Consider the following 144,179-nt stretch of genomic DNA (forward strand, 5'->3'; position numbering starts at 1 on the left):
TTCAAAAACCAAACCGTGAACCTACTAACTAGCCTAAAATCCCACCACAACAAATCTAAATCTAATAGAGGGACCCCTCTCTGAGTTTAGAAGGGCTAGCTTCTAATATTAAAAGTGGTTTTGTGGTTACCTCTGGGTTTATTTCTCAGCCTTAAGAAATTACAGAGTGATAACATCAAGGGTCATTTATTCCCCCTTGGCTATATATACCCCCTCATTGTATGAGCAAAGGACTTTTCACCTTGGATCCTCTCGCATAGCCTTAAGATTTTGTAGTCTATTCTTTGAGGAGCGAGCAATGGCTCCAACATCCCACTACTGGGACTAGTGATGTATGGTGTACATATGTGTCTTGGATCCTTTTCTTAATTTAAAAGCATGTCTTAGGCTAGCAAGTTTTCAAACATGTTTTGTATTCGTTTATAAGACTATTATTTAAACATTTGTAATGCATGTTTTCTTGAGTTGTACTAAGATAGTTGAACTACTTCGATTATTTTAGTACTCATATTGTTGAATATGTGTTGTATTTTTTATCACTATTGTCATGTCTGTGTGGATTACTTCATCGGACATTAGACAAAATGGCTTTTTGTTATCTTGGTTTTAACAATCATCGCCCTTGTGTGGACTATTTCACTGGAAAGTGTACGCGTTTTCCCTTAAACTTTGGTTTTCACGACTGCCGCATCCATCATGGACTATTCTGCTGGGTGCTAGACATACCCTTGTTGTTGTTCACGTGTGTTTCTTCCTGGGTTGGGACTATTCCCTTTTATCAAGTGGCTTACTTCACCTTCCCCTTTTGATAGTAAGAGAACCTGAACAAAGCGTTACATTACACACTCACCAGGGACACTCACCTCACTTTCTTGAAGTTACAAGCATAACACTCTCATGTGCTGAACAACAAGAGCTAAGGCAAATCCCTAAGATAATGGCAACCTGACCATTGTACCGGATGGGACTTCTATACCAAACTATGTGAGGTCTAGTTGGGACTTCATACCGGGGAGATCCCCTGAATGTTGGTGGGTCCAACACTGCCAGCATTTCTGGTGCTAGAAGGAGGGTCGCTAGTTATTTATGGTTGAATTTCCTCTCAACCCCACATATCCATCACCTGGTCAAGGAAGTAACACAAACTCTCTCTCTCCCACGCGCAACTCTGAAGTTGGTTACTCCTCACCTCCCAAACATGAACAAAAAATTTCATATCATCACCTTTGCTTTGTCTGTCCCATAACCGTTAGTTTTCCAAAGCTGTTGGATTGATTCTAGGAGTACATAATCTTACCTCTTCACAGAATACACCCACAAGGGTTGTAGGCTTGTTTTTTGAAGAAGTAATCCTTGCCACACTTGAAGAGCTGGTAGAATCTATTAAGAATGAAGAGGAACCTCCTATTTTCCTACAAGTAGAAGAAGTTAACAACACACACTTGGGCTCAGGTTCTGGCAGAGGCAGCAGAGGGGAAGGTAGTGGAGGAGGCAGAGGTAAAGACAAACCAATAAATTCGAAGGTTGAATCGTCTAATTCAGAAGAAGAGGACGAGCACGAAGAAGAAGACAATATGGCTAATCAAAATAGGGAATGGATGACACAGGGCCCATTTGCACTCCACGGTGCCTTGCACAAGATTCCAAGGCATGCAGATAATTTGTTAATGAAGTATGACCCTGATAGAGTAGTGAAGGTAGAAGACCATCTAGACACGTTCTACCTACATCTGCAGACACGCGAGGTACGTTATGATGATGTTGCATGTATACTATTTCCATGTACCTCTAATGGAAGAGAAGTTGTATGGTACCACAACCTTCTTGTCAACTCGATTCAGAACTGGGGGTTGTTCAAGAGAAATTTCCTTGAGAAATTTGTTGATGACAAAAACCCCGTCATGTTGTTGAAATAATTGGGTAGTGTTAAGATGGAGTTGAAAGAGAAAGTAAAAGAATTTAACCGGAGGTTTCAATGTATCCTAAACAATTTCACTGTAGACACTAAACCTCATGATTCCAACATAATCAACGACTACATGTTTGCACTACCGACTAGCATTGTGCAATTCGTCAAATGAGCTACGAAACCAATACTTTCCAAAATTTACCAAGAATCAATTGATGTGGAGAAAGACCTGTGAACATTGGAGTCATTGCATATGATGAACTAGCTAATGACTCCAAAGATACTGGCAGGAGGTATCAGACTGCTATGAGTAGGGTAAAGGAAAATTAAACAAGTGAAATTGAGACCCTTACTCGTCTCCTCAAGTCCTTGACAACTTAAGTAGCACAACTCAAGCAATGGATAACTGAGACATTAATGAGAAGTAGGCCTTCTGGTTTTGTGAACAAGAAGAATGTGACATCAAGTAGTAGTAGTAGTCACCCGGCTAAATATGTGCAAAGTTCAAATGTTATGTTCTAAATGGACCTGATTTCCAAGGACAACTTCTGTGAGATCCACCAAGCGTGGCATTCAGAGAAGACCTATGTAGATTGGAACCGAGTTATGGGTTTTGTGGCCTCAAGGATGAATGATTATTTTAATGCCAGTGAGAAGGTTCAGTTGGAAGATAAATATGACGAAGAAGATGTTGCATCTGATGCAGCTCCAAGTTTTGGGCACATGGTTAACATGTATCAATGTCTAAACGTTGTCTAGAAGAAAAAAAACACCGAGAAAGAGCCCCCAAAATAGAATCGTCGATACAACTTCAGAAGTCAAGGGATCCTACTGTGATTGAGATACTGAAAGTGAAGTTCAAGCAAATGATAAGAAAAGTTGATCCACCGACATCCTCAACACTGAAAACACAAAGCAAGTCTGGGAAGATAGCTCCAACGAAAGATACATCCATGAGAAACTTACTTCAAAACACTCCACCAGATAGTACAAACCCAAGTCTTGCCCCAGAAAACTTAGTGAGTCCTCCCTCTTTGGATTACAATATTGTTAAATACATGAAGAAGACCCATGTGAACATCTCTCTGTATGAGCTTGCCAAACTCATGGGTCAGCGAGATATTATTTTGTGCACACTTGGGCAAACCTCCATAAACAATGTTGCTTCTTCCAGCAAGGGACCAACTAAGTCTCTCAAATCACTCGCATTTGTACTCAATGTGCTTCACACGGAAGAAGCAAATTTGCTAGGCCCACCATTTTTGTTATCACTCGAAATATTCAACTTCAATGTCCACAACTGTTTGGTTGACTCTAGCACATCAATCAATGTCATGCCACTCTTCATTCCTAAACAAACCAATGTGCAATGGAGTAGTACAGCTACACAGATCATCCAACCCGACTGAACATGTGTACCAACCATTGGTGAACTCTAAGATGTCATCATTTGGTTATCGTCTAATGGACGACTTCACCAGTGCATCAACATTGTGATCATGGACATCCCATAATAATATGGATTACTACATAGTAGAGACTAGTCCAACAAGTTGCAAGGATATTTTTCTACAGACTGGTCTCACTTATGGCTTACATACCAGGGAAGAAGCAACCAGATTCGAGTGTTGTTGGAGAGATACATGAAACAAAATGTTACTCCCTTGAATGGTCAGAATGAACCCTTGGATTTCGCAAACTTCTATTCGACAATTACTTTCTAGAAACACAACTAGGGTGCTTTATTTCATATCCAAGCTCCACCCCACCAGATACACAGTTGGATCTCCTTCCTTGTGCAACTAGTGAAAATGAAACTTGTACAGTACTTTGTAACAGTAATCACAATAGTGTTAGCAGTACTATCGTGGAAAGTGGTCCTTGTACAGACGACTTGTGGACCTTGTATTTTGATGGATCCAAAACAAAGGATGGCTCTAGAGCTAGGTGTGTTTTGATCGACCCAAGGAAAAGAAAACATTTAGTCTCAAGCCACTTGGAGTTAGAGTGCACAAACAACACTGTTGAATATGAAGCACTCATCTTGGGTTTGCAAAAAGCCCTTAACCTCAACATTGTTATGTTGAAAGTGGTAGGTGATTAAGAGATTGTGGTATGAAAGGTACATAACACCATACACTGTGTCTCGCCTCTTCTTAAGAGTTACCAGAAAGAGTATGGTGGCTTATTTCTAATTTCCAAGCTTTTAATCCCATATATGTACCAAGAATGTGCAATGTAGCTGCAGATGCACTAGCAAATGCAACTGCTAGGATGACACCTCTTAGGGATATATTTACTATTGAAATTTTGTATAAGCCATCTATCCCTCACAACATCACTAATTTGTGTGTTTTTGATGATGATGAACGGATAAGGCATTTTATGGCCAACACTGACGTCTTCAAAGAAGCAGTAATAGATAAAGATGTGCACAAGCAGTATCTTCAAGACACACCTAATGACAACATAGGAAATTCCAACCCCAAGGGTTTGGTTTCACATGAGAAACTCTATGACTTGTAGAACCACTTCAAAGGGCCCAGGAACACAAAATCCCACAGTTCCACATAGATGCATGAACAGATTAACCTAGGAACATAAAGAGATTCAAAGTTCATAAATATTGGTATGTGTTTGATCCAAGTGGATATTGGTGGCCACCCACCTATTCCACTTGGACCCCACCACTATTTCTTTCAGTTTTTCAATTTCCTTAATTGTAGCATAATTTACTATTTTTGGTAGTTTTTCGGGTCGTGAACTTCCAGAGTCATTTTGAGGCCCTAAATGACATTTTTTTGGAAAATCACCATTGGAGAATATAGAAAATTTTAGCTTGATATTTGCTATCAAAAATTTTAGTCCTCAAATAGATCTTTCTAACAAGGTATCGTGTGCATCAAACGGAGATCGTATGGCAAAGTTATGATCCAAGAAGTTGATGTACCAATTTAGCCCAACGAGGCCCATAGTTTGGTGTTTCATCTCCTAGGGTTAGGTTTTTGGATGTTGGGGTTTTCCATTGTTTCTCAATAATAAATATGCCTTCAAGCCACATTTTAACATAGTTTAGAGGCATATAGCCGCCACATCTCTTCTTAGATATAAGCTACTATTGCCCGAGCTAGTTTATTTCCATTATGTATGTAAGCATATTTCAGTTCTTTGATATTAATGAAATGAAGTTTTATTTATGTTACATTTCTGTGTTTATGTTTATTTCTATAATTTATTGCGTTCCTGCATAACTCTGAATCAGTGGTATCAGAGTAGTCTACTCTTTCTCAATCCTTCTTTGCCTATCCCCAATGAGGTTAGGGTATAAGGAGTTAGGGCTCGATCTGGTTGAATCCTTGCAAGATCAGCCTCTCAAATACTGATAGTCACCCATGGGGGAAGAAAAAAAAGATGAGGGAGAAGGAGATCATATAAAAATATTGCTCGAGGAGGCCTCAATAAACAAATGAACTCGATGATGGATAACTTTTCCCATATCCTTCAACGGTTTCCCACCGGCGGCGCATCCACATCCAGCAGCCACTATGATAAAGTAATTTAAAACATATCATAGACTTTTAAATCGCATGATTGTCCTTATTTTGCAATACTCCATCACAATGACAATAGAACTTTTAGAAAACAGGCATGGAGAATTGTTATGTTTGGGCAATCTTTTATTTACAAGTACTTCTGAGAAGGTAATAGTCACTACTATTTTCATCCTATGTGAAATCGAGGTGAATGTAATCCTAAAATTAATTAATTAGAATTTTATATTTAATAAATAATGATTTTGAGTTAGTTACCTTGCATTGGAGGAAGTCATATCTCTCAGGTAAGACTAAACGAACTTCTTCAATGGTAAGTCTCACATACTCACTTTCATTCATTTCTTTACTTTTTATATTTAGTTTTGTTTCTAGTTTTTTCTGATATATAACTCTCTTTTGCATCTCTTCACAACATTTTTACACCTCCACCAGATCAAACTTTGAGCTCATTTTCATTATTTGCTTTAAGTTTTTAAAGGAATAAGTAACGAGTTTCATCGAATCAGCCAAAATGGGGGATTTCTAAACCTTATTATTTTTCTTTGAAGCATTACTTTGATTTTTAAAAATGGTTAATTTTTTTTTTGCAAGTTTTTTTTTTTTTGAAAATGAAAATCCATAGAAAACATAAATTTTCTCATTTTAATAGAACATTATAATATTATGAGCAAAAAAAAAAAAAAGATGACCTGCGCATTCTTCCGATCTCTCTCCCTGTAAAGATTCATACGAAGCCGAGAAGAGGATTTCTGCAACGAGCAGCGATTGCGTTTGATAAGGGTAAGTACGAGCAGCGATTACGTTTTATAAGGGGAAGTACGAGAGTTTAGGCTTGATACAAAGCCGAGAAGAGGATTTCTGCAACGAGCAGCGATTGCGTTTGATAAGGGGCGTTGAAGTTCTACGGTGATCCTTCGGTGATCATTCTCTGAGGTTCTCGCAGTTTTCTCGCAGATCTCTTCTGGTTTTTCAAGTAGATTTTTTTTGCAGATCTCGCAGTTTTCTCGCAGATCTCGTAGTTTTCTCGCAGATCTCTTCTGGTTTTTCAACATTTCAGATCTCTTCCGTAGATCTATTCTGGTTTTTCAACATTTCAGATCTCTTCCACAGATCCCATGGATGTTCGGAGGCAGCGGAACGTGTGGAGGACAAAAGCTGTTCGTAATCTTTTGGAGGCAATGTAACATGTGGAGGACACAGCTGCTGTCCTAGCATTCTTAGGGTCTGCGGTTCAAATATTTGCTGCTGTTCCAGCATTCTCAGATCTGGTGCAGATCTGCGTAAAATATGGCTCCGAGCTTCGCAAAAATAACTGGTGGCTCATCCGCCTCTGGAAGGCAATCTCCTGCCCATATCGTGAGTGAAGCCCCAGCTCCCACTATCCAAGTGGTCCAGGACTCACTCGATGAAGCTTTGAAGTTCTCCGAAAGTGCCCTAATTTGCCGGTTCAATGGTTTTTGGCCGCGGCTAATAGCACTCCACAATTGGATCTCGGAGGTATGGAAGCCTATCATTTCTGATGAAATTAATATCTACCCCTGTGCTAGAGGTTTCTTTATAGTAGATTTTGAAAATCCTGAAAGCAGACAACGTATTCTAGATTCCGGCCCTTGGTTTTGGGAAAAATCAGGCCTATTCATGAAGCCATGGAACCCATCATTCGATCCCTCTACAGTAGTGATAACCTCAGCACCAGTTTGGGTGAGATTGCCAAGCCTACCCTTGCATCTCTGGAATCTCTCCTCGCTAAAAGCCATCGGAAATGCAATTGGGAAATTTTACTGCAGGTGCCTAGAAATAGAGGAATATGCCAGAACCACCTATGCACGCATCTGTGTGGAAATGGATTTCAGCGCCGGATTCCCAGCGGAAATAAACCTAACAAGTAAAGACTATGTGTGGAACCAGAAGCTTGATTATGAAAGTGTCCTCTTCAGATGTCGATCGTGCTTTGAGACGGGGCATCTAGCCAAAAATTGCCCAAAAGCCTCTGAGAAAAATTTTGCTAGAAAAAACCACCACAGATCTACATGGTGGGAAGGAGCACAAAAAGAACACTACACTGTCATCAAAGAAGAATATTCTAGAGAAAACTCTGAGTCACAAGAAATCAAGGAAGAAGGAAACAACTCTCAAAGCAAGCAAGGAGAAAGCCCACCCCAACAAATCAACAGTTGTGAGGATCTGAATACCACAGAAAATAAATCTTCATTTAACAGCAAAGCAGATCTCCTAAACCAAACTTCTCCGACTATAGATCGCGAAGCTAAGACACCAATGTCCCAAGAACCAGAAGAGATGAAGGAGATGCAAGACAAAGGAAGTTGGAAGACCGTAGAGAAAAGAAAGAAAGCTACAACACCAATCTCGCCAAGAAAGACGAGGAGCCAGACAAGTAAAAATTAAGAAAATTGTAGGTCCGATAGACCAATTTGGTCTCAGTGGACGTTAACCATCATCATCATCATCATCATCATCATTATTACTAAATGCTTATAACTTTACAAGTTAAAATTTATCTAAATTTCAACATAATAAGGAATGAACTTACATGATTATATTCTTCTTCCTTTTTTGTTAAGAAATTTATATAAACAATATTGTGGAGTTTTCCTTTTAGATTTGGTTTTGGTGATTTTACCAACACACTTGTGAATAGTCGTATCTTGAGAAAATTTTCTTATTATATCACATCTACATTTTTCTTTTAGATAATAATGTTAATAGAATACCTTTGGCTTTTCACAAACGTCTCTTGAAACCATTTTATGATTTTTTTTCAATTTGAAAGTAGAAATTTTTAAGAAGAAGTTACCAAAATTGAAAACTAGATAAATTATATAACTCTGAAATTTTTCCATTAAATTGTGAAATCTTTAAAGAACCTCAAAAATTATATCCTTGTACTCTAGTTTCAGTCAAAAAGGTTATCTTTAAATAAAAGTGAAGATTGTCTTATGACCAAACACTTTCAACTAAGATTTGTCATCCAAAACTCTTAGGGAGTCAATGGTTCTCCCCATCTATTAAAAAGAGACTTTTTAGAATGTAATTCTAAACAATAATAAATCTAAAAAGATAGGAGGTCTCATCATGAGCTTTCTTACCATGATCATAGGGAAGCAATTAAACTAACATTACCATACTGAACACCAAATCAGGGTAATGGATTATGATTTTTCAATTATAAGACAAGAGGTTTCATCACGAGCCAACTTGTTCAGTTTGATTATTACCAGTGAATGGCATTGTCGCTATCTGGCCACCAAACCAGGACAATGGCTTTTAGACATTAGTTAAAAAAGAAAAGAAAACAAAGGAAAAAATAAAAATAGCTTACCTTTAATTATTGCACTATTAAATGGATGGGATACTGGAATATTGTTGGTTAAAAGGTAACCCTATCAAAGCTATGAACGCTTGCTAGAAGTAGTGGATCTACCTGTGACGAACAAGTACATCAAAAGCTAAGTCGTAAAAGGCCCCCTACTTTATCTCTATAACTGATTAATGATTGATACAAGTAAATAAGTGTTTTTCATTTACGAAATGTTTTTAAAGAAGTTACAATTAAATGAGTTTTATAGTCAGAGTAATTTTATTTATCTAAATGTTTCGAAAAGTAGTTTCCACTTCCTAAATTATTTTTACTGAATTTTTGAAATGTCTTTATCATTCATCAAAGATAACTGGTTCTTCTAGTGAATCGCCAATTGTTGTATTGTTCAACAACCCCCATTTTAATATATTATAAATTTCCTATGAAATTTATTATATTAAAATAGGGACCCTTTAGTTTTAACAAAACCTTTGATTTTATTTCTTTAAAAACAAAAAATTAAAAAATAGAAAATCAACATAAAAAAATGTTTGTAAAATCCCATAACCAAAGTTTAATACTTAGGATTTTTAATTAAAACCTAAGTATTAAAACTTGATTATCAAAAAATCAAATTTTAAATAGCTTCTGAGACCAAGATACACACTTAGGTTTTAAAAAGCCTTAAGTATTAAAACATGGGTTATTTAAATTAAAAGAAAACAAAATAATCATAGTTTTTTTTTTAATTCCCAAAGGTTAAAAATATTTATAGCTCCGCCATACCCCGCATCGCAAATCAACATAATAAACAATACACCATGATAAAACACGTAGCCTTAGCAAAATGCAATTGCGACTTGATAAGGTCGGACCCGATAGGGTCATGAACTTCACTTGAATAAACATATTGCATCCGTGGAGATTGAAATAGACCATAGCCCAAGTCTTATGTCTTGTACCTAATGTGATTGTGATATAGCCCAGACCTGACGGAGTCATACACTCCATTTAATAAACTCCCTGCATCCGGGAAATCACAAGAAAAAACAAGTTGACACCTCTCCACCTCTCTGTGATTGCAATTGTGATATTTAAACCAGACCCGATCATTGATTTAAATCCATTAAAACAAAATATCACATCTAAGACATTGCAAGATCTAAAGGCTTAAGTCCATACCCCACTCCGCACCACCGATTGCGATATGATATATAAGCCGGACCCAACAGGATTATACATGCTAGTCCATAAATTCCCTACGTCCACGCAATCAGAAAAGTTCCAAGAGTCATGCCTCCTACATCACGCTGATTGCGATTGCGATATGATGCCTCATGACGATTGCGATTATGATAAAGCATCATTAGTGACATCAGATCCATGTCAGCCCTTACGCTTGCAGATCACAAATCACAAATCTTTCAAGACTGTGTCGCTTTGTTGATGCAATTGCGATCAGCCTATCGCCGATCTTCCGTGATTGCGATATCATAATCGTGAAACCCATAGGCCTCATGTTATTCCTGCCTCTGTTTAAAGTTGATTGCGATAAGGATAGGTTCTTCTCCTTGATTAATTGTGATTGCGATTTGATCTTTTCCATTGTGATTATGATTTGATCTCGATAAGGAATGCTCCATGTTTTAATGCAATTGTTTTAATATAGTCCATGTTTGAGGTCTGATTACAATATGATTCATACCTACTCCAATGTATTGTGATTATGATGGACTCTGTCCATGATTCCAATGTGATTGTGATTTAAATAAATGGTCCATATATTTTCATTTGATCTTATCTTTTTCTAAAAAGCACAGTGTTGATTTATGTTTGCTTATCTATGGTTTATCATTCTCCAGGTATAAACGAAGAATTCGGCAACCAAGAAAATGAAGAGGATAAAATTGTGTAGAGAAAGAAGCATATCAAACCCACAAAATCTGCAAATGTGAGGATCCTTTGATTGAAATATGAGGCCAATAAGCTAGAATAGCATTTCAAAAGATTATCTTTGAAAGCTTTTTTATTTTTTTCAAGATTTGAGGGATTCCATTAATTTCCTCAGCGTTGTGCGGAAACCTATTATTTAAAAAAATATGTATTTCTATTTAAACCCATTTTAATGGATTGAATAAGGGTCTGGAATCTAAAAGAGAAATCCTTTGGGGCTTGCATTTTTGTATCACCAAGTTTGTCTTAATAGACTGGGCCAGGTTGAGAATTCGAAAAAGAAAATCTTTGAGGCTTGCAATATTGTACCTCTTAGTCTTTTTAATAGAATGATAGGATATGAATTCTTTTTCTACTTAAAGAAGCTTTAGCTAGTTGCATTTATGTACTTTTGGAGAGCTTTAGGATCAAGAAAAAGGATCAAGACTATGAATTTTACAAAACGAGTGTGCTACATCGTGTATTTTTATCAATGTTTTAACGTTCTGTTTTGTATAATTTGTACTCATTCCATCTTTCAATTTGTCTATTATATGTATATTATTAACACCATTCAACGTCATCTCATTTTTTAATATGCCAGTGCTGTAATTTTTCAATACATCTAGCAGCAAATTGTTATTTTATTTGGATAGCGATATATGCTTTAAAAATTATTTTGATTAATTATTTAATTAAAATAATTAATCTGTAATGTTTTCATTTATTTTAGTATATGATTAATTTACATTACCATGTACTAAAGACAACCATTTTAGATCGCATTCAAATAACAAGTAAACTCGGGAAATAAATAGATTTTATATGCATATACCTTAGGAATTGGATATACTTCAATCAAATACTTATGTAACTACTTACTAAGTGTTTGATTATTGGTATTTAGATCAATAAGGAATTAGATCTCGAGATCTATCTCCTTGATCTAATTCCTTCATTTTTACTTCAATTCCTTAATGTTTTCTTTTAATAAATCATCTCTTGATTGGGGAAAGGATTATTCTTTCCTTCAATCAAGATAAGATAGATTAATTGCATACTATTTAAATCATGCATGTGTTATCTTATAAGTCCTCTCTTCGAGGAAAAGCTTTAGAGTTTTTTGGTTGTTCCACAAAAACAACTTAAGGGTCATTCTTCTTACTTGATAAACTAGAAGAATTGATCTGATGTCCCTAGCTATTGGTAATACAAGACATATTGTAAAAACGATAATGATTGGGAAAAGGTAACTAGACCTAGTTAAACCAGTTGGAGCCACTATTCCAAATGAAAAAGGAAATGCTTTAAATTCCGGACCGTGTGGTTTCCCCCATGTTGGTGTAGTGAATTTCGAGGCATCAACATGACCCTTGGAAGTTGATGTATCAATTTACCCCAACCGGGCCCATAGTTTGATGTTTCATCTCCTAGGGTTAGGTTTTTGGATGTTTGGGGTTTTCCATTGTTTCTCAATAATAAATAGGCATTCAAGCCTCATTGCAACATAGTTCAGAGACATGTAGCTGCCAGATCTCTTCTTAGAGATAAGCTACCATCGCTTGAGCTAGTTTATTTCCATTCTGTATGTAAGCATATTTTAGTTCTTTGATATGAATGAAATGAATTTTTATTTATGCTACATCTTTTTTTAATGTTTATTTCTTTATTTTATTGCATTCTTTCATAAGTCTATATGAGTGTTGCATGCTAGAGGAGCGACAAGCCTTTTTCCGCTTGTTCAAACAGTACCGTGATGTATTCACGTGAACATACGATGACTTGAAAACATATGACATGTGAATAATCCAACACGTCATTCAAATCAACAAAGGGGTCAAGCCAATTTTGCAAAAACTCAAAAAATTCCATCCTTCACTTGAACCCCTCATACAAAAATAATTGACTAAGTTGTTGTATGCTAAGATCATTTACAAGTTTCGTCACTCTACCTCAGTTTCAAACTTAGTTCCTGTAAGGAAGAAGTCCAGGGAGATCCGCTTGTTCTTAGATTTCTGAAATCTTAATAAGACCTCGAACAAATACAACTACCCTGTGTCATCTATGGAGACCATCTTGCAAATAGTATCTAGAGTTTAATTTTTCTCTCTCCTTGACAGATTTTCCATATATAACTAGGTTCTGGTAGCAGAACCTGATAAACTTAAGACTACATTTCGTACCAAGTGGGGTACGTTCTCTTACTGAAGAATTCCATTTGGGCTGATAAACAAAGGCACAAAATTCTGACGTTCTATGGACATCGCCTTTCTTGGGCTCATTGGACAGAGCGTGGTAGTCTACCTTGACAATGTTAGAGTCTTTTCCAAAAAGTGATCAGACCACTTGTGTCATCTCAAGAAGATCTTTGAGTGATGTCGAAAGTACGGGATATCCTTGAATCCCAAGAAGAGTGTGTTTGTAGTGTCTGAGGGGAACTAACTTGGGCATATCATCACCAAGAGTGGGATCAAGGTTGATCTAGACTGAGTTTGGACTATCACACAGATTCCTCACCTAGTCAACAAGAAAGCTATGCAGTCGTTCTTGGGGAAGATCAACTTTCTCCCAAAGTTCATCTCAGATTATGTGCGGATTGTCAAACCTATCCAAGACATGATCAAGAAGGATGTATTCTACAGCTACGGGAAGAAGGAAAAGTATGCATTCACTTGTATCAAGTAGGAAATAGTAGATGCACCTCCATTGTACAACCCAGATTTCAGCAAACATTTCTTACTTTATACATTCACTTCCGACAACTCACTCGTTGTAGTTCTCACACAAAAGGATGAGATGAACAACAAACATCCCATCTCCTTCATGAGCATGAGCATGTGAGACCCAAGCTCAACTATATTGCCATGGATAAAAAAGAATACCGACTAAAAAATCATTGCATAGTCTTTGTGTCAAACCCAATAGTGAGATCATTGCTCATTAAATAAGAGTTGGGTGAAAGACATGCGAATTAGATGGCAAGACTGCATGACTATGATCTTGATATCTATGCAGTTCACACTGTCAAGGGTCACAGTCTCTGTAGACTTGTAGCAGAGGCAGTACACGTGTAAGAGGAAGAAGAACTGCTCGTTGGTTGGGAGTAAGAAATCCACATGTATAATATAGGGAGAGCACCACCCATTTCGCACGAAAAACCTTTGTAAGAAGAAGTGTGATAGTACCTTGAGTATGGCACCATGCCCTCTCACTTTTCCATGTGATAGAATAGGGAACTTTTCCTCAAAGCCTTATCTTACCAGTTGGCACATGAAGTGCTTTAGAGAAAGCACAACAACAAAATTTTCCTTAGGTGCCTGGAGGCACAAGGTTCAGAGAGAATGTTATGTGACATGCATGACAGGCCAGCTGGAGGTCACTTCGCAGGTAACAAAACTCCACATAAAGTCATGAGAGCTGGTTTTTATTGGTCCACATTGTTTAAGGATGCATAAGCTTATGCCTACAAGTTCTTGGTCTGTCAAGGATTCGCCGACAAAACTCGAAGGTCAGCAACCCCACTGTAGCCCATTGTAGTAGATGAACCATTCCAATAGTGAGGCTTAGACATCATTGGGGAAATCTTCCCAGATTCATCAAAGAAGCACCACTACAATCTGACTGCTACAGATTACTTCATGCGGTGGACAGAAGCAGTTCCACTCAAACAAGTGAACGATCAGGAAGTCATCAGCTTCCTTCAATAGAACATCATTTTGAGGTTTGGCGTTTCTGTATCACTTGTTTTTTACAATGCAACTTACTTCTCTTCATTGAAACTATATGCTTTTTCATTGTAATACGGTATTGTGCTTAAACACTCATCTAACTACTACTTGCAGGGAAATGGTCTTGTCGAATCTACAAAGTTCAAGAATCTCATTCGCATCATCAAAACTATCATTTACTCTAAGCAATGAAACTGGCATTCCGCTCTAGTGAATGCACTTTGGGCCAACCGAGTTACAACTAAACCCACTCTGAACATGTCTCCCATCTAGTTATCTGAAGAATACTAAGGTAAACCATGCCTATTGATTCAATGTAGGATGGACACATTACACAAGTTATAGAAGAATGGATGAAAACAAAAGAAAAATTTTCACTCCACCAGAACTGTATCGAGAGATGGTTTGATCGTGAGTCTGCAGGGAATGCTAGCTTCGATGCGAGTGACTTGGTCTTGAAGTGGGATAAACCCCATGAAGACAAAGGAAAACATACGAAGTTCCAGTCCCTGTGGATTGGCCCATAAGTGGTTCACGAAAAACTTGGCCAACACACGTATCCCTTGCAATCGCGCGACAGGAGGATTGACAACCTTCCTCTTAGTGGCCAAGATTTAAAGTGTTATTTTCAATGACATGGGGTCACGCCCTGCCTATGTACATAATATGATTATTGTTGTTTTGTTGTTTTGCTTCGTTTTTTTGCTTTACTTTGCTATTTTTGCTTTGTTTTGGTTGTCTTGTCATTTTGTATGTTTTATAAATAAGTGTTGTTGTATGTTGTGTTCTGGCTTTTGAATAATTATGTGGTTGAATTTAAAGAGTCTTGTGACACTGTAGAAGTTGTCCAGTCTTGTGTCCATCTTCTCTATGCTTGGCTATAACTTTTGGCTGATGAAGCCTGGACGGAAAATACGATCCTTCTGTAAGGGAAGCTCTGGTGTTCAAGCTTAGTCCAACTAGTAGAAACAGAGAAGGGGAAAAATCTAAATGAGGAAACCTAAATCAGAGGTCATACATTCTTCTCTGAAGGAACAACCTCTTCTACTCTCAATAATTCGGGATCCCTCTTCTGCCCCAAAAATAAATAAGTGCCTATGCACATTCATTTTTCAAAAAATAGAAAGGTGAAAGAAGAGAACGACTTCTTGCGCAGAGAGGTGAAGCAGGAAACTCCACCGGGGTACTGACCACGCTCCTTGACAATGGAAAAATGCTTACGTTCTTGCATGACTCTGTCGGGGTACTTTTTAGGCCTGTTGACAATGGACCAACACCTGAGATGAAAAATCATACTCTGTAAATCTTAAGCTTGCAAACCAAACTACCCTTCCCGATTTTGAAACACTGTGATGTAGCTGAAAATATTATTGTGTTTGACTGAGTTGGTACAAGGTGAACCATGTCTATCCATGGGGTAAGTGGGGAAGCCAAATTAACCTGCACAATGAATTAATACTCACTGAAAGGCCAATGCCTTGTGCTGCAAATGAACCAAAACAAAGAAGCTGATATTCAACCAGTGTGTCGCCAAGTGTTGTAGTGGCTGCAACACCCTCCAAAATTTTGGCCTACATCCATATTTCAAACCCTTCCTTGGTTTTTTTTCCCTTGATGGTTGCAAATACTCGTGCTCATCCCATAAGCTCATGTCCAGTTATTACACCCTTTTTCCTTATTAAACACCAATCGGTTTTTAGCATGTTGATCACTATATCATGCTTGTGAGTTTTGTTCTGGAATTGAAGGTTAGTCTTTGTGTGCCTGATTTGTTTTCGTTCTGTCGGCATCAGTCACATTCGCACACAAAGTTGTAAGCACTTCCACACAACTTTTGTCATGGTCATTCGAAGACATATCTCAATTGTCGCACATGTCACTCTGGACCTTTGATTCAATCTCACTAAGCACATGTTTGTCTTATTGGTTTGTGGTGCTTGTCGTCGAATCATACTAAGTGTGTGATCATATTGTCATGTATGCACAGGTACACTTACTTTCACACTTAGTCATTTTCCTGAAAATATGTCAACTAGACAATCCTCCTTCAACCGGACCTTGATATCAGTGAACTTGCATTGCTGCCTAGAACTGGGCATAGATTGAGGTTATCCTCCAGGTAGCCCACACTGCGTAATTCTGGAAATGAGCCAACTAACTGTCTCCCAGAACTGCGCAAAATTTGTCCCAAAACATGATTCAATCTCCGCCTCCCACAAGATCTCCTATCAAGCCTCCCATTGGTCAACCAAATAAATGACTTGAGTTGTGACTAAGAGCTCTACTGATCTCCAAAATTATGCAGAACTTGTCCAGTGTGACTGCACTGTCTCGGGAAATTGCACAGATATTTTAGGTAGGCTTCCCCGCTGGAATTCTATGCAATCGGACCAGGAATTGCGTAGATTTGTCTGATACTTACCCTTCTTCACCACTCTGCAATCAAACCAGAAATTGTGCAGTTGTGGTCGGCCCCGGACTATCTCCCAGGATTGTGCAATTTTGACCAGCAACTCCTGCAGACCAATCATGTCCTCCTCTGTAAAACTGCACATATTTTCCTGCCAGTGCCTCCTGCTGCCCACACTATCTTCCCTGGAGAAACATCATAGATCCCAGCTGGATGACCTACCTAGTTCTCCCTTTGAAAATTTTGAAAATTGGTTCAACAGTTCCCTCGACACCCTGCCTAGCCTTCCTCCCGGACACTATGCAATTGTGCCCCCCAACTGGGTTTTGTCCTGTAGCTGTCACTATTGTCCTGGATTGTGGAAATCTTCCTCCTAGTGAAATTTGCATAGTTTTTCTTAACAGTCCTTTGAAGCCTCCCATCCTGGCCTGTGTTGTGCTCTGCACAATTTCAATGCCTTGTCCCTTTCCTTGTCACCTACACCGAAATGAAAAATAATGCATCATGTTAGACTAGGAGATTTTTGGATTTGATGTTGTCTCATCATAAGTGATTGCAAGAATAATTACATCGATCAAACATGGCGCGATGACGAACGGGATGGAAAAGGAGTGCATGCTATAAGACTTTCTCGCAGTTGAACGAACACATGAAGCACATCAAGCAGCAAGTGAAAGGGAGACATAAACATGCACCGTCAAGAAAATACCAAGACCATTGAAGACCTCACGCACTTTTCCATGTGGAGGTGAATACATGTTACACCGAGAGCATAAAATCACTCAGCAGCACAGCAGCTCGACACAAACACCACAATCAACTAGTACATGTCAGCAGTGTCATGTCGAGTTGTGTCATGAGTTGTCTCGGCCACATCACTAATATGGGCCATACTTGTTGTAATCAATGTAATGTAAAGTGGAATTCCAAGAGACCCACATATGAAGTTGATGAGTCATGTAAATTCGAAAAGTCATAGGAATTCAAATACTCATGAGGGGAGTCGAAGAGTCACAAGTTCTATCACATAATAACTTTTGGCCAAGATTATGCCTTGACATGTTTAGTTTGGTATGCATAGTTTCAAGCTCATTTATGAGGGTCTGAATTTTTTATTTTTAAATGACCTCATGCTTTCTCACATTGATTAGACACCCCAGATCAACTAGGTTTTGGACTTAGTAGAAAGGGTATGAATACTCTGAAAGAGATGGGCTTGAAAATTGGTAACTTTGATATTTTGAGCGATGAAGAAGTGTATGAGGAAATGAAGAGCTGTGAATTAAAGACAATGTTTGTATAGAATAGCTTGCTTCCTATTGTTTTAAAAATTGTTGCATAAAAACCCGCACCTGAATCAAAATTTGATGCTAAATTATGAGGATCTGGTATAATAGTAGATTCTACACAAAATGGTGAAACCTAGGCAATTTATATTTCGAGTGAACAACTTGTTGGGAAGTTTGCAAAGATGCAATGGATAAGATCAACAACATATATTCAATTTCAGACCCCTCAGGCTTTCGTCATTTGAAGGAGAAAGGGGCCTCTGAAATAAGTTTTTTTAAAACAAATCATGATTATGTGGCAATCAATGGTCAATTTCAATAACCCATGTGAAATATCGCTTATGATTCAGACCCCCTCCTAAAATCTAGTTCTGGTTTCAAATAACTGCTGGTGAAGATAGGTGGCATCGAGATTGTTAAAGTGGCATTTTCACATCTCTGCAATTGTTGCAGCAAATCGAATTTTGACTGTTAGTCAAGGATATTCTTAGGAAATTTGAAAGCTTGTGAATGGTATACATAAAATTAAGATTAGGGGAGGGAGAATTTCTCTAATTTTAGCATGAAAACGAGGTCTTAGAAATGTGAACTCCCTTGCACTATTTTCCAACATAGAGGTCAATTCTTGACCTGATGAAAAGAGTGAAGGAAGGATAATTGTTTAGGTGAAACTATTAATCATTTGAAATTTTTACTCATTATACCAAATTGAAAGCGAGAAGGAGAACCCTAGGGAATCTTATGGAAGAAGCCTCTCACAACATGGTTCTTCTGTTAATGTATTGCATTTTTCTCCATCTAGAGAGAAGCTTGGTTCAGGGGCTATTGGTGGGAAGTTGCTTATATGGAAACTACATTATGCAAAGAATAATAATTCTTCAAAAAGTACTAAGGAGAATCTCCTTCCAGTGCAAGGATATTTTTTACATACAATGGTATCCAGATGGAGTGTTCTTGATTTCCCATTCATTTGACAATTCATGTACTATATGGGATGCTAACAAAGGTGTTGTGCAACAAATTTTGGGTGCTCATCTATTCTATGTTCAAGGTATTCCGTGGGATCCAGCGGGCCAGTATGTCGCTTCATTGAATTCTTACAGGACTTGCAAGATTTATATCAACAAGACTCAGATGGATAGAGCTAAGAGTCAAGAGAAGCTAAACTATTTGTGCCAACACGTCATTGCAAAGGTTTAAAAAAGAAAAAAACAAGATTATGGTTCATCAACAAAGTTTCACTTATTTCATGATGAGACATTGCCATCATTTTTTAGAAGATTGGAATGGTCACCTGATGGTTAATTTTAGTGGTGTCAGAAATTTAGAATACAAATTTTTCAATCAACACATTAACTGTTGTGGCTTTCTAAATCGCAAGTAATTTGGTTATTTCAGGTATTAATAATTTTTTTGCAGGTATTTTTTTTTCTAGAAAGGACGTTTCTAGGATTGTTTTACAACTTCCTGGTGCCAGTAAACCTGATGTAGCGATGCGCTTCTACCCTGTAATTTTCACCTTTCACGCAAAAATACTAGATGCTCCATTCAAAATTATATATCATATAGTTTTTTCTATAGAAACATTGAATTCATTGTACAGTTATCTCGGTGGAAGTGTTATTTTCATAACCAAAGTATAGAAGGATTGAATAAGCATATTCTTGGTGTTGTGACATCAAACAACCTTTTCAATCCTCAAGATTATTTGGGTTTCAAAATGAAATATGTTCACCCTTATTTCAACAGTGTTCGAGATCCTCTGAATTGCATTTTTCATGCAAGTTGTTTTAATAATAGAAAATTGAACCATGTATTTACTGAGGAACCAGGGTTTGAAGAGGTTCCTACAACGTGGGTTGATCAAGCGGGATTCAAAGTAAATATAAAAAATAATATTACTTAGAAAATTAAACTCGCGTATGGAGTGGTCATGGAATAAATCACAACTTGTGATGAAATTAGTAATGTATGCACCTATGGTGTTCGAGTTTTTCCAAATGGGGCACAAATATAGAGGCTTACCAATCTTAGGAAAAAATGGCTATGGAAAAATGTGTAGCTATATTAGATGTTTTCATGTTTAATTCTATACTACACCAATCATAAAAAGAGATGCCAGTTGATTCCATATCAAATTTGATCAACAATCCAAGTGTATTTCCAATATGTGTGGGCACCCTGAGTTTTGGTGCTGGTGTACAACTAAAAAACGTTGTTGGGAACTGGCTTAGATGGTTGACAAAACTAGTTGGTAGTGATGCAGAAGATTCACCTTGAATATATGGTGACCATTAGGAAGATAATAATGAGGACATGGAAGAAAAATTCATATCTTTCTCTCTTCTCTCTTCTCAATGCAACCAGTGATTTATTGATGCTTCCTAAGGATATACTTCTCGACAATTCAATTAAGAAAAATGGCGAGGTAAATTCAACCTATAGTTCTCTATTGTTTTCTTTTTCAATTCAGTACTCTCCACCTCCTGCACCATATGTTGGAGAGAATATTGGAGATGTAAGTAGCCATATCCACCTTGGAAGAAATGCATCGAATATACTAAGAAAAGGGTACACTAGTGATGATGAATTCGATGAACTAGAGTCCTCCCTCCTTTCCTTAGATGAATCTATGCATGGAGTTGGACCCCATAAAATCCCATTGTAGAGTAATGGAAAATCTGGAGTGATTACAAAGTAACCAACTGGAAAAATAGGTACAAACACTAGTCAGAGAAACAGTTCAAGGGAATCATGTTATAGAAGAAGACTCCATGAGGTTTTCCTAGGAGGAAGTTTGAAGAGTCCTTTTACAAATTAAATTTGATCAAGAAAACCTCATCCTTTCAATCCTTTTCTTCTTTGTGGATAATCTTCTAGGAAAAAAGCATAGGTGGATAGATTTTGTCCCATTCCCTTGACACAAAATCAAGTTTACAGATAAAGGAAAATCCCAATTTCCAAATCTTTAAGCATAACTCAACAGGGCACCTGGCAACAATTTAGCATCTTAATCCCAAATTTCAAGGACCAGAAAGGACGAGCATTCAAAGGCATGTTTCTCACATTTCTAGATCCAAAATTTTAGATATTTCTAGATCAAATTTCCAGATTTTGAGGTAGAATTAGAACCGAAAGAAGAAGACAACAACCATAAGATTCTATTTCAAGAAGATTTCATCAGCAACCTCCAAAACAATTCGAAATATTTTGAAACCAATGAAAAATATTTAATTTTTATTTTTATTATTGTATTTAATTGTATTTTCCAACAAAATGAGGAAGCAGTTAAGATTATTTTTATTAGAAAAAAATGTATTATTTAATAAGAAAGGGTTGTTGAGGGTAGAATAAAGTAGATATTTTTCCTTTGTAAACTGTGGAGTTTCAATTCAAGTGATCAATACAGAAGTACAGGGCTCTTTTTCTCAAGGATTCATGTGTCATTTGCCACTAGTGATGTTCTTCTTTCAAGTGTTTATGTGTTCTTACCTAAGTTATTCATGAAACGCTTTCTTTTTCCATTATTTGAATGAAGAGTATATGTGTAGAATTGATCCAAGATAGATGCTCTATTTCATTATTTTCAGATAATTTGAATGTTTTTCTTCTAAATTTAAGCAGAGAATTCATCCCTGTGATGCTTTATGTTTAATGGGTTGCACTTCTTAATTCCTCTACCATATACTACAATAGATTCAAATATCCAGAAGCCTGGATACCTTGACCTTGTCATAAAATTGCTATATAACCAGTGATTTTTCACCTTCATCAAATAGACTCCAAGCCCAATGGACCTCTCCTTTACCCCACAACCAAAATTTCAAAAAAACAAACTTTGAACTTACCAACTAGCCTAAAATCCTACCACAAAAAATCTAAATCTAATAGAGAGCCCCTCTATGAGTTTAGAAGGGATGGATTCTAAGCTTAAAAGTGGTTTTTTGGTTACCTCTGGGTTTCTTTCACATCCTTAAAAAATTATGGAGTAATAACAACAAGGGTCATTTATTCCCCCTTGGCTATATATACCCCCTCATTGTATGAGAAAAGGAATTTTCACCTTGGCTCCTCCCGCATATCCTTGAGAGTTTGTAGTCTATTCTTTGAGGAGCGAGCAGTGGCTCCAATGTCCCACTACTAGGACTAGTGATGTATGGTGTACAGATGTGTCTTGGATATTTTTCTTAATTCAGAAGCCTATCTCAGGCCAGCACGTTTTCATGCATGTTTTGTATCCGTTTGTAAGACTAGTCTTTAATCATTTGTAATGCATGTTTTCTTGAACTATACTAAGATAGTTGAACTACTTCATTTATTTTAGTACTCATATTGTTGAGGATGTGTTGTATTTTTTATCACTGTTGTCCTATGTGTGTGGACTAGTTTGTCGGACATTAGATAGACCATCTTTTTGTTTTCTTGGTTTTAACAATCGTCACCCCCATGTGGACTATTTCGGTGGAAAGTGTACGTGTCTTCCCTTGAACTTTGGTTTTCATGACTATCACATCTGTTGTGGACTATTCCACTGGATTTTGACACACACTTGTTGTTGTTCATGTGTGTTTCTTCCTTGGTTGGGACTATTCCCTCTCATCAAGTGGGTCACTTCACCTCCCCTTTTTTACGGTAAGAGAACCCGAACACAGAGTTACATTACGCACTCACCAGGCACACTCACCTCGTTTTGTTAAAGTTACAAGCATAACATTATCATGTGTTGAACAATAATAGATAATGAAAATATCTAAGATAATGGTAACCGGGACATCGTACTGGATGGGACTCCTACACCAAATGGTGTGAGGTCTAATTAGGACTTCATATTGGGTAGATCCCCTGAATTTTGGCAGGTCGAACACCTCCAACATTTCTAGCGCTAGAAGGAGGGCTGTCAGTTGTTTATGGTTGAATTTCTTGTCAACCCCACATATCCATCATTTGGTCAAGGCTACTACACAAACCCTTTCTCTCCCACACACAACTTTGAAGTTCGTTACTCCTCACCTTCCAAAGGTGAACAAGAAATTTCATATCATCACCTTCGCTTTGTTCATCCCATCACCCGTCAGTTTTCCAAAGTTGTTGGACTTATTCTAGGAGTACATAATCTTCCCTATTCGAAGAGGAAGGAAAACAATACACCCACAAGTTTTGTAGTCTCGTTTGTTGAAGAAGTAATGCTCGCCACTCTTGAAGAGCTTGCAGAAGCTATTGAGAATGAAGAAGAACCTCATGTTTTCCTACAAGGATAAAAAGTTAACAACACACTCTTGGGCTTAGGTTCTGGCGAAGGGGAAGGCAGTGGAGGAGGCAGAGGCAAATATGAACCAATAGATTTGGAGTTTGAACCGTCTGATTCAGAAGAAGAGGAGGAGTACGAAGAAGAAGACAATATGGCTGATCAAAATATGGAATAGATGACACAGGGACCATTATCGCTCCACGGTTCCTTGCACAAGATGCCAAGGCACACATAGAGCTGTTAATGAAGTATGACATTGACAAAGTAGTGAAGGTAGAATACCATCTAGACATGTTCTACCTACATCTCCAGATACTCGAGGTACATTATGACGATGTCACATGTAGACTGTTTCCATGTACCTCTGATGGCAGAGCAGTTGTATGGGGGTTGTTCAAGAGAAATTTCCTTGGGAAATTTTCTTATGACAAAACCCCCGCCATGTTGTTGAAACAATTGGGTAGTCTTAAGATGGAGCTGAAAGAGAGTGAAATATTTTAAACAAAGGTTTAACCATATCCTAAACAATTTCACTACACACGCTAAACCTCATGACTCCATCACAGTCGACAACTACATGTCTACATTGCCGACCGAAATTATGCATTTCGTCAAGCGAGCTACAAAACCAAAACTTCCCAAAATTTACCAAGAATCAATTGATGCGAAGAAAGACCTATGAGTGATTAGAGTCATTGTAGATGATGAACTATCTAAGGACTCGAAAGATGAGGGCAGGAGGTCTCATACTATTATGAGTAAGGTAAACAAAAAGGAAACAAGTGAAATTGAGACCCTTACTTGTCTCCTCAAGTCCTTGACAACTTTAGTAGGAGAAGTCAAGCAACAGATAACCAAGACATCAGTGAGCAGCAAGACTTTCGGTTTTGCGCAGAGGAATAATGTGACAACTTCTATGAGTTCCACTAAATGTGACATTCAGAGAAGACCTATGTAGATTGGAACTGAGCTATGGACTCCATGGCTTCAAGGATGAATGATCATTTTAATGCTAGTGAGCAAGTTCAGCCGGAAGATGAAGATGACAAAGAAGATGTTGCATCTGATGAAGCTCCAAGTTATGGGCACGTGGTTAACATGTATTAATGTCTAAACGCTACCTAGAAGAAAACAACCACTGAGAAGGAACCCCCAAAATAGAACCGTCGATACAACTTGAGAAGTCATGGAATCCTACTGTGATTGAGATACTGAAAGAGAAGTTCAAGAAAATGATCAGAAAATTTGATCCATCGGCATCCTCAACACAAAAAACACAAAGAAATTCCAGGAAGACAACTCTAATGAAAGATACGTCCATGAGAAGCTTACTTCAAAACACTCCACCAGACGGTTCAAACACAAGTATTCCCCCAGAAAACTCGGCAAGTCTTCCCTCTTTGGATTACAATACTTTTGAATACATGAAAAATACCCATGTGAACATCTCTCTGTATGAGCTTACCAAACTCATGGGTCAGCAGGATATTATTTTTCACCCACTAGGGAAAACTTCCACAAATAATGTTGCCTCTTCTAGAAAGGAACCAAGTAAGTCTCCCAGATCACTCACATCTGTACTCAATGCACTTCGCATGGAAGAATCGAATTTTCTATGCCCATCATTTTTGTTATCATTTGAAATATTCAACTTCAATGTCCACAACTATTTGGTTAACTCTAGTGCATCACTCAATTTCATGCCGCTTTCCATTGCTAAAAAAATCAATGTGAAATGGAGTAGTATAGTGGAGCAGATCATCCAACTCGACCGAACATGTGTACTAGCCATTAGTGAACTCCAATATGAGATCATCTAGTTATCGTCCGATGGACGAGTTCACCAGTGCATCAACATTGTGATCATGGACATCCCATAGTCATATGAATTACTTCTCAGTAGAGACTAGTCCAACAAGTTGCAAGGATAATTTGCTACAGACTGGTCACACTTATGGCTTCCTTACCAGGGAATAAACAACCAAATTCGAGTGTTGTCAAAGAGATACATGAAACACAATGTTACTCCCTTGAATGGTTAGAATGAAACTTTGGATTTTGTAAAACTTATGTTCGACAATTACTTTCTAGAAATGCAGCTGGGGTTCTTTCTTGCACAGCCAAGCCCCACCCCACCAGATACACAGGTGGGTCTCCCTCCTTATGCAACTGGTGAAAATGAAACTTGTATAGTACCTTTTAACAGTAGTAGCAATAGTGTTAGAAGTACTAGCGCGATAAGCGATCCTTGTACGGATGACTTGTGGACCTTGTAATTTGATGGATCCAAAACAAAGGATGGCTCTAGAGTAGGGTGTGTTTTGATCAACCCAAGGAAAAGAAAACATTTCGTCTCAGGCCACTTGGAGTTCGAGTGCATAAACAACACTGTTGAATATGAAGCACTCATCTTGGGTTTGCATAAAGCCCTTAGCCTTAACGTTTCTACGCTGAATGTGGTCGATGATTCACAGATTGTGGTATGGTAGGTATGTAACACCATACATTGTGTCTCACCTCATCTTAAGAGTTACCAGAAAGAGGTATGGTGACTTATTTCTAATTTCCAAGCTTTTAATACCATATTTGTACCAAGAATGTGCAATGCAATTGCAGATGCTCTAGCAAATGCAGTTGCTTAACACCACTTAGGGATAGAGTTACTGTTGAAATTTTGTATAATACATCTATCCCTGACAACGTCACTAATTTGCGTTTTTTTGACGATGATGAATAGATACTGCATTTTATTGCCAATGCTGACGCCTTCAAAGAAGCGGTGATAGATAAAGACGTGCACAAGCAGTATCTGCAAGACACACCTAATGACAACAAAGGAAACTCCACCCCCAAGGGTGTGGTTTCACTTGAGAAACTCTATGAATTGCAGAACGGCTTCAAAAGGCCCAGGAACACCAAAACCCGTGGTTCCACTTTGATGCACGAACTGATTAACCTGGAAACAGAAAGAGATCCGAAGTTTGTAAATCTCGGTATGTGTTTGATCCAAGTTGATATTGGTGGCCACCCGCCTATTCCACTTGGACCCCCACCACTATTTCTTTCAATTTTTTAGTTTCGTTAATTGTAGCACAATTTACCATTTTTTGTAGTTTTTCGGATCCTAAACTTTCGGATTTGTTTTGAGGCCCTAAATGACGTTTTTTTGGAAAATCACAAGCGGAAAATATAAGAAAATTTAGCTCAATATTCACTGTCAAAACTTGTAGTCCTTGAATATATCTTTCTAGTGAGGTATCGTGTGTGTCAAATGGAGATCGTATGCCAAAGTTATGACCATGAGAAGTTGATGTACCAATTTACCCCAACGAGGCCCATAGTTTAGTGTTTCATCTCCTACAGTTAGGTTTTTGGATGTTTGGAGTTTTCTATTTCTTCTCAATAATAAATAGGCCCTCAAGCCTCATTGTAACACAGTTCAGAGGCATATAGTCACCACATCTCTTCTTAGAGATAAGCTACCATCACCCAAGTTAGTTTATTTCCATTCTGTATGTAAGCATATTTCAATTCTTTGATATTAATGAAATGAATTTTTATTTCTGTTGCATCTTTGTGTTTATCTTTATTTCTATATGTTATTTTGTTCATGCATAAGTCTGGATCAATGATATCAGAGCGGTATGCTCTTTCTCGATCCTTCTTTGCATGTCCCCAACGAGGTCGAGGTATAAGGAGTTAGGGCTAGATCTGGTTAAACCCTTGCAAGATCAGCCTCACAAACCCTAATGGTTGCCCATGGGGGAAGAAAAGAAAGACGAGGGAGTAGGAGATCATATCAAAATATTGCTCGAGGAGACCCTTGAGAAACAAATGAACACGATGATGGATAACTTTTCCCATATCCTTCAATGGTTTCCCACCGGTGGCGTATCCACATCCAACAGCCACTCTCGAGGCGCCACTCCTTTTAAGGTACTCTAGATGTGCTTATAGGAAATTTCACAACATTGTTTAGGACTGGGTTGAGAAGATCCTCTTGCTTTAGAAATATGAGTTAGAGAGGTGTTGGGAATGTTATTCCCTTGTCCAGAGGGAGTATGACCTATGTAGGTGGAGCTATCAACCATAAATATCTATCTTCCCTCCTTCTAGCACCAGAAATGTTGACAGTGTTGGCCCTGCCAACATTCAAAGGGGTCTCCCCTATATGCAGTCTCAATTAGAGCTCACACCATTTTGGATAGGAGCCCCATCCAGAGTATAGCCCAAATGTCATTTACTTAAATATTTTCCTTGGCTTTAGTTGTTAGAAAGAGAGAGAATCGCATATGTGCCTTCGAAAAGCAAGTGAGTGTGTGTGGTGAATGTTCAGTTTTAGGTGCATCAAGGTTCTTCTACTATAGAGGGAACAGAAAGTGAGCCTCTAGGAGAGAGGTAATAGTACCATCCTAATAAATACACACATGAATAGGAATGTTTCGTCTAACATCCAGCGGAATAGTCCACAAAGACGCGATGATCTTTAGAAAAATTGCAGCATATTCTCAATGAGATAAGCACTAAAACAACTGAAATAGTTCGACTATCTTGGTACTGGTCAAAATGAACACGAATCATAAAAATTAACATAATATTCTTACAAATGTTCACAATCCATTTATAAAAAACTCCCAAGATGCAGGAACACAATGAACATCACTTGCTCCAATAGTGGAGCATTGGAGCCACTACTTACTCCCCAAAAGTAGTAATTTATCTCTCTTATGCCTTATGGGAGAAGCCAAGGCTAAAAGTCCTTTACATGAGAAATGAGGAACTATGTATAACTTTAGGAGTGACCTTTCATATCCACATGACTCTTTACTTTCTAACTTGTAGTAACGTTTGGACTTCCACAACCTTTGAAGTTCCAAATGACTTTTGGGATTACATATGACTTTTGGTATTAGATGTCCTTTAGACATCCATGACTCTTTGTTTACACAGGACTCTTAGGATTATAATTATTTGTCCTTTTAAAATAATTACAATATTACATCTTAACTTCCAAATCATCATATGATGAAACTAGATATTTCACTATCTTGGATGACGGGGATTGATAGTGACTAGTGACATGAATCTGCTTCAATGGTGGCATGGCTCCCACTGTGTCTATTCTTTATTCATCTTCTGATCATAGTGATTCCACCCTCCAAAGGTTCTTAAATATTGGAGTCTTTAGGGTGATTCGTTCATCAAGTTTTGAGTGTGTTCTTGGTTCTTTTCATGCTTCGTTTATTTATCATCTTTGCCTGATATTCCTCTTTTGTTCTTACCATGAGGTCCCTGCAATACTTATTGCTGCAATCACTCGTGACGAGCATCTATCAGTTTAAAAATCTCCTACTCTACCATGGTTTATGCGTATTTTCCTGTTCGTGTCCTTTCGGTGTGATTAAAATGGTAAATGGAGCTTGATAGTCATTAGAGCTTCAGGGCACAAGGGTGCACACTGAAAGGCTGAAGGATCAGAGGAGTAGGAGCTTCAATGCATTGGAAATTTCTCATGCACCCTAAGGAAGAAAGCAATCAAGATAGGGAATATGTTACAAGTACGAAGAATGAAATGGAATGCTTTGGGCTTACCTGGTACGCTATGCACCCAAGGGAGAGAGGGAAGGTGCAAGGAACCATAGCAAAGGTTGAAGCCTAAGGCTTCGTGCCTTTAACATGCACTCATGTGCCTAAGAAGCCTTAGGAAGGGTGCAGGGTGCACTCTTGAAGGTTGAAGGATGAGGCTTTGTGCCTTCAAGGTGTGACAGTGTGCTCAAGTCAGGTTAGGGGGTCGTCGGGCACATAAGGGAACGTTGAGGATTGAGCTTCGGGTCTTCAAGATGTGTCAATGTGCTCAAGGAGGGTGCACTTCTTTGAGTGGAAGGAGTGTGCTCAAGGAAGACAATCAGTTTTTGAGGGCACAATTTGGAACAGGGAAAGGGTTCATGCTTTTGCAGTGCACTCATTTCTCAAATAGGACACAAGGCGAACTTCTGAAAAATGAAAGGTCTCCCATCAAGGCTTCGAAGTGTGCTCATGCACTCTTGGCCTTAATGAGATCGTTTTAGAACAAAAATTTGTCTCAGCCTAAATGATAGTTCAAGGGGTGAGAAAGATTATTTTTGGGCATAAAACCATGTGTGACATAGACTAACTCATCAATAAAACCTAGACAAGCCTAATCAACAATGAATACACATCAAAATTCCAATTTATGCACATTCCCCAACTACAATAGTGATTTCTTTGCGAATGTGATCCAAAAGTTTCATTTACGACAATAAAGGTAATATGAGCATGCAATGCATGTATATATGTTACAATTGATGTGACAACACTTAATAACAATCAAGAACACTTGAGACATATGAAATAACACAAACGACACTTGACCAAGGTGACATGTGATATGACCATGAAGTAGGCTCCAAAACTAGAATGTAGTGGAATGTTGGAGGGTGTTATAGCAGTGACAACATGTATCTATTAACTTCTCATGTTCATGATCAAGTAGGAATTATGATACCTTTGATGAGGTTTTTTTTTGGCATTGTTTGTAGTTGGAGATTTTTACCAACAACTAAGTTTGTATAGTGCTATACAAAATCATGGAAAATTTAAGGATGGAAAATTATTTTAAAGTTTAGAAACCTTGGTGAATATTACAAGTCCCCAATATGCAACCTACAAAATCTTTGGTGATATTTTTGTAAAAATATTCAAATTTCTTACGATCTTATATAGCCTTTACAAAATTTTGGTGATTTTTAAAATAAAATTATTTTATGCTACAAAATTTGGGAGAAATATTTTTGAAAAAACTGGAAATTGGGGTATCCTTATTTTTTAGAAAAAAACATGGAAAATTATCCCATTTGTGAATATTAGCCCCCAAGTAATCCTTGTACAAAATTACCTAGACTATAATCTTCAAATACAAACTCATTTCTCTTCTATGTTCCTTCATTTTGTGTTAGATACTCTCCTTTGATAACCACTGATTTGTTGATGGGAAAAAATGTCCTCCATCAACATCAGGGAAGACCATCCTGTTTGAGTCCCAAATCAGACTCTTATCCATTTTTCATGATGGCTTTGATTGTGAATCAAGTTACCCTATTTCTCTTCCTGCTAACTTGTGGTGTTTCTATTTCTCAGCAACAGGAAGAGAAATATCAGACCTACCCTCTTACAAAGAAGTAAATCTTTAAGTTGAATTAATGGCTCAACTAAGCCACACCTAGGGTTAACTCATGTCAATCTAAGTGTTAGTCTAACCGAGGTGTATTATACTAACCTATGTATTAAAGTTGTATTAGATATTAATTATATAAATCTCTTATATTATCTATATCCTAGGCTTAGATTAATGTTATCTAATATTATGTAAATCTAATATAAACTATTATTAAATGTTAATTAACTATATAATAACTATGTTAATACTGTTGTATTTTATCTACTTTATTGTTATAATGGAAAAAAGGTTAGTCCAAGGTAACGTTAGAATTATAATAAAGTTAAATAAGTTATTATTATATGATCTAGTTAGATATATTTTCTATTAATTCTAAAGTTAGTTTTACAATATTATCAATCAAAATAAAAGAAATGATCAATTCTAACTTAATTGTTAAAGTTAACTCTATGGTTAAATATTACAAAGAAAAGAATTATAAAACTTTACAAAATATCTAGGCTAAACAATATGAGAGAAATGGATATATACAAATATACAATAAACTTATAACTCCTTTATATTGATCTTTTAATTAATTAAATATAATGATTAGATCAATACAAAGGCTTGATTGAATTGAAGGTTGATCAAACTAGGATTTAATGAATTTTTGCCTCTTTAAGAGAGGGCTTGATGGAAAGCTAAAATGCAAATGCAAAACTATTCTAAAATGCAGAAAAGGAAATAATCCTATCTCGAATTGGAACATGACAGCCTTCTCCCAATTCAGGAGCAAATTAACTAAAATAGAGGAAATGATTGTTGTTATGATTAAACTCAGAATTAATGTTGAGTTTACATTCCAAATTAGTTTGAAACTTACAAAACATGAATGCAACTATGCAGGTGAATCTACTTTAATAAAATGTTATTAAAGTAATTTCACTTACATACCCGGATTCATTTAAACAGAATTCATTAAATAATTTACATTAGTTAAAAGAAACAGTTCATTTCAACCAATGTAAATGAAAGCAAAATGAGTTTGTAATTGAAAAATAAAAATTTATTGTTTAGTAAATTCCAATCTCAATGAATTTGTATTAATTTCAATTTTTCTCTGCTCTTAAGAGGTAGCTCCTACAAAGCTTCAATAGCATAAGATAATTGATAAGACAAAAGTGCTCAATATGATAAGAAAATACACTATTTAGAATACAAATTAAAACCGATAAGAAAAACTCTAGCAACAAAAAATTAATTTACATTTCAGACAAACATGAATAGAAACAAAAATTTATTAAAATATGGCCAAAACTTCATTACAAAATATGCAGTCCATGAGTATCTTCGACTCAAAGAAATTTCTTACAAAAGTGCAAAGGGGATGTTACTCTTAGAGCCAAATACACTCACTCTCTCTACAATTAGATTCTTTGTGCACTACAAAAGCACAAATGGTCAGGAAAATTACACAGATTCCCTGTTGTGTGGATCACAAACCCCTATCATTAGATGATGCACTTTGTTTAAATAGGTTATAGGGCAAGAGCCTTACTTTTGTCTCCTATTTCTTTCAACTAACACTGGTCCAATTTTTCAATTTGTTCATTTTCCTAAAGGCCAACTATAAATCCTCATTTAGTTTCCTCCATTCCTTTAGCGGACCATTATTTTTTGCGTGATTCCCAAGTGATTATTTCATGGTCTAACTATAATTTTCCACCTCTAGTGCATATTAAAAAGAAAAATACCTCTTCTATTTCATTATCTCTCTTTTTTGTGTATTTGTAATAGGGTTGGTTCAGTCAATAGTTTTGTGGTGGAATCATCACTTGAAAAATCGAAACTGCTCTGGAAATATCGAGGATAAGTTTGATCATTCAGGTGTAGAATTGTCCCACATTTACCAGACTCTTGATGATCATGATCTGATTGTTTTGGTGTGAAACTACAAATGGTTAGATCATTTAGCAAGTGTAGATGTTGAATGCAATGGAAATGAGAATCCTTCTCTCATGTAAGCGCATCCTGGAATCTACATCGATCATGAACCTATGCCTAAAATAAAGTTAAATAAGTTATTATTATATGATCTAGTTAGATATATTTTCTATTAATTCTAAAGTTAGTTTTACAATATTATCAATCAAAATAAAAGAAATGATCAATTCTAACTTAATTGTTAAAGTTAACTCTATGGTTAAATATTACAAAGAAAAGAATTATAAAACTTTACAAAATATCTAGGCTAAACAATATGAGAGAAATGGATATATACAAATATACAATAAAATTATAACTCCTTTATATTGATCTTTTAATGAATTAAATATAATGATTAGATCAATACAAAGGCTTGATTGAATTGAAGGTTGATCAAACTAGGATTTAATGAACTTTTGCCTCTTTAAGGGAGGGCTTGATGGAAAGCTAAAATGCAAATGCAAAACTATTCTAAAATGCAGAAAAGGAAATAATCCTATCTCGAATTGGAACATGACAGCCTTCTCCCAATTCAGGAGCAAATTAACTAAAATAGAGGAAATGATTGTTGTTATGATTAAACTCAGAATTAATGTTGAGTTTACATTCCAAATTAGTTTGAAACTTACAAAACATGAATGCATCTATGCAGGTGAATTTACTTTAATAAAATGTTATTAAAGTAATTTCACTTACATGCCCGGATTCATTTAAACAGAATTCATTAAATAATTTACATTAGTTAAAAGAAACAGTTCATTTCAACCAATGTAAATGAAAGCAAAATGAGTTTGTAATTGAAAAATAAAAATTTATTGTTTAGTAAATTCCAATCTCAATGAATTCGTATTAATTTCAATTTTTCTCTGCTCTTAAGAGGTAGCTCCTACAAAGCTTCAATAGCATAAAATAATTGATAAGACAAAAGTGCTCAATATGATAAGAAAATACACTATTTAGAATACAAATTAAAATCGATAAGAAAAACTCTAGCAACAAAAAATTAATTTACATTTCAGACAAACATGAATAGAAACAAAAATTTATTAAAATATGGCCAAAACTTCATTACAAAATATGCAGTCCATGAGTATCTTCGACTCAAAGAAATTTCTTACAAAAGTGCAAAGGGGATGTTACTCTTAGAGCCAAATACACTCACTCTCTCTACAATTAGATTCTTTGTGCACTACAAAAGCACAAATGCTCAGGAAAATTACACAGATTCCCTATTGTGTGGATCACGAACCCCTATCATTAGATGATGCACTTTGTTTAAATAGGTTATAGGGCAAGAGCCTTACTTTTGTCTCCTATTTCTTTCAACTAACACTGGTCCAATTTTTCAATTTGTTCATTTTCCTAAAGGCCAACTATAAATCCTCATTTAGTTTCCTCCATTCCTTTAGCGGACCATTATTTTTTGCGTGATTCCCAAGTGATTATTTCATGGTCTAACTATAATTTTCCACCTCTAGTGCATATTAAAAAGAAAAATACCTCTTCTATTTCATTATCTCTCTTTTTTGTGTATTTGTAATAGGGTTGGTTCAGTCAATAGTTTTGTGGTGGAATCATCACTTGACAAATCGAAACTGCTCTGGAAATATCGAGGATAAGTTTGATCATTCAGGTGTAGAATTGTCCCACATTTACCAGACTCGTGATGATCATGATCCGATTGTTTTGGTGTGAAACTACAAATGGTTAGATCATTTAGCAAGTGTAGATGTTGAATGCAATGGAAATGAGAATCCTTCTCTCATGTAAGCGCATCCTGGAATCTACATCGATCATGAACCTATGCCTAAAATAATGTGAATGACGTCGCAATTCTTAGACACTCGTTCTTCAAATCATCATCTAATTGGAAGTTCTTCCAAGTAGTCCCACCCGTGTTGAAATCTCTGGAGGTGTCACCCATACGAATGTAGTGTAGGAGGATACAAGAAATATGAAAGCAAGTCCCATCCCAACTTCAGACTTTGGAGTTTTGGTGTTTGGAATTGATTTGCAAGTATTCCCACCCGTGTTCAAATCTCTGGATGCGTCAGCCATACACCCATAGTGTAGGAGGATACAAGAAATATGAAAGCAATTCCCATCACCAAATCTGCCCTCTGGAGTTTTGGTGTTTGGAATCGATTTGCAAGTAGTCCCATCCGTGTTCAAATCTCTGAAGGCATCACCCACACGCATGTAGTGTAGGAGGATACAAGCAATATGAAAGCAAGTCCCATCACCAACTTTGGCCTTTGGAGTTTTGGTGTTTGTAATCGATTTGCAACTAGTTTCACCCATGTTCAAATCTCTGGAGCCGTCACCCATATGCCAGTAGTGTAGGAGGATACAAGGAATATGATGTTAATTTTTGAAACTATGGGAAAATTCCACCTTGGACAACTCAAATGACCAATATAATTATTTCTTTAGATTCCTCTTTTCGATAGGACCAAAATCGACCTAAAGATCACCCATTTTGGTTAAGCAGAAGTTGAGTTATGAATTATTTTATTCATACATGTATTATGGAATGGGTCAGCTCTAACCACATGAGTAACAACTTGGGTTAATCTTAACCCCAAGTTAACCCTCAGGAAATCCTATGAAAGGAAGTGGCCTCAAGTTCATTTCAACACATCAAAATCTTTCTATTCTTCTATTTTGTCTTGGCTTGAATAGGAACATTGGAAGGCATTTGCACAGGGTCCAAAATCACATGCGAAAGGTTCGCTCTAAGCTTGGGTTTTCTAGATCTCGGTCATTGGCACAGATTAGGTCATTTTCATCCCTGATCGCAGGCACAGAGTATGCAAGGGAGAAATTATGGCTCTCTAGTCGCTCAGAGAGTTTAATGAGAGTGACTCTAGGTTCATAGGCAGATCGGAAGGTTCTGATCCCTGTTCGCTCACACAGAGTAGCCCTCATCACAACTATAGTAAGGGAGCGACTGTGGGCTTTAGCTGTATTATGTCATAGTCACATACATGAAGGCTTCTTGAGAGCGACTCTGCAGTCATAGTCGCTCGCATACAGTATTTGAGAAAGCGACCAGGGAGTTTCGGTCGCACATAGATAGTTGTGATAAGAGCGACCAGAATTTAGATCTAGGGTTTGACATATTGACTTCAATGGCCTTCAGTGATCTGGTAGATTTGGGATTCTCTCTATAGTTATAAAGACTTTTAGATATGATTTGTTACTATCCGCTGCAAACATATGTATTGGACTCATTGACAGTAACAATAGTGTTCAACATAGTGACAACTGTATACAGTGGTTGACATCAGTTTGTGATAGCACATTACAGCCATCAGTTAGCATGATTAGATCTGTTTCATAGATATCATTATTGTTTTATCGCCTACACAAAGTTATGGATCATTGTACTCTCTTTTGCTACATCATTTGATGATGATCTAAGAAGAAGAAGATTTGCAAGGGTTTTCCCCATAGTCTCGGACCAATTCTGGTGTCTCTATGTCTGCATTCTTTCTTCTATTGTTCCTTTTATGTTCCGCTGCATTGATGATGTAGTGATGTTGTTTCTTTCTATGTTATTGAACATGTTGATGTATAATGGTTTAGATCTTAATAATGTGATGATGATATGGGGTGAACTTAATGTATTAATGATGAAATGCAACTATTAGAGCAAAGAACAATGTTGCCCTATGAAAATTTAACATATGAAATCAAGTCCCATCACCAACCTCAGCGTCTAGAATTTTGGTGTTTGGAATCGATTTACAAATAGTCCCACCGGTGTTTGCTCCATACACAGTCAAATTCACATTGAGAATCAATTTGATTTTCATTGAGCACTGAGCACCAAATCTGAAAAAGCCTAAGAAACCACCGAGATCTTTTGTCCTTCTGGTCGAAAACCTTGTCATTTTCGCGCCATGATCATATCCTCTGATGTTCACATATTCCTCCGACATGAGATAACCATTTTTGGAGCCGAAATTATTAGTAGTAATTATGCTAAGAAAAGCATATTGTAGTATGTAGACATAATATTTGACTACATAGACATAATATTCATTGTAAATAATATAATCTTTATAATCATACTTTGTTAATATTTGTGTTAAATTTTAGAATATAATATCAAATAACATGATGTGTAAGAATATGATTTTTTAATTTTATTCTATTGCAAATAAATTTAAAAATACCTATGTTATTGACCCACTTGACTGAAACTCTAGAACGTAGACTAAATCTCAACGCCACTCATAGCTATGTAGCATGACAATCACACTTAACCCTTAGGCTCAACATCTTTCACGTTATATGATCAACAAAACCATTTTATATTTAAATATCAAAAATGATTTTTCACCATCTTTCACGTTATATGATCAACAAACCCATTGATGTGATATGGGAGGATAAAAAGGCAAAACAATTAAATAAATTTAGCGCACAACTAAACTTCACATTATTCTAACACCACGTCACAACCAATAAATTCCCCAATGTCACATATGTGTTGTGGAGATGATACTAGAAGCCAGATCTCTATCACGTCGGCGTGGTCGGGATGACATGTTTTTGGCTTATTAATCTCTAAATGTTGCATTATCTTGTTGGAATCATTTCTATGTTAAGACCTAGTTTTATCCTCATTTTGAGATAAGACTTTACTACCTAATGTTTCTCACAACAAGTACATAATACAATATGCTTTTCTTAGCATAATTACTACTAATAATTTCGGCTCCAAAAATGGTTATCTCATGTCGCAGGAATATGTGCACATCAAAGGATAGGATCATGTCATAGAAATTACGAGGTTTTCGACTAGAAGGACAAATGATATCAGTGGTTGCCCAGGATCATGACGCAAAAATGATCAGGGTTTTGATTAGAAGGACAAAAGATTTTACTGGCTTGGCTGCTAATGATCCTCATGACTCGGCTACATGTAACTCTGAGCTGGTGCGATTTTATTGAAGAATCTTCGAGTGAGTGAGGAGTTAAGGAGGGAGATTCTATCTCCTATAATCTCTCTTGCTTATCTCATTCGAGTTCCTACATCCTAATTAGCCACAATTTGTTCCCAAAATTTGCAATCAATGCACATTAGACCACTAGACATGACATCTTACTTTTACTCATCTCATTAAGAAAAATATAATTAAAACATATAAATAATTATGAGAAGAGTTGATTTTAGTAAGTTGGAGGTGCATTAAGGTCCATATATTTTAACCATTGATGAGCCTCATCATCACCCCCTACTGAAAGTGTTGCTCACTCTCTGATAAACTCAATCTATGTCCATGTCCTTCATTGCTTTGTTGGCCTCCCTAACATTCCATGCTTTTGTTGTAGTCTCCTCCTCTTGTGAATAAAACCCTGCATTCTTCTCTATCTCCTCCCATTTCTTTCTTTTTTCTTCTTTTCTTCCTTCCAACATACCTAAAAGTAATGGTGGATTGAGCTTCAAGCCAATCCAATTGACTCTGAGTCTTTGTAATGCTTTCTTATACATTGGGGTTTTATTTAGTGCATCTCTCATTATGTCTGGAGAATGATATTCTTTGATTTTTAGGCTGTAAGGTAAGGTGTTCCATCTCCTTTGGTAGGCTTGTTGGTTGTCATCTCCTAGAATCTAGCATGTCTTCAAAATGAGTGACTGCCTGTTCTTGTAGAACAAGGTATCTTGGTGCAAGCTTGGGATTATTTGCAATGAGGTTGTGAGTGTTGATGACAGCCATTGGGTTATATTGTTATGCTCTAATCATAAGGGGTTCACCTTGTTCTTTTGCCAATAATGTTTTGAAACCAGCTCAAGAAAATATAGAAAAGATAGATCAACGCCTTAGAATTCAGCCTCTTCGAGGGGGCAACCTCCTTTACATTACATAAATGAACAATTCTTGGATGATTCAAAAGACAAAACCTCCTTTCTATATATAGGAGTCTAAGGAGTCACAATATAATCCAGCCGACCTAACAATAATAATATAAAGCCACAAAAATAACAATAGAGGGATTCTATGAGGCACAGTGATAACAATATGGGGGCAATAGGGCCACAACAATATTAATAAGGGGTATAACTACAATAGTAATGGGGTAATCACTAGTATTATAGGGACCCAACATGCCCCTCTCCTGCAAAAAAGTGTTGTCCTCAATGCTTGAGTAGTTCTAGATACTTCTACATAAAATTCTCATCCTCCCATGTGGAATCTTCAGCGGATAAGTTCTTCCACTTGATAGGATACTCTGAAATTGATCGATTTCGTAGCTGTCGAGTTCTTGTTTCTGTGACTGCTTCCGGTTCCAATATAATTTTTCCTTCCTCGTCAAGTTCTGGCAATATTGTTTGAACTGCTCGAGCTTGTCACCTATAACCTTCTTTAAACATGAAACATGGAAAACTGGGTGCAATCGAGAAGCTGCAGGAAGCTCCAATTTGTATGCCATAGTACCAATCTTTTGCAACATCTTGTACAGACCATAATACTTTGGTGATAATTTATTATCCTTCTTAGCTTGCTTGAGGGACATTTGCTTATATGGTTGTATCCATAGGAATATCCAATCACCTACATCAAAACTTCTTTCGTTGCAATGTTGATCTGCCTGTTGTTTCATTCTATTCTGTGCCAACACGAGGTTATCCTTTAAGAGTTGGAGGACTTGTTGTCGATGTTCATTGTGATATTCCACTGCCTGAACCTTACAATTTTCTCTTAAATATGATGTGATGGATGGTGGTTGATACCCATAAAGTGCCATAAATGGGGTCATTTTTGTTGTTGTATGGAAGGAAGTGTTATACCACCATTCAGCCAAAGGTAACCATTTGACCCATTGTGTTTGTTTATCAGATACAAAGCAACGAAGATATCCTTCCAAACATTTGTTCACTATCTCAGTTTGCCCATCGGATTGAGGATGATAAGATGAGCTATGAGCTAACTGAGTACCAAGACAGGAAAATAATTTTGTCCAAAAATTTCCAGTTAAAATGGGATCTCTGTCACTTACAATAATCTTTGGGTTTCCATGTAGCTTTTGAATTGTTTCCATAAATGCAGTAGAAACTGTACTGGCTTTAAATGGATGTGATAATGCACAAAAGTGTGCATACTTGGTAAGTCTGTCAACTATCACCATGATGACACTCTTTCCCTCAGACTTGGGTAAACCTGTGATAAAATCCATTGAAACCTCCTCCAAATATTGGCTTGGAATGGATAAAGTTTGTAATAGACCTAGTGTCTTAATTGTTTCAACTTTTTTTTGTTGGCAAACCAAATATTCCGCCACAAACTTTCGAATATCTGATTTAAGTCCATCCCAAAAAAATTCCTTCTTAACCCTATGGTAAGTTTTTAAAAATCCTGAGTGCCCTCCTAAGGGAGAAGTGTGCAATTCCATAATAATCTTTTGTTTTAGCTGGGAATTCTTACAGAGGTATAAGCGATCTTTGTACCATAACAAATCATTTTTCCAGCTAAATTTATCAGACGTACTGGAATCTTGTTGTAACTTTCGAATAAGTACCCACACTTCTTCGTCATTCTTCCCTTCCTCCCTTGCTTCGTTTATCCAATCTGGTTGGATAATAGAAATGGCGCTCAATAATGCTTCCACATCCTCATCCTTTCTTGAGAGTGCATCTGCCACCACATTTTGCTTCCATTTTTGTAGATGATTTCAAAGTCATAACCCAACATCTTTGTGACCCACTTTTGTTTCTCTTCATAGGATAATCTTTGTTCTAAAAAGTATTTAAGGCTATCATGATCCGTTTTTACCTTGAAGTGTCTTCCCATTAGGTAGGGTCGCCATTTCTTAAGTGCATGGAGTATTGCCAACATTTCCTTCTCATAAATAGCTTTTCTTAAAAACTTTCCCTTGATTGGACGACTTTCAAAAGCAATGGGTCTTTCATCTTGCATTAGAACAGCACCAATTCCATTTCCTGAAGCATCACATTCCACAATAAAGGTTTTTGTGAAGTCCGGTGTAGCTAAGACCGGTGCTTGGCACATTGCCTCTTTAAGATGTTCAAAGGCCTTTGTTGCTTCCGGAGTCCATGAAAATGCATCTTTCTTCAATAATGTTGTTAGAGGTGCTGCTATTCTCCCATAATTCTTAACAAACTTGCGATAATACCCTGTCAACCTGAGAAATCCTCGCAGATGCTTTATGGATGTGGGGATTTTCCATTCCTTAATGGCTTTAATTTTGCTAGGGTCTACCTTAACTCCTTCATGAGATACAATATGACCCAGATATTCCACCTCCTGGACTCCAAAGAAACATTTGGATTCTTTTGCATATAATTGTTTTTTCTCCAATAGTTGTAGCACCCTGTCAACATGTTCGGCATGATCCTTCCAAGACTTGTTGTAGATTAGTATATCATCAAAAAATACTAACACAAATTTTCTAAGGAATGGTTTGAAAATTGAATTCATCAAACCTTGAAATGTTGAAGGTGCATTGGTAAGGCCAAAAGGCATGACCAAAAATTCATAATGACCCTCATGAGTTCAAAATGTTGTTTTCGGAATGTCTTCAGCCTTCATTCTGATTTGATGATATTTTGAACGAAGATCCAACTTGGTGAAGTAAATTGATCCATGCAATTCATCAAGTAATTCATCAATGACAGGAATGGGAAACGTATCTTTAATAATGAGCTTGTTGAGCTCCCTATAATCGGACACATGTGCCATGATCCATCCTTCTTGTGCACCAATACTACTGGAGCAGAGAAAGAACTTTGACTCGGTTGAATTATACCAGCCTCTAGCATTTCTGCAACCATATGTTCAATTTCACTCTTTTGGACATAGGGATATTTGTACGGCCTGATGTTTGGAGGAACACTTCCTGGAATTAGATGAATAGCATGATCATGATTACGCATAGGTGGGAGACCTTTGGGAGTCTCAAATACCTTTGAATGATTGTCCAGGACTTTTTGGAGATCTGGAGAAATAGATGATTTCGATGTGGAAACATCTAGTGAACATAATTGTGCAATTACACCTCTTTGCTCCTTTTTTAGAAGCTTTGTCATACCATTAGAGCTAATTATCTTTCTTGGTTTCCCTGCAATACCCCTTAATTCAGCTTCCTTTCCTTCTGTAGAAAATTTGATGAAAAGTTCTTGAAAATTAAAAGCTATTGTACCCAAGGATTGTAACCATTGGACTCCTAGTACAACATCAGCACCTCCCATTGGAATGGAAAGCATTAGGCTAGTCAATACATATTCTCCCATGGATAGCTTGATATTATGGCACTTTCCAAAGAAATTTATTGTTCCTCCATTTGCAATCATCACTTGACACTCTGGTGCTAGATATAGGAAGAAATTCAATTCTTTTGCTACCTTACAATGAATAAAATTGTGGGTGCTTCCTGAATCAATCAACACTATTACCTTTTTCTTCTTGATTTGTCCTTCTATCTTGATGGTTTGAGGAGTGGTAATTCCTGCCAATGCATTACAAGATATGGTCAGATTTATGTTTTCTTCATCTAGGCTTTGTTCCTGGAGTATATCCTCTTCTTTTGACCTTTCTTTCTCCTTTTCTTCTTCCTCTTCATAATCTATGTAGAATAATTTCTTCTCAGCACACCTATGACCTTTAGTGTATTTTCTATCACAACTATAACAAAGCCCTTTTGCTCTTTTTTCTTCTAATTGTTGAGGTGTCAACTTTATAGGTTGTGGAAGACTAGTCGGGCAACAACACTTCCGTCTTTATAGTTGTGAGTGGTATGCTTTCTAGTTGCCATAATTTTGCTTTCCATTTTTCTTGCTAACCTAAATGTCTTCTCTAATGAATCAGGTTCCCAAAGGCGAACGTCATGTTGGATATTATCCTTTAAATACCCTATGAACACATCAATCCTATGCTCCTCTGGAATATCTTTTACCCTTATGTCCAAACTTTGGAACTCCTCAATGTGTTCCATTATTGAACCCTTTTGTTTGAGACTTATCAATTGGCTTAAAAAAGTGTTGCTTTTTGTATCGTCATAATGTGCTATCAATTCTTCCCTAAAAATTACCCAAGCGATAAATTGTTCGAGAGCAAAGCCATTGATACCATACAAACTGATTTGGTTCCAAATATAAAGTTGCCATATGTACCTTTTGTGTGTTTTTCACATTATTGAGATCGAAGAATTGCTCCATCTGTAATATCCATGTGGCGGGATCCTTGCCATCAAACTTCCTCATATCGATTTTTGGAATATGGTGAGTCTTCGATCCAACATTAGAGTCTATGGAATCATAATTAAAATTTCTTTTGTTCTCATCATGAGTTTCCTTTAGTACCCTTTCACCCTTAGTGACCATTTCTTGTAGCAACTTATTCATATTTATCTTCAATTCGTCCATGTCTGTCTTCAGATCTATCTTCAAATCGTCCATCTTAGCTTCTACGCCTTTCTTTAAACCATCCATCCTAGCTTCTACATATTTCTTTAAACCATCCATCTTAGATTCTATTCCTTTTTGTGCAAATGACAATTGTTGCACTTGGTCTCGTAATTTTGATATATCATGTTGCATTTCTTCCTCTTTTTCATGGGTAATGCTAGAGCTTTCAGTTTTCCTACTAGGCGTTTGCATTTTCTTTCCTCGGGGCATCAATTACCAATAATAATGCTTTACTATGCCCTTTGAATTCCTTCAAACTAATTTTTCAAACCAATATTATGCAAAAAAAAATAAAAACTACACACCCTTTTTTCACTTTGTAGGAGCTCGATATTGCCTCTGATGTATCTCTGTAATTTCCGATCGTCTAGTTTTGAATTTGTGACCTACAGTAGCTCTTTGTGTCCTCCTTCCAATGCCACAAGTATGACCCAAATTGGATTCACGAAGGAAGAGTTATGCGAAATCGCCCACAGTGACTTGATTATAGACTAGTTCAGTGGAGCGAAATTGTATGACGTGCCACGAGTCATTGTTTCTACCTTTGGATCTGAAAAATGCGTACAAGACACTACAGTCCGTCTTCTTTCTGTACCTTCTTACGAAATTTCAATCTGATCCCTAGAGAGAAATTTATGACGATTTTCCCTAGGTCACCTGTTTGGAATGTAATTGAGGAATTATCAAAAAGACCAACTTCCTCAGATCATATCTCCGCAAATATAGTGCGAAAAGCTCTGAAATTCAGATCCGAGATTCAGTGAAATTTCTTCTCAAATGGGTTTTTTTTGCAACTTCTGAAACGTCACAGAAAAAAAAGTTATAGCGAAAATTCCATGAAGACATGTTTGGAGCAGTGAAACCCTAGAATCCAAAGCTCTGATACCAAATGTTATGAAACCAGCTCAAGAAAATATAGAAAAGATAGATCAACGCCTTAGAATTTAGTCTCTTCGAGGGGGCAACCTCCTTTACATTACATCAATGAAAAATTCTTGGATGATTCAAATGACAAAACCTCCTTTCTATATATTGGAGTCTAAGGAGTCACAATATAATCTAGTCGACCTAACAATAATAATATAAAGCCACAAAAATAACAATAGAGGGATTCTATGGGGCACAGTAATAACAATATGGGGGAAATAGGGGCACAACAATATTAATAAGGGGTATAACTACAATAGTAATGGGGTAATCACTAGTATTATAGGGACCCAACAAATAACCTTTTCCATTTATGTAGCTCTAGCATCCTCATGACACATCCAAGATGTCAAAGCCATCAATTGTAAGTCTCCTAGCTTCGGATTTGGGTCTCACGCATTTAAATTTTTCAAACCTAAATTGCATAGGTAGAACTTAGATATCTTCGCTCTATCCTCCAAGGTGCTTTGATCACAAAGGTCAATGAATTGTCTATAGTCTTGGAAAGGCATAGTTCCTCTTTGTGCTAGGGTCTTTATCTAGAATTGTAGCCATTGTTCCTTGAGGTATAAGGCATATGACTTTGTTGGCATCCTGCATTGGATTACCTCTATGGATAAACTAGACATAGTTTCCAATTGGCCTTCCTTTTCTTGTAGTTGCTTCCTTAGTGATGTGTTCTCTGCCTCTAACTGAGATTTCATTATTGTTTCCATGTCTCTTATGCTACTTAGTTATCTGCCCATTTCTTCCATGTGGTCTACGTCCTCTATTCCTTTTGATTTAGCAATTTGCATCCACCTATGTGTCCTTGCCCTATCTTTTTCAAGTTTAAAGAATAGAGGAATGGAAAACTTTTGTGGTATCACACTACCTCCTTCAATGAATCTGTAGTAGGAGATGAGGCTTGGCTGTGGACTAAGCTCCTTTAGTTCCTGGGCCTCTTCCTCTATTTCTTCTTGTGTATTTCCTTCTCGGTCTCTTTTCTAAGTTTCTTGTAGGTTTGACAGGGTTTCCTGTAGGATTGTTTCTACTTCCTGTAGGTTTGATTGTCTCCTGTAGGTGACCTTTTCCTTTTGTTGAGGTTGACCTCATGACAGGCCTCCTAACATAGGTGATTGGAGGCTTGGGAGAGGCTTGTTTTGATGTTCTTTCCCCTTCCTTCTTCCATAGGGGGGTTGCTTTCTCTTGTTGTTTTGGTGAGCCCTCTATGACAATTGGAGTTTTGGTAGGGTTTGAGGGCTCCCTTATCTAATCCTAGCGCTCTTCCTTGTCCTGAAGTAAATTGGAGCTTGTCTTTGCCTCTTTCCCTTTGATTTCACAGGTGTACATAGGGCAGTTAGAGCAGTTACTGCCCCTTTCTCTATAGGCTCTGGAGACACCCTTGGTGAATCTTATTCTTCCCTGCTCTGAGTTGCAGACTTGTGTTCATCCTTCTGTACTTCATCCTCTGATCCGAATTTAAATAGGAACACAAAAATTACAGATATAACCATAAATACAGAGATGCAACAGAAATAACAGCTCCTTTCATTAATGTCAAAAATGAAATATGCTTATAAACAGAATGGAAATGAGACTAGCTCGAGCAATGGTAGATTATCTTTGAGAAGAGATGTGATGACTACATGCCTCTGAACTGAGTTACGATGAGGCTCAAGGGTATTTTTATCATTGAACAATAAGAGAAAACCCTAAACAACCAAAACCGTAACCCGAGGAGATCTAACACCAAGAGTTCATGGGCCCCATTGGGGTTAGTTGGGCAGGTAATTTCTTGGGCTTGTAACTTGGTCATATTATCTCCATTTGATGTGCATGATACCTTGTTGGAAATATTTATCTGAGGAATACAACTAAAAACACAATTTATTTAAAATTTCCTAGAGGAATATTGCCAAAAAACGTTGTTTAGGGCCTGAAGAAGGCTCCAGAAGTTCACGACCTGAAAAACTGCCAAAAATAGTAAATTGTGCTACAATTAAGGAAACTGAAAAACTAAAAGAAATAATGGTGGGGGTCCAAGTGGAATAGGCGAGTTGCCACCAATATCCACCTAGATCATCCTCTTTTTCATGTTCTTCTCCATCCTCTTTGTCTTCTTCTTTTCCATTCTTTGATTCTTCCTCTTTGTCATCTTTTTTTTCTTCATTTTTCTCATATGTTTCTTCTTTTATTTCCTCCTCTATTTCTTCTTCATTTTCCTCCTCTGTTTCTTGTTCCTTGTCATCCTTTGTTTCTTCTTCTCACTCACTAGTAGTTGGAATTATGTCATACTTAATGGCTTGAATTTCTCCTTCTTCCTACATGTCTACAAATGTTGACCATGCAATATGGATTCTTAAATTGTGTAGAGCATCTTCAAGGATAAATTTGATCAACCCATGATGGGCTAGCTACTGATGTTTTCCTTCTTGTACCTTGATGCTCATGTCTATCATGGATTGTAACAGAAAATAGGGTATACTAAGTCTATTATGAGGAGGTGTTTTCTCTCCAAATCTCAGTTCTTGGAGGAGTCTGAAGTGGTATCCATACACTACACTATATCTACCTTCACACGAAATATATTTGATGATGTGGTAGTTGGATACGTTCCAAGGGTATGGAATGCTTTCCTTTCTAAACCCATTTTTGTCTTGAATTGGTTCTTCTCCTTCCAAAAAGAACCTTTCTTTCCAAGGGTGTTGTTAGTCTTGTCTTATTTTCTCCATTGCAACCGTAGGGGGAGTGTAGTTACCCTGCTTATAACCTTGGGGGTAATTTCTCCTGACAAACCCTTCACTACAACATGCCTTGTAAAAATTTCCACCATAGGAGGATGTTGGTGGATTCTTGCTGTGTTGGTGGGTTCTCTTTTATTGAAACCTCCTGTCATATTTCCTTGGTAATTATTGAGGTTTTGGTGGATACAGTGCACGAATTCTAGTAGGTAAGGAAGTTTTGGAGTTTAACCTTTATTGTCCTTCAAAGCAATCTCTCTATCCTTAGATGCACTGCAAATTCTTAATTGAATTGAGGATTTCTTCTTTTTGAATGAAAAACATAGAAGGTATGGCACCTACATCCCTTTGCTATGTTCTGGTGATGATAACCCTTCAATCGATTGCCTTTATTACACACTGATAGCTCTGTATTCTAATCTACATGTATCCTGTAGGTAACCTATAGGTTTCCTTCTTGTTGTAAGTGTTGACTGTTTCTTGTAGGTGCTATTTCAAGAATTCCGAGAGTAACTTCTTCTTTTGATGACTCCTCGAAGTTGCCTCCGCCTTATTCTTATGGGAGTCAGTTTCTATTTCTATTTATGCATGATTGTGTTGGGTGATGTGCTAGTCGACCGAGTATGAGTACCTTCTTTTGGACCGTTGGTCCCACTACCAGCTCATCATATCACCTTGCCTCGTAATAATATCCCACTCTTATTCTTCGTAACTGAGCCATTTTTGGATTCATTCCCCTTTTTTTCTTTGATTTGACCTTGCCACATGTGTAGTGGACTAACCCTTTTCTTCTCGTTATCTGACCTAGGGTGGCCAAGCTAACTAGCCACCTTCACTTATAAAATCAACTCCCGCATTATTCCTATAGTTTAATCATATCATACTTATGAGGTGGTAAGATGACATACCTATGGGTCCTTTGCTTCATTGGTGATGCATGCTGGAGATTGGTGCTAATTTGAGTTCTTTTCGAGATGCATATTTTCAACTATATATTCCCTCTTCTGATGACTTGTTCCTTTAATGATGTATAGGTGTTGGACCTTGTTGTTGTTGATCCTCCTACTGCTGCTGAGCTCCGGAGGAGCTTTCTCATCCTTGTAGTCCCTATGCTAAAGATGGTTGCAGTTTCTGTGGTCTCTTTTGTGGGATAGGCTGCTACAGGATTTCCTACAGGATGTCTACATGATGTCCTATAGCTGCCTTTTCCTTAAACTTTCGCAATTTTCCTCAGCTTTGAAGTAGAAGGGGTGTTGAAATGAGTGGAATATGGGGTTATGGAATGGAAGGTGAGGGATGTTGCTTTTGGTATGCCTCATCTTTCCCTTTTTTTCTTTTTTCTCCTTTTTTTATAATTCTTTTTCTTTGAACTTGATTTCTTTGATGGGTATAGGGGCGACATGGTTATGAAATGTATTGGCTAAGGTTTGGTGAGGTAAATGGTTTTTTACATTCAAACACAGGCTTGTCTCACCACCTTGCCATTGGACTTCTCTTCTTGTAGTTTTCAAGACCTCCTGTAATTCCTACAGGAAACTCCTGTAGTATTACAGGGAATCCTATAGAAAACACAAAACTGCTTGAAATGATTTGGAGTGGAGTATAGATGGAAGACTAGGGGGTAATGGAGGATATGACAAGGGTGAAGTAAAACATAGTTTTTGTAGAGCTTGTTGTCCTCTATATGTTGTGCTTATCTTCCTCTTGCAGACCTGCAAAACACAATTGTCAGTTTTGTATATTTCTCTGTTTCTCTTTTTTTTTTTTGAAAAACAACTAGTTAGACTCCAAGGAGGTTTTCATCCTAGTTTCCTACCCTAGGTGCCTCAAAAGATGTTTTCACCTAGAGATATTTTATTATTTTTATTTTTGAACACTCTTGGGCCACCTCAAGAGGTTTTCAACCCAACAATTGTACGTGTGTGCCTCATGGAGGTTTTCACTTGAGTCTCTTTATTTTTTTATTATTTTTTTCAAGGACTTGGTGGGGTGGAAGTTGAGACTTGCTTGACCACCATCACTATCTTGCTGATGCTATTGACGAATTCCTACTTTGATAAGGGATTTTTGTATGTTTTTAATCTGTAGCCATTGGCAATCAAAGGGATTGCCTCAGCATCAATGGTTCTTATTTGAAAAACGCCATTATCATGACACTTTTCTATTACATAAGGCCCTAACCATATAGTCCTTAACTTGCCTTTGAAATATTTGTACCGGGAATCATACAACAAGGCCCAATCTCCTTCTTGAAAATGTTTGTCTTTTATAGTCTTGTCATGCCATATTTTCCTTTGTACTTGAGTCACTTCTGTGTGCAGGAGGCCCTGCATCCTAAATTCATCTAACCCATTCAACTAGAGAAATATTTCTTATTGTGCCCTTGTCATATCTAGATCCAATTGTGCTTCCATCCTTAAGGTGTTGTATTCAAATTCAATGGACAACAGGGCTTTCTTCCCATAAGCCAACTCATAAGGAGTGAAGGTAGTGGTGGTCTTCCAAGTGGTAATGTAGGCCCAGGTGGCCTCCAATAATCTGTGTGCCCAATCCTTTATGTTGTTTCTAATCACCTTGGTCAGAATTCCTTCCAATGCTCAGTTGTTTACTTCCACTTTCCCATTAGCATGTGGGTGGTAAGGGGTGGATTTCTTGCTCTTGATTTTGTGTTGTCTTAACAAATTTTCAATCATGTGAGATGTAAATTGACTACCTTTATCAGTGACCAACTCTCTAGGGTACCCAAACTTATAAAACACATTCTCCCTTAAGAATTCAACCATTTTTTTTATGTTGCTACTTTGATGGATTTGGATTTAGCCCATTTTGTTAAGTAATCAATGTACACAATGATGTACTACTTTTATCTAGATGGAAGGTCAATGGGCCTAATGAAATCCATGCCCCACTTGTCAAATGGCTTGAAAGACACTTGAGGTTGCAGAGGCATTTCTTCCCTTAGGGTAGGTTTCCACATCCTTTGGCACTAATCACACTCGCTGGTATACCTCCTTACATCTTGGTGAAGAGTGGGCCAGTAATAACCAGCTTGCAGTACTTTGAATCTTGGTATTTGGCTACAAAGTGACCTCGATAAGGCCCATCATGACAAACCAGAAGGATGTCGAAGACTTCCTCCTCCCTGACACATCTTCTCAGAATTTGATTCGTACCTAGCTTGAAGAGATTGCCCCCAATCCAAGTGAATGGGGCACTTTTTCTTATCAATCTACTCTTTTCCTTGGAGGAAAAATTTGGAGGGAACTGTATAGATGCCAAGTAGTTTTCTATTTCAGAAAACCATGGAGAGAGAATTGAAATGGTGAATAAATGTTTTTCTGGTAGTTGATAATCAATCGTTCCTTCCTCCCCTATAGGCAAAGTCAATCTAGATAAAAAAATCTACAACTACATTCTCTTTTTCAGACTTATCAATAATAGTTAAATCAAATTGTTGCAATAAAAGTAGCCATCTAATAATCCAGGAATTACATCAAGTATTTAATTACATCATGGTTTGTATGTATGTCTGGTAACCAGTAATGTAATGTCTAAATTTATTCAATGAATGCACATCAAATAGGAGCTCTTTTTTAGTTACTGTGTATTTTAACTCAGCTTTCGACTTATTCTTACTGATGAAGTAAATGGCATAAGGTAGCTTGTCATTTATCTGGCCTAGAGCTTCTTCTATAGCTTTGGGAGAGGCATCGGCATGAATATGAAAAGGAAGAGCCCAATTTGTGCCTTGGAGAATAGGTGCAGTAGTCAACTTGTCTTTTAGGGTGTCCAGGGCTTCTTGGTAGCTTTCTGACCATAAAAATTCGGAGTCTTTGGCTAATAACCCAAATAAGGGAGAAGCTAACTTGCTAAAATATTTTATGAATATACTATAGTATCCGGCTAAGCTTAAAAAGCTTCTGACATCCCTCTGCTTCTGAGGAGTCGGGACCCTTTTGATGCTAGCTATCTTATTTGGATCTACCTTCAATCCTTCCTGGGATATTGAGTGACCTAGAACAGTCCCTACAGTCATCAAGAACTCACATTTTTTGGGGCTAAGGGATAAGTTCATTTCAATGCATTTGTTTAGCACCTTGCCCATGTTAGAGAGAGCCTCCTAGAAATCACACCCATAGGGTGTGAAATCATCCATATAAATTTCTACTGTATCATGGACTAACTCTGCAAAAATACTCAGGATTGCTCTCTGGAAAGTGACAGGGGCATTGCATAGACCAAAAGGAAGGACCCTATAAGTGAAACTGTTGGGTCCCTGTAATACTAGTGATTACCCCATTAATATTGTAGTTTCATCCCTTATTAATATTGTTGTGCCCCTATTATCCCCATATTGTTATTACTGTGCCCCATAGAATCCCTCTATTGTTATTTTTGTGGCTTTATATTATTATTGTTAAGTCAGCTGGGTTATATTGTGACTCCTTAGACTCCTATATATAGAAAGGAGGTTTTGTCATTTGAATCATCCAAGAATTGTTCATTTATGTAATGTAAAGGAGATTTCTCCCTCGAAGAGACTAAATTCTAAGGTGTTGATCTATCTTTTCTATCTTTTCTTGAGCTGGTTTCATAACATTTGGTATCAGAGCTTTGGATTCTAGGGATTCGCTGCTCCAAACAAGTCATCATGGAATTTTCGCTATAACTTTTTTTCTGCAATGTTTCAGAAGCTAAAAAAAAAACCCATTTGAGAAGAAATCCCTTTGAATCTCATTTCTAAATTTCAGAGTTGTTCGTGCTATATTTGTGGAGATATGATCTGAGGACGTTGGTCTTCTTGCAGACTCCTGAATTTCATTCCAAATAGGTGACCTGGGGAAAATCGTCATAACTTTCTCTCTGAGCACCTGATTGAAATTTCGTAAGGAGGTACAGAAAGAGGACAGACTATAGTTTCTTGTATATATTTTTGAGAGCCAAAAATTCGAAACAGTGACTCATGGCACATCGTACAAGTTCGCTCTACTGAACTAGTCTATAATCAGGTCACTGTGGGAGATTTTGCATAACTCTTCCTTGGAGAATCCAATTTGGATCAGATTGGTGGCATTGGAAAGAGGGCATAGAGGGATACTGCAGGTCGCAATTTTAAACTGGATGATCTGAAAGTACAGAGATACATCAGAGGCAATATCGAGCTCCTACAAAGTGAAAAAAGGTGTGTAGATTCTTTGAAATTTTTGCTTAAGATTGGTTTGAAAATTTATTTTGAAGGAATTCAAAGGGCATAATAGAGCATTATTATCGGTAATGGATGCCTTGAGGAAAGAAAATGCAAACACCTAGTAAGCAACCTGAAATCCCTAGCATGACTCATGAAGAAGTGGAAGAAATGTTACATGATATATCAAAATTACAAGAACAAGTGCAACAAATGTCACTTTCACAAAAGCTAACAGAAGCTAAGATAAATGGCATGGAATCTAAGATAAAGGGAATGGAAGCGAAGATGGGCGATTTGAATATAGATTTGAAGATAGATTTGAAGACAGATTTGAAGAGAGACGTGACATATTTGAAGGCAGACATGGCAGATTTGAAGATAGATTTGACAAATTTTCTACAAGAAATACTTACTAATGGTGAAAAGGTTGTAAAGGAAACTCATGATGTGAACAAAATAAATGTTAATCATGATTTGATAGACTCCAATGTGGGATCGAAGACCCACCATATTCCAAAAATCGATATGAGGAAGTTTGATGGCAAGGATCCCGCAACATGGATATTATAGATGGAGCAATTTTTCGATCTCAATAATGTGCAAAACACACAAAAGGTACGTATTGCAACTTTTTATTTGGAACAAAATCAGTTTGTATGGTATCAATGGCTTTTCTCTCATAACAAATTATCACTTGGGCAATTTTTACGGAATAATTGACAGCACATTATGAGGATACAAAAAGCAACACCTTTTTTAGCCAATTGATAAGTCTCAAACAAAATGGTTCAATAATGGAGCACATTGAGGAGTTCCAAAAATTGAACATAAGGGTAAAAAATATTCCAAATGAGCATAGGATTGATGTGTTCATAGAGTCTTTAAAGGATAATATCCAACATGATGTTCGCCTTTGGGAACCTGATTCATTAGAGAAGGCATTCAGGTTAGCAAGAAAAATAGAAAGCAAAATTATGGCAACCAGGAAGCATACCACTCACAACTATAAAGATGGAAGTGTTGTTGCCCCTAGTCTTCCACAACCTATAAGGTTGACACCACAACAATTGGAAGAAAAAAGAGCAAAAGGGCTTTGTTACAATTGTGATAGAAAATACACTAAAGGTCATAAGTGTGCTGAGAAGAAATTATTTTACATAGATTGTGAAGAGGAAGAAGAAAAGGAGCAAGAAAGGTCAAAAGAAGAGGATATACTCCAGGAACAAAGCCTAGATAAAGAAGAAATGAATCCAACCATATCTTGTAATGCATTGGCTGGAATTACCACTCCTCAAACCATCAAGATAGAAGGACAAATCAAGAAGAAAAAGGTAATAGTGTTGATTGATTCAGGAAGCACCCACAAATTTATTGATTGTAAGGTAGCAAAAGAATTGAATTGCTTCTTATATCCAGCACCAGAGTGTCAAGTGATGGTTGCAAATGGAGGAACAATAAATTGCTCTAGAAAGTGTCATAATATCAAGCTATCGATGGGAGAATATGTATTGACTAGCCCAATGCTTTCCATTCCAATGGGAGGTGTTGATGTTGTACTAGGAGTCCAATGGCTACAATCCTTGGGTACAATAGCTTTTAATTTTCAAGAACTTTTCATAAAATTTTCTGTGGAAGGAAAGAAAGTTGAATTAAGGGGTATTGTAGGGAAACCAGGAAAGATAATTAGCTCTAACGGTATGACAAAGCCTCTAAGAAAGGAACAAAGGGGTGTAATTGCACAATTATGTTCGCTAGATGTTTCCACATTGAAATCATCTATTTCTCCAGATCTCCAAAAAGTCTTGGACAATCATTCCAAGGTATTTGAGACTCCCAAAGGTCTCCCACCTATTCATGATCATGATCATGCTATTCATCTGATTCCAGGAAGTGTTCCTCCAAACATCAGGTCATACAGATATCCCTATGCCCAAAAGAGTGAAATTGAACATATGGTTGCAGAAATGCTAGAGGCTGGTATAATTCAACCAAGTCAAAGTTCTTTCTCTGCTCCAGTAGTATTAGTGCACAAGAAGGATGGATCATGGCGCATCTTTTTGGATTATAAGGAGCTCAACAAGATCACTATTAAAGATAAGTTTCTGATTCCTGTCATTGATGAATTACTGGATGAATTGCATGGATCAATTTACTTCACCAAGTTGGATCTTCGTTCAGGATATCATCAAATTAGAATGAAGACTGAAGACATTCCAAAAACAGCATTTAGAACTCATGAGGGTCATTATGAATTTTTGGTCATGCCTTTTGGCCTTACCAATGCACCTTCAACATTTCAAGGTTTGATGAATTCCATTTTCAAACCATTCCTTAGAAAATTTGTGTTAGTATTTTTTGATGATATACTAATCTACAGCAAGTCTTGGAAGGATCATGTTGAACATTTTGACAAGGTGCTACAACTATTGGAGGAGAAACAATTATATGCAAAAAGATCCAAATGTTTCTTTGGAGTACAAGAGGTGGAATATCTGGGTCATATTGTATCTCATGAAGGATTTAAGGTAGACCCTAGCAAAATTAAAGCCATTAAGGAATGGAAAATCCCCACATCCATAAAGCATCTGCGAGGATTTCTCGGGTTGACAGGGTATTATCGCAAGTTTGTTAAGAATTATGGGAGAATAGCAGCACCTCTAACAACATTATTGAAGAAAGATGCATTTTCATGGACTCCAGAAGCAACAAAGGCCTTCGAACATCTTAAAGAGGCAATGTGCTAAGCACCGGTCTTAGCTACACCAGACTTCACAAAAACCTTTATTGTGGAATGTGATGCTTCAGGAAATGGAATTGGTGTTGTTTTAATGCAAGATGAAAGACCCATTGCTTTTGAAAGTCGTCCAATCAAGGGAAAGTTTTTACACAAAGCTATTTATGAGAAGGAAATGTTGGCAATACTCCATGCACTTAAGAAATGGCGACCCTACCTAATGGGAAGACACTTCAAGGTAAAAATAGATCATGATAGCCTTAAATACTTTTTAGAACAAAGATTATCCTCTGAAGAGAAACAAAAGTGGGTCACAAAGATGTTGGGTAATGACTTTGAAATAATCTACAAAAAAGGGAAGCAAAATGTGGTGGCGGATGCACTCTCAAGAAAGGATGAGGACGTGGAAGCATTTTTGTGAGCCATTTCTATTATCCAACCAGATTGGATAAACGAAGCAAGGGAGGAATGGAAGAATGACGAAGAAGTGTGGGCACTTATTCAAAAGTTACAACAAGATTCCAGTACGTTTGATACATTTAGCTGGAAAAATGATTCTTTATGGTACAAAGATCGCTTATACCTCTGTAAGAATTCCAAACTAAAACAAAAGATTCTTATGGAATTTCACACTTCTCCCTTGGGAGGGCACTCAGGATTTTTAAAAACTTACCACAGGGTTAAGAAGGAATTTTTTTGGGATGGCCTTAAATTGGATATTCAAAAGTTTGTGGTAGAATGTTTGGTTTGCCAACAAAATAAAGTTGAAACAATTAAGACCCCGGGTCTATTACAACCTTTATCCATTCCAAGCCAACGTTGGGAGGAGGTTTCAATGGATTTTATCACAGGTTTACCCAAGTCTGATGGAAAGAGTGTCATCATGGTTGTAGTTGATAGACTTACCAAGTATGCACACTTTTGTGCATTATCACATCCATTTAAAGCCAGTACAGTATCTACTGCATTTATGGAAACAAATCAAAAGCTACATGGAAACCCAAATATTATTGTAAGTGACAGAGATCCCATTTTCACTGGAAATTTTTGGACAGAATTATTTTCTTGTCTTGGTACTCAGTTAGCTCATAGCTCATCTTATCATCCTCAATCTGATGGGCAAACTGAGATAGTAAACAAATGTTTGGAAGGATATCTTCATTGTTTTGTATCTGATAAACAGACACAATGGGTCAAATGGTTGCCTCTGGCTGAATGGTGGTATAACACTTCCTTCCATACATCAACAAAAATGACCCCATTTATGGCACTTTATGGATATCAGCCACCATCCATCACATCATATTTAAGAGAAAATTCTAAGGTTCAAGCAGTGGAACATCACATCGAACATCAACAACAAGTCCTCCAACTCTTAAAGGATAACCTCGTGTTGGCACAAAATAGAATGAAACGACAGGAAGATCAACATCACAGTGAAAGAAGTTTTGATGTAGGTGATTGGGTATTCCTACGGCTACAACCATATAAGCAAATGTCCCTCAAGCAAGCTAAGAAGGATAATAAATTATCACCAAAGTATTATGGTCCATACAAGGTGTTGCAAAATATTGGTACTATGGCATACAAATTGGAGCTTCCTGCAGCTTCTTGATTGCACCTAGTTTTCCATGTTTCATGTTTAAAGAAGGTTATAGGCGACAAGCTCGCAGTTCAAACAATATTGCCAGAACTTGACGAGGAAGGAAAAATTATATTGGAACCAGAAGCAGTCACAGAAACAAGAACTCGACAGCTACGAAATCGATCAATTTCGGAGTATCTTATCAAGTGGAAGAACTTATCCGCTCAAGATTCCACATGGGAGGATGAGAAATTTATACATAAGCATCCAAAACTACTCAAGCATTGAGGACAAAACTTTTTTGAAGGACAGGGGCATGTTGGGTCCCTATAATACTAGTGATTACCCCATTAATATTGTAGTTGCATCCCTTATTAATATTGTTGTGCCCCTATTATCCCCATATTGTTATTACTGTGCCCCATAGAATCCCTCTATTGTTATTTTTGTGGCTTTATATTATTATTGTTAGGTCGGTTGCGTTATATTGTGACTCCTTAGACTCCTATATATAGAAAGGAGTTTTTGTCATTTGAATCATCCAAGAATTTTTCATTTATGTAATGTAAAGGAGGTTGCCCCCTCGAAGAGGCTGAATTCTAAGGCGTTGATCCATCTTTTCTATCTTTTCTTGAGCTGGCTTCATAACAGAAACTACCCTAAGGATAGGTGAAGGTGGTTTTATCCTGGTCCTCTGGGCTGATCTGGATTTGATTGTACCCGTTGAATCTATCCAAGAAAGAGAAGAACTTCTTTCCTGCAAGACCATCTAACACTTGGTCAACAAAAGGTAGAGGAAAATGGTCCTTCTTTGTGGCTTTCTTTAGCTCTAGGTAATCAACACAAATCCTCCACATTCCATTTTTCTTTGGAACCAGCACTAGGGGAGACACCCAAGCACTATCCAAGATAGGGTAAATGAATCTTGCATCCAAAAGCTTCTGCAGGTCTTCTTTGACTATATCTTTGAGAGCTAGATTCATTCTCCTTTTGGATTGCCAGACTAGTTTGCAACCTTCCTTGATGTAAATGTGGTGATTACACACCGAGGGGTGGACTCCCTTCATTTCTTTATAATTCCAAGAAAAGGCATCCAAATTCTCTCTTAGCATATTGCATAACTCTTTTTCTTGGTGTACAGAGAGAGAGGGGTTGATTTTCAATGCTCTTTCAGGGCCGAATTCTATTTTCTTGACACAAGTAGGGTTTGAGTCAGCTAAGCATAGATCAATCTAATGGTTTTCCTTGGTTTCCTTCACTACTTACTCCAGAGACATGGTGTTGGGAGTTTGATTTTGGAGAATTTGTTCAATCAAATCATCTTCATCAGGTTGTCCTCTCCTTTGGCAGTTTCTAGGGTATAGATTTTGGAGGAGTATACTTCATCTTCTTCCTCCTCTTCTATCCATAAAGGTAATTCATGTTATAGAGATGGTTGAGCAGGAGGGTACAAGACCAACTACTTGGATAGATGCCCATTTTTTATAGTCATATTTCCAGCCCTACGGCTTCTGTAGGCATCGACAGTGGCTAACCAAGGCCTTCCAAGGATGAGAGCATAACCATTAAATTTGGTCTTAGGTTAGATAACTATGAAGTCTGCAGGGTATTCCCAGGAATCAATGGAGACCATCACATCCTCAACAATCCTGTCAAGGGCTACTATGGATCGGTCTGCAAGCTGCAAGACTGTCGTGGTCTTCCTTAATGATCCCTAAGATTCAACTTGAGCATAGTGTCCTTATTCATTACATTGTTGGTAGTCCCAATATCAATCAAGGTATGGGGAAAAATGGTGCCATTGATGTGTACATCTACTATAGGGCTCCCAAGGTCTAAATACTTCGGGAAAATTACCTGCCCCAACATTAAGTCAGACAACTGTCCAATGGCATTAATGGTAGGGGTGTCTCTTTTTCACCTTCATGTATGTTTGAAACACTTCTCTTTAATCATCTTGTTGTAAATGGGTGCAACTTTAATAGCTCGGAGAAGTGGGATTTTTACACATATATTTTTCAACTCACCTAGAATTTCAGTCTCTTCTGGGGTATGCTAGACTGGATGGGTTAATATTTCAGGAAAGGGTGGTGGATTTACTCTAAGCATACTTTCCTCTATTTCCTCCTCACTCTCCCTAGGTGGAGATGTAGGTTGGTTATCCGTGAGCACTCTCACAGACCTAAGTTTAATTTTATGAATTTCCACAACATAAGTAGGGTAGGATGTCTCTCCACTGTAGACATGATGTGCCTGTTTGTTGTTCTGGTTCGGGTTTGGCTAGGCATGCATCTGAGGTTGTTTAGGTGGAGCAGGGTGTAAAAGCTATGGTTGAGATGGAGATGAAGTCAATAAAGTTGGAGCATTGTTGTATGGGGGCCTCCACCCCTGGGGTGGTGCATTCCACTGAGGTTGTGGAGGAGTATATGGCTGAAATGGTTGGTTGGGCGACTTGGAATGGTATTGAAGTGAAAAAGACCAGGGAGAAGGTGTAGACCAGGAAGGATGAGATGGGGGACACCAAGGGGGAATGGATGTGTTTAGACAAGGGTTTTAATATGAATAGGATGACCCTTGCATGCCCTTCCGGTATGGTTGAGGTCCATGAGGCCTCCTTTGATTAATGTAGCAAAGCTATTCGGTCAACCCTTCGGTTTCTTGATTCAAATATTTTAGTCCAGGCAGAGAAGTGCACTTCTTTGTGGATTGATTTTCTTCACAAACCGAGCAAATTTCTATAAGGTTCAATGGAAATTCATTTAGAGGGTGCCTCCTTATGCATCTAGGGCAGAAGATGGCTAATGCTCTCTATGCTTCCTCATGCTTCCTCTTAATTTGCATAGTGTCCATCTTCAGAGCAAGGGTTTGCAACATTTCACTCTTAAAGTATTCCAACATATTCCCAATTTCACTTTTTAAGGATGTGTTGGAAGAGGATGCACTGGCCATTGTTTGACTTGCCCTACCCTTCTTTCTAGCTGCCCTAGAATGATTCTTGAAAACAATCTTGATATCATCATAAGGTAGATGGTAGATGTCCCCTCCTGATAAAAGGTTTAGGGTTTCTAGGAGATCTTCCCTGATCTCCCTGAGAAGGACTAAATTAAGTGACTCAGGGTCAAGTGTGCACCTGGTCCTTTTATACTTGAGCTGGAATCTTTCCTCATAATCCTCTAAGGACTTATCATGTCCCAAGGTCATTCTAAAAATTTCCTCTTTGGTATCTTTGGACCTGTAGTAGTAACTATACTTGTTTTTGAAATCTTGTTGCATCTGAGCCCAAGTGGTGATACCATCCCCGGATAAACCCATGAACCAGCGCAGGGTTGCATCCTTGAGAGTGGATGGGAATAATTTCAACTTCTAATCATGAGAGGTGTAATCATAAGTTCGGCATATGACAGAAAATTTGAACAAAAAAGTATCCAGATCTTCTGAGGTTAGGCCATGGAAGTGAGGAAGAGCATAGGGGCTTATGTTTTTCATCTTGGCATCCTCATTCGTTTCTTTGATGGGAACAAAACCCTCAATTATTTCCCTGTCTCCCCTTTCATTTCTATTTTCAACCATTATGTTTGTTGGAATGGCTTCTTCTTCTTCCCCTAGAGGCTCTTCAAAACTATCTTGTTGTTCGCCTAAGGGGTCCTCTAATTCATAGCCACCAAAGAAGAGGGAGGGTTGGCTATTTGAAGTGGTGGGGGTATTTGGTGGGAATTTTCCTAAGTTATCCCTATTCCGACGAGGCATGAAAGGAGTGTTTTTGTTTTTTTTTTCAAACTTTAAGACTCATTGCAAAATTGAAAAGACAAACTGAATTGAAACTAATTGTTGAATGGAATCAATTGCAAAATGGAAAGGAAAGCAAACCAACTTACAAATACTTTGCAGAATGGAACTAATAATAGAATGAAAGAGATAGGAAATGGAAGAAAGAAAGAAGAAATCACATCTACTTAGACACCCCCCTGGAAATGACCCCAAAATGTGATGAGCACTAGTATTGCAGCAAGGATGTTTCAACTCCTGGGGCTACCAACTTTACTTCATCAACCTGGGGTTCATACAAACTTGGAGGTGAAAGTACTACATACACAAATAGATGTAATGGGTCCACTCTTTGTCACTACTAATCTACGGCGATAAACCACTAGGGTTTCTCAAACCAACCTTCTATTGATTAGAAGAAGTCTTATTACCAATTTAGAGATGAGAATTTTACCCTAATTGAGAGAATTGAAAAGCTACTTACTACAGCAATGAGAGACTGAAAAAAAAAATGCCTACTAAACAACATAACTCATCTAGCTATTTGTTAACATAACTTGCTTGAAAAAGAACTCTAATTTAACACATGTGAAGTCTTAACTAGTCTAAGCATGAAGTATGATCTAAATAAGCACTTAACTATTGTATGCATGAATAAATATAAATACCTTTTTCTCTTTATCTTTTGTAAATATGTAAATGCTAATCCTTATTGGTTGCATGGCGGGTGAGATAGGTGTGGAGGGAGATGAGTGAAATGGTTCAGATGGCTTGGAAGGAAATCAGGGGTCTACTCCTAGCTTTAGTGATGTTTTTTTCACAATTCGGGCTCAAAACAAGCCACTACAGGTTTTCCTACAGGATGTCTACAGGATGTCCTAGTTCACCTATGAGATCCCTTGTTTTCCTATAGGAACAGGGTGAAAGCATAGGGAGTGGTTTAAAAGATGGGATGGAACTTGAAAAATGTGAGTAAGGAGGGAATAAGGCAAGGAAGTGGTAGGCACTCACTCAAAACTCAAACCAAAGCTTTATGATGGTTGGATTAGCTTAATGAGCATGGAAAGTTTTCCTTGTAAAACGATAATTCGAATTGAGACCTTAGTGGATTTTGGCGATCATGGGTGGATATGTTTTGGCTGAGGCTAATGATATGAGTTCTACCTACAATGTAGAAACCCCTGCAACATATACATCATTGTTGGCATTTATCCATAAATCCATCTCAAAACAAGAAGGGTTTACTTAAACGGAAGAAAATAGATTTTTCATCATTTATTTGCCAAGTTCATGCATGGGAATGCTTGAAACCATTATGAAAGCAACATGAAAGTAATGCAAGACCTAATATATCAGAAATGTCAATTGAAACCTATCTTCAAAAACTTAAAGATGATGACCTAATTAGCAGAAAACCCTAAATTTCATAAGAAACCAGAATTCTGTCTTTTTTGGGCTGAATGGGAAATGATCCTCAAGCCATGATCCCTAGAAGGGAGAAATGAGGCAAGATCCACTTTTTGTCATCAATTTTTGAATATTTTCTTATCTCTATAATGCTATTGTTAAAACTATCCACAAATGGAAGCAAACTAATAAAACATACTAGTAATTGCAAACTAACAACACATAAATCAGTGTAGCAACTAACTATGAGTACAAGCCTAAACATACATATACAACAATAGGAACCTCTGCTACAAGGGTTGGGCCCTAACCCAAGAGCTTCAACCCTCTAGTCAACTCAGTGTTGGATCAAGGTAATGCTGCTCATTTTCATTAACATATCAAAAATACATAAAAGTGTTTGGTCACAATCCTTCAACTCGAAAACTACTTAGCTATATTGCACAAAAAATCCCAATCCTAATGAGGCTCTAGGCCTGTTTATTTATACAACTAAAGTTGCCAACAACTTCCTTAAATCTAGGGAGGCTTGGCTCCTAATCTTGAGATCAATTGGTTCTTAATTGTCACTGCCTTGGCTGCCAATGATCCTCATGACTTGGCTGCTTGCAACTCTGAGCTAATGTGATTTGATTTAGGGATCTTCAAGTGAGTGAGGAGTTAAGGAAGGAGATCCTATCTCCTATAATCTCTCCTGCTTGTCTCATTCGAGTTCTTGCACCCTAATTAGCCATAATTTTCTCCCAAAACCTGCAATCAATGCACATTAGACCACTAGACATGACATCTTACTTTTACTCATCTCATTAAGAAAAATATAATTAAAACATGTAAAGAATTATGAGATGAGCTGATTTTAGTAAGCTAGAGGTGCATTAAGGTCCATATATTTTACCCATTTATGAGCCTCATCATGGATCTCATCCTTGGACTAAGGATCTCAAACTACTTCCTTTTGGCCTATTTAATCAAGCCATAGGTGGGGGAATTGAGGAAGGTTTCTGAGAATAAGTTTAGGCTAGAGTAATCAAGTGGGAGAAATTATCATTATTGGAGAGGATTGAGATCAATGGGAGGAGCTTCACAACATCAAGGCGCAAGTTTTGTAGCTCCTTTATGTTTCTGAAATTGATACAAACAAGCATTTCTTCTCACTTCATTGTTTAATGGATTAATTGATCAATTTCATGGATGGTTTATGATATTTATATTTTTCCATTCTAATGAGGTTTGTTACTAGTCTCCTTGATCACTAGTTTGAACTATTGAATCATTTATGTTGCATATGCCTTTGATCCTTTGTTGTTTCCATGTGTGCAGGTCTAGATTCAAGGATGGAGGAGTTGCACTGAAGCACAAAGAGGGATATTCATCAAGCATGTCATAATAAGGTATGAATTTCCATTTCTCACCTTGTTAGCTTATGATTCAAGAAAAGGTAGATTCAGGGAAAGAATTAGCTTGATTATCTATTTGTTTCTAGTTTCCTTTTAGGATCTAGGGAGATTTCTCTTGTCACCAAGAGGAACTTATCTACCTAACAATATGTCGTGTGTGGATGTATGTGTTATGATGTACATTGTGTGTATGTGTACATGATTGAAGAAAAGAAAAGGCACTATTTGTTTGTCAAATGTGGCAATCGATCCGGTGTGTGTACAAAAAGGATAAAGGATAAGGGTAGAAGAAAAGGACTAGTTGAAGGATAAGTATCAACATTTATTTCAATTTTTATTATGCATGTGATATGTCATATGGATTCATGATGATTACATGTGATATATGATTATGGTTTTTGATGGTTACATGTGATCTATGATTTTGATTATGATGGTTTCATTTTCGTTTAACTAGATGTGATATGTTTATACATGATGGATTTATGAAACAACTAGTTTGACTTGTTGTAACAGGAAGTAAACATAATTGCAAGTGTACCTTATCGACGAGCTACCAATGAGATATGATTTGAATTTATTTCAATTCATTTTGAGTCTAATGGAAATTATGTGCTTGGTACAAGGAAGCATGGAAAATGCCCGAGTTGGGTGGTTGAAACTGACTGCAAGCATTAGCAGCAACAAAAATAGGAATTGGAATAGGTAGTAGTATGTTAGTAAACCACTTCAGGAGTAGGGCCATTGTGGGACACTTGTACCCAAGTGTTGTTGACGGTGCTAGAACTGCCAACATCTCAGAGGATCTTCCTAGTAAGAAGTCCCAAATAGACCTCAAATCGTTTGGTGTAGGAGTTCCAATAGTGGGTCGTACAGTATCGCCTTGACCGTGGTTTCGTACAGAGGTAATTAAAATTTCCTTGTTAGTAACAAGGGTGTGACAGCTGCAACGAGTCATGGAAGGTGCATGAATGGTTCTAACACGCGAAAAGTGGGATGAGTGTGGCCCTTAGAAACCTGTGACAACATGCGACTTGGAAGGGAACACACGCGCGAAGATGCATCACAAACTAGAAAGAAAGTTAGCAAGAAATCCAAAGTGATGGTGAAACCAATCAGCACATTTCAGTAAGATTCATACATACGTATACAGAATAGTCCATACATGCATGCATAAGCAAATAGATACATATATTATTTAGAGTAAAAAATATAGCTAGAATACAATACAACATACGCATGAAACATGCTAGCTATTTTATATTAATAAGTGCAAGTTCCAGTCATACAATACATCCATGTCTAACCACTAGTTGTGATAGTGAAATGTTACAATCACAACCGCCTGCTCCTCCAAAGAGATATACTGGCTCTGCATAGTGGAGAAGCCAAGGCTCATTACAATACTATCCAAGATCTCTCTAAGATACTCCTATTAGAAGCTTGGTTGACCAAAAGCTTGTACAATGAGCTATGAAGGACTATTTATAGCAAAGGGTGGGGTGGCCCTTGACATTCCCCTTTGTGATAGTTCATCTACCCTTATGACTCTTCATATACTCTATGACTATTACATCCAACTATCGACACTTGAACTTACACTTAACAAGACATTACATACAATTTGCACATGTACACATGTGAGACAAAATAGGCTTAAGCAAGCCATGCAAGACATCACTATGACTCGGACAACTGTGAGAAGATCATCTCTTCGACATCCTCATGGTGGTTGACAATATCGAACTAATTCCAAGCTCAATAGTCTCTGACGGTGTCTGTGTACTCTAAGGTGACATATTTTTGGAAACAAACTCTTGCCTCCATAACATCCAGGTACACTGCTCGAGTTCCTCTGTCCAAATCGTCTGATAACATGTGCATCATTGTCTTGAGTGCGGCTAGACCAGTAACATACTTATGCATGGTGTCTGCACTGATCACCAAGTCCAGGCTGGTGGTTATGTGCATCAACTTGTCAAAGTACGAGTCAAGCTCCATTCGGAATTGTGCCTTTATCTTCGCCTAGGTGAGTGTCCCAATAGATCAGATCGCATGTGCACACACAACAACATCCATACTCCTCAATACATGAGCATAGGAAGCCTATAGACTAGTGATGAGTTGCAGGAGATCTTCATAGTTCTGGATCTGACTCCTAATGCATGCCTTCAGCTCGACCACTCTAGGCTTCATCATCTTAGGCAAGTGTAGTGGGGATCCATTGTATCCCATCATCAATGTTTTCATGTAATCAACAACAGCATGCACGTTTGACAAGATACGTGCTCTCCTAGCACATCGGTGTTGTCAACCATTGAGATGGACAACTGCTTTATGCACGGTACCAAACTTGGAATACAATGCCCGCATGACTGTGTCAAGGGACAAGACTTCATATAGTATTGCCTTCTTCAATTCTATTTGGGCAGATGTTGTAACCAATTCTCCTCCCTGCTTGGCCATCTGTAATTCCCTAGTCATTCACTCATTATCATCTATCAAGAAGCGAACACTCGAGCTAGTGGCTTCGGTATATGCTCTGGTAGCATTGACAGATGCTACTAGATTCTTGCACACGTTAGATACGGTCACTTGTTCCTCAAATTGCGCAGGAGATGTGTGATCTTCTGAATTCGACATTCTACGAAATTGCACAACTCTATGTTGGGACTCATTGAATGAGATGTTTTGCATATCCTCCTCCGAATTGTCTGCAAGGATCATAGTGTCTCCTTGGTCACTTGGGACTTACTTCACTTCTGGATTCAGTGAAGATGGTGGGTTGACCTCTTGGTGGTGAGTTATAAGGTCAATGTCATACTCTAACTTCTACTTCTCCATGTCTGTATCCATCTACTCAAGTGCTTGTTCAATCCCTTGAGCAAATTCTTGCTCCCACGATGGCTCTCCCTATCTACCTGATGACAGCTGTTCAGATGAGTCGACTACCTATATGGGCACAATTTCATATGTTTGTGCATGTTGTGCCCAATGTTGTACCTATTCTTGTTGCACTTCCTTCTCCTGTCTGCACGTTCCTCTTGTCGTGATGTTGCCTCTTCACCTCTATTGCCAAAGCTGCTTTCTACATAAGTGGGTATGCTCGGAACTTATAGCTTTGTCCCTCCTCCATGTTGTTGACAATATTCCTCTTGCCCTTGTCGTGCAATGGTATGTTCACCTCTATTTCTACTAGTGTTGATGCTCTCTAGGTTGCTTCTTCATGCTGCTTCACTAACCATTCCATAGCGAGGCCGACTGGTTCATTGGGTTTGGAGAAGCTATGAAAATATCTCCATGGTCCTCCTCTACCCAATGACATGCCCCGTGGATCCACAGAAACTGTACTCTCGTGCAGCGCTCTTTTACAAGACAATGCGCGTCATATGGATTGTAGCTTCAAGCATCGAATGGATATTTCTTGATTTCATCTGCTTCGAAATCTACATGCTTGAAATTCCTTATCCTGTATAACCCAATTCGAAATGCAAGAGTGGGCCAAGGTGCCTTCTTCTTCCGGTGCAGCCTAGGTGTCAATCCTGCTGATATGTGATATGATACTTCATGCATGAAAAGCATTTCCAAGGAAAACTTCAGTAGAACATGTGGAGGCTTATCCATGTTGTACATCCATATGAAGGTGTCAGATGGTGAGGCATACCAATCTGCTATATCAATCAGTGCCTCCATTTCCACCTTCGACATGCAGGGTGGATCCTGTTTAAATATCATCTTGTACACCGGGGTGATAAAATGATCAAACAACTATGTGATAACTCCTCTAAATATGCATTTGGACAACATATTATAATAATTGTTAACAGAGGTCCCCGCTGATGTCCATGCCCACTTCAAGCCTGAGAACTCTTGACAAGCACAGATTGCATCCAAGATGTAGGCGGACATGTAGATTTCTACCTGTTGACCTTTGGGTGGCTATCAAGCTCTTGTTACATGTTCCTTCAGTTGGTGAGCCAACATGTCGGACTAGTTGCATGCTTTTCCTTCTCTAGACAATTGGTCCAATGTGATCACCTAACTCTGCGGGAAGGTTTCCTTACTCTGTGTGCCATAAAAATGACATGCAAATATGACCAAGTATTGATACGTCTTCCATAGTATCTTCATCTTGTACACCTAGTTGGGTGTCATCCTGAATTTGGCCAGCTCCTTCACCCAGTTTTTCAAGATATCTCTGGAGTTGGCATTGCTGTTGGGTATGCTGAAGGGTGTCTCCATGGTGATCACTAGCTTTGACATATAATACATCCATTCATAATCATGTGCCCTGAAGGTCACAATCCATATCTTGCTGACACTGCTTAATGTCATTGTCTTAGGGTCAGTGTGCGAGATGATCTAATGAATCATGTCCACGCATGGGAGCACAGGATACCTGCATGAAATCTGGTACATTCCAGACTTATGGATGTTTACATAGACTTAACGGTCTTTGAGATCTTCCCCAAATGTGCTTGCAAATGCATCATTGACCTCTTTCCATTTCAACTTGATGTCCTTGTCTACAATCAACTTGGTGTCTTCATAGATCGACACACTTGTAGACACTCGCTCAACTGCTACTCCAGTTGCACTTTAGTCAATGTCCTTTGATCTTGCTCTCTTGGAGGCCACTGATCCTGAACTGCTAAGAGGTGGACGAACACCTATTAGATTTGGAGACATAAGGACATGCATGGCAAGAAATCTACCAGCTAAAAACAAAACAAACTTGACGAACAGCATGCAACATACCTGGGGATTGACTAGCAAGGATTGCACAACTTTTCCTGGGAGGCCGGGTGACTGGCTGCCAAAACTGTGCACAAGGTAGTCTGGAATGTTGGGAGGCCAGTTGGTTGCTGGAATTGCGCAATGCACAATTCTGCTAGCAATGGTTGCAGGTCTAGTGACTGCATTACATAATTTTCTGGGCCAACAATCACTGCCTCTAAGAATTTCACAATGCAAGACTGGATCATAGTCACTGGGTATAAATGCACATTTTCTGAGGGGAAGGCAGAGCCTTGCCTCTCAGGATGGCACAATGTTGTCTTGGTGAGACAGAGTTCAAGCCAAGGTTTCCCAGACCCGCCGACGAGCAATTGAAAGAAAATGTGAATATGAATGCATGGAGATGCTGAGTGTAAGCAGGAGTGAATAATCATGCATGCAAACAATGAATGAACTATTCAGAACACAGAACAACATGCATGTGTGTGAAGAGAGTCACCGGATCGGCAACCATTCATGAAAAATAGTGTCATGCATGCAACAGCAGTGAGATGCTAACAAAAACTAAAATGGTGCTAGTACAATATAATATGCATGCAAACGACAACAAGATTTCACAAAAATCAAGCAAACAACACTCACACAAGCTAAAACACAAAAAGCGACAGAAATGTTGTAAAAGACAAGTTAAGAGGACTTACACATAAATGGCTAAGTTGGATGTGTCGAAGACTCCTGGATGTGTTGTGGGATGTCAGAGCTCCAAGAACGATGTGAATAAGTGAGCTCCGAAGCATCGAATAAATAAGTTTGAGGATCATGACGCGCATGCCAGAAATCTAGGAAAAAGAAATACTTGGAAGAAAGGTTTTAAAATTATATTTGCATGTAACCTCCAACTGCTAAAAATAACTTCCTACAATCTAGGGATGCTTTTTGCATGTTTCTTTTTGCTATTTCAGGAAAAAGCAACCCATGCATGCAAGTCAAGTTTTCTCGGTCCTGGGTGGAATTGGTCAGCCCATTGGCACATGCAATAGCCTGCTTGACTAGGGGGTAAATTTGCACATTTTTGGGAGGGAGCTGGGTTGGCTGCCCAGAGAGATTGTGCAATTTCTGGGCTGAGTAGCTGACTGATGCCAAGAATTGCGCAATTTATGGGCTGAGAAACCCTACTGGGACAGATTGCGTAGTTTTTCCAGGGAAGGTTAACAGGAATAATTACGCAATTCTGAAACCAAGAAGGCTGCCAATTAGTATTTTGCAATTTCTAGAGGGAAGGTTAGTTCCCCTCCAAAATTGCGCAATTTATTGAGGGAGTTGCTCAGCCTTCAGCTAGACCAAGTCTGGAGAAACATCCTGTGAGGGGGATGCAACAAGCTATCATCCATAGGCTGTCAATCTGCTATAAAACCACTGAAGTTTGTGTACTTGATAGTGCAAGACATGCTGCTACGGATGGTTGGTAGGGAGGCTCCAAAATGAAGATAAGGAAAAATTTTGGAGGGTGGTTGTAGCTATTATAACACTTGGTGACACACTAGCAAAACTCTAGCTCTCTGAATGGACCTTATTCGTGAAAAGCAAGTCTAACACCTCCGAAAGTATTGTTTACTGCTCAGTTCATCTTGGTTTCCACATTTACTTGATTGTAAGAAGTAGCATCTGCCAAGCTCTTGGTTGGCTGACACACATTCCAAGCCAAGCCAACATAGTTTTTTTTATTAGTGTTTAGGGGTATATTGGTGCACAAGCAATATAGTCGTTAGAGTCTTAGTTTCATCTCTAGTGTTGCTCTACTACCAGCAGGCCCAGACAGTACCCCAGTGGAGTCACGCAGGAACACAAGCATCGCTTCACTCCTAGCAAGCCCTGTCAGTACCCCAATAGAGTTACTTGCATCACCTCTCTACGTAGGAAGCCTTTCTCTTCTTTCGCCTTATTCAGTTTTCATTTTGAAAATTTTCACTTTTCATTTTTTCATTTTTCTCAACTGTGCATAGCACTTATTCATTTCAGAGGCGGAAGAGGGATCCTAACTTACTGAGAGAAGAAGAGGTTGTTCCTTCAGAGAAGTAGTTTATTGTATACATCTGACGTGCCTATTAAGGTTCCCCCCCTCACCTTACTCTACTTGACTGAGCTGCCAAGGGTTAACCCAAAAACAACCGACTAGAGTAGGTGACACTAGTTAGCGTGCAAGCATTGTGTTTTCACCAAGGTTCACTTCAAACAGTACATATTTTCCATCGATGTATCACGGACTAAAGAAATAATTTCTTAAATAAGAGAGCAGACAACAAATAACCAAATTTTGATAGCTGTACAAGTCCTCTTGTACTTTACCTAGCTTGTTTCAAGAGTTTCACATGGTTTCATGTGAAACTAACCTATGAGCAGAAAATAAGCAAACAACATAAAACAAAGCGAAAGCATAAGTAAATTTGAAAGAAAATCAGGTAATAAAACAAGCAAACAAACAAACAAACATGCGAAGTAAGTAAATAAACAAGCATGCAAGAAAACAAATAAAAGCAAACACTACTCCTACTCCTAAGCTAACGGTGCATGGGCCTGATCACATGAATTGATACTTCCAATGCAGTCACTGACGCATTGGTTGACCCACTTTGGTGAATGCATGGTCCGCAAGCAACCTGGTTGTGCGAACCAACAAATAAGAAAGATATAACAATGAATACAAACACACTCCATGTTTCAATGTGTCTTCAAAACATAAGTGAGTGAAAGTGCATGACATGCAATCCGTGGACTTGTCATGGTGTTATGTGACACTACCTGTAGTTGTTAAGAATATGCATAATCTTAACTGTGACACGCAAGAAAATGAAAGAAACAAAGACAACTTGTATCATGCACGTGTGCTTGCAATGTAATATTCCTCCAATGCATGAGCGATGGGATCGTTCAGTTCAAGTGGAGGAAGTATGATCTATGTTTGAGATTGATCTTCAATGCATACAAATGAGTGATAAGGAGCCTTGGGTGTTTCAAAATTTTCTTGATTGGAAGTGAAAACAACCTTAGGACAACAAGGGCCTGACATAACCATCAGCTCAGGCTGAAGTGCCTCGACAATCTAGGGGGTTTTGACTTCGTCGACAAATAAATCATCATAGACCAGTGGCTTTGAAAAATCAACTACAGTAGAATCATCATCATGATCAAATATGGGAGTAAACAGATCACAACAGCTATGATCAACAAAATCAATGATTTCATCGACATCCTCATGATCTGACGAAACAAATAGAGGGGTAGATGAGAAGCAGAAAAATTCACCCTCTGTGTTTCTGAACAAGGCATATGAAAAGTCAAGTGGATTTTCAATGAATAATTTCTCCTCTCCATTGTTGGATGATGGACTGACATCCGGTGTGTCTTGCGAGTGATCAACAATGGGTGCATCTGTAGATGGAGATACGCATGTGAAATCATGGATGGAAGGTTCACCAAAGAGGTCAGGGAAGAACAAAGGGGGCTTAGATAGAAAGGAGTCACCCTTCACCAACCGTTGATGCTCAAGCTCCCAGTCATACTCTTCATGAATGATAGCGCATGTTGGTTGTGCAACACCAACTCCATCGATGGCCTGATACTCATTCACAACAAGTGTAGAGTCTGGAATGGAAGAACACAAGACAATATCATCCGAAGGATCATCTGAGTACAAAGATGGAGGTTGTGGTACAAAATGCATATGACAACTCAATGGACTCACAACCCAATCTGCGCGGAAATTAAGTGAAGTGATTTTGGGAACATGTGACAGTTGAATTTATGTGTGTCCCTGTTCTCCAACATCACTCTGCAGTGGTGGAGTTTTTTGATGAGGGGATGACAGACAGTCACTTGTGACAATGACTGTGTCCGTCTATGATGGCGCAACTCCATCACTGAACTAAGGTGAGTGAGGCTTGGTCTCAAACTTGTTCTTGGGATGGACTGATTTTTTAAGACAATACTCGAATCTATCCCATACATAAGGAAATTTCATTTGGCTTTTCAGATCTTGAAACTACAAATCACAGAAGCGCTGCCAAAAATCCATAGGCGATTCATGCAGAGCCTTCCGTTGTAACAATTTTTTGTCAAGATGTTCTAGATCAAAATGATGGAAAGTGTCTTCAATGAGATCAAAGAAATTCTCAAGTGAGTGCACATTGTCATCTAGTAGGCTGTAGCACCATCATCGTGGGGATTCGCGAAGTGCCTATGCAAGCAACATGCAGGCTTGTTTGTCAGAACATCCATCTTCCTCGTCAAGCATATTAAGGAAGTCATGTATGAACACAGGCCAAGCCACTTCGCCTTCACCATCATACGTGAATTCGGACAAGAGATCTTTGAACTCCCTCGTGATGTGGAGAGGCTTGGCATGCAAAAGACATTGTGGAGGGATGAGTGTAACATCATTGAAGATAGATGCACAAAGGTTCAAGACAAGAAGAGAGGAGATAACTTGTCATCTGGCCCTCCTTCTAGCACCAAAAATGTTGACGGTGTTGGACCCACCAACATGTCAAAGGATCTCTGCGGTAATAAGTCCCAATTAAACCTCAAACCATTTGGTGTAGGAGTCCTAGAAATGGGTCGTACGATATCGCCTTGACCGTGGTTTCACACATAAGCAAGTAAGATGTCTCTGTTGGTAGCAAGGGTGTGACAGTTGCGGAAATTCAGGGAAGGTGCATCAATGGTTCTAACACATAAAAAGTGGGGTGAGTGTGCCCCTTGGAAACCTGTGATAGCACGCAGCTTGGAAGGGAACACACGAGTGAAGATGCATCACAAACTAGAAAGCAAGTTAGCGAGCAATCCAAAGTGATGGCGAAACCAATCAACACATTTCAGTAAGATTCATACATACTTATATAGAATAGTCTATACATGCATGCGTAATAAAATAGATAAATATATCATTTAGAGTAAACAAGATAGCTGGAATAAAATACGACATATGCATGAAACGTGTTAGTTGTGTTATATTAAGAAGTGTAAGTTCTAGTAATACAATACATCCATGTCAACCACTAGTTCTAATAGCATAACGTTATAGTCACAATCGCCTGCTCCTCCAAAGAGATATACTAGCTCTACATAGTGGAGAAGCCAAGGCTCATTACAATACTGTCCAAGATCTCTCTAAGATACTCCTATCAGAAGCTTGGCTGACCAAAGGCCTATACAATGAGTTATGAGGGACTATTTATAGCAAAGGGTTGGGTGGCCCTTGACATTCCCCTTTGTGACAGTTCATCTACCCTCATGACTCTTCATCTACTCTATGACGGTTACATCCAACTATCGACACTTGAACTTACACTTGACAAGACATTACATACAATCTGCACATGTACACATGTGAGACAAAATATGCTTGAGAAAGACATGCAAGACATCACTATGACTGAGACAACTGTGAGAAGACCAACTCTTCGACATCCTCATGGTGATTGACAGTAGCAAACTGATGCTAAGCTCAGTAGTCTGTGATGGTCTCAGTGTATTCTAAGGTGACATCTTTTTGGAAACAAACTCTTGCCTCCATAGCATCCGGGTACACTGTTTGAGTTCCTCTGACCAACTCGTTTGATCATTATCTTGAGTGTGGTCAAACCAGCAACATACTTATGCATGGTGTCTGCACTGATCACCAAGTCTGGGCTGGTGGCTATGCACATCAACTCGTCAATGTACGATTCAAGCTCCAGTCGTAGCTATGCCTTTATCTTCGCTTGGGTGAGTTTCCCAATAGATGGGATCGCATGGTCACGCAAAACAACATCCATACTGCTAAATACCCGTGCATGAGATGCCTGTAGACTAGTGGTGAGCTACAGGAGATCTTCATAGTTCTAGATCTGACTCTGAATGTGTTCCTTCAGCTCAACCATTTTGGGCTTCATCATCTTAGGCAAGTGTAGCGGGGCTCCCTTGTATCTCATCATCCATGTTTGCATGTAATTAACAATAACATGCACGTTCGACAAGATACATGCTCTCCTAGCACATTGCTGTTGCCAACCGTTGAGATGGAAAACTACTTTGTGCACGATACCAAAGTTGGAATACAACACCCGCATGACTGTGTCAAGGGAAAATACTTCATCCAGTATTGCCTTCTTCAATTTTTTTCAGGAAGATGTTGTAACCAATTCTCCTCCCTACTTGGATGTTTGTAATTCCTTAGCCATTCACTTGTTCTCAGCTATCAAGAAGCGAACACTCAAGCTAGTGGCTTTGGCATATGCTTTGGTAACATCGGTCAATGCTACTAGATGCTTGTGCATGTCAGACACGATCACTCGTTCCTCAAACTGCGCAATATATGTACGATCTTCCAGAGTTGACACTCTGCGAGACTGCACAACTATGTGTTGGGACTCATCGAATGAGATGTTGTGCATATCCTCCTCTGGATTGTCTCCAAGGATCTTTGTGTCTCCTTGGTCATTTGGGACTTGCTCTACTTCTGGATCCGGTGAAGCTGGTGGGTCGACCTCTTGTTGGTGAGGCATGAGGTTGATATCTTGCTCTAACTCATGTTGCTCCATGTTCGTATCCATCTCCTCAAGTGCTTGTTCAATCTCTTGACCAAAGTCCTACTCCTATGATGGCTCAATATTTCTACCTGATGCCATCTGTTCAGATGAGTCGACTACCTGTACAGGCACAATTTCATTTGTTTGTACATGTTGTGCTCCTTGTTGTACCTATTCCTATTGCGCTTCTTTCTCTTGTCTACGTAGCTCTTGTTCCTTCCAAATTTTCTCCTTCAACCCATGCAACTCATTCTTTGTTTCCTCCATTTCTCTCTGCCTTTGCGTGTTCCTCTTGTCACGTTGTTGCCTCTTTGCCTCTATTTCCAAAGTTTCTTTCTGCACAAGTGGGTCTACTCAGAACTTGCATCTTTGTCTCTCCTCCATGATGTCAACAATATTCCTCTTTCCCTTGTCGTGCACTGGTATGTTCACCTTTTTTGTTGTTGTTGCTGGGGCTCTCGAGGATGTTGCTTCACGCTACTTTGCGAACCATTCCACAACGAGGCCGATTGGTTCATTAGGTTTGGAGAAACTGTGACAATATGTTCATGGGTCCTCCTTTGCCCAATGACATGCCCCGTGGATCCACTGAAATTGTACTTTCATACAGTGATCTTTTACAAAACAATGTGGGTCATATGGATTGTAGCTTCGGACATCAAAAGGATATTTATTGATCTCCTCTTCTTCGACATTTGCATACTTGAAATTACTTATCTCGTATAACTCAGTCCTTAAAGCAAGAGAGGGACAAGGTGCCTTATTCTTCCAGTGCAACCTAGCTGTCAATCCTACCAAGATGTGATATGATACTTCCTGCATGACAAGTTTGTCCAAGGAAAACTTCGGTAGAACATGTGGAGGCTTCTCCACGCTATACATCCACATGAAGGTGTCGGACGTTGAGGCATACCAATATGTTATATTGATCAGTGCCTCTATTGCTGCCTTCAACATGTAGGGTGGATTGTGTTCAAATATCATCTTGTACAATGGGGTGACAAAATGATCGGACAACTGTGTGATAACTCCTTTGAAGCTACATTAGGACAACATCTTACAATAAGTGTTCACAGAGGTTGTCATCGATGTCCATGCCCACTTCAAGCCTAGGAACTCTTTCTGGGCACAAATTTCATCCAAGATGTAGGCAGACATGTACATTTCTTCCTGCTGACCTTTGGTCGGATGTCGAGCTATTGTTACTTGTTCCTTCAGCTAGTGAGCCAACATGTCAGACCATTTTCATGTTTTCCTTCTCTAGCCAGTTGGTCGAACGTGATCACCCAACTCTACAAGAAGATTTCATGCTCTCTTGACCATACAAGTGACATGCAAAGATGACCAAGTATTGATATTCCCTCCATAGTATCTTCGTCTTGTAGACCTGGTTGGGTGTCATCCTAAATTTGGTCGGCTCCTTCACCCAATTCTTCAAGATATCTCTAGATTTGGCATTGTTGTTGGGTGTGCTGAAGGGTATCTCCATGGTGATCACTAGATTCAACATATGATACATCTGTTCATAATCCTGTGCCGTGAAGGTCGCAATCTCCATCCTGTTGACACTTCTCAATGTCATTGTCTCGAGGTCAGTGTGTGAGACAATTCAATGTATCATGTATGCACATGGGAGCACAGGATACCTGCATGTAATCCGGTACAAGCCAGACTTGTGGATGTTCACATAGACTTGGTGGTCTTCGAGATCTTCCCCAAATGTGCCTGCAAATGCATCATTGACCTCTTTCCATTTCAACTTGATGTCCTCATCTAGAATCAACTTGGTGTCTTCATAGATCGGCAAACTTATAGACACTCACTCAACTACTACTCCAGTTTCACCTCTGTCAGTGTCCTTTGATCCTGCTCTCTTGGAGGCCATTGATCCTAAACTGTTGAGAGGCAGATGAACACCTGCTAGATATCGAGACATACTGACATGCATGGCAAGAAATCTATTAGCTAAAAACAAAACACACTTGAGTAACGACATGCAACATACCTAGGGACTAATTGGCAAGGATTGCATAACTTTTCCTGGGAGGCCAAGGGACTGGTTGCCAGAACCATGCAAAAGGTAGTCCGAGCTGCTGGGAAGCTGGTTGGCTACTGGAATTGTGCAATGTGCAATCCAGGCTGGCCTGCTAGCTACTGGAATTGCTCAATGCACAATTTCTGCTGGAAATGGTTACAGGCCCAATGACTGCATTGCGCAATTTTCTGGGCATGCAATCATTGCCTCCCATATTTGCGCAATGCAATACTGGAGGACAGTCATTAAGCAATAATACGCATTTTATGAGAGGAATCTAGAGCCTTCCCTCTCATGATTGCGCAATGTTGTCTTGGTGACGTATAGTCCTGAAATGAACCTCCTGAGCCTATCCAGGAAACCAGCCCCTAGGCTCTAAAATTTTAAATTTTATACTACGTTTTTGGTAAGGATTTTCCCCTTAACACAGGTGAGATTTTCCTTTAAAAATTCATGACCATTTATTTCTTTTGCAACTATACTTATCAACATATTATTGGATTCCTTATGGCCAACATGACGTTTCTAAACTGATCCACATGCCCAATGGTCTCAATGAAATCATTATCATTACTTTACTCAGCCATCCTCTTTAAGCATAATGACATAAATTGGTGGAAGGAAAATAGACCTAACATGTAATAACCCACAACATTGGTTAAGTAGTTTCCACGACCAGCAAATAATAACTTAGTTCTGATGTAGTTAATTTAACCATGCACCAGAATCACCTAACCTTAGAGCATGTTATATTAAATTAAAATGTGACTAGGTTTAGATTCAATAGCTATGAACATACCATAAACATGTTAGTGTAAGTAGATCTATCCCATTGACTCTACTTATGGATGTAATAGCATAACATACGTAAGGATGAAATCATTGACATAATTATAGATAACACTACCCACATAACTTATGTAATATGAATATAGAAATCATTATCTAGATAGCACATAAGTTAGAAGTAATACATATCCACTATCCCATCCAGTTCAATGTACTATACTCTTCTATTAATTTAACTTGAAAACACATTAAAAAGCCATAAACGTCATATGCACAAACTGCAATTCTTTCCATACCAATATATAATGCAGCATCTATATAATTGAAACAAATAATAAGGATATAAAGGATAAGATATCGACATACAACACATTCCACACATGTGAATCCATCTAAAACAATCACTTGGAGGGAGGAGCACCACCACCCAACCGAATCACCTTTGATTCCCCCCCGAGCGAGAGTTCTTTCCAAGGATCAATTGTCCTCAATTGATCAATCCATTGGGTATTTAATACCCTCTTTCATGATTTAGTTTCCATTAGTGGCATCCCGCTTTTATGTATTTTTCCATTTGCCTAGGCCTTTTTTGGAAAATCTTGTCTTTATCTCCCACGAGGATTTTCCTCATAAAATCTTGCGTTTACCTCTCGCAAGGCTTTTATGTCTGATGTATCTTTATCTCCCATCCATCCAATGGATATCCAATCCATCTAGTCTTATCTATAATCACATCTAGAAGCTTTATCATGGAAGATTCATCTCTAGCCCATTCCTCAATGGGATTCGGAAAGAATCTCCTCTCTATTTGTGCTCCACCCTCTAAGTGATTTATTTTATTAATTTATGTAATAACACATTTGATTTTCATATTACATATCACCTAGATTTACTCAACTTAGGTTTAGAATAGTTTAACCCACAAAGGAGGGTATCACACCTAGATTTCCTCTTCTTAGTTTTACAATCGTTTAACACATAAGGATGATATCACACCTACCTTTAAATCAACTTGGGTTTACAATAATTTATCACACAAGGGAGGAGTGTTACATAATCCCCCCCATAAATTTTACACCTTCCTTGGTGTACCACTGCATCATGTCCTCGTTCACAAGTAGTTGGTTTCTAAATCAACAGCTTTCATGGCTCTGCCATCTGATGCAATTTTTCCAATGTACATTGGTTACAAGGAGTGTTCCTCTTCCATAGCTACATTGGTCTATTGGCATTATGATTCATGTTTTTTACTTGATGGCAACCCACTTGTAGCAGAACATCTCACTTATACATAACTAGATGAATCTACAGAAGAGAGATCAAATGTGACAGAACACATGGGATGCAGGGCAGCTCAAAGGAATCAGTTCAGATGTAATGTACAATGACAACTCATTAAGTTGACATTTCTTAGTATGCAAGTTAGCTTTTCCATCAAGTCCAAAGGAGGAGATTGTTGGCATTATGATACAAGTGTTGTCCTTGATGACAACTCACACAGATGACAGATCATAGTGCAGCAAGTCAGTAGCAAAGAATTGATGATCAGAGTACAAAGAATGAAGAAAGAAAAGTATATACGCAGGTTCACTATATACCAAATCGCGTATATATGCAGGTTCACTATATACCAAGTAGTGTATACACGCAGGTTCACTACATACAAAGGCTCGTATACACGAGGGATTGCTGATCAAAAGTCGCATATGTGTATGCACGCACTTTCATGCACGGAAAAGCGCGTACATGTGGGAAAGCTTATTTTTGGGTCTGTGGTATTTAGACCTATGGTTTTGGACCTTGGTATTGCATCCGAAGTGTTGAACCCAGGTATTGGGTCCCTAGTATTGGTTCTAAATGGTTTTGGACCATGGTATTGAGTAAGGCCTAAGACTATAAAAGGAGAAGAAGATCATTAGGCAAATATATTCAGAAAATCTTGAATATCTAAGGTAGTATGAGATCTAGTATGCAGGTTATGGGTTCATAATGCTTTTCTAAGGAGGAATCTCAGCGGTTGATGGAGAACAAGATCTAATGATAGATTGGGATCTAATGACTTGGAATGAATCATCTCTATACAGTTTGATCATGCTTATTCTAGATCTGTATACTGATGCATGTAATGTTCTATAAATATTATGATCTGGATAAAACTCAAGTTCTGGAATAGATGCAAATCATGAATGAATATCTACAGATGTATACGCTAGTTTACTATGATAAAAGCACGTACATACACAGGTTAGATACATCTAAGTAGCGTATACCATCTGAACTATGATGTTTGAAGTTATAGGTGGTTTTGGTTGTTGATGAGTTTTGATGACTATTTACTGGTGTCAGTATTCTGCATATTCAGTTTGGTTGATTGTGTTTAGCTTTAGTGTTGATGGATGAGATCTATAATGGATCAGGATCATAATGACTTATCTTTATGTGATCTGATGGACTAGATTTGGTTGCTAACATATGTATTATCCTTGTATATGTAATGATCTGGGTTTGTCTGGAGTCAGGAAGTGCAACAAAGTTATAAGTAAGTAATTAATGACATATACGCCGGTTTGCTTTGGTGAAGTTGTGTATACATGCTGGTTCGGCTCTTAGTAGCATATTCACTCTAATACATGATTTTTGATGATACGGTTAGATCTAAACATTTTTGCAGAGTTTTGTGTTCTGCTCTATGTTTTGGTGATTGCAGTTTGTTGACTGGGTTTTAGTGATTCAGTATTGGGTGATTCAGAGATTGTTGATTGCATGCTTCAATGATATTGATGGGTATAGTATGAAAATTGGATGAAACGTGGCCTTCAGATTATGATGATGTGTTCGAGGAGTATCCAGTCTAAAAATTTATGAAACTTGGTACTTGGAGGAAGAAAGAGAAGGTTGTAGCCTTTTGTAGGTCGGCACCTACATACTAGTACATGAGCTAGTACAAGAGCTAAGGGGGTGGTAGATCCCTTCTAGTAGCAGCTGGAAAATGAGTGAAGGTTGGAGCATTTAGTAGCTCGGCACCTACGTACTAGTAAAAGGATCGGCTAGTACAAGAGCTAAGGGGGTTGTAGCTCCCTTCCAGGAGAAGCTAGAGAACGAGAGAAGGTTGTAGCCTTCTGCAGGTAGAAGCCTTTGTACTGGTATAAGACTGCACTAGTACAGAAATATTGTAAAAAGAAGTTTCTTATTAAAAGAAGATAGAGACGACTTGCAGCAGGTGGTTTTCACCCACATTGGGTTTCCACCTTACATCATGGTGTTCATGTGTGCTTCTTGTGTGTGATGATCTATTCTGTTTTATTGCACCTGTTTACTGTTCATATGGTTAATAAAGTTCTGATGCACTAACTAAAGATCAAAATTTAATGGATTAACTGAATCATAAGTTTACTGGATATACTCTAGTTGCATTAGACACAGTTGCGTGTACACACAGGTTCCCTTAACTGAAGTAGCGTATATGAATCTGAGTATGGAAATGAAAAAGTTATATTGATTTGATAATACTGATTCATCCCCCCCCTCTCAGTATTATTTCCAACATGGTCACCAAGAGTGCTCCACTTCCATAGCTACATTGGTCACAAGGCTACTCCTCTTCCATAGCCACATTGGTCTCAAGGAGTGTTCTCCTTTCATAACTACTTGTAACATTGTTTTCAAACCATTTGTGAGATTTATTTTGTTTAGATGCAAAAGTTTAACTGTGATACATATCATAATATGTTACTTAATATTAATAAAGTAAATATTGCTGATTTTTCATTTTATCTGAAGAATGCATGCTCGCTTCTGGCATTCTTCCAAGCCTTTGTGTCCTTTTCTGAACACCTGCTTCTTGTAGTTTCTCTACATATAACACATCTGTTAGCATATTTTCCACATCAATATGCCTGCAATGTCATAACATATTACTTGACATAACAACATATGTATTCATCATATATATCCTTTGTAATCGTATGTATGCCAAACTTAACCATGGTTACTTTATCCTTGAACCACTTCTTACTTTCCTTTTTCTATGCAACCACCAATCGGTTGTCCTGTTAGACATATATCCAATGTCTTCATGCATACCTGCACACAAAGTGTATTATACACACTGATATACATATCATATTTCAAACATGTAACATATGTAGTCATACGGGTACTGTATGTACTGTTGTACATAGTACCATCTGTGCTACAACCCATCATACCATTCCCATGGTATCACCTGCATGACAAAAACTTTGTCCACATATTTTTCTACCATGTTAGTATCATGCCAAACATTCCTTTATTTTTTTCTAGCAATTAAAACAACTGCGCTCAGTTGATAAGGAATTTATATGAGCATGGTTCATTTCTATAATCCAAGAAAGTTTTATGTCAAGTGCAGATCAATATTAGTAGCATAGTATGGTATTCATGCATCTTTTCATCTTATTCATACCTTCTGCTTAATGTTCTAAAGAAGACTATTAACTCATATCTTTTGAAGTTTAATATTCATCAGATCATACTTCGTTCTTAATTAATTCATCTCGTAAGATTTACTATTGCACTTTTTATGCCTCAACAACTTGTTGGCCATGTATAATTTAGTGTAGTTATACCTGATTTTTGTTTTTTACTACTTTAAATCCTACATCCCTTTTAGTTGTAAGTGTTTATGATCTTAGGGTACTTACATGTTGGCTCCTCTTTAACATTAAATCACCCTTAACCAAAAGATGAGTTATTCATTTTATAAATTCTTGTTTGAATTATGAAAAATATCGTATATTGTCCGGACACATTATCAATGTAATCCAATAAGAGAACCTCCCAAAATTTCTCGGTACAAATTATGCATTTCAATGTGTATGGTATCAATCTATTTCAATAGATTGTTAGATATCATTTAATTGACCCAGTGGTCCATACAATTTGTGCTACTTCATCAATTACTATGGTTTGTACTCAAGGATACTTATAGGTTCCATTATGTATATCCATCGAAAGATGCATATGTCCTAGAAATCTATTTAAGTTAAGTTTCCCCTTAATCATACTTTCTTCCAACCGAATAAAAAATCACATTGTATGTAGATGCATTAATCAAAGGATTAATTTGAACAACAATTTGTATAGTTATATAGTCTTGTACTATAACCTATTCTCACCATCATAACACTATTTCCTAAAAACCTTTACCATGGTATAATAATTTCATAGAAATTATGCCATTTCTTTTTATAACATGATGACCAAAGTTTAATCTTTAACCAGAGTCAATTACCACATATTCTCAAATAAGCATGGTAAATTTCTTTTCTGATGCTATCTTAGTCCATTTTTATAAAAAAAATGTGATTCTTTCACACATGAAGGCAACATGTGTAAGGGTGCTACTCACGTAATCATATCTTCCTTCCATATGCATTACTTGTTATTAATCTTTAAACAAAATCTAAGAGCATTACTTTTAAGACATTTTCTCACTAAGGAACATTGCATGCTATAACAACTTAGTTATAAGATTTTTTTTTTTTTTTCTGACAATAAGGACTAATGGCCTTTAGTTTCCTTGTCTGGCCTGACTCTTAAACATATTCATAAGTTATTCATGCATACTTTGCCTATTTATTGTTGGCACATAACAACCCATGCATGTATAGCTTGATTTAGACTCAAAAATCTTTCTTATATGGATGCATGGCACCAAGACCATCCTATCATTAACCAAGTGATAAATACAATATTCTTACAAGTCTATAACACTGCACACACATGTGCTTGCATGGTAAATTCATATAACTCATTAACATGCATGGATATTAAGCTTGATCCTCCTCAATATGTTTATCTTAATGACTACTTAACATACTATGGTAACAACATCCAAAATTATCCATGACAAGGCATAGGTATGTGTACAGCAATTAAACCCAGATATGACCATGGACTTCCTCCATTATATAATCCTCCTTTCAGGTATTAGGTAAGATTTGATTTTATTCACCAATCCCTATTTAAATCTCTTAATTATTGGAACAATCAATTCCAATATAGTTTTCCACACGGTTCATCAACTGGTACATGTCATGGTTTGGGATGTTGATCCAATGGTAGAAATTGTGTTAGAGATTTTAACCAAAAAATTTCTAGTTTTCTCTTCGTCATTCATAATACCAAATTTTCCCAAGTTTTCCCTATGTACATCTAGTTGTTATCATGCATGTATATGTATTTTACCTTCATTTCCTATACCACAATCTCCACATGCTCAAGCATGACTAATTTGGAGATTTACATGAAAATCAACCCACTAAAATAAACTATAATTGCAGGTAGAAAATTGCCTTTTCTCAAATACAAAAATCATTATACATAAGGATTTAACTCTTCTATGCAATTCTAAATAAGAAATTATTTTCTCATGCATACATATTTATATAGTTATCCTTTAGAAGCATACTATGTTCCATACTAAACATAGTGATGATCAAGTTCCGATTTAAAACTTCACTTAATGTTCAGGCGAAAAAAATAAAAAATAAAAAAATTAAATTAAATTAAAAAAATAAAATAAAATAAAGAATTAAAATTAAAATTAAAAAATTAAAAAATAAAAATAAAAAATAAAAATAATAATAAAATAAAATAAAAATAAAAAAATTCATTACTCTGCGCATATTGATAATCAATCTTGGCACTTAGCAAGAAATCTCCAAAGATTTAAATTGACATTCAAATACCTAGATTAAGACACAACAATCATGTAAAAATAAGTTATGTCTTCATTTCTTTTCCAAATTGGAAGGGTTCATTTTGGTTAGATATTACTCCAGAACCTTAAAAAATGATATGTACATAAATAACACATTGTGCCCCCTAAAATAAGCAATGGAAACTTGATGTGAGAACATAAATAACACATCGTCTATGAGGACATTTTTGTGAGGAAAAGAAAAGGCAGGAAACTGAAAAGGAAAATACAATGAAAAATTACTTTATGGCTCTTTACCGTTCTTTTTTAAAGCTCTGGTGGAAGTTTTTTTTTTGATGAATTTTGACTTCTAATTTTTTGGTTAGTGGGCTTTTTTGATTCTACTCTTTTCCGTAAGCGAATAATATTTCTTTCCAAACATGTTTCATTGATATTAAAATCGGTGCACCGACTTTTTGATTGAATGCTTTGAAGGCAGTAGCCACGGGAGTGCATAAACCTACTTCTTGACTGTACATTTTAAAGTTGGTGCTTACGTGTCATATAGTGGGTAGTATATAATATATATATATATATATATATATATAAGTAAATGTGATTGTAAAGGAGAGGAGCTGAGAACAGAAGAGTGCAAGATATATTTATTAACAATACTAGCATGATGTAATATATTGTGTTATTGAGAGGCAATCTATGATTTGCATCGGAGGTGGTTTACAGTCGCTTTATAGTTTAAAATAGGATTTTTGTACATCGTGCTGCTGCATGCACCAATTATGTCGCTTAGTAGCGATGCCACTCGGAACCATTCCATCCCTTCATGGGGCGAAGGCTCACATGGAGATGCTTCACCTCAACCTTCCGATTGCGAAAACTCACCAACAAATGTTAGCACACTTCAATTGTTAAACCGAACAAAAAAAATCGGCATTCCCATCATTAATTCAATTACCTTATTTATTTACCTGCTATGATTCTCATAGCTAATTAGAATGGAACTCATTGAATCTACATATATCAACAGAAATATATATCATCCTCAACACATAAGCCAACACATAATGGCCTTGCACCAAAAATTTTAATGTTCGATTATGTCGAAGTCTTGTTTCTCTCTTCAATTGCGTTTAGAGAGGTAAGCTCTAGAGCTCGTTGATGTTGCACCAACCCATCCTCTCAACAAAACATCGCAGGCTACTCTTTCCATCCAATCCATCGCCTACAGGGCACTTGGGCCGCTGCGATTTCCTCCACCAGGAGGACAAGAGCAGCATGATGGTAGTTGCAGCAACAACAATGCTATACCCTTAACCTTCCCTCATAAAACCCGTTACCGGTAGTGGGCATCATCCATATACATATGTATATACTTATTTAATATTGTTCAATCAGAACAAAATCAACCGAACAATACTTACCCATGATGTCTGTGAGGATTACTCGCGCATCTAGAGATAGAGTGCTCAATTAAAGGCTTTTACGCTTTTTTATTTTTGTCACTTGGATAAGATTGAGCGTCGTGTGATTTAAAGATAAGCATTGGATAGATGCTTTTATGCACATGAGGATAGTCATTATCCCTAACCAATTCCTGCAGTCGATGAAAAGAAACATCTGTGCCCCAACTTTTCCTCAATCCTTCATGGAAAACAACATCAATTAGCTTGGTGGCTAGCTCACACAATTCCAACTCTGTGATAAATAGCCTAAAAGGTAGCATTACAAAGAATATAAATCTTATCCTATTATGCTATATCCTCATCTTATCTATATGTCTATTACAGAACCACACAAACATGTTACTCCTTCTACCAGCGTGTCAGTGAATGGCGTCCCTAGATCTGTAACCTAGAAAGTCGAATTTTGGAACCAAACCTCTTTGGCTTATTGGACGAGGTCGAGTTCTCCTGGATGTTTCGAAAGCCACAGATATGGTTGAACCTATCCCAAATCCATGAACTTCTGAAATCTTATGATGATTCATTATTTCTCCCTTGATTGCCTGCTCTTGTTTAATTTTTCTCGCCCGCTTCTACCCAACTATCTCATTGGCAATCGCCTTTAGTTTGATTATCAACATGATCAGAGAGGGTAAATTTTAAATGGAAAATAATGTCTTTACGAAATTTCGTGCTTTAGAGGGTGTTGTTGCACGGATTTACTTATTTGCATGCTATTAAAACATTTGTTAAAGCTCAAAGGCGCTTGGATTATCAACATGATTTTAAAGCATCCCCTACTCAGTGACAGTTATAAAGATTCAGATTCGATGCTTGCACAAAAGGAAATGTTCAGAAATCAAACCTCATTGTTATGAGTCGTGCCTCCCTTTGAAGGGACAGAGTCCAAAAATTTCTCAACTTCCAAGCTCACCAAAACGTAAATGCAAGAATAATCTTACAGTCATCTGATTGTTCCAATTGGTAAAAAAAAATCCAACGTCATCTACGTGAGAGCAGTTTGAATCACTCACTGATACACAATATTAGTTAAAGTACCTAATTGTTCAATGCCGCTACAATTGACAATTTTCCACATCCAGATTTAAATTATTAGAATTGTAAATCTTGAAGTTTCACCTTTATATGGTGCATCCTTCCATTTGTTGATTCAGCTTATTAATCAATCCCTGTATTCAGTATTCCTAACCTGATACATGCTTTAAATATATTGTCATTGACAACCCACCGAGCACCACTATGGAGAGAAATCGTAACAATGTGCAGCCCGGGTTTTATACTATCGCATCCTTGTTTTCTTCCCAATAGTTTATTACTTTAAATATAGGGTATATATTTAGGATTCATTATTCTAACAAAGAGGTGGTCCCAAAATTTTGTTGCTCGTACATAAATGTCTAGGAGTAAGTCACTAAATCCATGTATTTCATCATAGTTCACCACTGATCATCATAGTCTTATGCGTGTAGTTTACTAACTACTCAATTAATAATTTGATACTTGTATGGCCGCCAATAATTCAGATGCAGGTTCCTCTAGAACTTAACATTCCTTCTTCCTTAATTTTAGAGCAATAATCTATATTCCAAATAATCTAGTACAATCGAATGAATATCTCGAGACTTTCTCAAGTAGCCTATGTTTCCCTAGCTAATTATTCCTTAAAACCCTCTATACCTTTCATAATTCATGATACAAACATATAAGACTAGCATAATAATTCTAAAGACACTAGTTATAAGCATAGTTTAAGAAAATAATCTCAGTTTACTCACTAAATAACCTAAAAAAAAATTTATGCATAAAACAGTTACGACACATCCTTCATCATAAGTAGTCTCTTTTTACGATTTCCTCTAGAATTATCATAATAGGTGAAAGTAATTAATTTTACATCGTCCAGATCCCCCTTATAACAAAACATAAAAGTTATACCATTCTTGGGTGAAACATAATCCTCTGTTTTATTGATCTTGCATCCACTATTTAGTGATCCAAGGTTTAACAACTCGTTTATGCTATTAGTTATCTGACAGATAACAAGCAATTTAGAAGTTCTTACTCCTCATTAAAATAGTGTGGTTGTCACTCTTAGCTCATAATTTCTCTTAGTTGTGATAATCACTTTAACATTTACATGACATGGTGGATTGGTCCATAGACCTCAGTGTTTGAACCTAGGCTCTGATACCATTTGAAACGAACCTCCTGAGCCTACCCGGGAAACCCTACCCTAGGCTCTAAAATTTTAAATTTTCTACTACATTTTCGGTAAGGATTTTCCCCTTAACATAGGTGAGATGTTCCTTTAAAATTTCATGACCATTTATTTCTTCTGCAACTATACTTATCAACATATTCTTAGATTCCTTATGACCAACATGACGTTGCTAAACTGATCCGCATGCCCCATGGTCTCAATGAAATCATTATCATTACTTTACTCAGCCATCCTCTTTAAGCATAATGATATAAATTGGTGGAAGGAAAATAGACCTAACATGTAATAACCCACAACATTTGTTAAGTAGTTTCCACTACCAGCATGTAATAATTTAGTTATGATGTAGTTAATTTAACCACGCACCAGAATCACCTAACCTTAGATCATGCTATATTAAATTAAGATGTGACTAGGTTTAGATTCAATAGATATGAACATACCATAAACAGGTTAGTGTAAGTATATCTATCCCATTGACTCTACTTATGGATGTAATAGCATAACATACGTAAGGATGAAACTATTGACATAATTACAGATAACACTACCGACATAACTTATGTAATATGAATATAGAAATTATTATCCATATAGCACATAAGTTAGAAGTAATACATATCCACTATCCCATCCAATTCAACATACTATATTCCTCTACTAATTTAACTTAAAAACACATTAAAAAGCCATAAACGTCATATGCATAAACTGCAATTCTTTCCATACCAATATATAACACATCATCTATATAACTGAGACAAATAATAATGATATAAAGGGTAAGAGACCGACATACAACACATTACACGCATGTGAATCCATCTAAGACAATCACTTGGAGGGAGGAGCACCACCACCCAACCATGAATCACCTCAGATTCTCACAGAGCCGAAGTTCTTGCCAAGGATCAACAGTCCTCAATTGATCAATGCACTAGGTATTTAATACCCTCTTTCATGATTTATTTTCCATTAGCGGTGTCCCACTTTTATGGATTTTTCCATTTTCCTAGGTCTTTTTTGGAAAAGCTCGTCTTTATCTCCCACGAGGCTTTTCCTCATAAAATCTTGCCTTTATCTCCCGTAAATCTTTTATGTCCGATGGATCTTTATCTCCCATCCACCCGATGGATATCCAATCCATCCAAGCTTATCTAGAATCACATCTAGAAGCTTTATCATGAAATATTCATCTCTATCCCATTCCTTAATGGGATTTGGCAAGAGTCTCCTCTCTTTTGGTGCTCAACCCTCCAAGTGATTTATTTTATTAATTTATTTAATAACACATTTTCTTTTCATATTACATATCACCTAGATTTCCTCAGCTTAGTTTTAGAATAGTTTAACCCATAAAGGAGGGTATCACATCTAACTTTCCTCAGCTTAGGTTTACAATCATTTAACACACAAGGGAGGATATCACACCTAGATTTAACTCAACTTAGGTTTACAATAATTTAGCACACAAGGGAGGGGTGTTACAAGTCTGGGCCAAGGTTTCCAAGACCCACCGATGGGCAACTGAAACAAAATGTTAATGTGAATGCATGGTGATACTGAGTGTAAGTAGGAGTGAATGATCGTGCATGGAAACAGTGAATGAAAGATTCAGAACACAAAACAACATGCATGTGTGTGAAGCGAGTTTCCGAATCAATGACCGTTCATACAAAACAGTGTCATGCATGCGAAAGCAGTGAGATGGTAACAAAAATTGAAATGGTGCTAGTACAAGCTAATATGCATGCAAACGATAGCAAGAATTCACATAAATCAAGAAAAACAACACTCACACAAGCCAAAACACAAAAAGTGACAGAAATGATGCAAAAGACAAGTTAAGAGGACTTACCCGTAAATAGTTGAGTTGGACGTGTTGAAGACTCCTAGATGTGTTGTGGGATGTCATAGCTACAAGATCAATGTGAATAAGTGAGCTCTAAAGAATCGAATAAATAAGTTTGAGGCTCATGACGTGCATGCCACAAATGTAGGAAAAAGCGACACTTGGAGGAAAGATTTTAAAACACTCTTTGCATGTAACCTCAAACTACTCAAAATAGCTCCCTACAATCTAGGGATGCTTTTTGCATGTTTCTTTTTTCTATTTCAGGCAAAATAAACCCATGCATGTAAGTCAATTTTTCACAGTCCCAGGTGGAACTGGTCAACCCAATGGCACATGCAACAACCTGCTTGACTGAGGGGAATATTTGCACATTTCTGGGAGGGAGCTGGGTTGGCTGCCCAGAGGGATTACACAATTTCTGGGCTGAACAGCTGACTGCTTCCCAAAATTGCACAATTTCTAGGCTGAGAAGCCCTGTTGGGACAGATTGAATAGTTTTTCCAGGGAAGGTGGATAGGCATAATTGTGAAATTCTGGAGCCCAGCAGGCTGCCAGTCAAGATTGCGTAATTTCTAGAGGGCAGGATGGTTCCCCTCCATAATTGCGTAATTTCTTGAGGGAGTTGCTCAGCCTGCAGCTGGACCATGTCCGGAGAAACAACCTCTGAGGGCGATGCAACAAGCTATCATGCACAGGATGGAAATCCGTTAGAAAACCACTGAAGATTGTGTACTTGATAGTGCAAGACATGTTTCTCAGGATGGTTGGTAGGGAGGCTCCAAAACGAAACTAAGGAAAAATTTTGGAGGGTGGTTGTAGCCGCTACAACAAGTGTCCATTGATTTCCATGATCATACTATGAATGGTATGATGTTTTAGAGGTAGGGATATGCCTTGGTTTTTGGACCTTCCAATGCAAGGAAAGCTTTCTATCGAGAGGGGTCGCCTAAGGGACTATGTAGCAGAGAAGGGGATGCTCACGAAACTTGGAAGGTGTGTGACTGCACGGAAGGGGGTGACCAGGTTGCCTGAGGGACTATATAACAGATAAGGGAAGGTCAAGGAATACATTCATTTTTGTCATTAGCATTGCCAAATGGAATCAAAATCACATTAGGTGATCCGAATTGGATCCATAAAGAACTGTTAGAAAGACCATGACTGTATCAAGACAGGACAAACATCAAATAATTCCAAAACAATGATCAAAAACACCCTAAACCAGTGGCAATGGCAGCCAACGTGGAACGATGAGGACCTCGGTCAAAGAACGCTGACCGAGGCCCATGGAGACTGTGCGGGAGACCGAATTAGCCCGTGAGAGCCCTGATCGAGAAACAGAGGTGGACTTTGATGCACGATTAGTTCTTAGCACTAATCACGCATTGCTGGGCGAAAAGGGCCAAAATGGAGTAGCCCCGAGTGCTTGGTCGTGTGGAGAGCTGGGTTGGCTGCCCAGAGGGATTACACAATTTCTGGGCTGAACAGCTGACTGTTGCCCAAAATTGCACAATTTCTAGGCTGAGAAGCCCTGTTGGGACAGATTGAATAGTTTTTCCAGGGAAGGTGGATAGGCATAATTGTGAAATTCTGGAGCCCAGCAGGCTGCCAGTCAAGATTGCGTAATTTCTAGAGGGCAGGATGGTTCCCCTCCATAATTGCGTAATTTCTTGAGGGAGTTGCTCAGCCTGCAGCTGGACCATGTCCGGAGAAACAACCTCTGAGGGCGATGCAACAAGCTATCATGCACAGGATGGAAATCCGTTAGAAAACCACTGAAGATTGTGTACTTGATAGTGCAAGACATGTTGCTCAGGATGGTTGGTAGGGAGGCTCCAAAACGAAACTAAGGAAAAATTTTGGAGGGTGGTTGTAGCCGCTACAACAAGTGTCCATTGATTTCCATGATCATACTATGAATGGTATGATGTTTTAGAGGTAGGGATATGCCTTGGTTTTTGGACCTTCCAATGCAAGGAAAGCTTTCTATCGAGAGGGGTCGCCTAAGGGACTATGTAGCAGAGAAGGGGATGCTCACAAAACTTGGAAGGTGTGTGACTGCACGGAAGGGGGTGACCGGGTTGCCTGAGGGACTATATAACAGATAAGGGAAGGTCAAGGAATACATTGATTTTTGTCATTAGCATTGCCAAATGGAATCAAAATCACATTAGGTGATCCGAATTGGATCCATAAATAACTGTTAGAAATACCATGACTGTATCAGGACAGGACAAACATCAAATAATTCCAAAACAATGATCAAAAACACCCTAAACCAGTGGCAATGGCAGCCAACGTGGAACGATGAGGACCTCGGTCAAAGAACGCTGACCGAGGCCCATGGAGACTGCGCGGGAGGCCGAATTAGCCCGTGAGAGCCCTGATCGAGAAACAGAGGTGGACTTTGATGCACGATTAGTGCTTAGCACTAATCACGCATCGCTGGGCAAAAAGGGCCAAAATGAAGTAGCCCCGAGCGCTTGGTCGTGTGGAGAGCCGGAGAACTGCTGGGCGAAAAGCGAAAAGGGCTAAAAGCTAAAGGTGGGACCCGCGCTCTGGAAAGCGACGGTATTTATCGGGGTTCCCTCAAATGGTAAGCGGTTTTGGATGGAAGCGGAGCGATCCCACTCAACGATCGACGCATGGCAAGCGGAGGAGAGAGAAAACCGTCGTTGATAATGCACTAATGGTCGAGCAAGTCAACCGTGTGAAATGTGTGTATGGCGTCGGATCTGGAGGCCCTAGATCTAACGGCTAAGATTGCGCCCGATGGAGAAGTGGAATCGACGAGGGATTGAGCCGCAGTTTGTAAAGGATTTGAGGTCCGTTTGACCACCATAGTGGAGGAAGACTCATTCCACAAATGTAACTAAAGAATTCAATCGATGAAGTAGGCTGGCACGAGTTACAGGAGGACATGTGGCCACTCCCTACACGTTGATGATGACGCCAAGCCAGGGAACTCCAAGCACAGCTACAGAAGGTGATTCAATGGAGGTGGAAGAGGAACTGAACAGTCTTGGGAACGGATGGCTCTAAAGCCATGAACAGAGACAGAAAACACAGTCAGAGACAGTCAGTCAAAGAGAATCCCGAGAGGAGGACGAGAGACAGAGAGACCAGAACCCCGAGAGGAGGACGGTACACAAAGAAGAAGACAGTGAAGAAAAATCAACAAAAGATAGAGGGCTGAGCTAACCAAAGGCAGCGTCAAGCACCAGAGAGCTTGAGAGATTCAAGCCATCCTAGAGAGGATCTGTCCGGACTAAGCACCACACTAGGCTCTCTCAATTGTAGACTAGAAGGTCACAGAGCTGGTAGGCAAGAAGAGTCTGTGCACTCCAATGGCTTGGGGAATCAAAGAACCACTCTGCCAAGAAAAATCTGCTTCAGGCAACTCATATTGAGCTCTGCATTATAATTCTCTGCTTAAGACACAATAAAACAAGGCCACCACTGAAAGCTGGACGGGAGATGTAGCCCTGGAGAATAGGGTGAACTCCTTATTAATTTCTTGTGTCTTGTATTTTCTTGTTGTATTTCTTTGTTGTCTTTCCATTTAATTGTCTGTGTATTGGCAATCTGATCGATCTGTTGCTTAAATAACATAGACACACACCAGCACATGAGTCTGTAATACCTTTATTCAACAAATCTTTAACTGAGGTCACTCATAGGGTGATTATCAGATCAAGTGGTATCAGAGCTTTAGGTTGTAAGGTTAGAAAAGCTTGTGTTGGTTTAGCTTGAACGCTCACTAGATCAAAGCTCAAATTAAGAGAAGGAGAGTTGGTGGAAACTAATCCTGAAATTCGGAGAGTCTATCCTCGGAAGACAATGTCAAAAGAAGGTTCTGTGGGGCCAGACCCTCAATTCATAGAAAGTTTCCTAGCTATAAAGTCTATGGTAGAAGAAATGTATAGGGACTTTAGAAAGCATAAGGTTGAAGATTCATCATGTTCTAAACAAGATAAAGAAGATGAGTCTCACTTCCATGACCACTCCAAAGGAAAATGGAAAGAGAAAAGCTTTCTCACACCTCATAATAGCCCTGTGCATAATAAGAAAGCATCTTTGATCAAGTTAGATGTTAAATTTGATTTGCCTATATATGATGGAGAGCTAAATGTTGAAAAGTTGGACAATTGGATTAGACAAATTGATGTGTATTGCAGGGTACAGAACATAGACTCAAACAAGAGTAAGATTTAGCTGGCAAGCCTACTCCTAGGAGGCACTGCCTTAGTTTGGTGGGAAGGCAGAACCCAAGCTGATATGAAAAGACATGGTAAGATCATTTCTGTCTAGAATGAATTTGTTGTTGTAATCAAAAAGCAGTTCTATCCATTGGCCTACATGTAACAAACCATTATGAGTTGGCAAACTCTTCGACAGTTGAAAGGGAAAAGTGTGCAAGGGTAGACTCAAGAATTTAGAAAGAGAGCACTGATCTTGGGTATCTCATTAGACTCACCAGAGACTCTTCTGAAGTACATTTCTGGTCTACACAGCTACATGAGGCATACCATCCTCATGTTTAATCCCACTAGTATATATTAGGTATCTGTACAAGCTACTCGTCTAGAAGCTAGAGGAAAGAATGGAAATCCAGAATTTGGGGGACCATCCCAACCCACTGTAAGCAAGACCAAGGAGAAAAGAAAGCAGAAGTGGAAAGTAAGGAAGGCTAACACTTCACAGAAAAGCAAAGCTTCATGCACTCATTGTAAAAAGGATGGGCATGATGATGAGCATTGTTGGATTCTGCATCCAGAGCTAAGACCTAAGAAATCTGAAGGCAAGAAGAAGAAGACTGTTGTAGCTATTTAGAAATATTTGGGGTCAGACTCAGGAGATGAAACAACTATAGCAGCCATAGGTATAAAAGGTAAGAATTCTGAAGCATCTACTAGTAATTTTGCTCAATCTCTTATTGATGAAGAAAATGAGAGAAAAAGGCATGAGCTTTTCCATATTCGAGTTATTTCCAAAAATCAAAAGATTGATACTTTGTTTGATAGTGGCTCACAGGTAAATCTAATTTCTGAAGCAATTGTAAAGAAATTGGGATTAGCAACTACACCTCACAAGAAACCATACCCATTAGGATGGTTGAATGATAAAGCACAACTACAAGTGACTAGACAGTGCAAACTCAAGTTTTCTTTTGGGTTAGCATTTGTAGATGAGGTTGAGTTAGACATAATTTCTTTGGATATATGTGGAATTGTTTTAGGAATTCCTTACTTGTATGATAGAAAGGCTATCTTCCATAGAGCTGAGAACAAGTATCTACTTGTTAAAGATGGAATCGAATACTTTGTAAGAGCTCACAAGCTCAAGAATAATTATACTCTCATAAATTTAGGGCAAATGAAAAGAATGATAAATTCATGTAAACAATTCTTACTGATGGTTGTAAAGGAAAAGAAACCTAATAAAACCAATGTATTTGAGGGCTATAATGCTGAACATCAAGCTGATATAGAAAAGGTTGTTTCAGAGTATGATGTCTTATTTCAAGAACCTAAAGGTCTGCCACCCAAAAAGGGAATAGGACATGATATTATTTTGTAGCAAGATGTTCCATTGGCTAACATTGGAATGTACAGGTTGTATGCTTTAGAGAATGCTAAATTCAAGAAGCAGGTGCAGGAGTTGCTCGAGAAAGGGTTCATCAGGCCTAGCACATCACCATGTGGATCACCAATAGTTTTGGTGAGAAAGAAAGATGGCTCGTGGATAATGTGCATTGATTACCGAGCACTGAATAAGATAACAATAAAAAATCGTTATCCCCTTCCTCGCATAGATGATATTTTATATCAACTAAAGGAAGTTGTTTATTTCACCAAGCTAGATTTGCATAGTGGAAATCATCAAGTCAGGGTTGCAGAACAAAATGCATGGAATACTGCTTTCAAAACAAAGAAGGGATTGTATGAATGGCTGGTTATGCCTTTTGGCTTAACTAATGCTCCTGCTAATTTCATGAGATTAATGAATGATGTACTCAGACCTTTTCTTGATGATTTTGTTATTGTGTACCTAGATGGCATTCTGATTTTTAGTAAAACATGGGAAGAACATTTAAATCATGTTAAGCAGACATTAGATGTTTTGAAAAGAGAAAAACATTATGTTAAACTCTCAAAATGTGAATTTGGCAAAACATCTCTCAACTACTTGGGTCATATAGTAGGGGGAGGTGAACTGAAAATAGATCCCTCTAAAGTGGCAGTCATTGTGAACTGGCCTAAACCCAGGTCTGCTACAGAAGTAAGAAGCTTCTTAGGAGCAACACAATATTGGAGGAAGTTCATTTCTAACTTTTCCTCAATCGCAGCTCCCTTACATGCTTTAACAGGATTGAATAAGGTGATTTAGTGGGGAGAAAAACATCAGAAAGCCTTCGACACCTTGAAAGAAAAGATTAGTACAGCACCTGTACTAGCACTGCCAGATCTACAAAGACCATTAGAGATCCAAACTGATGCCAATGACTATGCCATGGGAGCAGTGTTGAGACAGCACGGTAAACCCATATGTTATCATTCTGAGACTTTTAATCCTGCAGTAGTTAACTATCCTACATATGATAAATAATTGTATGCATTAGTTCAGAGTGTGAAAAAGTGGAAACATTACTTAATGGACAAAGAGACAGTAATACATATTGATCATCAACCACTTCAATATTTTCACTCCCAAACTAAGTTGCAACAATCAAGACATTACAAATGGATGGGTTTTCTACAACAGTTTCATTTAGTCATCAGATATAAAAATGGCATACATAACAAGGTTACGGACATGTTATCTAGACCCATTATAAATGCATCTACCATACTTAAGCATAATTTTGTGCTACATGAAAGCTATATTGAACAATATGCTTAGGATATGGATTTTAAAGATGTATATGCAACTTTGAGTCAAGGAAATAGAGTAGAAGAATTGGACTATCACATAAAGGACTGACTCTTATACCATTGTGGGAAACTCTGCATTCCACAAACTGAGAGGATAAAGATAATTAGGGAAGCACATACTTCTCTGATATCAGGTCACTTTGGGGTAAGTAAAACAGTTTCACAGCTGCAAAGGTTCTGCTATTGGTCGAAAATGAATGAGATAGTTTCTAGATATGTAAGAAGGTGTGCTATGTGTGCTAAAAGCAAGCCCAGCAATAGAAAACTAGGCTTGTACACTCCACTTCCAGTTCCTTCTCACCCTTGGGAAAGTGTTTCAATGGATTTTGTTGGAGGACTGCCTAAATCTAGGAAAGGTCATGATTATCTATATGTTTTTGTGGATAGGTTCAGCAAAATGTGTATTTTGATACCTTGTAATAAACAAATTATAGCTAAACAGACTGCAAAATTGTTCTTTGAACATGTATGGGTTCATTTTGGATTACCCACTTCCATTGTATCTGATTGAGACACCCGATTTGCGGGGAAGTTTTGGTCCATTCTATGGGAAATGATGGACACCAAACTGAAGAAAAGTACAGCTTTTCATCCACAAACAGATGGCCAGATAGAAGTAGTTAACAGGATAGTGATCCGGTTACTGAGAGGATATTGCAGCAAACATCCTAAGCTTTGGGATGAACACTTGTGTTATGTGCAACATGCTTACAATAGAGAAAAACACTCTTCTACACAGAGATCTCCTTTTGAGACCTGTTTTGGTTTCACACCAAAGTCTCCTTTAGATTTTGTCTTTGGTAAAGATACCATGGTCGATGGACATAGTGATGTGGACAAGGCAACTAGGTTCATTGAACAGATCCAAGAGATCCACCAGGTAGTACAGGAACAGCTGGAAAAGAGCAAAGCCAAATACAAAGCTAGGCATGATAAGCATCGGATGGAACATAGTTTTCAATTTGGAGACCAAGTTTGGTAGTATATCAACAAGGACAGGATGCAAGGTGAAGGTAAAAAGCTAAAGCCTATGAGGTATGCACCCTTTAGGATACTTGAGAAGATTGGTGAAAATGTTTTTCGCCTTGATTTGCCAGCTTACATGCACATCTACTCAGTCGTAAATGCAGATTGCCTGAGATTGTTTGAACCTTCAATGATTGAAGACCTTGAAGAGCAAAGTCAATTGCCTTCTATTGATGACCTGTTACTTGAATATCTTAATGAATTGCAGGAGGACACAGTGCTGGACAGGAAGATGAGGACGATGTGCAGGGGAGATGTTGAGTACCTCAAAATTGAGCTCAAAGGTTCAAAACCGAGGAATGTGAAGCGGATTGAGATTGGACAAGTGAGAAAACAATACCCTCACTTAGTCGATGCTTGAAAACCAACTTTTGGTGGTCCAAAAGCTTTTTCAGTGGGAAGGTCATGATCTGAATGGGATCCATAAAGAACTGTTAGAAAGACCATGACTATATCAGGTCAGGACAAACATCAAAGAATTCCAAAACAACGATCAAAAACACCTTGAACCAGTGGCAATGGCAGCTAGTGTAGAACGACAAGGACCTCGGTCAAAGCGTGTTGACCGAGGCCCATGGAGACTGCGCAGGAGGCCGAATTAGTCCTTGGGAGCCTCGGATTGGGAAACAGAGGTGGATTTTGATGCACAATTAGCGCTTGGCGAAAAGGGTCGAAATGGAGTAGCCCCGAGTGCTTGGTCGCGTGGAGAGCCGAAGAACTGCTAGGAAAAAAGCAAAAAGGGCTAAAAGCTAAAGGTGGGACTTGTGCTCTGGAAACAAGCGGTATTGATCGGGGCTCCCTCAAACGGTAAGCAGTTTTGGATGGAACCGGAGAGATCCCACTCAATGATCGATGTGTGGCAAGCGAAGGAGAGAGAAAACCGCCATTGATAGCGTGCTAATGGTCGAGCAAGTCAACCGCACGAAATGTGCGTATGGCATCGAATCTGGAGGCCCCAGATCTAATGGCTGAGATTGTGCCCGATGGAGAAGCAGAATCGACGAGGGATTCAGTCAGAGTTTGTAAAGGATTTGAGGTCTGTTTGATCGCCACAGTGGAGGAAGATTCATTCCACAAATGTAACTGAAGAATTCAACCGACAAAGCAGGCTGGCGCGAGTTACAGGAAGACATGTGGCCACTCCCTGTGAGCGGATGATGACGCTGAGCCAGGGAACTCCAAGTGCAGCTGCAGAAGGTGATTCGGCGAAGGCGGAAGAGGAACTGAACAGTATTGGGAACGGATGGCTCTAAAGCCATGAACAGAGACAGAAAACACAATTAGAGACAGTCAGTCAGAGAGAATCCTGAGAGGAGGATGAGAGACAGAGAGACCGGAACCCTAAGAGGAGGACGGTACACAGAGAAGAAGACAGTGAAGCAAAAGCAGCAGAAGACAGAGGGCTGAGCTGACCAAAGGCAACGTCGAGCACTAGAGAGCTTGAGAGGTTCCAGACTGAGCACCACACTGGGCTCTCTCCATTGTAGACCAAAAGGTCACAGAGTTGGTAGGCAAGAAGAGTTTGTGCACTCCAGTGGCTTGGGGAATCCAAGAACCACCCTGCCAAGCAAAATCTACTTCAGGTGACTCATATTGAGCTCCTGCATTGTAATTGTCTTCTTAAGACACAATAAAACAAGGCCACCACTGAAAGCTGGACCGGAGATGTAGCCCTAGAGAATAGGGTGAACTCCTTATTAATTTCTTGTGTCTTTTATTTGCTCACTGTATTTCTCTGTTGCATTTCCATTTAATTGTCTGTGTATTGGCAATCTGATTGATCCGTTGCTTAAATAACATAGACACACACTAGCACATGATTCTGTAATACCTTTATTCAACAAATCTTTAACTGAGGTCACTCATAGGGTGATTATCAGATCATTAGGAGTGTGCCCTGGAACAATGAGTCGATAATTGTTCATTGAGAGAACAAGTAGCGCTGGAAATTGGATGTATATTTTGACCTTCACAATGGATTCTAGACTTCCTGGAAGGAGGTGAATCCTAGTACTACTTTTGAGGGTGGATGTGTGAGCTTCTAGATTCCCTTGTTACTTATACATGCACCCTATCCTTTTATTTTTTGGTTAAAGAAAATGCTCAAAAGTGTATATGTGTATATGATTGCGAACACTATATCGAACTGGATTTATAAAGCTCCGTGAGCAATATGGCTATTTTCTGGTTGAAGAAAATGTGCATGAGTATATATCTGGTTGTTATTTTAAATATTATAATGAGCTATGCTATAAAGCTCTAGTAAATTGTATGATTTTCATGTTTTCAACAAGATGTCATTGTAAATATTGCAATGAGCTGTGTTATAAAGCTCCATGGGCAGTATGTTTTGTTTTTAGTAGTTTGTTGGTCATAGGTGTCATAGAACACCGAGTATGGTGATTCCCCAAGGGGAATGTTCTGTAACAACGCCTGGTTGAATTTCTTGTAAAATAATAAATAAGACCAAGGTTATGGGACACCTATTCTAGGCTGAATGGTGAGAAAAACATCCTAGTGGGTGTCACTTTCGATTTATTATGGCTAAGGAAATTAACAAAGGAAAAGAGGCATTAATTGACTTTTTATTTATGAAATAATGAAGATGAAAGGTCACATGTTTGCATGAGGATGAAATTAAAGGAAAATAGAGTAAAATGAAGAAAATAGAGGCCTCAATGATAAAAAGGCTTTTGAGGATCAGTTCACAACTTTTTTCAATTGAAGCTTTTGTCAGTTGGACTTTTTCAGTTTTAGCTTGGAGCTCTCTCTCATACTCTTACACACTTAGATAAATATTAGAGCATTCTTGGAGCATGCTTGGAGCATTCTAGTCTCACTTGGATTTGGAGGAAGAAGGAAAAAGGAAAGTAGGAGAGCGTAAGGGAACAGGTGGATCAGTGACTACAGTTAGATTTCTTTGTAGGTATTGAGTTGCATGTATGGTTTCCTTGCTAGTTTTGGCATGCATGGTACATGCATGTGGTTTCTTGGTTATGAGTTGTCATTATCATGGAGGATTTCCTAAATTGACAGTGGTTTTTCCTAGCCTTGCAATTTCCTGGATAACCATGGTGTTGTGGGTTTTTCACATGTTTGATTTCTAATTGGTTCTCGTGTTTCTTATGGTCGTGGGTTGAGTTACTAGTTCTTGGAGCCTTGGTTGAACAAATGCTCTCTAAGCCTTGGAACAACTTGGGTTGAGTTACTATTCCTAGAGCCTTGGTTGGAAAAATGCTCTGGAGCCCTTGGTGGGTTGAGTTACTACTCCTGTAGCCTTGGTTGGACAAATGCTTTGGAGCCATGTGAAAATTGTGGGTTGAGTTACCAGTCCTAGAGTTAGGTTGGAACAAATGCTCTGGAGCCGTGCGAAAACTATGGGTTGAGTTACTAGTCCTAGAGTCGGGTTGGAACAAACGCTTTGGAGCCCTGGATAGCTTGGGTAGAGACTGAACTAGTGATGGTTAGTGATGTATGACTGTGAGGTGGAATCATTGGTTGAGGGTTGAGGTGGTTTGGCCTCTGGAAGCCTTGGTTTGGTTTTGTTTTGGTTATTCCATGAGATCCCACATTCTTGTTTAGAATATGGCACAAGGGTGATTGGCTGAAAGAGAGATTTGGTTCATCCCTATCTATGGTTAGGTGGTACATGGAAGTCCTTAACTTGGTTGGTAATTTCATATGTAATAAGAGATATTCTTATACTGTGATTAATGTATATATGTTGAAAATATGTTGGTGATATTATGGTTGAGTTGCCATGGTTTACATGCTAGTTAATTTATGACTATATGTTGTTCATATGATGTGTATCTTCTATGGCTCTTGTTATGAGTAGTTTATCTATTGATTGGTCAATGAATGTATGAGCTAACAAATGTTATTGAATCTAACATGAGAGGGAATTAGACCTTCTTAATGAATCTTAGATATGTTTATGACTCCCTTGTTCATATATGTATTCATGACCTGTAGATTACATGTTTTCCATATGTTTGACGAAATGTTTGTCATGATTAGGTTAAGTCTTCGATCAATTTTTGTGTTAGAGGCTTTGTATTTGTGTTATTTATTGTTTTGGAAAGTCTCATCAAGTTCTGGGAAATGATGAGGAGTCAGCTAGCACTGAAAAGGTGGCAATGATGTCGCAGTTGCAGGCTCAAAACTGGAAAATTGGGACTGCAATTGCTACCTTGCAAGATTATTTATGTGACTGGAGGCTTGTAGTTGCATGGATGCAAGCTTGTGCATGGGACCAACAATATAGATTAGTAAAAAGTAGTCTAGCTCAGGGTTTGGGCACCTGGAGTGTTTGTCTATCTCCTATGGGTCTTGTAGCTCCTAAAGAAGGTCAATAAAGTTTCAGTTTGTCAATTCCACTTCCTTAACTTTACTTAGGAGGTTGAGTCATATCATAGTAACTCTTCGTCACATGTTTACCCTGATAGACCAATGAACTTGGGTAAATGTGAGAGGAGGGTGTTATAGTACTATCAATTTTGAGAGAGAGTTAGGTACCTCTCTCCATCTAAAAGATGTCCTCTACGATCCAGGCTGAAGAAGATCCTTGTTTCAGTAGCTACCCTTGAGGACAAGGGTTATGATGTCCTTTTTAGTAGATGTAAGGCTTACCTCACTCACTTAGCTTTTGGATGTAAGAAGAAGATACATGTCAGGATGAAGAATATGTACCTACTATAGGTTGAGACAGGCACACCCTTGAGCAACAGGGCAAGAAGTGTGCAGAGTAGTGACATGAGGGTTGAGGAGAGAAAAATTATGAGGGAGTCATTAGAGCGAGAGAAAGTTAGAGCTCCCATGAAGGAGCCTCAACCAGTATCACAATTTGAGTCTCAGTGAGTTGGCAAGTGGGTCGACTAGTAGGTTGATGAAGACAAGAAACCATGATGAGTGTAGGCAGCCACTCAATCAATGACTCCAAGCACAGGTAGGAGGGGAGCCAAGTGGGCCAACCAAGAGTTCCAGGAGTGAGTTGAGACTCCTAGCTCCATGTTTAGATAGAGTAAGCAAACACAAAAGTACACCAGGTATATGGCATTGATTAATGAGTTGATAGACTTAAATCTAGAGGTAAAATCAATAGTAGGCTTAATTGGTGTGTACAAGGTGGATCATATGAGCATGGTTGGAAGGAACATGTTTTCAGACTAGATTCCACAACAGGAAGAAATGAAGTCTTCTAGTTTAGAGGGAGCAACTACAATAGTGGATGACGTGGTGGTGTTGGAGATAGATCCAGGTGGAGGATGTTCTTCCAGAAGTACCTTCCTTTTTAAGAGGGAGTGTTGAAAATGTAGTGAGTAAAGGTATTTTGGCTTATGCCTTAGCCAATGAAGAGCTCAATTTGTATTTCTCGCAGTATGAGTGCAAGCTCGTGAGTTAGGCTTCAGTTAGGATGAGTTTATTTCTAGTTTACTAAAATAATCATCAAGAAGACATGCAAAGAGTTGGAGCTTTAGTTAAGTGGAGTCTTCATTAATTTGACTACAAAACGAGGTGGTACTTATAGGTTTAGTTACAGAAAGTTAGTCTTCAACCTTGATTGAAGGGAGAACAAGTTAATACTCCAAGTTTTGATTGGAGAGAGAATCTGTTGGACTCTCAGTTAACTCTTCAATCAAAACTTGAGTTTCTGAATTGAGTTAGGCCCCTTGCATGCTCAAATTGGGTCTATAAAGAGGAGGATGAAGGCACAAGAAATAATAAGATTTTGTACACAAGGTTTGTGAGACAAGATAGTTCACTAGTTTGTGAGATCATTCTTGATTGTGGAGAACATAGAGAGCTTGTTTGCTAAGAAATAGGAGATCACAAGTGCACAAGAATTTAGGAGATTAATTGTGTGTAGATTTGAGGAAGCTTTCGCCCTAAGAAAAAGGAGCACAATTGTGCTAATAAATAAGAGACTTGTGGAGATTAGCGCAAGAGAATAGGAGCCACAAATGTGCTAGGAAATAGGGGCTAATTTTTGCAAGTCAAGGAGGAAGCAGGGGAACAGTTGCACCCTAGAGGGATGATATCAATAAGTGATCAAGGAAATATGAGATCAATTGTATCAATTGAGATTAGTGAGAAGAAGCAGAGCGCTTTCTCAGAGACAGATTGCTTTTAATAGATCCAATTACTCAAGAACAATCAATAAAATATCACTACAAATATAACATGTTTTCCCTTTTTGGTTTCCTAGGTAAACAAGCGTGTCAATTTGTGTGATTTTGCTTTTATATTTGGTGTTTATTTGGCTGCTTATAAGTTGTTAAGAAACTTTGTATCTTGGTGAAAGTAAATTTGGTTTCAGTATTTAGTTGTCTTGTTTTCAACTATTCATCTATGTAGTTGCAGAGTTTTATGGAAATTTAACATCCCATAGTAATCTGCCCATGGATTGCATGTGATGGAGCCTTTAAAATGCTAGGAAGACTTCATTGTAATGGGCGAGGGAGGTGAGTGGTGAAGGCTCACTTGGTCCACTTGGTCAGGGTTTTGGCCAAGTGATCTAATGGAACTTCATTGGGTTGGGTTTTTCCTTAGAGTTGGGGTTTTCCCAAGGTAAATATTGTGTTTACTATGTTTCATGTTTGTTGCTAGTTATTTTTTATTTTTCCTCTCAGTGAATCATAATAAATACTTTTTCTCTTGGAGTAAAATTTCCTATAGGCATGGTGTGGAATAGAAAAATGAGAACAACCCATGTACATATGGAAGAAGAGAGAAGAGATTGTTAGGATAAGTGAAGACAACGAATTTGAAACAAAGCAACACTTCTTTTTTTATTGCTTTACCACATAGTAATGCTTTTGGGACCATGGTTTTTTGGTTTCCCATGGATTGCATGTGATGGAGCTTTTAAAACTATGGATTGCATGTGATGGAGCCTTTAAAATGCTCAAAAGATTTCATTGTAATGGGCCAAGGAGGTGAATGGTGAAGGTTCACTTGGTGGGCTTGGTCAAGGTTTTTGCCAAGGGATCTAATGAAATTTCATTGGAGTGGGTTTTTCCCGTTGGCATTTTCCCAACTAAATATTGTGTTCACAGTGTTTCATGTTTATCCCTAGTTATTTTTTATTGTTCCTTTTAGCAAATCACAATAAATATAGAATTTCCCAACTAAATATTGTGTTCACAGTGTTTCATGTTTATCCCTAGTTATTTTTTATTGTTCCTTTTAGCAAATCACAATAAATATAGAATTTCCTACGTGAAGTAGAAAAATGAGAACAACCCAAATACTTAAGGAAAAAGTGGTTGTTTAGGATAAGTGAAAACAACTAAGTTGAAACAAAGCAACACTTAGTTAATGCTGGTATTTATTTTTTTAGCGAAAAGGTTAGTTGACATGTATGTTAAGTGCGGCAGAGTAATGGATGCTATCAACGTGTTTCAAAGAATGCTGGAGTGGAATGTGTTTTCATGGACTAGAATGGTTGCAGGATTGGCAAAATGTAGACAAATCATGGATGCGCGTCAACTGTTTGACAAAATGCCTGAACGAAATGTGGTCTCATGGACTGCTCTGTTTGCAGGTTAGGCTCAATTTGGGTGTTCTGAGGAGGCCTGAGCCTTTTTTTGTTTGTGAAATGCAACCAGCGGTATAAAAGCTGTCGAGTTTTCTTTTATTGATTTGAAGTTTCTATGATCTATATTCTTTGTAGTATTATTTTACGGAGTCATCGTATTCATGTTTGATTGTAATCGACGTTTTAAACCAACTTTTCTGATTCATCATCGAAATTAGATCCATGATAATGAACCAACCTCTGTGGTTCAGTGCATGCGCAAGCTTAACAGCTCTGAAACAGGGCAGGCAGTAAATACCTTTGCTATGAAATCTGGATTTGAGTGCAATGTTTTTGTTGCAAGTGCCCTTGTGGACATATATGCTAATTGTGAAACAATACAATATGCTAATTGTGAAACAATACAATATGCATGCAAAGTGTTTGATGAATTTTACATGATTGTATGCACAAAATGCTATCATGGAATACAATGATTGCAGGATACGCCAAGTGTGGAAGCATAGTGGATTCTCTGAAACTGTTTGAGAATATGCCTGAAAGGGATGTGGCATCGTGGACTACCATGATTACGGGATATGCCCAACTTGGGCATAATGAAATGGCTCTGAAATTCTATTGCAAAATGCAAGACTCTGGCATGAAGGCAGATGAGTTAACCTTTGCTAGTGTCTTAAGTGCATGTGCCGGTTTGGCAGTGTTAATACAGGGAAGGCGAGCCCATGGTCTCATAATCAGATCTGGTTTTGAGGTTTGCTTGTCTGTTGGAAATGCCCTGATGACCATCTATGCCAAATGCGGGGTTGTGGATGATGCATTCCAAATGTTTGACACAATGGCTCAACGCGATATGGTAACTTGGTCTGCGATGATTACAGAGTATGCCCTGCATGGACACGGGGAGGAGGCAGTTCAGCTTTTTAAACAAATGTTGGGAACAGGCATGAGGCCTGATCATGTCTCTTTTGTTGGTGTTCTCTGTGCTTGTAGCCATGCTGGACTAGTGAATGAAGGCCGGAAGTACTTTGATTCTATGACGAGAGACCATGGAATTACACCGGGAGCTGATCACTATGCTTGCCTCATTGACCTTCTTGGGCATGCTGGGCACTTGGATGAGGCAGAGGAATTTATTAACAACATGCCATTTGAACCTGATGTTGGTGCGTGGGGGGATTGCTGAGTGCCTGCAGAATCCATGGCAATGTGGAGCTTGGAAAGCGTGCAGCATCAGCTCTTTTTACGTTGGAACCACAAGAAGCTACCCCATATGTGCTGCTGTCAAACATCTATGCTGCAGTTGGCAGGTGGGATGATGTGGCAAAAGTGAGAAAATTAATGAAAGATGTAGGAGTTAAAAAGAGACCAGGGTGTAGCTGGATTGAGGTCAAGAACAGGGTGCATGCATTTGTGGCAGAGGACAGATCACATCCACAAACAGAGGAGATTTATGCAATGTTGGAGGTGTTGGCTCAGCAGATGAAGGGGGCAGGGTATGTGCCTGATACTAACTTTGTTTTGCATGATGTGGAGGAGGAGCATAAGGAGCACATGCTCTACCACCACAGTGAACAGCTGGCAATTGATTTTGGGCTAATCAGCACATCTCCCAGAACAACAGTTCGAGTTGTCAAGAACCTCCGGGTGTGTGGTGCCTGTCATATGGCTATCAAGATTATCTCCAAAATTGTTTGTCGAGAATTAATTCTGAGGGATGTCAACAGCTTCCATCATTTTAAGTATGGCGTGTGTTCTTGCGGGGATTACTGGTAATTAGATTTTTAGTGTGGCCATGTCAGGAGGGAATGGTTATTTGAAATGAGTCTAGAAGCAGACAGAACGATATCTTTTTGCACCTTATGTTCTCTGGTTGAAAATTTTATGTACTATTAGAAGTCTTCATGGGGTATATTGTGTTATCAATCAGGCAATTTGAAATTCTTGGTAATACGAGCTCTTTCGCTGCAATCCATTCTCAGATTCACTGTACTTCATTATTTATATTTCCACTTGTATAGCTCATGCATGTGGTGACCTCATGACCACCAGAGAAGAAATGCCGCGTATTCCAATTCATCATAGACTTTTGCTGTCTATGTTGCATGTGGATGTAATCTCTTCATGGCATTGGGCTTATGGCCGTGGAATGTGGAAGATCTCCTTTTGTTCTCAAGTACGCTTCTGCAGTGTACTGTGCCTTTATGTGCTTGAATAGATATCAACATAAACTTGATGGAATTTTTGTTAACATAGGCTTTAGATCATAATAGTAAATTCATTGAGACTTTTTCATATTTGTGAAAGATTTCTGGATGAAACTGTGTTAGGATTTTTAATCTGTCCACACTCCACCATCATCCATCATCTGGCTTTAGATCATAATGGTAAATTTATTGAGACTTTATCAGATTTGTGAAAGATTTCTGGATGAAACTGTGTTAGTATTTTAATCTGTCCACACTCCACCAACATCCATCATCCGGTATTAGAGAAAAATGGGATAACAAAGGATAAAGCATAGAGGAGCTCAAGGATTGAGGTAGGAAATAAGAACTCGACAAAAATGAAATTGAGGTAGGAAATAAGAACTCGACAAAAATGAAATTAAGGTTAACAAATATATGTAAATTCAAAATTCAAAATTTGGATAAGGATGAAAATATATACATGAAAATCCAAACTTGAATAAGGATGTAAGAAGGAGAAAGGATAAGGTTAATTAAATTCGTAAGGTAAGAAGGAGAAAGGATAAGGTTAATTAAATTTGTAAGGATAATATGATGAAGATAAATAAAATAAATAAGAAAAGGAGAAGATAAAATAAATTGAGATTGATAGATTAAAAAGAGAAGATAAAATAAATTGAGATTGAGATTGGAATAACTAATAAGGATAATGAAAAGAGAAAGGAGGAAAAGGGGAGGAGATGGATAGGGGGACAAGAAATTTAATGAAAAAGTTGATGGATAGCAGGTTCTTAAGATTGACTCATTTTAAATACATTTTCTCTATTGAAATTATTGGGGTGCTTCTTGATTTTAAGAGCTTCCTCAATGATACAAGAGTTGTAAAAAAGAACATGGGCTAGGATTTTGGATTGATTAGAATAAATAAGGTGTTTTGAATTAAAAGTGTTATGCAATGGTTGACTTTGATAAATAGAGATGGTTGGTATCAGATATATGCTCCTTCAAGCGGGCTTTGAAGCGACGACGTGTCTGGTCAATATAAGACTTCTCACATGAACAAGGAATCTAATAAGCCCATGAACATAGCATGGGGTTAGACTTATCTTTGGTTGACTGAAACATCTACTTGAAAGTTTTATGAAGTTTAAAAATTGTTTTAATGTTCCTTCATAAGATTTTAGAAATGAACCTTTAGTGGTCCCCTTAATATAGGGAAGAGGGGCTTGGCCTTGGGGAGGAGACAGAAAACAAAGAGGGACTTGGGATTAGAGATAGCATGAAAATTTTTACGGATTTGAGATGAGGTATAGCCATTGGTTCTGAAAGCTTGGAAAATGTGGGTTTTTTTCGAGGGAAGGTATGAGGAGCAAATATTTTGAGGGCTTGAGAGATGAGAATTTTGAGAACTAATTTTTGGGATGGGTGGAGGTGTGAATGAGCATGGGGATACCAATTAGTGTGGGTCTTCTTTTGGTAGACTTGATGGGTTAGGGAATCATTAGGTCGCCGGATAATAAGGACATAAAGGAAGGAGATTTATCAGTTTCAATTTCCATGGTGAATTGAATATGAGGAGAAATGTTGTTGAGATGGGAGAGAAAGATATTAAACATAGTCAGGTCGTGTTTCCAAATGACGAAAGTGTCATCGACAAATCAGATACATCACTTTGACTTTTGATGCCAAAAGTCGAGAGTTTTGGTTTCAAAGAATTCCATGAAGATCTAAGCAACAACAAGAGATAGGGATGAACACATTTCCGTACCTTCAGTTTTCTCATAAATGGTGCCTTTGAAAGAAAAGAAAGTGGATGAGAGGCAATGCTTAACAAGGTTGAGAGTTTCATAATCAACAAGCTTAAAGATCATATCAATGGCTCGAGGAACTGGGATTTAGTGATTAGAGACACAATGTCAAAGTTGACTAATATTTCGTGATCATCAACAAGGATATCTTTAGTTTTAAGAATAAAATCAATGGAATCTTTCATGTAAGAGGGGAGGATCACACAAATTGTTGAAGCTTAGAGGCTAGATATCAGCCAAGAGCATGGGCTAGGGCCCCTATGGTACTAACAATGGTTTTAAGAGGGACCCCAGGTTTGTGAATATTTGGAAGCCCATAGATTTTGGGAGTTTGGGGGTATGGGGAATAAGTTGTTGTTGAATGGAGGCTTTTATAGAAGAGATTTTAATGGCTTTAGTGACAAGCTGCGAAATGGAATTAATGGGGTTTTTGGGCAAGATTTTATAGGAACCAGAAGAAAGAAGATCAAGAGGTGCTCTCTACCTAGTATGAATGAGATGTTGTAATGCCTCTTGTCCTATTATGTAAATATTTTGACTTGGTAAAATTACCTAAAAATAAAATAAAATAAAGGATTAAAATAAAATTGAGGTAAAATAATCAATTTACCATTGATGGTTTTTGGGCTCTAGGTTTTGAAAACCTATAGTTTTCTCAATGATATATATATATATATATATATATATATATAAACAACCTAGATCCATCTTAATTCCTTATCTACCAAATGCCGAGTGAGATCAAATCTCTTGAGGTGCAAACCTCAAAGAGTGAAAAGTGATTTGATTCCTCTCGACACTAGGTAGATTTAGAGTTGAGATGGATTTAGGCTAGTTGTAGTCACTGTGCTAAGAGACACTCTCCAGTCTAGCATGGAAGAGATGTTGTAATCTCGTGTTATTTATGAGTTTAGACTTCTGTGATGTAGACATTTTTGACTCGGTCAAATAAATGTGAGTATGGAAGAGATCCTATAATATTATGTTATGTAAATCAAATAAAAAAAATATATATATATATATATATATATATATATATATATATATATATATATATATTAATAGATGAATTTTTCTGATTATTTTTAACCAAAATTTGGTAGAGATTTTTTAAAACTTGAGTTTAAGTTATTTAATTTGCATAATTCTAGTCCTCAAGGAATTTTTAAGGTGCCAAATCTATTTATGCATTCAAAAACGTATTTTAAACAACAAAACTCACAATTTTACTTGAAATTATATCACGAAATTCAAATACAAGAAACTATTTCATATATAAATTAAATAATCTAACCTATAAATAAAATGACTTTTTTATACATTTGAAATACCATAATATATATATTTTATTTTTCTTTTACTTTAATTCAGAAAACCTTATTTTTTGTCATTCATCAAAACACAAATTGACAAGGACACTGACCACATCAAATCTATCTAATCTGTCTCCCATATTAAAAGGGGTTTAATTGAAGTGTTGGGTGTAACTTTTCCGCTTATGCATTGCTAAACATTTGATGCCTGTGGGAGTAGTGCCATTGGGACTACAAAGCTAAATTTGGTTTAATATTTTTAAAACTTTTACAGAAGAAGTGAAGTTCGGTTTGAATTTGTTTATTTGAAATGCTTTCAAAATCTACCATCGACATAAACACAACATGACTCAATAAAACAAAGCAAACAATAAACATCAAATAATAAGTTAATGATTTGGAAATTAATGATTCCCGCATTATTTTCTATCTTGTTTTCCAAATATCACATCATTCGCAGGTTTCAAATAAGATGAAAAGGAAAAAAATTAACTTATAATTAACTCAATGCATAATATTGCATCATTCCCAAAGATGAGCTAATAATTAACCATGCAATGAGTTAATGCATGTTGTTTATTGAGGAATTCCATAACAACTTAACACGTAAAAACTACTAGGAATTCCATAACAACTTAGGTGGTTTAACAATTTAGCTAGTTTAAGAATACAATAGTTGTTGTTTTATGGCCATTGTTTTAAGCAAATGCATTCAAAAGTACATCAAATGAGAAAGTTTAAATACTTTTTAAAAAAATTTCTAACAATTGGGCATGATCTTATTTAACATCGTAGGATTTATAATTTGAAAGTGTTTTTTAGGTATGTTGTTTTGTTTAACAATTGGGCATGATCATTTAATATGGCAGGATTTATTATTTGAAAGTTTTTTGCAGCCATGTTTTTTTGTCTAACAATTGGGCATGAACATTTAACATGGCAGGAGTCATAATTTGAAAGTTTTTTGCATACATGCTGCTCTGTCTAACAATTGGGCACAAACATTTGACATGATAGGATTCATAATTTGAAAGTTTTTTGCAATCATGTTGTTGAGCAAATTTTCTTTCTCTTTGTGGTGTTTTTCTCACATAGGGCCTTCTAAGCATATGAAGAAAAAGTTTCATCATGCGTGGAAGCCCTTCCTTGCTCTGATGACATCAAGAAACAATAGGGTCCATCAAGTTAATTGTTCGGTTAAGGAAACATGTTTTTAGTGATGAAGTTTGAGTGAATTAGAGTATGGGGTACTCTTCCTGGTTATGCCTGTCAGTAGAGTAAGTTGAGACAGTGAAAGGAACCTCGTCACAACCTGGCTGGTTGAACAAGACAATAATTGTGTCCTGGCTATTGTCTTAAACGCATTTATAAGAGAATTAAAGGAATCAAATGCATTGAAATTTGCTTCTAGCAATTGGGCATGATCATATCTCCTGATCAAGTTATTTAATATAGCAACATCCATGCATTTAGGTATTTTTGCAATCATCTTGTTAATCATATACTCTTACCTCTTTATGGTGTGTTTTTTCACATGTGGGATTTTTAGCATATGAAACAAAGCTTTCATCATACTTAGAAACCTTGCTCTGATGACATCAAGGAACAATAAGGTCTATCAAGTTAATTGTTTGGTTTGGGAAGTATGTTTTTTACAATGGAGTTTGAGTGAATTAGAGCACAGGGTATTCTTCTCTTTGTGCTTGAAGAACCGATGCTCCATCTCTAATAACAATGTTATTGAGCTGAGAGACTTATTCTACAACCTAGTATGATGTGTAACTCTGTCTGTCCATCATCAAAGTTGAAATTTTAATCATGTTCGCCCAAATAAAAATAAAAATAAAATAAAATAAAAATTAATAAACTATACAAAATATTTAAGTAATGTTGATCTATTAAAAAAAAAATTGTAAGTGAAGAAATTGGATCCCTCTCTATTCATATTAGATCCGTATTTAAAATGAATCTATACTGGTTATTATTAAATGGTTCCACATTCATTGGTTTCTTTTTTGCTTCTCGTCAGAAAATTGATATCAATTAGGTTTCTCTATTTGCCATTAGAAGCATAACTCTGTGAGTAGAGTAGGTTGAGACTAAGAGGAATTCCATCACAACTCGGTTGCAAAATGCAATAGTTGTTTCATGGCAGTTGTTTTTACTCAAATGCATTTAGAAGAGGATCAAGTGAATCAATATAAAGTTCAGAGAATGATCAAATACCTTAAAATCTTATTCAAAGGCATTTAGAAGAGCATCAAGTGAATCTATATCAAATTTGGAGAAAGATCAAATACCTTGAAATTTGCTTCAAACAACAGGGCATAGTCATAACTCTAGGTCAAGTTATTTGACATAAGAGAATCTTTACATCAGAAGCTTCTTTACATCTTCAAGGTGTTTTTCTCACATTGGGGCTTTTCAGCATATGAAACAAAGTTTTCATTATGCTTGAAAACCATACTTTGCCAACATCAAGATACAATAGGGTCCATCAAGTTAAGTGTTCAGCTTGGGAAGCAGGTTTTCTACAAATGGAGTTTGAATGAATTACAGCAGGGCAGCCATTGAAGAACTGAAGCTTCATCTCCATTGTTATTTTTGTTCATTCCCTAATTCTCTGTTTCTTCTCACAAAATTGATTTCAATTGGGTTTCCTCTATTAGTTTGTTACAGGGGATTTTATGTTTTTGTTCATTGGCTAATTCTCGGTTTCCTCCCACAAAATTAATCTCAGTTAGGTTTCTCTATTTGTTTGTTACATGTGATTTTACGAGATAAGTGTGTTTAAGTGATTTCAATTGAGTTTCCTCCATTGGTTTAATTTAGCTAGCAAGTATTGGGCGTTTAATGATGTGTATGAATCCCAACAAATTGAAAGAATTAGAGTTTTTGATAACAGAAAAGATCCTTGGGAGATATTGGGAATCTTGTTGGTGCCCTCTCCACCAACTACATTGGTAGGAAACAAGCACCATGAGTAAATCATGCATATAAACACACTATTTCTATTGAAGCTTGGTTTTTTAAAACTTTTCCCAATTTTTAAAATTGTGTGAACCGATTGCTCTTCGAGAACCATATCGTTAGTGGCACAAAGTCTATTATTGTTGTCAATAGTCCAATCACTAGGTGAGAACTGAACTTCCACTCAATCGATGTGCATGGACTTCCTCATATATTTCTTAGGCAACTTGAGTATATGATATTATGTTTCTAATTTTGTTCCCAGGAAATTCATTGCCATTTTGGCCAAAAATCAAACAGATAACAACAGTTAAGGGCACTGCACTTCACTCTTTATATTATTTCAGAGTTTAAGGTTTTAAGTGATTGTTTATTGAATCACGGGATATGGTTAACTCCATTCCCGTGCTCTAAGAAAATAAGGCTATGATGTAAACTAATGAAATTATATAAATTACATGGCTATGCTTATGGACATTAATTTATCATAAATTAATAAACTAAAACAGTTACTTTATTATGTAGATATTAATTTATAATAAACTAAAACAGTTACTTTACCATATAGACATTAATTTATAATAAACTAAAACAGTTACTTTATCATATGGATATTAATTTATAATAAACTAAAACAATTACTTCACCATATAAACATTAATTTACAATAAAAACAGTGACTTCGCCATATAAACATTAATTTATAATAAACTAAAACAGTTACTTAACCATACATCTCAATTTGTTAGAATTTAAAAAATCATAAAATTTAAGTAAATTATAATTCTTTAAAAAAAACAAAAAAATATTAAACAATAAAAATAATTAATATATAATTACGCCATAAGGCGTTCCCCTTTGAAAACCATTTACCAAATTATCACCGTGTCTTTATCTCAGGCGTCCGATCAGATGTTAGACGATTAAAGTTTTTTGTGCCGTTGGATTAATAATTAAAAAAACAGTTACCCTACACAGTTATGGCAAAAATTCATACCTTCGTAGAGCAACAGTGTCGACTGGTTCCCTTTCCCTCTACTGCTTCTTCCACCATAACCTCTGTTGGAGAGGTAAATCCCCTCTACGGATAGAGGCGATCCCTACTAGCCCAGCAAGGGTCTAGCAACAATCAAACAATGTTGCTATGCATGTTCCTAATTACAATTAAACAAGAGGTAAAGAGCACCTACTTGGATTCCAGCGCTATCATTTGATGAAGAGATGCTGCCTTCGCTCCTTCGCTTTGGCTGGTCACAATCCTCCGCGATCCCCGCGAATAGACACCTGCACACACGAAGAGGAAACAAACACAAGCGTGAAATCTAGTAAAAGCAACCATACATCAGTCAGAAAGGATGTAATTCACATTTAACCATTGCATAGACAAATGAGAATGGAACAATAATAGCAGTCATCTATTATTAATCAAAACAGAGAAGAGTACAACCAAATGTTCTGACGTCGGTATCCTTCTCAGGAGGGGCCAGTCAGCAAGTGTCTCAAGCATTCACCTTTGGAAATGATTCTCCCAAGACAACAAACTCTCTCTCACACAAGCAACACAAAACAACCTTCCCTAAGCTATCAATCACCTCCACACTTAGCACACCAAATACCTATAGTAGCAGCAATCTGAGCACTATAAGCTCTGCACAATCCAAGCTATTCAAAAACTAGCTGCTCATGGTAATGGTGGAAGTTTATATAGGAGAAGGAGCCTCGTAAAAGGGTGGAAGGATGAGCTTATCCTTGAGGGAAGTGGTTGCAAAGGGTCGAACAGACATGCCATAGAAGGGAGTCGATGCTTACAAAGCCAACAACCAAACCTGGAGTGATATGGAAGGCTGGCTGTTGGAACAAATTCGCCCAAACAGGATCAGCGCGGATTATAAGGCAACTGACGCGCTGACGTCGCGCCTCGATAACTGGGAAAGTCATGTCAGCGTGACCAAATACAAAGGAGAGACGCGCTGGCTCATAAAATGCGACCAACGCGGAAAAGTGATATGCTTCCGCGCTGGCAGCGCACTGAATATACTAAGAGCCACCGGTCAGCACGGATATTTTAGAAACAGACGCGCTGATGAGGAAAACTATGGAAAAGTGGGTTTTGGGCCAGTTCAGAAGGCATGAACTTGATTATTGTGAATTCTTGACACAGTAGGATAACTGACAGGGAGACAGTGACAAATTACTGTGTAACAGATGCCCCCCAAAGCATGAAGACCGAGAGAGTGGGAGGGGTGAAATGCTTTACAACACTTTGCCGAACCGGAACACCACCAGGAAGGACCGAATATCTCTGATAATCAAGTACATGCAGTCTAGGCATGGGCGCAGCCATCCAAAAGACATGCGAAAAGGTCCGTGGAGTGGACGCAGCCACCCAGCTAAAGAGACCAGAGAAATGATAAGGTATGGTCGCAGCCATCCATGAAGACTCAGGTATGGGCGCAGCCATCCATCAATGAGTCATGTAATAATCATCCACAAAACCGCAACCTGGACCATAACAGACAGGGATCCAGGGTCTTGCGCTCCGTCCCGACCCGAACCGAGTACAAGTTCAAACGTGTGAATACATGAGCTGGAGTCGAACACGCATGAACATCGTCTGATTACCAGTCAATGATGAAAACTGTTAACAGACGCGAGAGGTACCACCAATAATGACAATGGCCCTCAAGGTACTATAGGTACAATCCGTGGCGTGTGAATCAATGAGCTGGTGTCGAACACCCACGGAATCATTCGATCGGAGGCCAATGACGTAAACCTCGTGTCGAACACGAAGAACCTGCCATTAGGGCATGCAGGCTCTAAGGTACTTGAAGGGAGTCTCTAAGTCACCTTCCCGGATAATGAGCTGAAGTCGACAGGAAGGGACCTTGATCGAAGGTGGGCCATAATGTCTCCCACATCATCGACACGAGACAGAGATAACATGATTTGTGTGAGATAGCAGATGAGGTTGTATTATTGCAGAGGTCGACTTCTCTTGAACATATCGGCGGCACTATAACGGATTTGGCAGTATTTGACATCAAATGAGCAAAGGGTATGGTGACGATGGCAATGAGCAGATGAGAGGTCAAACGGGATAACCCAAACCCACGGAGGCCAGCGAAAAAGCAAGATGAGATGGTCCCACCCAGACACGAAGCAGAGGAGTGCTATGTTCAAGAGCGACATACTGTCGACGCAACGATTGCAGTTCCATTTTCCCCACCATTTCTGGCAGGTACCCCGGTTATTTTTGGATGACAAGCTTGACGGGGATAGCATATGCTTGAAGAGTGTCATTTCGACAATGCCCGATGTCATTAAGTGTTTAACGAGCCTGACAAAGGAAAAACTCGGCGTCTTTTCTTGTTTAGAGAGTCTGAAAAGACAGCGGAAAAGGAGACTCCAGGGGGGTCCTTTTTCGTACAGTTGTGTCTCTCGAGCCGGAAAAAGTATAAAACAATGCCCGAAATAACCGCCCGACCATTACGATCGAGGAGTACTTTTCGTAAATAGTGCTTTCGACCTGAAAAAGTAAAAAAGCGGTCGGAAACACGTCGTTTTAGAGCCGATAACGAGTGCGAAACGACAAACACCCGGCAATCTTTTTAAGTTACACGGTCGGAAAAAGAGCTTAAAATGACCGCCTCTCATTCCTTTTAACGAGCTGAAAGGAGGCTCGGCCATCTTTTCTTGTTTTGTGTCGGAAAAGAGCTCAAAGACGACATTGTTTGCGACCAAGTGATTTTAGGATCATTATGATTTTCACCGTTTCGAAGGACCTGCACAATAAAAATACCCGCATAAATCCGTTCGACATGTTAAAAACATATTAAAACATGTATAAAACATTGACAGAAGCGCTAAATCCATGGTAAAAGTATGACCATAAACCCATATTCGTAAAAATTATGGTCAATTAAGCCATTTTTGCTATAAATAGAAAAGTAAATAGTCATTTTCACCATTGTTACCAAATTGAGCCTTTGAGAACGTTGTGAAGCTGTGAAGTTGACGGAGCCAATTCTTCCTCGTGCGGACACCATTTGGCGAACGGCTTGCTCCAGGTAGGTTCCTCTTGCCACGCGCCCTTTTTTGAGTCTTTTTGTCAGTATTTTGACGGTGGGATTGGCCCAATTGGGCGATTTTTTGAGCCATTGGTGCGCTCTCGGTCAGCGCGGGTTTCCCGCTCGGGACCGCGCTAACCGATGAAAATTACACGTACCAAATTTCGGGCCAGCGTGGAAAACCCGTGTTCTTCCGCGCTGACCTGAAGAAAATACAAAGGGGCCGCCATTGTCAGCGCGACTGTTTTAGAAACAGCCGCGCTGGCGCAGTTAAATTTCATTTTTGATATTTTGAACGTGAAAATTTCATTAGCCGGCATTCTAATTGCTTTTAATGTTCATGCAGGACACAATGGCCTTCCAGTGGCAAGAGAGGGCTCACGATGCTGAGGACATAGCCACTTTTGCAAGAGCGGATTGCCGAGATGCCATGCGGGCATGTGGATTTTTAAAATTCTTCCTGACTCCACATTTAAGAGCTCATCATGACTTACTTGAGTTCCTGATCCGGTCATGGAACCCAATAGACGGCAAATTTACCATCCGCGGTAAAGACATTGAGTTTGACTACATGGACATATATTTCTTGACTGGTTTGTCGCGCTGGGGCGCGAGGCCCATTATGGAGGGGCAGCGGCCCAGCGGCGAGACTCTCGACCAACTCATGGCTCGAGTATGTCCAGAGGCAGAGAAAACGCGGAGTGGGAAGGTGTCAATTCCCACGGTGAGAGACATAGTCCTTCGCACCATTCTTTTTATGGTGACCCGGGCAGCAGGAAGCTTGGCCAACCATGAGGCCTCGAAGACCCATCTGCTGCTAGCTCTTGATTGCCTACAGCCTACTGTGTTTGACTGGGCCACTGCGGTGACCAATAGCATGAAGAGGCAACTCAGCAACTGTCGACGCGGAGAGTCGAAACAGTTTGGCTATGGGTCGCTCCTACTCCCACTCATTCTGGAGCGGGTGCCAGCCATGCGGCTGCAGACTATGGCTGTGGATCCCCCTAGAAGTCCTCGGGAGACGAGGGCTTCTCGGTGGGCTCGCATTATGCCACGCGGGGGTGGTGGCCGGCCAGCTACTTGGGGAGTGATCTTTCGAGAGTGGTTGGAGCAGCAGGTTGTTTTCGTTGAGGACTGGCCGTACGCGGGTATGGACTTCCGCAACGATCCTGACATGCCACTGCCGCCGGGAGACCACTGGGATGATGGAGGTATGACACTTTGATTTTTCTGAGTTTTTTAATGTTTTTTGATTTTAATGTATATGTCTTAACAAATGTCGCCGTGTGCAGATGTGGGACCTGTCAGACCCGTCGGCTTAGCCCCAGAGGCACGGAGAGAGGGGCAAGGAGCTAATGTCCTTGCCTTGGTCCCTCCAGGAGTTGATACTTCAGAGACCATAGCTCGCAACCTTGAGGGGTTGCTGGAGGGTGTGCCGGACTATCAGGGAGTCGAGGAGGTTCCCATAGAGCACCAGATCCATACAATGGGGGTGGTACCCAGGGTGCACCGCTTGTTGAGGCGGGTGGCACGAGCGGGTGTGTGCTATAGAGAGCACAACCTAGCACAGTAGTCGCCTAGGCTTCTTTTTGATGTTTTGCGAGACATATGTCTCGAATGTATGGAGAACAGTGACTCTTTATTTTTGACACATACACTTATTTTTGAGCGCCTCAGTGCGCCACACGATATATATATATACATACCGATCTTTGGATGGATCTCGTTTACATATGATGATGTTTTTGTTTATGTTATGCAAATGTTCAGTACAAATGTGATCTTATGTATGATTTGCACAACACATGACCCATGTATTTTAATGTTTTTAATGCAAGTTTAAAAGCACACACAACACGCATGCAAACTATGCTTGAGGAAATATTTACATATGCCTTACTCTATTATGATTTCTATGTCTTCTTGTATGATGTTATCTATTTCGCAAATGTCTGTCTAATACATGATTCGCCAATGCATCAGTCAACGTGTTTAATCGTCTCGGAATATGTTGATATGTGATATAGTCAAAATTCCTTTCTAACAATCGGACACGTAGATACAACCTTAGGATACGTTGGTCTCTGATGGAATATCGCCCGTTAAGTTGATGAATGACCAGCTGGGAGTCCAGGTTTACCATCATTGCTCGAATGCCGAGATCAACTGCTTCGGCTAGTAGCTCAATTACGGCACTGTATTCGGCAACATTATTAGTGGTATGACCGAGACAGACTCCTTGAAGATCTAGCAACTCTCCGTGAGGATCGTAGATCGCCCATGCCGCAGAAGACAAATTGCAGGTGCTACGGCAGGCGCCATCAGCGAAACCAACATAAGGTGCACTAGACATCTGCACAAGAAGAAGAAAACACAATAAGAGGCAGACACGCCTTCACACCAAAGCAAAGCACGAAATCATGCACACAAAACACACTAAACACGCGTATGTACAAATTGAGTGCACGAAGTCATGCGTAATATTTCTTCAGATAAAGCCCGTTGCGGGGCTTGTCAAGAGGATATCCTTCGTAATCAATCAACTCATATGCGCCCTTTTGTAAAACTCTTTTCACGATATAGGGACCTAGCCACATGGACTCGAGTTTTCCTGCCCCCAGCTTATATTTAGCTTGATCGTAGAGCAGTACTAAATCTCCCTCAACAAAGGAACGAGGATGAATATTCTGGTCAAAGTGAGCTTTGACTCTCTTCTTTTGCGCTTCGATAGCCAAAGAAGCTAAACGACGAGTCTCGTCTAACCGTTCTAGGTGCAGAAGCCGTTCCTCCACCGGAGTGGTGTTGGGAAGCAACTCGACAGCTAGTTTCAACGAAGGAATCTCACACTCGACGGGAAGGGTAGCCTCCAGCCCATAAACCAACTGAAAAGGAGTGAAGTCGGTGGCGTCCTTCACGGAAGTCCGGTAGGCCCACAAGGCTGGGGACAGCATCAGATGCCAATTAGACTTGTGCGTATTGACGGTGCGTTGAAGCATAGTGATCAAAACTTTGTTCACGGCCTCGACTTGACCATTAGATTGTGGATAGTACGGTGTCGAACTATCCTGACGCAAGCCTAGTTGGGATGTTAGTTCCATCATCATGTGATTACGGAAATGCTTTCCGTGATCCGTGACGATAGCCTGCGGGACTCCGAAACGAGTAATGACATGATTGAATAAAAACTGCGCCGCTGTGTAACCGTCTTCGTTCAATGTAGGCATCGCTTCGGCCCACTTGGTGAAATAGTCCACGGCAACGATTATGTACCCATGCCCCCCGGCCGAACGAGGGTTACAGGACGTGTAATCGATGCCCCATTTGGCAAATGGACCTACGGTGACAACAGGGTGCAGTGGTGCAACAGGTGCACGCATCTTCCGGTGGTAAACCTGGCATTCATGACATGCTCGTACAGCAAGGATACAATCCTTGAAGATGGAAGGCCAGAAATAACCAGCACGGAGGATCTTCTGGGCGGTAGCATATCCGGACATATGGCCGCCACAAGCGCCGGAGTGGCAGTCATTCAACACTCGCTCAGCCTCCTCGAAAGTCAAGCAACGGCAGAGAATAGAGTCAACGCCGAGGCGGTACAGGGTATCACCCAAAATGCGATAGGGTTGAGCTTGGTGACGAATTCGCCGTCGAGCATCTTTTGATACATTCGGACGGAAGGAAGACGTCTGTAAATATACGATAATGTCCCCGTACCAGGGGTCGAGGGTGCTGATGAGAAACAGTGTTTCAGCTGGAATATGCTCCTCTAAGCGAGATGGTGCGGAGTGAGATGGTAAGGAACAGAGCAGTTCAGCAAAGACCAGAGATTTCTTAGACTTGGCTGCAGTGAATTCCAAGTCGAACTCTTGGAGGATGACAATCCACTTCGAGTATTTGCCCCCCAGCAGCTGACGTGACAAAATGTAGGTCATGGGGTTGCAATCAGAGATCACGGTCGTTGTGCGCAACAGGATATAATGGCGGAATCGTTGGACGACGCAGACAGCTGCCAAAGCCAACTTCTCGACATATGCGTAGCGAGTTTCCGTATCCAAAAGGTTGCGGCTAAGATAATAGATAACATGCTCAGTGCCGGCATCGTCATCCTGCACTAGAACCATGCCGATGGTGGTGTCAGCGGCAGCTAGATAGAGAGTGTAGTCACGGTGGTAATTCGGAGGTCTTAAGAGCGGAGCTGAGACAAGAAGGTCTTTGAGGCGCTCGAAAGACTCCTGGGCGATGGCGTCCCAGCGAAAGGGCGTGTCTCGCTTTAACAACCGTGTGAAGCCTTTAGCCACTTCGGCATAATTCGGGATGAATCGTCTGAGAAAATTAGCTTTACCCTGCAAGCTCTGCAATTGCTGCAAAGAGGCAGGGGGAGGAAGATTCAAAATGGCCTCGACTTTGAGGGGATCCAAACGGATGCCTTCCCGGGAGACGATGAACCCGAGCAGTCGGCCAGATTCTACGCAGAAGACACACTTATGCGGATTGAGTCGAATACGGTAGTGTCGACAGCGGAGAAAAATTTCGCGTAAATGAGATGGATGGTCTTGACGTTTAGCTGAATGAGCTGGGAGGTCATCCAGGTAAGGCTGTACGATGTGTCGGATATCATGAAAAGCATACGACATCGCACGCTGGAAAGTGGCACCGGCATTTTTGAGACCGAAAGGTAGCTTCTTATAAGCGAAGGTGCCCCAAGGACAAATGAAAGTTGTCTTATGCTGGTCTGCAGGGGCTATGTTGATCTGGTTATAACCAGAGAAGCCGTCCATAAATGAATAAATCTCGCTTCCTGCGCAGTCATCAATGAGCTGATCAATAAAAGGCGTAGGAAAGTTATCTTTTGGACAGGCACGATTAATATCGCGGTAGTCAACACAGACCCGGATAGTACCCTGCTTTTTATTCACAGGGACTATATTGGATACCCATTCCGTGAGGGGAATGGCATAGATGAAACCAGCTCGAAGGAGCTTTTCAACTTCGGCTTTGATAGCGGCAGCCTTTCGAGGGTGCACTGGACGTAAACGTTGACGAACACGCTTAGCGCCGGGATAAGTAGGTATTTCGTGCACCACAATACTAGGGTCGATGCCGGGCATTTCCTCGTAAGACCATGCGAAGACATCGCGGAATTCATGAAATAAAACGGTATAAAGTTGAACTTCCTCAGGAGTGCATGTGACTCCAATGAAAATATTCTCGACAATACCTGGTTTGACAGAGATGTCGATAGCCTGGGTTTGCGTGATGTTACCCATATTGCCTTCCGAAGACACTTGATATAGCTGAACAGGTGTTTGGAGAGGCGGAGACGGGACACATGAAGCAAACCGCGTGAGACATGCGACCATTTCCGAATGCGGAGGGAGAAACGAAGAGCGATGGTGGTGATCGAACCAAGGGAGCTCCTCGAGAGACATAGTCTCAATGATATCTTCATCGAAGGGGAATGATTCCTTCAAGGGATCCGAAGTGGCCTCATCTCCCAACCAAGGGAAGTGATCATATGAATCGGGAACGCTGCTTGGAAAAGCAGGTTCAGGAGGGGGAGCCGATGCAGCGACAATCTCGATGTAGTTGAGCTCGGCAGGACTCAACGGCATCATATCACCCCAAGAGTCTTCCTGATTCAAGGGAGAAAGAACCCATGGATCAGAACGCACTGAAATCATGTTAACAGGGGCGAGATTTGGGGGTGGGAGGGTAAAGAGTCCCATCAAGGAGGGATCTTTAAATAATCCAGCACCCACACTCACTAACGATTTGGAGGTATGCTCTACGAATGGCACATTTCCTTCAGAAGAGGAAGCAAAAAAGGACAGCTGGTCTACCGTGACGATTCTTCCTTGATGGGGGAAGCGAACGACACGGAACAAGGAGGAAGCCACGGCTTGCATGGCATACGTCCAGCTTCGTCCAAGAAGGAGGTTGTAAGTGAGATTAGCGTCGACAACTTCAACCTCTACTTCTACGGTTTTCCCTTCTAAAGAGATAGGCAATCGCGTGAGGATACCATATGGACGAGATTCTCTTCCATCGAAAGCCTCTAGGGTCGTAGGAGACTGGCTCAGAGCAGGAGAACCAATAGCCTTCCAGCAAGCAACCGACATGATGCAGGTTGAGGCACCTTCATCAATGACTGTACGATGGATCGTTTTGCCGTTGATGAGAACCTGTATGAGGAAAGCCACCTGATGAGGCAGTCTCTGTGTGAAACCCTCGAGATCAAAAGAAATCAAATCCGAATCTGCCGGGTCTATGCCACCAATCGCTGATAGCAGGGACTTCCTCTGGGAGGGGCAGCTCTGGAGGACTTCTAATGCGGACATAGCAGACAGGGCCTGAGCTAAGTCCTCGACAATGCTATAGTGCTGGGCAGCATGAGCATTGGGGTTATAAGATGACTTCCTGAGTACACCTTTGGGAGGGGGTCGGGGGATCGTCTCAGGGCTAGGCCGTTCAATGTGAAGGGGACCAGAACTGGACGGAGGAGCGCTAGAGGTAACCTCCGGCTCTTTCCCGGCTGGAGATGGATAATCTTTCGCTCGAGTTGAAACATGGATGGGGATCGTTCCAGCCATGAACACTTGAGAACCGAACGAGGAAGAGGATTGAGAAGGATCTGCCACCTGATGCGTCTGCTGGGAAGGGAAAGGCTCTTTTAGCACAGCAGGAGTCCCCGGAGCACCTTTCAAAAGTCGACTAACCTCGGAGTGCCTTGGGCAGTCCTTGGTATAGTGATCCTCCTCACAGATGAGACATGGATACTTAGGTTTCCGTTTAGCTCCTTCCTCGGAAGAAGGCTTAGGAGGGTCCTGCTTAGGCTGTCCAGATTTATCTTTAGCTTTCCCTTTCTTTTTCCCTTTCGAGGATTTGTCTGCCGCGATGGACTGAACGGCGTTTACCTCGGAGGTACTCCCAGAAATTGATTGGCCCTGAGGAGCATTTTCGCTAGAGGTATTCTGCTTCTGCTTCCCAGGGTTCGCGGCCGATTTCTTTGATGGTGCATTCACAGAACCAATGACTCCATCAACAGAAGGCTTTGGTGGAGCTTTGGGCTGTCCATGCCTCGGGGCATCTGGCAAATACTCATACAAAGTACCTGACTGAGAATATACTAAGTCAAGGTACTGAGCTCGCGCAATCGCTTGCTCTTCAGTTACACACGCTCCCATTGTGATATCTTTTGCAATCTTAGGGACAAAGGAAGTCGTGAACCAGTCGGTCAGGAGTTGATCAGGGATCCAAAATTTAATCAAGCGGCGACGCCTTCTCCATTCATGTATATGATCAGAGATGTGCGTAGCCGTATCCTGTTTGAGAGACGTGAGAAGGTGAGTCCCAGTCTCGTACCGAATGGGTAACTGAAAGTGAGTCAAAAAGGCCATAGCCAATGAGTTGAAATCTTGGAACATGCCGCGATTGAGTTCGATGTACCACTTAGCAGCTGAACCAGTGAGAGTCCTCTGAAAGAGGCGTAGCCGGATAGAATCATCAAGCCATGAGTTCGATGAGCACCAAAGGTGATAAGTCATTACATGGGCCTGAGGGTCTTCACCGGCTTTGCCGTCAAACTTTGGACAGTCACCTGGTATTTTGGTTGGAACCGGTGGCCAATACGGATTATGCAAAATAGGATCATTTGTTAACTTGGACACATCAGGCAGTTCCAACGTTGCTAAGAATGGTAGCTGCGGGTTAAAGGACATTTGTGGCTGCGGATTCGAGGCGACATTAGGGTTCCACCCAGATGGTGGTTGCCCCCACGAACTTTGTCCGGACGGACCTGGCCCAAAAGGGCATGGCGCATAGGAACTTTGTCCCGATGGACCTGGCCCAAAAGGGCCTGGCGCATAGGGGGTTTGTCCATAGGGATTCTGTCCATACGGATTTTGGACATATGCGGACGGTTGTCCCTGTGTCTGCCCCCCAGCTCCCCAAGTATTAGCAGCTTGCCCCACAGGTGCGCCATATTGATAATTTTGGTAAGGAGTGACCTGTGGTTGCTGATAATTTTGGTAAGGAGCAAATTGATTTTGCCCCTGGGGTTGCTGGTAGCCATATGGTTGCTGGGCCCCATACGGAGCCTGATAAGCAGGCTGCGTTTGGTAAGAAGGTTGATAACCTATTTGAGTTTGAGGCCCAGGGTAATGTCCTTGAACCGGCTGGGTTTGAACCATCTGTCCCGAAGGTTGACTCGGTTGGATTCGAGATGGACCTGGTTGGCCAGCAGGATAGACTTGTTGGGCACCAGGTTGTCCATGTGCCACCAAGGGTTGTCCTTGAAGAACAGATGACTGAGCCGCCTGAACAGTTGGTCGGCCCTGAGGTCGGCCAGTTTGTCCAGATAAACGAATAGGGCGGACAGCGGGTCGAACTTGCTGCATGGAAGGTTGGCCCGCCTGCCCCCCAGGATGCACAGACTGAGCAGAGGGTTGGGCTTGCTGTGTAGCAGGCTGCCCTCCTTGGTGCATAGGCTGAGCAGTGGGTTGGCCTTGCTGTATAGCAGGCTGCCCCCCTTGCCCAGAAGGATTCGCGGATTGAGCAGTGGGTTGACCCTACTGACCATAGGGTTGCCCACCCTGCCCAGAAAGATGACCAGACTGGGCAGTAGGTTGGCCCTGCTGTAAGTAGGGTTGCCCCCCTTGCCCATGAGGATATCCCTGCTGGACTGCTGGTTGATTTTGAGGATTATAAACTGACCCAGTTTGTCCAGATGGGTACCCTTGCTGGAAGCCGGATTGGCCTTGTTGAATATAAGGCTGCCCGGGTTGTCCAGTTGGGTAACCCTGCTGGGTACCAGGTTGCCCTGGATAGCCAGTAGGTTGACCTTGATATGAATACGACGGACCTCCAATGCCCGAGGGTTGTCCCTGGTAGGGTTGTCCCTGTGGGCCCCCAGATTGTCCTGGGTAAGGCGGGCCATAGAGTGGCTGGCCTTGATTGGGTGGTCCTTGGGGTTGTTCGGAAGGATCTCGGGCCCCATGAAAAATGTGAGTAGCGGGATCATATGTGATATCCAACGGTTCCTGGTTCTCTTCGAAAGGACGATGAGGAAGGACCGAAATTCTCTCGAGGTACTCACCGTTCTCATCATAATAAAAGAGGGGACCTTCGTAATCTGGGTCCGTAATGGGTTGCCCATAAGCATCATACGGCCCTGCTCCTGGAATGCCACCAGAAAAGGGACCAGCTTCAGGGTTTGCAGATGAGGACACCGGTACAGCACTGACGACCGGAGTCGAACGTGCTACACAAACGGTGGGTCTAGTGGGAACTGAGGTAACAGGCGTGTTAAGACCTGAAGTAAGAGGTGTACTGAGAGATTGCGAAACAAAGGGCCCTGTGGTGGCAATAAGACTAGGATCCCATATAGTCGTAGAAGTAGTTCTAGCGGCTATCCTGTCCCTCACTGATGAATATCGCGGAGGGAGTGGGGAGGAGGCTGGGATCAGGTTTTCAATATCTGTCACGACAGGTGTTTCACCCGTGCTGGAAGATGTCTCATCCATGGGGGAAGTAGACATCGGAGACGACATACCGAAAGGAGTACGGGGGGTAGTGTCGCTGTCAGGCTCCCAGATAGGATTCCAATCTTCTATGTAATCGTCGTCGCCCGGGGCACGTACGTTGATAGGCTGGATACTCGGAACAATGGGAAGAGTATCGCTTACAACCGGTACCTCTGAAGCAACAGAAGACGGAAAGCTTTGATCACTTGGACCGGGAGTTGACGGGTCAACCAGGATGATAAGACCCCTCAGAAAACCTAAAGCAAACTAACGATAAAAACCCTACTCAAAACTATCGCATACAAGATCTAAAACAGGTGATGTTATCGTGGCCGAATTAATTTTAAGACACAAGAACCAAACTTGACCTTTTCATGTTTCGAGAGTCGAGAAAAGGATGAAAAGATGACTCCAGTCTCCTTCGAATGTTTAATGAGCACGAAGTGACAAGACGCTCACAAGCACCTTTTCATTTAGGGAGTCCGAAAAGGATCAAAAGTGACTGCTCTGGAGACTCTAGGTATAAGGTTTACCAAGCAACCCGTAAAACTGCTTATACACCTCAGCAATCGTATGAGAGCCAAGGACTTTCCGTACTGCAGTCAATCTTCCCGAATGCTGTGTTCGGTGCGTTACGGTTCACAAGGCGGCAGACTCGGCTTCCTATGGATAAAGGATAAAAACCTAGTGGGGTCTCCCTATATACGCGATGGTACGTCGGAGCGCAGTCCGTGTTAGACCACTATCGAGTCACAGAAGGAGGAATCACCCAACCATAATGTGAAACAACAGTGACTATGTTTAAAGACGCTGGAACACGTCTCTAACCTAGACCTCTAGATGTTTGCGTTTAGTTCCAATGCGTTTTTAGATTCATTCGGTTCATTTTATAGTTGATCTTGAAATTAAGTTTCGATTTGAGGTCCTATCGTATGTTCTCTCACAATTACCTAGATGAAAACTATATGCCAAAGAATTCCATTTTGTTCGATGAATTCTAGCTATGAGAAGGTAAAGAATTTTCAACCAAACAAAACGAATACAAACAATCAAACAACCTAATGCAGCTAAAAGCAAGGAAAGGAAACTTTTTCTCTTGAAAATGCAAATCAATGAAACGTTCTTTTCCTTCTTAATTCTTAAAAGCAAAGCTACTAGTTTGATTTTCTTTCAGTGACACAAAGCATCTAAATGAATTTGGAGGAACGAGAACACCAAGCCAATCACTTAGTGAAAGCACACAAAGTTCCCAAAACACCCAACAAAGATTTCCAAATCGAAAGGAAAACCAAATTCCGCACGAGCTATGTGATCTAAGCTCGGCACGACAAGCAAGGATTCAAGCAAGGAGGAAGCGAAAACCACTCGGAAACATAACCAAGAACACTTCAACAATCACTGAACAAGTGCAACAACAAATCTGAAGTTGGCTGGTCAAACAAGAAAACAAACTCCTTGCGGAAGGCTTGACACACACACGGCCACTAGATGCCCTAGGGCTAGAGTGCGAAATCAATGGAGAGAAGCAAACACCCGGAGGATAAGAGTCTCAACCAGTCAAATAGAGATCCAACACAATCCAGCAGTTGTAAAAGTGATGGCGGAAAAACAATCCAAGCAGCGAAAGCGAAAAGGAAGGTATATGCAAACCCGAAAAATGAGCAAAAACGAAACCCTGCGGAACAAGACTTCGCAAGCAAGCAGCTTAGAGTTCAGATAATGAAAAACAAGTCACAAACCAAGTGGAGAGAAGAGGGGAAAGCTAAAGCAACAAGTTCAGGAGGCTGATCTGGACAAAATCAAGTTTTACAGGATCAGCGCGGGTGGCCTTCAGCAACTCGGCGCTGACGGGAGGGGTCCCGTAGCAACTTTGCGACGTCAGCGCGGAAATACACGGATAAAGCGCGCTGTCTCAGAAAAACGAGGTCAGCGCGACTATAAATCACACAGACGCGATGACAGGGAGGACAAAGAAGCAGGTGCGCGCCGTCAGCACGGAAGCACACGGATAAAGCGCGCTGTCTCTGAAAACGAGGTCAGCGCGACTATTGATCGTACAGGCGCGATGACAAGGTCAACACAGAAGAAGGGACGCGACGTCAGCGCGTCTGTTTTGAATTAAAGCGCGCTGAGGGTAAAAAAGCAGTGAAGCCAAAGCAAAACTTCCCAAACCAAAGGTAAGAACCTTTTAACAATTAAGACACTTCCCAGATGCACCCAGAAAGTTTATAAGCAGAGAAAACAATCCCCAAAACTCGAAAAGAGAGAAAAATCAAATTCAAACACAAAAAGTGGACTCAAGAGACAAAAAGGCTGACTCCCCAGTGGAGTCGCCAAATTGTTGGAGAGGTAAATCCCCTCTACGGATAGAGGCGATCCCTACTAGCCCAGCAAGGGTCTAGCAACAATCAAACAATGCTGCTATGCATGTTCCTAATTACAATTAAACAAGAGGTAAAGAGCACCTACTTGGATTCGAGCGCTATCGTTTGATGAAGAGATGCTGCCTTCGCTCCTTCGCTTTGGCTGGTCACAATCCTCCGCGATCCCCGCGAATAGACACCTGCACACACGAAGAGGAAACAAACACAAGCGTGAAATCTAGTAAAAGCAACCATACATCAGTCAGAAAGGATGTAATTCACATTTAACCATTGCATAGACAAATGAGAATGGAACAATAATAGCAGTCATCTATTATTAATCAAAACAGAGAAGAGTACAACCGAATGTTCTGACGTCGGTATCCTTCTCAGGAGGGGCCAGTTAGCAAGCGTCTCAAGCATTCACCTTTGGAAATGATTCTCCCAAGACAAGCAACTCTCTCTCACACAAGCAACACAAAACAACCTTCCCTAAGCTATCAATCACCTCCACACTTAGCACACCAAATACCTATAGTAGCAGCAATCTGAGCACTATAAGCTCTGCACAATCCAAGCTATTCAAAAACTAGCTGCTCATGGTAATGGTGGAAGTTTATATAGGAGAAGGAGCCTCCTAAAAGGGTGGAAGGATGAGCTTATCCTTGAGGGAAGTGGTTGCAAAGGGTCGAACAGACATGCCATAGAAGGGAGTCGATGCTTACAAAGCCAACAACCAAACCTGGAGTGATCTGGAAGGCTGGCTGTTGGAACAAATTCGCCCAAACAGGATCAGCGCGGATTATAAGGCAACTGACGCGCTGATGTCACGCCTCGATAACTGGGAAAGTCATGTCAGCGCGACCAAATACAAAGGAGAGACGCGCTGGCTCGTAAAATGCAACCAGCGCGGAAAAGTGATGTGCTTCCGCGCTGGCAGCGCACTGAATATACTAAGAGCCGCCGGTCAGCGCGGATATTTTAGAAACAAACGCGCTGATGAGGAAAACTATGGAAAAGTGGGTTTTGGGCCAGTTCAGAAGGCATGAACTTGATTATTGTGAATTCTTGACACAGTAGGATAACTAACAGGGAGACAGTGACAAATTACTGTGTAACAACCTCTTCTCGATCAGAAACAACTATTGTTGTAGCTTTAACTACTTGTGCTAGATCGAATGCTTTTGGAACCACTGGTTGTGCCTTTGCTTCTATATACCATACTACTGGGTCATTGACATATGAATCTACTACTATGCTTGGCGCTGCTACTGGTTCAATGGGTGAAATTGTTGAATCAACAACTGAATCAAGAACGAACTGTTGTAGGTGGTAATGGAACTACGAACGAACTACTATAGGTGGTATTGGAACTGTCGTTGGACCATATGTAAATGAAACTACTGATAGGTGAGAGGGCATGCAGTTCTCTGCCTCTATATCTGTCTTTTTGGGTGTTTTTATGGTGACACCTCATATAAATATTCTTGCATAAAACCTTGATAACTCCCACCTGTAGGAGAGGCGATGATGTGAAACACAATCTGTGCCCAGGTTCGTAAGGTAATGAATGGCTCCTTTCCGCTCTGCTGGAATTTAGCCTACTACTAGCGAATTCCACCAATTTACCATGTTATCCGGTGCTCTGTGAAAATGGACAACAAGGTTATCAGCAGATTTATTTCCAAGCCCTCCAAATTTCAGTTGCTTCTTGAATCATTTCCAGATGATGCCAGAGATTCATGTGATGTGCTTTACAGAGCCTTAGATATGTATCTTGAGGTAAGCCCTAGATGGATTCTTTAAAACAGACTCTTTAATATTGCCTCCATAGATACAATTTGTTTTATTTTTTAAAATTGTTTCGATCTACTTTGAGCCATTACAATTAAGTTCTTTGATGTGCCTTGAATTCTTACCAGCGATAATGGATCTTAATAGGAATCCTCAATCATACTAATGTATTAATCAAAATTGCATGAATCAACACAAATGAGTTTTTCTGTTTGGCCAGAAGAAACACTATCATTGGGCTAACTATAAGAAAATCCTAATCACAGAAAAAGTTCTTTTACTTCTCAATTTAAATGGGTTCTTTATGCTAACTCAAATGAATACTAGAGTCAAGTTATTTCAGTTTATGGCAAAGATGCCTAGCTATTAGGTTTTATAGAAAAAATTAGACACCTATCGTCCACATCTTTACACTCAGAAATGTCATTTCCAACGAGAGGATAGTTGCCCTTTCCAAACTCAATTACATGAAAAGATGTCAATCAGTTTTCCAAAACTAATTGTTCCTCAAAACTCCAGCGCCCCAAGCTAGCCAACATTAACCATATTAGCCATATTCGGAAACACCTATTGACTGCTGCTAGAGTTAAAACTTTTAGAGCATTTTATTCCCATGAGCGCTATAATGGTCCTGCTGTTGCAACAAGCAAAGCTAAGAAGCACACTTGATAGTTATTATGTGAAAAGTTCAGATTCCTTTCATTTCAATAGTGATAACGGGATGCATTTTCTCCAAGAAGAAGAAGTCGTACATAGCAGCCCAGTAATTTTTTACTCAAAAGAGCTTGATTATAGTTCTATGATTTGTGAGGAAAATCAAGACTTGAAGGCATACTACAGGGCATGCAGTGGAGATTGAGGGAGTTGGAGAAAGTATGCGAATAATTTCATTATCAAATGTCAAGACTCACTAATGTCAAAATTAAAAACAGTCATGGCCATACCAACCATATACTGCCAAAGCATTGTTCATGATAATGCATAAAAGAAATGCAATTCAATTTCAACATGAATGGATTCATCTTGTACCATAAATATAACATGCAGGAAACTGTTGGATTGGTTGAATAATGCATATTTGACAAAATCATTTTTTTAGCATATACTTGGAGAGATACAACTGTCTTCAGAATGCTCATTAATCACCATTCTCAAGAATCCCCTGCATTTATCAAGAAATAATAATACTTCAATAGCTCAAATGCGGCACTCTTGTTTTGAAGGAAAAACTTTATGTAGTCTTGATGACAACTAAAACGTCCTTAGAAGTGAATATTAGAGCTCTAATTGCAAATTTAGCCTTTATTATTATTGAATAATGGTAAAATCATTAGCCTAGGCAACAGAGAAAATAGTTCCCAACAGGTTGATCCTCCAAAAAAGTGATCCTATTATAAATCCATGAATATTGAGTTAATTTCTTTGTGGGATGTTTAATGCCAGGTATCTACTTTGTATAAGAAACTTATAATAATAAGTTTGTGGTTATTGTCAACTACATTGTATTAAAGTTTCTCTTAAGAGCCATGAGAGGTGTATAGGGACAGTAAAAGTGGGGCAGTGTCTCAATCCCAACTAGTGTTTAATTCCTCCTACGTCATGTTTCTATTTCCCTTAAGGGTTCAGTCAACACCACAAGGAGAAAATTGTTCGTTCCATGGTTAAGCCATCAAGGTCATTCACTCAGTAGGGGTGGTATATGCGGACAGTGTAAATAGTGCCCCAACTCTTGATAGGTTGTGGATGCTCATCACTAAATGAATAGAGCATGCATTTGTCAAACCAATGTCAATTCTTTTAAGATTATGTTAAGTCTAAATTTGACCATTTCTGGTTAAATTGTACAGCTTCATAAAGTAATCCAAGACTAAGAATCTTAATTTTTAATATGTTGTGTGTTTCAATACGCTGCAATATATAGGCAGTGCCAACTTCAGATTGTCCAATAGTCTAATATTCATTAAGGGTTCTTAAATATAATTGATTTATTCAAGTGAAAGGAACTTCCATCCAAAGAAATAAACAATTTTGTTATAAAAAAAAACTTAAGAGTGATTTCCAAGTTCCCAGTGCCATATAAATTAGGTTTGATTCAATTACTCTTATCAATTCAGATTTCGTAGTGTACATTTCGAAAGGTGTGTTTTAAGGAAGTTGTTGATGAGTATTTTGGTTCAATGGAGTAGATATTTCTTCTCAGGTATATTTGATTTTACCATTCAATGAAATTTTCCCTAAGAAGAAAGTTGCATGAGTATTAGTAAAATGGATTTGAAAGTGAAATACATACCACGGTATATTCAAGATCAAAATAACCAAAGGTACCAAGAACTCTGGTGCTTACATACATCTCATCTTCATAGGGAATTAGTTTTGTAAGGCCAAAATCTGATATCTAGACAACAAAATTTCAGTCAAAGGAACATTAGAAGTTAAAAATAATAATGCAGCCAATTGAAATTTGAGAAAAACATAATTTCCTAAAGCAATTGATATATAGTTTATACTGATTATTTTGCAGGTAGGAAGCTTTTGTTCTGTTAATGGAGCTCCTTTGGAAAAGAAAGAGAAAGGTGATGGATACACTGGGAAGTCTGCATTAAGAAGAATGTTGGTGGACTTGAAATCCCTATGAATGATAGGAGTGTTTGTTGTTAGACCAGAATGGAGATAAGCAAGGCCTTTTGCTGTTCCCAGAGCAATTTTTAAGCGTAAAGGGTAATCCATCTTCATTCTGAGAATTCCTGCAATATGACAGTGTGTATGGGTTCATAATGAAGACAAAATGAAAATAATAACAAAAATACACATGGATACATACATATAAATCTACACACACAAATGTACAATAGGGTGTATCGGTGTGGTATTGCATACAACCCATTTTTGATGGCACTCATGAGGCACAATTGTAAATAACGAATGTAATTTGTAATAACATACTGATTCCTGCACCCCAGGGGATGGGTTGCCTCTATGATGTGGATCTTGTTCTCAGATATGTGCAGATTTTCCTCATGAATCATGCGATGGTTTATGTGCTTGAATTGCCCACTGGCACCACTGAGCCCACCTCTGGCATTTTCTACTGGAGTCAGCTGAAGAGGGTGGGTAGCCTCATGGAAAAGTATATTATGGAGGTGGCCCCCGATGTTAATATCAAGCCCTCCAAATTTCAATTGCTTCTTGAATCATTGTCAGATGATGCCAGAGATTCCTGTCATCTTCTTTACAGAGCCTTGGATATGTATCTTGAGCTTCCTCTGACCTGAATCATTCATAATATGAACAGACTTCTTAACCTTCAGTTCTTTATCACTTCTATTCATTTCTTAAAATTGAAGTACAACTAAGTATGTTTAATAGAAGCTTATTTGAAAAATTGTGATTCTCGAAATCTGTGCTGCTAGTAAAAAATGGCCTTGAATATGATATTTTTCCCTACAGCAGAATGATCTAAATTTGTTTTTTTGAACAGGTACACCTAACGTTGTCTGAAGAAGAAGAAATGGGCCTTTACCAATCGATCAATTACCACAAACTTTCTTTTGAAGCAAGCAAACACATTGCACAAAATTCCAAATTTCCATTGAGAATAGCAATACAGGTCCCACTGTTGCAACAAGAAAAGCTGAGAAGCACACTTGATATTTGTTATGTGAAAAGTTCAAATCACACGGATACATACATATAAATCTATATACACAAACATACAATACGGTGTATGGGTATGGTATTGCATACAACCAGTTTTTGCTGGCACTCGCGAGTCGCAATTGTAGATAACGAATGTAATTTGTAACAACTTACTAATTCCTGCACCTAGGGGATGGGTTGCCTCTATGATGTGGATCTTGTTCTCAGATATGTGCATATTTTCCTCATGGATCAGGCGATGGTTTCTGTTCCTGAATTTCCCACCGGCACCGTTGAGCCCACTTCTAGAATTTGCTACTAGAGTCGGCTAAAGAGGGTGGGTAGCCTCATGGAAAGGTATATTACGGAGGTGGCCCCTGATGTTAATATCAATCCCTCCAAATTTCAGTTGCTTCTTGAATCATTGTCAGATGATACCAGAGATTCCTGTCATCTGCTTTACAGAGCCTTGGATATGTATCTTAAGCTTCCTCTGCCCTGAATCATTCATAATGTGAACAGACTTCTTAACTTTCGGTTCTTTAGCACTTCTATTGATTTCTTAAAATTGAAGTACAACTGAGTATGTTTAATAGAAGCTAATTTGAAAAATTGTGATTCTCAGAATCTGTGCTGCTAGTAAAAAAATGTCCTTGAATATGATTTTTGCCCTACGTCAGAATGATCTAAATTTGTTTTTTGAACAGGTACACCTAACGTTGCCTGAAGAAGAAGAAATGGGCCTTTACAAATCGATCAATTACCACAAGCTTTCTTTTGAAGCAAGCAAACACATTGCAAAAAATTCTAGATTTCCATCGAGAATAGTAATACAGGTCCTGCTGTTGCAACAAGAAAAGCTGAGAAGTGTTAGATACCTATACCAATAGGTTTCATATTTCATGATTGGCAAAGGAAGTTCCAAATATGCTCTGCTTTGGTGATGCAAAGATCCCATATTTTCAAGAGAAGGTAATATGTGTACATAGCTTGATGTTGACTCAATTTTGGATGGGTGATCCAACAGCTTAATCTGGATCATGCCATGTTTCAATTTCTTGTTGTAGAATAGAGAAAGAAGTCTGTCCAAACTGTTCAATCTTGGCAGACCAGTAGTTAGGTAGAGAATTAAGGTTCCCAACTGCTTAATCTGGGACCTTGGAAGCAATAAGGGTAGTTCTAGATAGAAAATCAAAAGAAAAAGCCAAAAGAAAAGAAAAGGCACATGAGGGTCTGCAAGTCTAAGTGCACCCTCCATGAAGAAACAAAAAATGCTAGGCAAGTTAATGGGTAGGTAGAGGGGGTTGCAGAAATGTCATTCCTTTCAATTGAATTTTGCTGGTCTAACATAAAGGAAACGTCAGTGGATAGAGAAGTTCCTCTTCTCCATCATCTTGCACCAATACATAGGAGCATGTCTAACTTCCTGATTCCCCCCCCTCACATTCATTATTAACATCCCATTACCAGCTGTGTTCATGAAAGAAAGTCAAGGTCTTATGGTGGTTCTTGTTTCTGTAAAATCCACATTTCTTGTGTAAAATTCTTTTCATTTTGATCTACTTCCTAAACTAAGTTAATTCCATATAAAACTTAGTGTTTCCCCTCCTCATCCACCTCTTCCACTCATATTAACCCCTAACTTCTACTACTTAACTCCCTATACCCCCTATTCCCCCTATTACTATGTAAATTATGAAAAAAACCCCGAAATACCTATGTATCCCCTTCCCCGAGCATTATAGCTCTAAGTTTGGTTTTAAATGATTTAAGCGCTAAAACATTAGAACGCGACCCAAAGAGTGATCATACATTAATCCTGGGATTAATCCAAGATCCTCTTGAATTAATAACCTTAATCCGACTTTGTTAATAAACCCGCACATAATACATTTTTCCCGTAACACAGCTTGAAAACCCACTTTTATAAAGTTTCCGCCGGGCGCGCATTTCACAAAAAACATTATTTTATTCTCCCGCCCGCTGCCGTATCGCCCTGACAAGTTGATGACCCGTCGACTGTCGGACCTGGGCCTTCCCATCCGACGGCCCATATCCATATCGGGTCGGTCCCGATGTACTGCTGTTATCGCCCAAGAAACTGTCAGAGGGTGACGTCAGGCCTCTGTCACGCGTCACCCCCATATTCTCTCGGGCCGCCCTCTGACAAAACCACGGCCGTATCCAAAGCGGTCCGAGAACTTACCACTTACCACTTCCGGTTTCCGCTGACCAGTCACGCTCACGTCACGTCCTCGTCATCACCACGTCGCCGCCGCATCAGCGCCCCCGTCCGACAATGCTCCGACCTGTCTGCCACCTCACCAGTCCCCGTGGACCACTCACAGGCAGCCCCGTCACTCGATGACGTCACGCTGACGTCAACTAACCCTGACCCCACCTGATGACGTCATGCTGACGTCATCCAAAAAAAGCGCCAATGTTCCAAAAAGTCCATATTTTCGCCAAAAACCCGTGTTTTTGTCACTTTCGCCAAAAAGACTATTGCTCTGCTCTGCATGCATTTTACGACCAATCCGTCGCCAACCTGCAGAAATCGCTACAAAGACCGTGGGCGTGTCCAGTCTACCTGCATTTGTAATCATTACCGGCAATTCACAAGGTATTTATCCGAATCATTCCCTTCGTGCCTGGTTTTGTCCATAATTCTCCAAACATAGCTTAAAAAGAGTGAGAAAGAACTCTACCTACCAGCAAATCCCAGTAACCAGGCCTATTTTCAGTGGTTGGGACGAAATTCCTCTGCAGAACCTGCATTTAGCCAAATTTACCTAAATTCACAGTTAGTTCGCGCATTCGTGAACTTAAAGACCCGAGCTCCACTAATTCACCTTGGAGGGAGTTTACCAGTCCCGGCATTCGCTCTATCAGTCCTCTGTGCAGTTTTTCAGTTGCTGCCACTACCAGTTACCCTATGTTCCTTTGCAATTCACCTCTCTGTTCCAGAAATACCCCTCTGTGTGGCTCTGTTCAGTAACACCGGTTCACATACAAATCAGAGGCCTTATTAGCCATGGAAACACCAATAGCATTAAATATAGCACCTCTCAATGCCCCACAGAGAGAGTTAGAATGGAAGACCCTGGGGGATAAATATTATCAGATGATAGACTCATTTCCGATGAATTCCAAATTTAACATCCATCTGCTGAATGAGTTAAAGGCCCAACACCTCAATGGAGCTGATATCTTGGGGATTTGGGACTCCAATTTGCCCATCTTTAACCTTCCTCAAGTCAACTCCCTTCCAGACTTGATCCGTAGATGTTGTGAATGCTATGATCCATGTCAGAGAGCTGTTCTCAATCCCACAGGCTCAGTCTTGTTTCATATTACCCCTGAGGCCATAAAGGAGATGCTGCACTTTCACACTGCAAGACCATTGACTCCTCTCTCCATGTTGTATTTATTAAAGAAAGGGGGCAACCTGTCCAGTGCCCAAATCATCAAAATTAATCAGTTATTCATTAAGCCAAGCTCTGAAACTGTGAGAATGCCTCCTATTGGAAATCCATATCTCAATGACTTGGGAAAAATTCTTGTAGACTTGATTAGCTATGTCTTGGGCTACAAGGGAGTTGAGGATGTTGATAACACCATTATGGCCATGCTGTCCATATTTTCTCCTGGGAAGCCTCCTGTTGTGCACTATGACTATGCTGAATACATTGCAAACAAGATTCATGAGCAACTGATGAATCTAGAAAGGGAAAAGGTGTTTAGATACACCTCATACATATATCATCTGTTCTTATTCTATCAACCCGACAGTTTCCCTATTCCTCTCAAGAAACTTGATGCCCAGGGAAATCCAAGGTCGGTTGTGTTTTGGACTTCAGTTTTTCATCACACCTCTTGCTCACCATACACATACTGTGAATTCATAGACCTTTTCATTCATCCACCTTTGACCTTGTTATATGGTGTTCCTCCTCCGAGATTGACCGAGGAAATGCAAAGAATTCTCCATCTCTCTAAGTCCTACAGCATTGGCGATTGGTACTTTTACCAACACCATACAGTAATCAGAATATATGGCTGTGAGTTGGACCCTTATAGGCTGCCAAGATATGTCCCTATGAGACTATTTGCCTTGGAGTATTTCAGGCAGTTTGGAAATGCAGACCAGATCCATTTCCATAGTAAAAACAAGAAAGTGCAACTAAAGGTCAGGAACCAGCTAGGCCCTTTTCTTTACAACATAAGGGAGGAGGGATGGAAGGAAGCAGATGGTATGTTAGAGGCCCTCCGATTGGAAACCAGTTTTCGCTGGGTACCTTATGACCCTAATCATTTCATTTCTCTCAGGAGGGTAAAACATAAATTGGGTGGCTATGCTCATGTCAGATTGCCTCACATTGAGAAGTATGCCAACTTATTGAGTTGGAAAGAGGGCACCCTAGAAGAGGCAGTCACTAGAGAGAAAATGATACAAAGAAATGCAAAGAATATTGAAAAGGAGGATGACTTGGAAACTTGTGGACATGTTTCCTCTTCAAATCAAAGGCAACTTGGAGCAGCTGCCTCATCTTCTACTGCACATCAACGAGCAGCCAAAGCTACTTATCAGGCTTCCAGCAAAGGCAAAGAGAAACAGATGGAGCAGGAACAGCCACCTCCTGTAGTAGAACAGCAAGAAGAAGGGAAAAAAGAGGGGCAGCCAATACAACAGCAAGAACAAACAGCTGAAGCCCCAATATCCACTGAGCAACAGGCTCAAGAGAATGTGCCTCCTAGGCAAGAAAAGACAGTGGAGGCCTTAGTGCTACAAACTACACAAAAAGAAGAAAAGGGAAAGAAGAGGGATAGAGAGCAGGAGACTCCCCTCACCACATCCACAAATCAAGGGGAGAAAAGGCACAGAATGAATCCCCTCTCTGAGGAAGAAATGCCTATTGGGCAATCATTGGGCATGGGCCCACCGAGTATGGAGGCATCTGCAAGTTCCTTTTAGCAGGAACAAGAAAGAACAGTTGGAGGAGAAGTCAGCTCCTCAAGCCACCAAAGGGGAGCTGAAGCAGGCATCAAACAACAATTTATTGATATCAAAAAGAGGAATGAGCCACTCAAGGTGCAGCTCTACAACCACTTATTAAAGATGGCTCCTACAAACCAGCAGAGGTTAATGTCTGCATATGATGTACATGAGGGAAAAATGATAATGAGTCATTTCATGCCAACCATGCTGCAACCACAGTCAGCTGCAGACTACATAAGGACCAACCTTGAGGTCCTTGCAAAAGACATCCACCCCATGGGTCGGATTGAATTACACAAGAAAACGGGTGAGATGGTATATGCCACTCTGGCAGACAAAACTTTGGTTAATTATAGGCTGGAAAATAGCCTAAACAACACAGCTGCCCAACTTGAGTTGGAGAAAGCATCCTCCCAGGCAAAAGACAACCGAATCAAAGCATTGGAGGATATCATCATAGAGCTTGGGCATGATCCCAAGGACACCAAGGCTATACAAGCGCTGTTGAAATTAAGAGATGCAGACATGGCAGCATTAAGAAAAATGATCAAGATCCCAGCAACTCTTCATCCTCAGACATAAGAGGTTGCCCAGCTAAGGCATGACCAAGATGCAGCAGCTATGCTGGTATCATTATACAAACAGCTGATCCAGACAGAGGAGAAATTGGGAGAGTCACAGGCTGCGCTGCAGGCAGCCCTACAACAGAAGGAAGGAGGCCAAACATCACAGCCCCCTCCACAAATAATCAACCTTGAGGAATCTCCTCAAACTACTGCTCCTCCTACAGAACAGACAGCTCAAACAGCGCCATCTACATCAGCACCAGCACCAACAACAGAGCAGGCTCCAAGCCTTGATATGCAAAAGCTGAAGAATGAAATTCAGGCCTTAGAAGCCCAAATGGCAGAGTTAAATGAAGCCAGGGAGAATTTGGCTAAGCTTAATGAAAAATATGACAAGTCAAAGCAAAGCATAGATGAAAAGGGAAGAGAAGTGAAGGCTCTCAAAGAGAAGATAAAGGAGCTGGAGAAAGAGCTCACCCTTGACAAAGTGGTGGCTGAGCTCAAGACAGTTTTATGGGCCAACATTGGCCAATCAATCACAGATCAGTGGCAGTATATAGAGACCATTCATGAGCAAATTGAGCTCATAGGCAAAGCACACAGGGAAGTCCAGAGAGCAAGGGCATCTCTAGGCAATATGCCTGAGATAGCCAATAGAATGATTAACGTGCTCAATAACTGTACAGGTCCTCAGCTGGCAGCAATAGGAATCCCTAACAGAACTGAAACTATCCTGCTGATAAACAGGGTCCTTACATTGAGAAGCCTGGTACAAACACTGGAAAGGAGAAGCCAGGACATGCAAACAGAAGTAAACAAATTTATGGACAAGTTTGCAGCATTACAAAGCAGAGGTCTTCCTGGCTTACTGAACAGCGCAGGGAAACTACTTTCACATGAGAACTATGCTAAAAGGGTCAATACATTTGCTACCAATCAGATCACTGTAAGACCAAGTACCTGAGAAGAAACAGGGCCAGCATCTGGGCAAAGTCTCTATAACAGAGTAGAGAACTTATTTTTCATTATGAATGAGATCAAACATTTGTTTGAAGTACCTCCAAACTTCTACAAATATACAGAGGCAGATGAGACCTTAGATGCAATTTTGAGACATCAATTGCCCACACAGGAATGGTGGACCAAAATGATACAGTTGATACTGTGAAAAAGAGCCTCTCATCAGGTTTTTCATCAAAAACATAAGTCACCAGGATCAGAAAATGTGATGTATACACTATGACTGGAGAAGAATGGACTAAGCCAACTCAGCAAACCTATTCGGCCACCAGAGCAGCACTGACAGTTACAGATGACAGGGCCGAGACAGCTACAGCATGACAGAGCATAAAGACACATCATTCAGCATTTATGCAGAACGCTCAACTGACTCAGTGGCCTCCAAAGGTCAAAAAGACTTCTGACAGAGTTAAAGAGCATTCATTTGGTATTTAGAGCAGTAATAACTTCTTTATCTGCTATTTTGTAAAGTTGGTGAACTTATTTAATTATCAAGTGACTCAGCAGTTCATATATTTTTGTAGAACCGATTGTATATATTCCCCCTCGCATAAGCTTGCAGGGGTTGTTGATTTTCTCTTCTAGAGATCTTATGCTGTAAATTTTCAGAGGATTAATACAAAGGCTGATGGAATTTCCGAAGTTCTGTGTTGTCTGAGGCGTTGTAGTGTGTTTGCTGAATGCTACAGGATTCCTGCGTATTTCATGGCTCAATAAGTTTCCTTTAAACTCTTCGTTATGTGTTTTTATTACTTCTTCATAACCCAATCATATGCTATGTTTCACAGTTAATGGCAGAGAAAAAGAATAGTTCTAGGATTTATTCATAGAATACCCTGAACTCAATCTACGCTGTTATAAATGTTTTCTTCAGTTATAGTTATAAAGGTGTAATTCTTAATTGCTGCATCTTCAAACTATATCTTTCACATGGGCTATTTTTCAGGAATTCAAATCTGCTCCTGTGCAATAGATCTCTTTCTCACACCCCAGCTTAGTGGAAAATTCTTAATTGCTTTTCACTGGTTAAACATGCTTCACCATCACAATTTCAAGTTTGTTTCATGAAATAGTTAAATGGCCCTGCAGTTTCAACATCCCCACTCAATATTTCAAACAACCTGTAGCCACAGACTCCATTGCCCAATGAACTAATACTATCTGAAGATTTCCACCTTAGGTACTGAAAGACATCATTCAACCAAAACCTTGAACAAAAACTGAAACTCACAACTAGCCTAAAATCTTCACAAAACAGAGCTAAAACTTAAAGAGAGAGCCCTCTCTGATTATAGGTAGGCTAGGACCTATAATCCAAAGCTTGGTTAGTCGTTACCCCGACCGTATTCCCTTGGGAGTCAAAGGGAACAACCTAGGTGCTAACATAATTGGCGACTCAACTGGGGACGCGAATACCAAAAAGAAGTTCAGAAGCTGGCTCCTAAAAGGAAAACTAGGCACACCAGGTCAAATCCTGACCCAAATCCTCCTCCTATTTTCGATAACGCCAATTTGATCCACAAAACTCATAAAAGCCAAGAGGAATGGGAGCAATCTCCTGAATCTAGCCCTGAGGCAATTCATCATAGTTTTATCCCCACCCCTTCCAAACCTACTATTCACCTCCATACAACTCATTCCTCCCCTTCTTCATCATCCACTTCACAAAACATATTGTCAACATCTAACACACAAACTGCTATTGTCGTTCCTGTTATTTCAGTTGTCCCACTTATCTCACCAAATATGGCTAATCGTTATGCACCCCTCCAGTTGCCTAACAATCCTGGGGCCATGCCTCAGGATTACCAAGGAAAAATAACTTATTTTGATGGAACCAGTACATACACTGCCTTATAGCATACTAAGAAAATGCAAGACTACTTCGAAAACTATGAGATAGATGATGATGATGTGAGAATGAAAATTTTTGTACAAAGTCTGACAGGTGAAGTGAGAACATGGTTCAGAGCACTGGCTGCAAATTCTATAGCTAATTCGGGTGCCCTTTATCAGTCCTTCCTAAACAGATGGGAAAAGAAAAAGGACCCTCTACACATTTTATCTGAATATGACACCATAAAGAGAGGTCCACAAGAAACTGTCTCGGACTATTGCACTAGATTCAATTCTGTCTATAGTGCCATTCCTCAAAACCTCAGACCACCACCTGATTTAGCATTAATTAAGTTCCCTGATGGATTTGATGCTGATATGGCATATCAATTAAGAGAAAGAGCCCCTGCAACTTTGGCAGACATGCAAGACATAGCAGTAAGTGTAGAGGCAAATTTGATTGCCAAGAGAAATAGGGCAAGAACTGAAAGAAGAACTACCTTTAAGGAAGAACCCTCAGCATTTGAGTAGAAGTTAGATGCAATCATCAAAGGTATGGATAGACTTGGGGACAGAGTGGAAACCATAGAAAGAAAGTCATCATGGGAAGGGCAAACAAGTAATATAAGGAACCAAAACTTTAGAAAGAATCAAAACACCAATATTGGAAGAACTGATCCTGACCAACATGTCAGACCTCCTTTCCAAGAGAATTATGCTGAGGTTTCTGCATCTAGTGAACCCAATGAAGACCCTCACATTAATCTAATGGGTTTGGATGGTGAAAATCAAGTCTTTTTAACACAGGAAGATCATAAGGATGATGACATCAAGCAATTCCAAACCAAATCAGGTGAGTCATATGATTTTAAACAAGGCTATGATACAGCTGTTTTTGAAGTTCATAAGCAATACAGATTGAGGAGTAGGACAATAAATGTGACACAGCCTGACAAAACAAAGGACACCCCACAACCTAAGAAAGCTATTGTCACAGAACCAAGTGACAAAACTGGTCCAATTACAAATGAGGTAACAGTTGAGGAAATAACTGAAGCATCTCCCTCAAATCAACAACCAGTGGATACAACACCCTTCCAACATAAGCCAAGCAACATTTCTCAAAAGACAAGTAAAAAGGACAAGCCTCAAGATCAAAAAGAGAATCAGGAGGAAGGCATTAAGGATTCCATTGAAAGGGAAAGGCTGTTAACCAAAACACTAAGACCCAATCTGAAAGACCTTTTGACCTAGAAGCTGAAATTGGAAAATTGAAGATAGCCATTCCTCTCTCAGAGTTGGCCAAACATAACATCTACAAACAACAAATCAAGAGATCCCTTCAACTTACTAATAACAAAGATGATGTTAACGTGTTGGATGATACTCCTGAACTACTTTTCGGCCCAGAAGTTGATGGAAAGACAGCAGTTACAGGAATCTTACCTTTTTATGTCAGCCTGCATGTTCATGATAAGATATTACACAATGCAATGTTTGACTCAGGTGCCTCT

At 39.2% G+C, this 144,179-nt stretch overlaps 2 pseudogenes; both read left to right on the forward strand.

Moving 5' to 3' along the window:
- Positions 1-18,062: 18,062 nt before the first annotated feature.
- Positions 18,063-104,594, forward strand: LOC149263601 (chromatin assembly factor 1 subunit FAS2-like; annotated as a pseudogene).
- Positions 104,283-106,835, forward strand: LOC149263602 (pentatricopeptide repeat-containing protein At2g22070 pseudogene; annotated as a pseudogene).
- Positions 106,836-144,179: the final 37,344 nt, after the last annotated feature.

Source organism: Pinus tabuliformis, chromosome 6, assembly GCF_031772625.1.
Source record: "Pinus tabuliformis cultivar Carrire ecotype Pingquan chromosome 6, CPIR1, whole genome shotgun sequence".
Lineage (NCBI taxonomy): Eukaryota > Viridiplantae > Streptophyta > Pinopsida > Pinales > Pinaceae > Pinus > Pinus tabuliformis.